At 34.4% G+C, this 119013-nt stretch overlaps 14 protein-coding genes and 1 pseudogene across 22 annotated transcripts in view; 9 read left to right on the top strand and 6 right to left on the bottom strand.

The window, feature by feature from the left end:
- The first annotated feature begins 1397 nt into the window (after positions 1 to 1397).
- Positions 1398 to 7491, top strand: LOC7486831 (protein phosphatase 2C 32). 2 transcript variants are annotated; one of them, XM_024584710.2, is made up of 4 exons: positions 1407 to 4500; positions 5010 to 5123; positions 6065 to 6329; positions 7045 to 7491. In XM_024584710.2, exons 1-4 carry the CDS (start codon positions 2272 to 2274, stop codon positions 7161 to 7163), a joined length of 2727 nt encoding a protein of 908 aa, XP_024440478.2. In that variant the 5' UTR covers positions 1407 to 2271; the 3' UTR covers positions 7164 to 7491. The 2 variants fall into 2 exon arrangements, 1 of the variants encoding a protein (XP_024440478.2); XR_002977664.2 differs by lacking the exon at positions 7045 to 7491 and having other exon boundaries at positions 1398 to 4535; positions 6065 to 6214.
- Positions 7492 to 8956: 1465 nt separating this feature from the next.
- LOC7486830 (germin-like protein subfamily 2 member 4) lies at positions 8957 to 10250 on the top strand. The gene is made up of 2 exons (XM_002320888.4): positions 8957 to 9504; positions 9623 to 10250. The coding sequence occupies exons 1-2, from the start codon at positions 9399 to 9401 to the stop codon at positions 10168 to 10170; spliced, it is 654 nt and encodes a 217-aa protein (XP_002320924.4). The 5' UTR covers positions 8957 to 9398; the 3' UTR covers positions 10171 to 10250.
- Positions 10251 to 14811: 4561 nt separating this feature from the next.
- LOC7455381 (uncharacterized) lies at positions 14812 to 17651 on the top strand (annotated as a pseudogene).
- A 2686-nt stretch (positions 17652 to 20337) lies between these two features.
- LOC7486829 (protein COP1 SUPPRESSOR 2) lies at positions 20338 to 22975 on the bottom strand. The gene is made up of 7 exons (XM_002320212.4): positions 22808 to 22975; positions 22509 to 22712; positions 22292 to 22415; positions 21935 to 22008; positions 21516 to 21673; positions 20874 to 21265; positions 20338 to 20738 (listed from the first exon to the last, which is right to left on the bottom strand). Exons 1-6 carry the CDS (start codon positions 22894 to 22896, stop codon positions 21099 to 21101), a joined length of 816 nt encoding a protein of 271 aa, XP_002320248.1. The 5' UTR covers positions 22897 to 22975; the 3' UTR covers positions 20338 to 20738; positions 20874 to 21098.
- A 1107-nt stretch (positions 22976 to 24082) lies between these two features.
- LOC7455379 (glucose-1-phosphate adenylyltransferase large subunit 1) lies at positions 24083 to 30098 on the bottom strand. Of its 4 annotated transcripts, none has more exons than XM_002320211.4 (16): positions 29949 to 30098; positions 28921 to 29214; positions 28673 to 28795; positions 28387 to 28560; positions 28107 to 28199; positions 27843 to 27926; positions 27700 to 27755; positions 27455 to 27548; positions 27230 to 27342; positions 26332 to 26404; positions 26012 to 26092; positions 25839 to 25925; positions 25641 to 25745; positions 25038 to 25144; positions 24652 to 24712; positions 24083 to 24470 (listed from the first exon to the last, which is right to left on the bottom strand). In XM_002320211.4, the coding sequence occupies exons 2-16, from the start codon at positions 29158 to 29160 to the stop codon at positions 24369 to 24371; spliced, it is 1593 nt and encodes a 530-aa protein (XP_002320247.2). In that variant the 5' UTR covers positions 29161 to 29214; positions 29949 to 30098; the 3' UTR covers positions 24083 to 24368. The 4 variants fall into 4 exon arrangements, with proteins under 4 accessions (XP_002320247.2, XP_024440682.1, XP_006375412.1 ...); XM_024584914.2 differs by having other exon boundaries at positions 29999 to 30095; XM_006375350.3 differs by having other exon boundaries at positions 29523 to 30094.
- Positions 30099 to 31902: 1804 nt separating this feature from the next.
- LOC18105262 (uncharacterized) lies at positions 31903 to 44997 on the bottom strand. 2 transcript variants are annotated; one of them, XM_024584786.2, is made up of 19 exons: positions 44239 to 44997; positions 43716 to 43847; positions 43281 to 43352; positions 42790 to 42860; positions 42575 to 42674; positions 42380 to 42478; positions 41310 to 41436; positions 39373 to 39506; positions 39194 to 39253; positions 38840 to 39075; positions 37637 to 38066; positions 36471 to 36794; positions 35732 to 36334; positions 35432 to 35608; positions 34929 to 35159; positions 34556 to 34839; positions 33304 to 33591; positions 32860 to 32982; positions 31903 to 32252 (listed from the first exon to the last, which is right to left on the bottom strand). In XM_024584786.2, the coding sequence occupies exons 1-19, from the start codon at positions 44395 to 44397 to the stop codon at positions 32120 to 32122; spliced, it is 3783 nt and encodes a 1260-aa protein (XP_024440554.1). In that variant the 5' UTR covers positions 44398 to 44997; the 3' UTR covers positions 31903 to 32119. The 2 variants fall into 2 exon arrangements, with proteins under 2 accessions (XP_024440554.1, XP_006375411.1); XM_006375349.3 differs by having other exon boundaries at positions 35432 to 35605.
- A 9102-nt stretch (positions 44998 to 54099) lies between these two features.
- LOC7455376 (cathepsin B-like protease 3) lies at positions 54100 to 58999 on the bottom strand. The gene is made up of 11 exons (XM_006375348.3): positions 58671 to 58999; positions 56805 to 56858; positions 56635 to 56715; positions 56325 to 56481; positions 56200 to 56204; positions 56037 to 56111; positions 55810 to 55935; positions 55441 to 55659; positions 54997 to 55110; positions 54504 to 54539; positions 54100 to 54410 (listed from the first exon to the last, which is right to left on the bottom strand). Exons 1-11 carry the CDS (start codon positions 58725 to 58727, stop codon positions 54276 to 54278), a joined length of 1059 nt encoding a protein of 352 aa, XP_006375410.2. The 5' UTR covers positions 58728 to 58999; the 3' UTR covers positions 54100 to 54275.
- A 1708-nt stretch (positions 59000 to 60707) lies between these two features.
- Positions 60708 to 64117, bottom strand: LOC7486828 (GEM-like protein 1). The gene is made up of 4 exons (XM_002320207.4): positions 63699 to 64117; positions 63498 to 63599; positions 61454 to 61728; positions 60708 to 61060 (listed from the first exon to the last, which is right to left on the bottom strand). The coding sequence occupies exons 1-4, from the start codon at positions 63781 to 63783 to the stop codon at positions 60851 to 60853; spliced, it is 672 nt and encodes a 223-aa protein (XP_002320243.1). The 5' UTR covers positions 63784 to 64117; the 3' UTR covers positions 60708 to 60850.
- A 1482-nt stretch (positions 64118 to 65599) lies between these two features.
- LOC7455375 (uncharacterized) lies at positions 65600 to 68706 on the top strand. 3 transcript variants are annotated; one of them, XM_002320885.4, is made up of 2 exons: positions 65600 to 65900; positions 66667 to 68706. In XM_002320885.4, the coding sequence occupies exon 2, from the start codon at positions 66727 to 66729 to the stop codon at positions 68584 to 68586; it is 1860 nt and encodes a 619-aa protein (XP_002320921.3). In that variant the 5' UTR covers positions 65600 to 65900; positions 66667 to 66726; the 3' UTR covers positions 68587 to 68706. The 3 variants fall into 3 exon arrangements, with proteins under 3 accessions (XP_002320921.3, XP_024441563.2, XP_052302894.1); XM_024585795.2 differs by having other exon boundaries at positions 66634 to 68706; XM_052446934.1 differs by having other exon boundaries at positions 66130 to 68706.
- Positions 68707 to 69184: 478 nt separating this feature from the next.
- Positions 69185 to 73650, bottom strand: LOC7486827 (uncharacterized). Of its 2 annotated transcripts, none has more exons than XM_024585794.2 (4): positions 73301 to 73650; positions 71753 to 72309; positions 70127 to 71038; positions 69185 to 69847 (listed from the first exon to the last, which is right to left on the bottom strand). In XM_024585794.2, exons 1-4 carry the CDS (start codon positions 73457 to 73459, stop codon positions 69577 to 69579), a joined length of 1899 nt encoding a protein of 632 aa, XP_024441562.1. In that variant the 5' UTR covers positions 73460 to 73650; the 3' UTR covers positions 69185 to 69576. The 2 variants fall into 2 exon arrangements, with proteins under 2 accessions (XP_024441562.1, XP_006375407.1); XM_006375345.3 differs by having other exon boundaries at positions 71753 to 72303.
- A 684-nt stretch (positions 73651 to 74334) lies between these two features.
- LOC7486826 (translocase of chloroplast 33, chloroplastic) lies at positions 74335 to 79355 on the top strand. The gene is made up of 8 exons (XM_024584342.2): positions 74335 to 74500; positions 74679 to 74780; positions 74887 to 74994; positions 75086 to 75210; positions 75361 to 75625; positions 78583 to 78651; positions 78738 to 78899; positions 78989 to 79355. The coding sequence occupies exons 2-8, from the start codon at positions 74685 to 74687 to the stop codon at positions 79055 to 79057; spliced, it is 894 nt and encodes a 297-aa protein (XP_024440110.1). The 5' UTR covers positions 74335 to 74500; positions 74679 to 74684; the 3' UTR covers positions 79058 to 79355.
- A 1993-nt stretch (positions 79356 to 81348) lies between these two features.
- LOC7486824 (uncharacterized protein C594.04c) lies at positions 81349 to 83001 on the top strand. The gene is made up of 3 exons (XM_002320882.4): positions 81349 to 81727; positions 81828 to 82091; positions 82365 to 83001. The coding sequence occupies exons 1-3, from the start codon at positions 81491 to 81493 to the stop codon at positions 82842 to 82844; spliced, it is 981 nt and encodes a 326-aa protein (XP_002320918.1). The 5' UTR covers positions 81349 to 81490; the 3' UTR covers positions 82845 to 83001.
- Positions 83002 to 87230: 4229 nt separating this feature from the next.
- LOC7486823 (probable inactive purple acid phosphatase 29) lies at positions 87231 to 90287 on the top strand. The gene is made up of 4 exons (XM_002320881.4): positions 87231 to 87748; positions 88001 to 88395; positions 88597 to 89047; positions 90016 to 90287. The coding sequence occupies exons 1-4, from the start codon at positions 87457 to 87459 to the stop codon at positions 90051 to 90053; spliced, it is 1176 nt and encodes a 391-aa protein (XP_002320917.3). The 5' UTR covers positions 87231 to 87456; the 3' UTR covers positions 90054 to 90287.
- Positions 90288 to 112340: 22053 nt separating this feature from the next.
- Positions 112341 to 114331, top strand: LOC7486818 (WAT1-related protein At3g30340). The gene is made up of 6 exons (XM_002320876.3): positions 112341 to 112605; positions 112836 to 112898; positions 113019 to 113135; positions 113222 to 113621; positions 113746 to 113897; positions 113997 to 114331. The coding sequence occupies exons 1-6, from the start codon at positions 112424 to 112426 to the stop codon at positions 114160 to 114162; spliced, it is 1080 nt and encodes a 359-aa protein (XP_002320912.1). The 5' UTR covers positions 112341 to 112423; the 3' UTR covers positions 114163 to 114331.
- A 1611-nt stretch (positions 114332 to 115942) lies between these two features.
- The window catches only part of LOC7455374 (uncharacterized), a 3154-nt gene continuing 83 nt past the window's right edge, over positions 115943 to 119013 (top strand). The window contains exons 1-11 of the mRNA XM_002320875.4: positions 115943 to 116329; positions 116419 to 116496; positions 116647 to 116742; positions 116895 to 116978; positions 117083 to 117152; positions 117338 to 117420; positions 117787 to 117866; positions 118130 to 118228; positions 118335 to 118443; positions 118697 to 118786; positions 118894 to 119013. The exon at positions 118894 to 119013 is cut by the window's right edge and continues 83 nt beyond it. Of these exons, the coding sequence (XP_002320911.1) occupies positions 116045 to 116329; positions 116419 to 116496; positions 116647 to 116742; positions 116895 to 116978; positions 117083 to 117152; positions 117338 to 117420; positions 117787 to 117866; positions 118130 to 118228; positions 118335 to 118443; positions 118697 to 118786; positions 118894 to 118932 (1113 nt within the window). The 5' untranslated portion in view covers positions 115943 to 116044 and the 3' untranslated portion in view covers positions 118933 to 119013. The remainder of the gene's footprint in view (positions 116330 to 116418; positions 116497 to 116646; positions 116743 to 116894; positions 116979 to 117082; positions 117153 to 117337; positions 117421 to 117786; positions 117867 to 118129; positions 118229 to 118334; positions 118444 to 118696; positions 118787 to 118893) is intronic.

Below are 119013 nucleotides of genomic sequence, written 5' to 3'. Positions count from 1 at the left end.
TCCAAACCAAAAGCAAATTGCTATAAATAATTGAACAAAATTAAACACTGAAAGAATATTTCAACGATGGAAATTCATCCGTCGAGTATAAGTGTAGCTTTCTATCGCTTGCAAGGACTTATCTCACAAATGACAAACTTGTTCAGTCAACACTTGGCAGTGAATTAATTGAACAAAACCGTATATTTATTGGAAGATCAATCAATCTCGCTGCGGTTCTTGTCTCTGTAACAAATCCCAATGAGAGCTGTTCACTTGGAAATTCTTTTGAAAGCTGTTTGTTTGTGCCTTTGTGGGGCAATAACTTTTATTTTCTTAAAAAAAATTGCAGAGACAAACTCTCATCTTGTTTTAAATGGATAAATTTGAGGACCAAGTTGACTTTTTCATTTTTTTTTAATTAAATCTGAAAGAATCAAATAAATGGTCTTAAAAAGGAGTGTGTGTTATCAATTATATTGATTAAAATCTTAACCAAGATCTGTGAAAATGATTAAAAACCCTACACATGCAATGCTGATTCAAAAAGAAAAAAGAAGGCATTTAAAATTAGATTGGCATCGTATCTAGTCCAAAAAAAGGGATTAAATAACACTAATATACATCAATACCATAATAGATTTGTTCTAAATTCTAATATCTTATGTAGTTTTGTGTTTGAAAGTGTGGTTGCGGTTGTTTTTCAAAGTATTCTTCACTCAGAAATATATCAAAATCATATTTTTTTTATTTTTTAAAAATAATTTTTGATATCAGTGCATCAAAATAATCTGAAAACACAAAAAAAATATTAATTTAAAATAAAAAAAATTTTAAATTTTAATTTTTTTTTCAAAAATATTTTTAAAACGCAAAAACAAATACAATTTCTATTCTTTAGTGCTTTCATTAAGGTATCTCCCACAAATATCTTATTATCCGACCTAAAAAAATCATCAGTTATAATTATAATATAAATTTAAGTTCAAAATTTAAAATGATGTCTCCACTTACTTATTCTTCGTCTATTTTATTTTTCAATGAGTACAATAATAATTGAGGAAATATTTGAGATTATAGTATGAATTGTTTTTAAAGTGTTTTCTAGTTAAAAATAAATTAAAATAATAATTTTTTATTTTTTTATAATTTATTCAAAACAATACAGAATTATAAAAAAATTAATCTAAAAAAATATATTAAAAAGCATTTTTTGAATGAAAAAACGAACTCTCTCGCATAGTGCCAATATATTGACTTTAACAGTCACAGTACACCACCGATCATTTGCCACGAAAACCTATTTAGAAAAAAAAAACATACTTACAATTTGCAAAAGAAAAACCAATCCAATGGTAGTACGACAACAATAACAGGCTCAAGTCTCGACTTTTCAACTCAGCTAAAGAATTTGTTTATTTATTTATTTATTTATTTATTAAACCCTCCCAAACCATTTGAAAACCCCAAGAAAGAGAGAGACCCCCTCCTTGATGAACTCAATGCTTTGATTCCTCATCATCACACCGAATCCCAAATTTTTTACTTTCATTTTTAATCAACACTCACTCACTAATAAAAAAACAAACAAATACCCTCATTTCCTCCCTAGCTGCTTCTCCACAATCTCCATCCTTGAACTCTAAAACTTCCCTCTTCTTTTCTTCTCTCCTTTTTGTCCCGGGTTACTTTTGAACAGTTGATTTTTTTATTTTTTTTGCTATTGTATATAAATAGTTTTCGTGATTGAATCATGAGGGATAAATTCAATCTGGGTTTTCGGTTTTTCATCTGGGGACTTTTTCAGATTCCATTTATTACAAGAAAAGAGGAGAATCTAGTCTAGTGTTTCATGGGTTTTGTATCTCATGTGTTCCATTTACTGTCTCTTTTAAGACATCTCTCTTAGATCTGTTTGCTGCCGTATTTAATCCCCTGCTTTACTCACGCTCTGCCTCTCCCTTCCAAGGTTAGATCATCACATTTCACGCTTCGTATCTATTAATTTATATAGTTTTCTTGATGTTGTAATCCAGTTCGCCGTTACACTAGCTATAGTTTAAATATTTATAGTTTTTCAGACACAAGGGTTTCGGGTTTTTATTGCTTTTGGAGTATGATAATTTGATGATGTGCAGATACTTGAAAAGTTATAAGGTGGTTGGGAGGTTTCATGGGTTTTTGGGATTTTGTTTGAGTTTCTTTATGTTGTATGTGCTTATGGTGCGAAGTGAGATAAGCCCTCCATGTAAGAGGTCTTGTAAGCCTTTTTTGTGAGGTCTGTATTGCAAAATGGGTAACGGCACTTCTCGTGTCGTGGGTTGTTTTGCTTTTAATGGCAAGAATGGTGTTGATTTAGAGTTTTTAGAGCCATTGGATGAAGGGTTAGGCCATTCATTTTGCTATGTTAGGCCACCTATTTTTGACTCCCCTGCCATTACCCCCTCAAACTCTGAGAGGTTTACAGTTGATTCCAGTACTCTAGATTCTGAAACATTAAGCGGTTCTTTTAGACATGATATCATAGATGATCCCTCGGGTTTGCATAGACAAAACAAGACTTTCCCTGAAACTACATTTAAAACAATATCCGGAGCATCAGTTAGTGCCAATGTTTCAACTGCTAGGAGTAACCAGAGTGCATTGTTTGCTGGTGAAATGCAAGAGCCAGCTGCTTCATTCGAGAGCACCTCATCTTTTTCTGCAATTCCTCTGCAGCCAGTGCCTCGTGGCTCTGGACCTTTGAATGGCTTTATGTCCGGTCCTCTTGAGAGAGGATTCGCTTCAGGTCCTTTAGATAAGGGTGGTGGTTTTATGTCTGGACCTATCGAGAAGGGGGTAATGTCAGGTCCTCTTGATGTCACTGACAAATCCAACTTCTCTGCTCCACTTGCACGTGGTCGTCGAAGACCCCGCTTTCAGCGTTTAGTGAGGAGTGTGAGTGGACCTATGAAAAACACTCTATCACGAACATTATCAAGACATTTGATGGGTTCAGGTTGGATGCAGAGGTTTGTTTTGCACCCGGTAACCCAATTGGCTTGGCAGGTTAGGGAGCCAAAGTTTCGGCCAGAAGCCTCAAGGAACTGTCTTGAAGGAGGGCCATCAGAGAGCGAGTACGTGGACATTTGCAACTTACAATGGGCTCATGGCAAGGCTGGGGAAGACAGGGTTCATGTCGTACTTTGTGATGAGCAGGGATGGCTGTTTATTGGGATATATGATGGCTTTAGTGGTCCAGATGCACCAGATTTTCTGATGAGCCATCTTCATAGAGCTATTGACAGGGAGTTAGAAGGACTGCTGTGGGATTATGAAGATAAATCTTCCAATGATCCAATAAAACCTAAACTGTCCAAGAGTGGACTTGCTGAGGCAGGTTCAGAGTGCAGCAAGCAAGAGCAGCCTAACTCGAGTCAAACAACCTCTTGCAGCTTAAACAACTTGTGTAGTCCTGGAGATGTTGGGGGCCAATCTTCTAATTGTGAGATTGTGGATGAAATTGATGTTAGGGGCTGTCAGCAGCAATCATCTAATTGTGAAAAGCCTAGCAGCTTGGGCCCTGCTTCTGCCTCTATTCCAACTGCCAACTTGACTGGCAAAGGAAGGAAAAGCGTTCGGCTTTACGAGCTGCTGCAGATGGAATCATGCGACGGTTCAGGTTCTGCATCATTCTCAGTGGTTAAAAGCCAAAGAAGCAGATCATGGAATTGTCAACCAAGCTCAGATGCTTTGGATTTTGATCAAACTTTGCGAAAAGAACCGTCGAGATCCTCCTCATTGGATAACTGCAAAGGAGAAGGTTTTAGTCATCGAGGTGAAGATCCCACGACATCTGGAGAAGATGGAGGGATTGGCCTTCAATCTGGTAATCAGGGAGGTGGAACTGATCTTTCTGTTTCTGTTCAAAGGCAGGGTACAAGAAAGTTTGTTATCAGCTCAAAGATCCGAAAAATGTATCGGAAGCAGAAGTCCTTGCGTAAGAAACTCTTTCCTTGGAGTTATGATTGGCATAGAGAGGAGACTTGTGCTGATGAGAGAGTGGTGGAACCCTCTGGACCTATTAGGAGATGGAAAACAGGAATTGTTGACCACGATGCAGTTTTGAGAGCAATGGCTCGGGGACTTCAACACACTGAAGAGCAATATATGGAAATGGTGGAAAAGGACCTTGATAGAAATGCAGAGCTTGCTTTGATGGGATCATGTGTTCTAGTGATGTTAATGAAGGATCAAGATGTGTATGTCATGAACCTTGGGGATAGCCGTGCAATATTAGCACAAGAACGACCCAATGATCGTCATCCTAATCCAACTTTGGCGAAGGATGACATGAGGTATAAGAATAGATCCCGAGAGTTTCTAGTACGTATGGAGCTGGACAGAATCTCAGAGGAGTCTCCAATGCATAATCATAACAGTCAGGTTAATATGATCAACAAGAACAGAGAGATCTCTATTTGCAGATTGAAGATGAGGGCAGTTCAGCTTTCAACTGATCACAGCACGAGTATTGAAGAGGTGTGCTTCTTGAAATTTTCAATATGGCTAATATTGTGAGTGTTCCACAAATGATTATCTATATGTTGGACCTTTGTATGTTCATTTACTGTACTATCCATCAATTGCATCATGAGTTAGAATAAACCTGAAAATCCGCAGCATGTATTTATTCATTTTGAGTATCAACAGGATAGAATACCCATGGCAACTCCAGTGATTCGCCATTTGCTTAAACATCGGGTCACTTTCTTTTACCGGTTTTGAAAGATGTGAAGCAAAGGTATCGTATTTCCAAGTCCATGCTAGGTGCAGCAATATCTGAATGATTTAAGCTAAAATGTCTACCAACCAGTTGCCTAACTGATTGTTGGTTAATATCATTTCAGGCATAAGCTTCTGGTTTAAGGATTTTCATAGAGCTATAAACATTAAAACATCCAATGGATCAGTGAAAAAGAGTTTATTGCAACACTTTGATTATGTTATGCTGTAATTGAAAATTGATCTTGAATTCTTGCGTGCTTCAGGAAGTGCTTAGAATAAAGGCAGAACATCCTGATGACAACCAAGCGATTTTAAACGATCGAGTGAAGGGACAATTGAAAGTAACCAGAGCTTTCGGTGCTGGATTTTTGAAGAAGGTCAGTCATTGTGCAGCCTTGACCACTTTTCTCTGTTTGTATCTCTAGGTACTTTGAGCTTTTCAAAAATTTGGAAACACAAATTGCTATTTGTTAACAATTCATCAATTTTGATAATTTATTAACTTGACATGTCTACAAATGTTCACATATACATTTCCATCTACGTGCTATAAGATAGGCATGCTGGTCTGGGTCAGAAGTGAGTTGAATCTTATAATTACAAGGAGTTAAAAAGTCAAATCAGGGTACCATAGTGATGCCATGATCAACTCAAGTTGCTGGATGATATCTGCGCTATGGAGGAAGGTTGAAATTAGTATTTGCCATCCCACAGCAATGACTTGATGAACTCATCTGTTAGGTTAAATTTGCGTGGCGAATTCATTTGTTGCAGGCATCATAGAGTTTGCAGGATTATGAAGGGTTGTGGGGAAGGGAGCTTCTTTAATGTTCTATCATGTTGACAATCAAGAAGCTGTGTACTGACATATTGATTGTTGAAAACAAGGGAGTACCGGATGGGTGTTGAGATTGGATTTGGAATACTCATGTTTACAAGTTATTTGTAGTTTAGTTTGAAATCTTATTCTTCCCCGTAGCATTTAAGTTGAGGGAATGCAAAATATGTTAAGTTTGAAAATTTTGTTGAACACTTAGTTGCATACTTCATTGTGAGTTCTGCTGTTTGCACATTGATAATTATTCTTCACACTATTAAGCTAAATTTGAAAATGAGCTTCATACTTTGCTTGTGCAAATATCTTTCTCATCAAATGAACGCTTTATGCGCAATAACTTACTTCTACTAACAGCTTCCCATGTTTACCAAATCATGAATTTTAGAATTTATGTAAACAGTCAGCATCATTTGCTAATTTTACGCCTTGTCTTATTTGTTTATTCTTTTGTTTATTAACCTTTTTGGATGCTGGTTGCAGCCATCTTGTAATGAAGCTCTGCTAGAGATTTTTCGGATCGCTTATGTGGGAACTAATCCCTATGTGAGCTGCATTCCTTCTGTAGTTCACCACCGACTCTCCTCAAGCGATCGATTCTTAGTTCTCTCCTCTGATGGGCTTTACCAGTACTTCAGCAATGAAGAGGTGGTTGCTCATGTCACATGGTTCATGGAAAATGTCCCTGAAGGTGATCCTGCACAGTATCTCATTGCAGAACTTCTCTTCCGTGCTGCCAAAAAGAATGGTTAGTTGAATAAACTTCCTACCTGTCTTATTAATTTCATACCGAGAGATGAAATCTCCTGATCTTCTGTTTTTTTTTAAAAATAAAGTTTTGATGGGATGGAAGTGATACCTTCTAGGAAACTTACGTTTGTAACGTCTCTATCTGATTTTCAAACTTGCTCATTTAATCTACCAAGCTGTGGCCCTGTAGTTTTTATTTGCGAAGTTCTGCAAAACAGTACTTGACAGGTTGGTGTAATTCAGTTTAAAAAGGAGAGGATGGAGTCATTGAATAAGGCATTCAGCTAAAAATAAAAACAAATGCATACTGCACCTTAAATTATTAAAGATCCAACCCACTTCGAAAATCTGGCATAAATTCATTGGCATGGTTACTAAATCAATTCTCAGGAGTCCGTTCAAATTTTTTATTCAACAACTAAACTGTCACCTAATGTGGTTAATCAAATCACCAGGGCGGTGTCTGGCTGCCATAATTTCAGTTGAAAAGGCAGAATGTCGAAGTTCTGTAGAGTGTTTGCTCAAATTTTCAATTACAACTGTCAAGGAAGAGCACACCCCATTAGATCTTTGCCCTTGACATGGGTATTCAAGTGAAATCAAAATCTTTCTTATACCTTTGCTATATACGAGTTTGAATCCATATCCATACTTCCTCTCCGCAAATTGAAGTCTTCAGCAGTTCTCTGATTGTCTTTTATTGGTGGTTACAGGAATGGATTTTCATGAATTGCTTGATATTCCTCATGGGGACAGACGTAAATATCATGATGATGTCTCTGTTATGGTGGTTTCTCTAGAGGGAGGAGAAATTTGGAGATCCTCTGGATAATTGTTTTCAGTTTACGCGTATTGCCTCAACAATGTAAACATTTTCAAGGGGGTGGTAACCGTCTCTGCAATTCAGAATTTAGAAATCAGTGATGACATTCTCAGGAATATAATTTTTTCCTCCTGTCATTTCCTTTCTTCATCCAGTGATAGTTCAAGGAGGGCAAAAAAATCACCAGCCCATGCTGCTAGAATGTTGCAATCAGATGCCCCTTGAAGTTCCCAGTATATCCATTTATTTTGTATGCCGCCTCCATCATTAAAGTCCTTCTTGTATTTCCTTTCTCCTTGGAATGGTATATAAGATGATTAAAGATTTATTTCCCGCACTCCTACTCCGACCTCACCTCTTTTCCGACCTCACCTCTTTTATCCTTTCCTGGCGGTTAATATTTTTCATTTCTCCATTCCCACGTTCACCAAATTCTCCCTGAAACGGCCCTTGTATTATCTGATGTATTGAAAGCTAGGCAGAGGAAGCCTGGTTTAAATGGATTACAATTGTTTTGGTCCTCTAGGTTTTCGTTGATAAAATGAGATTCGTTAATGTTAAAGGAAAGCCCTTTAAATTATACTTCCCACTGCATTCCGATGGATATTCTCCTACTCCTATCACCTTCACTTGCAGAAACTGGTCTTTAGTTTTTTTACTCTTAGATGCTCAGATGCTGGGGTTTCTCACCATGTCCTTAGCAAATAAGAACTCGCAATCCACGGATATGCAAGATAGCTTCACCTGCTTGATTGTTTCTAAATTCTAGTTCTTTCTTCTTTTTTTGCTTTGAAAAGCATTCATTCACTTTAAAAAACATCCATTATCACAGTAATATCACAATCTTAAACATTACTACAGGGGGAGGGTTCTTGCTTGCAGGGTGTCTATAGCGTGAGAGAATGTTTTCAACAGATCCTGGCTAGTTTACTCAAATGTGTTTTATATTTTGGTGGCCCATTTGCTATAGGTCCAATTCTGCACAGACAAATTGGGTAGAGGCCTAATGCCTATTCTTTGGGCACTCCGAACTCCTGAGTTGGACTCTCCCGCTCCCCGATACCCATGTTCTATAATGGTTTTTTCTTTTCTTTTCTCTTCTTTTGTCGGTGGAGTAGCTCGATGGCCCTCTCTCAATCCCTACGGCCTTCATACTTTATGTCGCTACATGGGAGCAAAAAGCATTGTGAGCTTACTTACCGTGAAGTGTTTCTTTCGTGGTGTATTAAGGAGAATTGAACTTTGACGATATAGACTGGAAATAAGGTAACCGGTGCCTTATTAGACACTAGATGTCTTTTGTCTGTGCACATTTAGTATTTTGCAAGGCTTGTGGCCACAGTAATTACTCGAAAGGCTTCTCCCACCTACACTTTTATCGCCAGAAGTTACGTGAGGCGAGATGCAATTTTTTTCTTTAATATTACCTTTAATTTTTTCATAAAGACGGGCATTATTGGGGTTACTTTATGGAAAGCAAGTGACAAGGGGACCTCATGAGCAGACACGACAGAAAAGAGAAAACCCGAGTTTAAAAGATAGTCCATGGCCATGCTTCATGGATTGAACCATCCAACCACTGAAACAGGGCTGGTTAACCAAACCCTTTTTAATTTTTTATTTATTTATCAAGCTACAGATGAATTTCCAAAAAGAAAAGACTAAAGTGCGGTGGTAGAGCTGTCCCATCTCAAGGGCCCAATTTCCTTGTTTCTTGTTTGGTGCTGGTAAGTGTTGTTTTTTTAAGGCCTTTTCGACTCTCCCAGTCCCAATTTCCCATGTATCATGTGGACCCAGAGGCCGAAGCACCCATCTGTCACCTAATCCTTGAAAGCTCTCTTTTTTCGCTTCACAATTAATAACCTGTTCGTTCAAGCTCTTAATTAGTTTAGAAGCTAATTGAGGTATGCATTTCTTTTATAGCTTCCCTTCTTAATAAATTTTTGACCCGCAAAAAACCCAGATACTGATTGTGGTCTAAATAGAATAGAAAAATCGTTTCCTGTATTTGAAATTGCTTTGCAGTTAAGTTGAAGGCCGTCTAGTTTCCATGCCTTTGTATCACCCCCGTCCTTTTCTCCAAACAACCATATCTAGGATCATTTTTTTATGCTCAAGACAGAGACTATAAAGTATAGCCAGTGCTTCCACATCGAGACCAGAGCTGTAACTGTTCTTCCTTTGCATCATAATAACTCAAGTCTCCTTGATAGATAGCTGCACCACCCTTCTCCAACGCAAGAAATGGCAGCTATTGTCACATATCTAGTCATCTTTACTGTCATCTCCAGCGCCCTTGCATATGATCCTGACATGCTTCAAGACCTCTGTGTGGCTAATACTCATGCAGGTATGTTTCATGTAGCCTTGTTTAGAATTGGTTCTCCCTGCTTTTAGAACACTGCCATGATCTTTGTACAAAGACTCGACTGGCATGATTAAATCTGATAAGATACTTAATTTTGCAGGAATTAAAGTGAACGGGTTTACATGCAAGGCTGAGGGAAATGTTACTGAAGCTGATTTTTTCTTTGACGGTCTGGCCAAACCAGGAAAAGTGAACAATTCAGTAGGATCACTTGTAACAGGAGCCAATGTTGAGAAAATCCCAGGCCTAAACACACTAGGCGTGTCACTGTCACGTATTGACTATGCACCTGATGGCCTTAACCCGCCTCACACTCACCCCCGAGCCACCGAAATGATCTTTGTTTTGGAAGGTGAATTGGATGTTGGATTCATCACCACTGCAAACAAGTTGATCTCAAAGACTGTCAAGAAAGGCGAGGTCTTTGTGTTCCCCAGAGGTCTAGTTCATTTCCAGAAGAACAATGGCGACAAAGAAGCCTCTGTGATTGCAGCATTCAATAGTCAGTTGCCTGGTACTCAGTCCATTGCCATGACATTGTTTGCTTCAACCCCAGCAGTTCCTGACAATGTCTTGACTAAAGCTTTCCAAGTTGGCACCAAGGAGATTGACAAGATCAAAACCAAGCTTGCCCCCAAGAAGTCCTAATTTTGTTTCTTTTTTTAAAAAAAATTATCTATTTCATATTGTGCAGTGTGCACGATGAAGTCTCTATGGTATTGATATAACTCTCTCTCTCTCTCTCTCTCTCTCTCTCTCTCTCTCTATATATATATATATATATATATATATATATATATATATATTCCTGAATGGAAGAATGCAATTGAATATCAATTGATTTTAGCATCACTTTAAAATAAGAGCAAGAGAAATAATGATACCATCACGGGATTATGAGCTAAGTTACAATAAACATTATTAGGAGTCCAATATGGTTTGACTTGGAAGTTACAATTCTCCTTTTATTTTGATTTGGGGCGTTAGGTGTGACATAAGACACCCTACCATAATTTCTTGTGCCTAGGTGTCACCTCTAATGCCAATCCTTTTTGGTAAATAAATATGCCTTTTAAGTTATTAATTTCAATGCATCAAAGTTGACTTTGGAATACCATATTCTTAAAATAATAATAAAATACTTATTGGTATTCGAAAACACTTGCATTTTATCTCTTTTATTCTTTAAAATAAAAAGATGATGTTTGTGTTTAATAAAATGAATTGAAAATATATAAACTGATATATCATTAAAAAAAAATATTAATACTAATAAAAAAAAAACTAAAGTGAAAGGCTTTAACATCTTCTTTGTAAGAAGTAAAAAATGAAAGGCTTTTTGAATTTTTTTATTTAATTACATCACAATTAAAATGGATTTTTATTAAAAATAAAGTGATTTAGATTTTGTAAATGCGTTTTAAAGAAATAAAAAAAATATATAACTCAAATTATAGTCTTGATTGTGTCTAATATGTTGGTTTTATTTGAATTAGATGATAAAAAATAGATAACGATAGTAAACGGATGAAAACAAAAGTGATCGCGATAACTTGAAAAAAAAACTTTAGGAATGATGAAATTGGATAAAATAAGGAGGAACTTGGCCAGAGTCAACCTAGGTTAGCATGATGCACATATAACCGAGTAATAAGAGGCAAGCCAAATTGAATTAACTGGTAAAATTCATGATCCAAGTCATGAAACTGAGATAATTCCATATAAAAAAAATCAAAGAAACCACAAAACCAATTATATATATATATATATATATAATGTTAGACAATAAAATAAAATAAAAATAAGTAAAAAAAATTGTCAATTCATGTTAACTTTTTTAACTCATAACTGTGAAAAACATCGAGTAATGAAATTGTAAAAAATAATTAATTATAAAAAAGAATTCAAAACAAAAATAGCAATTAAAGAATGAGGATAAAAATCAAAATGAAAAACAAGTTAGAGGGTAGATAAAATTTTTTATTAAAGAGTGAAATTGAAATGAAAAATAATTAAAAGAAAAATAATTTTAACAAAAGGACAAAAAAACCAAAACAATGAGAACTAAAGTGAAAAAACTAATATATCATAAATTTGAATCAAATGATGAAATTGAAAACCAATAATTTTTTTACAAAAAAATCAAGAAAAAAAAAGGACCAAAGTTAAAAAAACAACACATGACAAATTGGGATTAAAATAAAATTGAAAAAAAATCAAAACTTTACAAAAGGGCCAAGAACAAAAAAATTAGCAATCAATAGAGCACTGACAAAATCCAAAGAAAAAATAAATTGAGAGGCTGATTTGTAAATTTAGAGGGTTATGCACAAAAATCAAGGAGAAGAGATAAAAAGAAAAAATAATAAAAAAAGATCGTCAGGGCCAAACTGAATGTTTGTTCACAGCACATGTTAGCCCGTAATGGAGGGGTCGGGATACATTTTAGACATTGTCATAGGAGCTGGCATTTGGATTCCGAGAGATACCACATGCACTGCAAAAATATCATGGATATAACCCATGCGATGACACATGTGTAACCACTTATTTTTAAAATAATATTTATTACAAATTAAAGTATCAATATTCCCCTCAATCCACTTAATTATAGCAAAAAAAAAAAGGTAAAATGACAAAAGTAACCCTGGATGAAAGTTAAAGGTTTTTTGTTTGCAAGGGCATCCCTGTAATTTTATTGTGCATTTATAATTGAAAAATCCAAAAGAGCCCTCGTACAACAATTAATTATTTATTTATTTATTCTAAAAGCAATCAAGTACTTTTATTGCGCATAAAAAGGCATAAAGCCCGAACACCCCCAACATCCAGGACAACCTTTTGTATCGAAAGAGGCAAATTCATTTTTTTACTGCTCTAATTCATAGTGCCATTGAATATAGAACTACAGTGTTCCATTTTGATTTATTTGTTATATTAAAATAACGTTTTGTTTTAATAGTTCGTGTGGTAATCATAATATTATTGAGGTAACTTCCGCACATTTAAAGTCTCACAATTTGATGCTTGATGGTGGCCTGAGACTCAATGATTGGTCTTTGCATAAAGGTAAAAATCCTTAGTAAGTTATCTATATTCAAATTAATATATTTATGATAAATTTTTCTCGTGATTTTTCCTGAATTTTGAATCCTAAAATAATAAAAAAGAGAGCAAACATACTCACCAACGAAACGTCCTAAAAAATATCAAAATCCAATTCGAGGTCTCTTTAAACAAAAATTATTCATAAATCATCTAGTTATTCACTACTTAAAAACATAAAAATTCCCATGAAAAAAATGAAAAAAAAATTGAGTTTTAGTTTAGGATTTTACTGCCTTGGAAATTCAAGATTATTCTTAAAATTTCTACGTATGAAAGATGTGATCCAATTGATTTAGTGGGTTAAAAAACAACTTAAATGATTAGTAAAAAATGTAACTTGATTTAAAAAAAAATTAAAATGATATTTAAAAAACAATATTAAAACGACAACATATTCAATTTAAACACACAAAAATACAAGTTTTTAAACAGAAACGCACAACATGCATATACACACTCCTTACATTTATATTCTATTTTTTCTTACTGTATATTATTTTTTCCTCATATATTTACTAGTTTGAGCATCGAAATATTCCTTGTTTTCATAAAAAAATTGTTTTGCAAGAAAGTTTATGGACCGGTGGTCAAGTCTAGTCACTTCACCAGTTTAAAATTATTATTGTAGAAAACTCAATTTATTTTGAGATTTTTCACAACTTCATCATGTATAAATTAAATTATTAATCAAATTTATAATTAAAAAAATATATACTATTTTTCACTATCACCAATGGGTAGTAACTATAATTTATTTTTGGTATCACAATTGCTTAGTATCAAAGATAAAAGTGTCAATTTTATTACTTTCAATAATATATCATGTTTTTTTTTTAAATGACTATTAACAATCACTTTGTTGCCAGCAAGGTTGTTAAAATCGCGAGTTAACTCTTAAAATCTTACGATTTTACGAGTCAACATGTATATAACGTGTCAAATCGGAATAAAACTCAAAATTGGTCAAACTCAGTTAAAATCGAACCGATTTTACGAGCTGATTTCGAGTTTTAACCCGTAAAAGTTAAAAAATTTAATACCTCCCTGTTTGAGTCCTCTGACACTCCACTACATAGTCCCCACTCCCCAGTCTCCCCTTTCCCCATTGCCCAAATCTTAAATTTTCAATCTTAGCAAACTAACACCAGCATTAGAGGATCTTGGGTATGAGAAAACCTTATACTGTATTTTAGGCCGGGAAGGCATGATCGGAGGATCGAAATCATGGGAAGACAGAGGTAGATGGTGAGGAATCAAAAGAGTAAAATAAGATATAGGAATACTTATATACAGAGAAATATTGTGTTTTAGACCAACCATTTGTTAATTACAAGGAGAGACGACAAAAACTTAGAGAGAACTTGAAATACATGTCTTGCTTGGTGGGATATTTGGACATTATTTCTAGGACTTGTTACTAACATAAAAAAGGTGGAAGGTGAGGTGACATGAGATTAAATTGATGTCATTTTGTACGTTTTTGTTCTTGTTGTCACGGGTTCACTGTATTGGTCTCTGTTAATATTTTTTTGAAGTTGGTGATATACCTTAAAATGCTGTATCATCTTACTAATTGTCTGCAGTGTGTTTCAAGACCTGTCATCTAGAAAATGTTCTGAAACTCTATCAATAAAAAATAGTTGTTCAATCTTATTTTTTTTCTTTTTGTATTTTTAAGTTATTTAAACCATATATGAATTTTTATTTGAATTATGTATTTTAAAGTGTTTGGACATTTGTATTGTTTATTTTACTTTTATTTTAATTGTGTTATATTATTATTTACTACTTGACTGAAATTGTCAATATGTAATTAGTTAAAATATTTTTCTTGTGATTTTATGATTTTACGATTCGAGTTTGCAATCCGAGTTTATATTGTATATTTCATGTCGTGTTAAAAAAGTATTTTTGACAATTTTGATCACCGACGACAGGTTGACATCACCCATGTAAAATTGAAGAACATTACTTGAATACAAAATGCAAATACACCTTTCCAAAAATTATCCAATTGACTGAAGAAAAAAATTTATTAGCATTAATTAATGTACTACTATTCAAAGAAAAACAAAAGAAATTGGAAAGCTTTAAAACGGCATAGTTTTAACCCGAGGATAGTAGCGAATATAATTCCCGCGCATACCGAAACGTACCAAATTTTTTAAAAAGAATTGGAAAGCTGTTTCGAACCCTTCACTTCTCTAACCATAAAAACATCTCTCTCTTTCTCCGTGCCTCCCCTTCTCCGCCGGTGGCAAATTTCAGAGTTGGAGAACAATTTGCAGCCTTCAGTTTTTGTTTGAGCTGCGATTCTACTGAAGGTAAACCACGCTCTGTATATTAAATTTAAGAACAGCACTTCGTGTTTGGTTCGTAGATGATCCGGTCTTGTATTAGCGATTTTTATCGTACATCCATTTCTTTTTCCTCTCTCGAGTAGAAATATTATATATAAAAGAATTATTAGTTATCATCAAATGCTGATATTACTTCCAATTTCTGTATAATTTAGGGTTTTGTTTTCCTTTTTCTGCCACAAGGAATTGACTCGCATTTTAATCGTCTCATCTTTTAGTTATCTAGTGATCGGATTAATAGACAGAATCGTACTTTGTAGGATAATTATACTAATTATTGTGATTATAGCTGTGCTTAGCTTGGATTACAAAAAAGGTATTGTTTGGTGAATTAAGGACTTGTTGGATTTACATACAAGCAAGCAATCATTTCCATGGAAATTTTTATATCTCTTCTTTCGTTTACAATTTGATGTTTGTAATGCTCTTCTTTGCAATGATGGCTGTTATAAGTTCTGTTATAACGCGGTCGTGATTGTCTGTAATGAGTTTATAAGTGCAAGATTTTGTAAAACGCGTATGTTATCTTCTTTCTGCCTGGATTCGTGTTTGAATAGTGTTTAGTTGTTGATCTTATCAGCTCCATATGATTGATGCCGTGTGATTTCCACATTTATTTATACTTTCCAAACTGTTATTGAAACATGCCACTCCAGCAGTTGGCTATAGAGAAAATTACTTGAAGGTATTATTTTAAGTAACAAATATCTCATGCTACTGTGTATTTGTTGAACAGATACCTGTGGACATTTTCTTCGACATCCTTTCTGACCTATTTTTTCTTTTTAAATTTTTTGCATGCTTATGTGTTTCTTCCAATTTAACTATATATCTAGAACTGAGGGAACCTTATGATTTTTGACCAGCAACAACGGATATGGAAGGCGAATCAAGGAAGCGCATGAAGCATGGTGTATGACTGTTTGTCCTTCACTTTCCAAAGCCTTTACTTGTAATGCAAAGTTTGTATTTTTTTTTGTAGCAGCATGCATTTGATTGAAATATTTTTCAGATAGATGAGAATGGACAAGAGGTCATAGATGGAGCAGCTCTAGTGATTGTAGAGAAGGAAGAAACTGAGACAAACATTGTGGGATCTGAAGAGATGGAACTGAACATTGCTCACATTTTCGAAAAGATTGAACACTTCACCCAAATGGTAGTTAGCTTTCAATTCTGCTTTATTTTCGTCCCATTTCTTAGAATATTTTGTACGAAGAGCCATTGATGAATTCCTGCATGTAAAATACCTCCCTTTTTTGGTCGTCAGATGAAAAAAACCAAATGTACCAAAGGGGAGGAGATAATTTATATACACCAGCAATGTCCCTTTCGTTGATATTTATGTCTAGGCACTTTTGTTTCTTACTAACATTTTATACTTTTGTTATTAATTCATGTAGGTATCTGAGTTACTGGAATCAGGAAAGGCAATGTTTAAGGAGCTGAGTAATGAATTTGAAGAACGCTTGATTTCGTGAGTTCTAAATCTTATTCAATGCAATTTTTATCGTTGCAGCTGTGGTTATTCAATGTTTTCTATATTTTATTGGTGTGGCCACAGGATACACAAGGAGCAAATGGAGAAATGGCAGGAGGAGATCAAAGAATTGAGGTTGCTTGATGCCTCAAATGAGGAGGCAAGTGGTATTCTGCACAATGCTAGATACGTGCTCCAAAACCCTCACATTGACTCTTGAAGGTAATTCTAAAGAAGAGCCCTTGTAATTTTGTTCACCAGCTCAAGTGGATTTTTGGCAATGTTTTCATTATAAACACAAGTTCTTTTCCTAGAGGAAAAAAATAACTCAGAAGCTGCAATAGGGCTACACATCTGGCTGCTAGGCTCAGCTTGCATGGGCTTGCCTTGTGTTTGAGCCCAGTTCAGAACCTTGCCTTAAGCATTTGGTGGGCATTTGGGTGGGTGGGTGGGTGGGTGTGGGGATTTCTATTGCCTCGAAATGCCTTGAAATAGGAAGCATATTTGCAGCATATGACAAAAGTTTGTATGGTCACATTAGAGCGGAGCTAAAAGTCAGTGTGCTCATGAATTTTTTGAGGTGAAAAAAGTTAAAAGTTAGAGCAAGAGTAAAATTTATTTGTAGTCACAATGTTTTCTGGGCTGAGCTTAGAGTTAGAGTTTCATTGGTATTGTGGTGGACCTCTTACACCTGCATGTGGAATGGTTGCCTAGTTCATGAATAAGTTAATGAGCGTAAGTGCAGCTACTCTTTTTAGCTGGGTGGCTTTCTGTTGCCTTAAAATATTGAGTATTTGTTTTGTGGCTGACTGATCCGCGGCTGTTTATTTTGTTGCAAGTGCTTTGTGGAGGAGCTGATACCCAAGTTCAAATGTACAGGTTTGGCTAGATTGTGCAGCAAGAATAAATGAATGAATGTTCCTTTGGCGACAAAACAAGGTACCTTTCTTTTCAGTGCTGGATGTTATCAAACTAGAAGATACAGTATAGACTATCTTCTAGAATTTTTGCTGGTGCAGAAATTCTTAAGACTTTTCTCTTAGATCTATGTAAAAGGAGCTTAGGGGATACGAAGAGAGGTTCTTGTATGGTTCCTCATATAATGTAAATGGATTAACCAATGTACTGGCTTATTCAACATTGATCCAAGAAATTTACACGGCGAAGATGCTCTTAACTTTTCTCTATTTCACAGTACGTATATGCCTTCTGAATTGGAAGAATGTGTACCTCAGTCAGTCCACTGATATGAAATGACTGCTGCAGCACCGAGGATGTTCTCTCTACAGTATACCTTCTCTGTTTATTTGGTTTCTTGCAGCTACAAATCAGAAAACTCTAGTATACAAAAGTCTGCCTAACCAGGATAGCATATAGGAAAAGAATTAGATGTCTAGTGGATCAATAGACAATTCCCTGCCCTACCCGGCGGGATCAAAAATTTCTTGTACGTAAAAAAATAACGCCAATAATTCTTCGATGTGCCATTAAACCTAATTTAATGTGGTTGAATCCGAAATCTCCTTTATACTCTTGCTTAACTTAAATTTTAAATTAAATTGTATAAGTATTGGTCAGTTAATTTGACAGGATAAAAAGAACTCATATAATTAATAAAAATATGATGTGATTTTAAAAATATTTTTAAAATGATATTTTTTTTAAAAAATATTAAAATGATGACACATTAAATTAATCTGAGTTAACTTAGGTTAATTTGTTGAACTCGTAACTTGAATTATGAACTTATTGAGTTTAATAACTTTGTTTTTTTAATTTAATTAAATAATAAAAAAATAAACGTTTATAAAACCGAGCATTAACTCAATACTGTGATGTTTTTCTAAGACTATAATAACCTTATAAAGTAAATCGAAATAAATCATGAAATTTAATTTTTAATAATTATGTTTTTTTTTTAAATTAATTTTTATTTAATAATATGATAAAAAAATAAATGCTTAAAAAATTGAGCCAACTCAATGCCAGTATGTTTTTTTAATATTATGATAACAATATATAAAATAAATTAAAATTAATCTTGAAACTCAATTCATATTAATTATATTTTTTCAGATTTATTTTTTATTTAATAATATGATAAATAATTTATTTACTTAATAATATAATAAAAAATAAACAATTGTAAACTTAGCATTATCTTAATGCTAGAATGTTTTTTCAAGACCATAATAACATAATAACCTATATAAAAAAATCAAAATAAATAAAAAATTTAATTTTTAATAAACTTAATATTAAAAAATAAAAATAAAAAAAGAGTAAAAAACAGAAGCTTCCAGTTAGCAGAAACATGTGAGGAGAAGAATACCGGTTTTTCCTTGTCAATTACTTCTTGTCAATAGCTATTTCGAAAATGAGAATTGTGTTGAGAGGAATAGCGATTTTGACAACAATGCTTGCAATTATAATTTATTGTCTGATTGGAAGAAAATTAGTGGCATCTCAACTGTACGTACAACGGATAGTACAACGTAATAACTTCGGATCTCGTCCAAATTTCAGAAAACTTGAACCGACATACGCTTGAATTCTCTCGATCACCATCCCCCATTTATGACTGTTTTATAATCCTAAAATATATTCAACTGATTAGTATGTAACTGGATGTGTGCCCGTGATTCGTCACGAGCCGAGCAAAATTTATACCAACATATAATTTTTTTTATAAAAAAATTAGGGTAAAAAAATCCAAATTCCATAAATAAACTAAAAAATAAATTCATATTTAAACCTACCCATATTATCAAACAACCCAATACTAACTTAATATATATATAAAAAAAACTCCCTAAAATACTCAACTTAAAAAAAAAAAAAAGCAAACCTTCTAAACTATCTAATCTTTAATCTTTAAAACTCGTATCGATAAATCATGTACCTAATAAAAAAACTTAATTCTCATAATGAAATCATTAAAATAATTAAAAAAAACTTGCAAAAAAATAATAATAAAAGAGTGAAGAAAAAATTCCACGATAATGAAATTTGTAAAAAAAATAAACAATTTAAAAAATAAACCTAAATAAAATAAATAGCAATTAAAATAATAAAAACCAAACATGAAAAATAATAAAATAATAAAAGCGTAATTAAAAAACATTTGTAATTTCATAAATTATTCATAGATTAAAAAAATATTAGAAAGTGAAATTGAAAATAATGATAAGTAAATCACAAAAAATAAAAGAAAACAAAAAAAGAGTAAAAAAGACAACACCTTTGTTTTTAAAAAAACCAAGTAAACTCGGACAAATCTTCTAAACTTGGTCTAGCCTTTAGAATTGACCTATGAAATCTTGAACTTCAGTTAAATCAAGAAACTTAACTCTCAACCAATTTAATTTTAAAGAATAAAATCCGTGAAAAAATATCGGTAAGAAAAAGCATGCAAAATCCAAAAATAAAATAAAAACAAAAAAAATAAGAAAAAAATTTGCAAGAAAAATCCCCAAGGAGAAAGAAATTTGATTTTTAAAAAAAAAATCATGCCAAACAACATGAATTACAATTAAAAGAATAGAGACTGAATTTGAAAGATTAAAAAAATTATTAGGGTGAAATTTAAAAATAATTATAATTTGATAGATTATTTATATATTTAAAAATGGAGTGAAATAAAAAAAATTAAACAATTATTTATAGATTAAAAAATAGTAGGGGTGAAATTGAAAAAAGTTTTTTGAATTATTAGCATTATAGAAGGCTTTATTCATTCGAAGATAAATTCTAAGAAAATAAGTTCAAAATCATTTTGAAAATTTCGCGTACACTAAAAAGAGTCAATGACAAAATTTAACATGTTACATGCAAAATGATAACTTTAAATATAAATAAAGCCATAACTCAAATAAAATGTAAATTCATCATCATCATCAGGTCTTTTGCGAGAAGGTATAGTTTATGTGATCATTTAATCTGGACCCATAATAGCCATGGCAAATGGATCGAGCATGGCTTTATTTCACCAGAGCTAATCTACATTATCATACAATCTGCGCTGCAATGCAGATGTGAACAAACACGGTTCTACACTTTCTTATTTTTAAAACAGCTGAAATAGTTTCACAGATGAAAAGAAAAACCAAAGCCTTCATACGATATAGGTTGCTTAAACCAAACACGCTAGAACATTAAATTAAAACTACAGCAAAGCCCCATTCTGCCACAACCTTCTACCCATACCTTATAGATGTAAAGTACCGTCGACCTCAATTTGTCAATTGACAACCATGATTTTGAACGAGCTGGCAAAAGGATAAAAACAAAAAGGCCGTGAGAATCCTGATTTCTCAAACAGAAAGCAGTTCATAATAAACGGAAAGTAGTTGGTGGCTAAGGAAATGCACATTCACCATAAGTATAAGGTTCCAACCACTAACCTGCTAGTTATTTGCAAAACGAGGGATTGGTGACATTTCCAATCTAATTACCCAATCCCTGTCTTGCTGCATGACCATACAGGCAAGTTGAATCATGAGTGGTTGCAGTGACCATGCCATCTTATGTTGCTAAGAAAACATTTTGAAGCAGCAAAGGTTACAACAAAAAATGAGCCATCCTTGCCAAATTACTTTTCTCAGAATGTCGCATGTTTGAAGTGCATGCTATCTACGCATGACCCGATGACGTTCTCGTTTTCGGAAGCGCTCTAGCATGAACTCATCCGTTGCAGCTTGCCTCCGTCCAGCTGCATCAGTGCTGTTATCAGCTGGTTTGGATCCAGCAACAGCATCATCCTGCAAACTCCTGTCCTTGTACAGCTCAGGATGATCTGCAAGTTCATCTTCATGGTCAAAAAACAAAAGAAGAAGGGAAAAGAAAGGAAAATCACTCAAGAGCATTAAAAGATGGAGCAAGCATATTTTTAGAGAAGGTTGTAAGAAATATAGGGATATAAACAGCCCACACATTCAAGACTTGCAAGACCTGGATTTTGATTTTAGTAAAAAGATGGGGTGAAGTAAAGAACCAATCCACTCATATGATGAAAGGGTGCAATATTATAAGAAACAGCCAGCAACCTCGTCGAAGTTTCTCAGCATAATCCCTGCCGCGTTGGAAATAATCAGCACTGTAACTGGAAGGGATGCTAAATTCTGATTTTGGTCTACCCATCAGCCTTTTCTCCTGTAGAAGCTTTTTGGCTGCCTCTGTTTCCTCAATATTTCTCAGTTTGTATCTGCAACCAAGGAAACAGTTATTAAGTTTATTGAGAATAAACAGTCAAGCCATACCTCAGAAACTCTTTCTATAATGCCCATTACATCATGCAGTAACAGAATTGACGCAAAACAAATCAGATAAGGATTGCCCTTGAAGGCAAACACTCCACTTTCATGAAGCAAATTGAGCATGGTAGTGCTCCAAATATAATGATGCCAAAAGAGATACGCCAAAACACAGATCACAATTTATTAATAAATTAAAAAGGCAGGCATACTCAATGGGTAGCTGAACCTCCGCAATCCCAGTTGTCCACTGAGTAGAGCTTTCTTCTGAGTTTCGCTTTTTCACCTGACAGCATGCAGTGAGAAGTTCAGGAAACAGTTAGAAGAGTGAAAGTTATATCAGATTGTCCCTGGTAAAGATAACCAGCATCTCAGAACAGCATAAGAAACACACACACACACGCGCGCGCGCAAGTACATATACATATTTTCAAAAAAAGAAAGAAAAAAGATTAATACTCACAACAAGTTCCACGTTACAAGAACATTCTTGAAAATTGACATAAAAAAGCTTGATCAACATAAATAGTAAATGGAGAAATATTTAGTATTAAAACCAAGCCACCCACTTTAAGATGCTCCGGAATTTTGTATAATTCATCTTCAGCACGCTTCAACTCCGTCTCAACTTGATCAGTTGCATCAATATTCTTCCCTCTTTTCTTGGCCAATTCTTGCTCAACATACTGCAACCTGTGGGTTTTAATTAAGACAAACACAACCGCCCAGGATGAAGAAACCTCAAAAATAAAACTGTAAAGAAAAAGAAGATAGTAGGTAAGGTACATGTTGGGATCTTCGACCATGACAGCAGTTTCTTGAGCAAAAGTGTCTTGAAGAACAAGCTCTTCTTTTTCGCCATCTCCATCGGCCTTTTCGGTTAATTTGGCAGCTACTGTAGTTGCAGTTTGCGAAGTTGTTGCTAATGCAGGGATTCCTGACTTCCTCTCCCTCTGTTTCTGCAGGAACTTCACCTCTTCTAATGCCAATCTGACATCCATTAATTAATTAATTAAATCGATGTAACTGAAAACCCTAATTATTTCTCGAAACTGTATTTAATCTATTTTTATTTTATTTTTTACCTTCTTTCTTGTTCGTCGTCGTCTGATGCTTTGCTATGCTCATCTTCTTCGAAAGTCCTCTTCCTGAAATTTCTCTTCTTCTGCATCATCCGCGTCTCTATTTTCCTGCCCTTTATGCCGATTCTGGAATTTCAATGTCAATGTTAACGTTTTAGACTTTTAGTAACATTGATGTTCTGCGGAAACCCAATCTAAACGCAGCGTTTCGTTCTTTCTCACTCTCATTTTCAACGCCACCGTTTCAGTACGTCAAAGTCTTGCAATCAGCGGGGAATTTGTTTTTTTTTTTTTCATTTCAGAATAAAAGGTATTCAAATTCTAATTGAAATTGCAATTAGATTTAAGTTGAATTAGTACATGTATTTATTTTAATTCAGAGGTTTTATAAAAATTTATGCAGACATTTCATAAGAACTAAAGAAAAATTGAATGGTATATACAATATACTTGTCAATTACCTACATATTTAATATAAAATATAAATATGAATTGCTAAAATTTAGAGAAAAAAAAGAAAAGAAAAATCATGCTCCAAATCAAATCATTTATATAAAATCAAACAATATAAACTTACATTATTAAACAATTCAAGTCGATAAATTTTAAAATTCACCCAGGTAAGATTTAATATCAATATTAAGTGATATTAATTTTTTTTTCATGTTCAAATCTTATATAATTAAAATTTTTTAATTTTTTATCCTTTTGAAATGTATTAAAATAATTTATTTTATTATTTTTTAAAATTTATTTTTAATATTAGTATACCTAAAAATATTTAAAAAAATAATTTAAAGAAAAAAATTCAAAATTTAATGGGGGAATATTAACAAAGCAGACTCTTGTTGAAATTACTGCAGGACTGGGTCAGTGAAATGGCAGCACACATTAAATCCATTGATAATCACCATCTTCTAGAAATAGGGCTAGAAGGATATTATGGCGACTCAAAGAAGCAATCAAATCCTGGCAACCTCCTTTTTGGCACTGATTTGATCTCTAACAACGAAATCCCGCAAATAGATTTTGCCACCATTCATCTCTACCCAGATCAATGGTAATATATTTATTTTTTTATCATCCTTAACTCATTGTACCTTCGTTTAGATCATAACTTATCTGCAAGTCTTGCCAGATTAATGCAATGGCAGGTTGCCAAATTCAAGTGAAGAAGAGCAAGACTCACTTGTGGATAGATGGATCCAAGACTCCAGATCGGTGCTTAGAAAGCCACTCGTTATAGGAGAGTTTGGCAAGTCTTCAAAGCTCCTCAAATTTGTTAATAAATCTCGAATACCGAATAATTTATTCAATGACTAATTTTACTTTGATCAATGGTTCAATAAAGTTTGACACCTTATACCCAAATAACTTATATGAAAATCCTTGACATATCTATGGACCAGAAACCTTGTCTCTGTGCTGGATGAAAATGGGATTCAAAATTCTGATAATACAAAAGGAAGTAACGACAAGATCAACCTATTGCATGGAGTGCAGTCCTATTCTGCACACAACCATGATCAAGTCTTGTATATACATGTATGCACCTTCTCGCCTTCTATATGATCGTTCCATCCTTTATTACAGAGTTTTTTAACACCACAGTTATTCCTGATCTGATATAGAATCCCTCGGATGGTCTCTCTGCCTCTTGCACACCCTGCAACTCAAGCCAAAATCACAGAATTTGAGTATGTACAGCATGCTCTGTTCACAAGTGTATCTTGAAAATGTAATATACATCATTAACCTTCTTTACCCCCTTCCCTCCAGAGGAATTTCAGAAAATGGTGGTGCGGGTGAGGGAGGGAAGGAGCTGACAACTTTGCAGAAATACTTACTTCTTTGTTTGCTATGATCACATTCTTTCCAATTCTGGCGTTCTTGTCGATTATACAATTCCTGCAGGACGATAGAAATAACCATATGTGCCTCATAAATAATTATATTATTATCTCTAAAGGGTTAAATTGAAAACATTTATCACCACAAGAGAAATATAAAACGGCGCAGGACACATTTATACTGCATTCCAGTTAACTATCTTGTCCACAGTTCTCTAGTTGCATATGTCAACAAGAAAATAAAAGAGGCTGCTAAAAGTTGAAGAAAGGGATCCTCATATGTTCTTAAATATATTCTTTCTGCCAAAAAACTTGAGCAATTTGAAAACATCAGTTCAAATATCAAAATCTTTTGCTTCTGTTTACTTTTGTAGTGAACTTACATGATTTTGGTATCTTTCCCAACACCTACTGGAACTCTTCCTTCTGCTAAAGAGGCTGCTATTTCGGCCTCTGTTTGATAATAATCAGCACCAATCATCATGGTATCCTGTGGAATATACGATTCAGAACAATCATTCCAAATACGATTCAGAGCACTGATGTAATCCAAGTGCACTGATTACATGGCTTTGATTCTTAAACATGTCCTCCAATTGTTAAGCAAGATGAGAAAAAGATCTTTGTTCTGGATACGCGAATGTCAAGCTTATCGGAACAAGATTCATATGAAATCCACTAGATTTTCCACAGCATATTTATTCATACTATATCATTGTGATGTACACAAAATGATGTTCCATATTAGAGGTCCAAATAACTTATTTACCAAGCAACTGCTAACATATTGCTAGAAGAAATTACATGCATGATATAGTCTTCTTTATCTTAACATTAGGACAGACATTGAACTTCAAAGTCCAGTCCCAACTGACAATTATTTTCAGTTTATTATCCAGAAGGAACTTTCTGTCATGTCTCTTCCTCAGATGAACTTTTAGCTAGTTTGTCATTGCAAACAAAAGAATGAGAAGGGAATAGGTTACCTTCAGCTCAACCCCGTATTCCAGTCTAGAGCGAACGCCGACAATGGAACGTTCAACACTACACTCCCTTAAAAAGCAACCATGCGAAACTATGGAATCCTTGACCTATAATAGCTAAGAGTTAATGGACAAGCTCAGTTCACGGAAACATGACCGTGAGAATGTTACAGTATATAAGAAATGAGTTTAAAATCATACCCGGCACTTCTCGATTTTAGTTGGTGGCAGAAATCGGGGAGAAGTGAAGATTGGCTTCAGAGGATCAAAGAAGTGAAAATTGGGAGGCTTCAAAAGTATGGAAAAAGATGGCGGGTTATAAAAATTCATTTGGACCACCAAAAACTGCACTAGGAAAGTTTAAAGAAAACTACCTGATCCGTTAGGGCCAAGTTGGCATCAAAGAAAGATTTTATAGTTCCAATATCCTCCCAGTATCCATTGAATAGATATGCCTGGTATGGAATCAACAAAGTTCCATCAGTAATTTCTGGAGTAAAATTTAACATTTCCTTTTTATGATGCAGATTCACATAGAAACACTCTCACTTAAAACCAGTAAATGGAATATGGTTTTAAGATGCAATCCATAAAAGGCAAGCTTCACAAGGCCAGAAAGTATGAACTCTATTTATGCAGTATTGAGATCTAGTTACAAGTTAAACTATGATCGTTTTTTAATCGAGGAAATTACCTGAACATTATACTCCTTTGTAGACATTGGAATAATTTCTGATCCAAAATCATTGGCTGTTGGATAATTCCACCTAAAGAAGCAATTATCATAGCAGAAAAAAGTAAGATTATTCCAAGTTACTCTTTACTGTTCATGTTTTTGCTTGTGGGGAAATGTGTTGAATTCGTGAAGCCCTACTCATGAATTATAAAAGTTTAACAAATTAGTTTATTCAACCCTGCATGAAAATCAATTATATGGGATAAACCATTTATTCTTCATATCTATGGTGTAAGGATAATTCCTTCCATCAAATAGCAGATTAACAAAACACTGGTCTCTCCCCACTACCATGACAAAAAGAGATTGCAAACTCTGAAATGTTAGCACACTCACAAAGTAAAATACCGTTAGTTTTAAAATCATTAGCCTGATATGGCATTGAATTAGCACTGAAGTGTGGAATAATATGATTGATCAAGATAAAGGAAGCAGTGATTGGACTGGAGCTTAACAAAATCATTATTGTTTTGATCTGTCTGTGCTTTCAACAGTAATATGCTCACTTCACATGTTTCTTATAAATTAGTAATAGAAGATAGTGGCTATGGAACTCCCAAGAAAAGCACCATACATAGGCCCATAAACAAGAAGTTTTCTTTATAAGTGATTGTCTCACAAAATTGTTCAGCTAAAAGTCAAATTGATCCAACGGTAAGAATACTGGAATCAGAAGGTACGAACTAAAATGGATTCAAGCTCTGTCTCAGGTATAAAACTCAATTTTTGGTTTATAGTTAAGAGGTAAAACAGATGTTATCAATTGTTTCAAAATTTTATTCAAAGTAAGTTTGCCGATGTTTAGCTATGAAGAATATTGTACAGGGAAAGATGCATTCCTTGCATGCTACTTTACCTGAGAAGTTTTAGCAGTACATCTGTCTTGAACATATATATACCCATCGATGCAATGTATGGAAATTTATTTGCTTCTTGAGCTGATAATCCTAAAACAGTTGTATCCACTTTCTGAAACAACAGAAATTGTTAAGAAGACACTTGTTAGTTTCATACTACAGCAATTCTTATGATATAGTTCCATGCACTATCTCATGAGGCTAAAACAAATAAAGTAACACACCATAGATTTCAAATTTTCACCCTTAGGCTTCTCAAGAAATTGTCTTATCTGTCCTGTTTCATCAATCTTTACCAACCCAAAATCAGATGCACGACTGCAGTAAGAAGAAATAAAACCATGATGATCGAAGTAAAAGAACTCTAAACAAGTACTTTTAATTAAATTGTGTTTTCTTGGCGACATTACAATCTGGAAGAAGGAAAGGGTTGTGAGAATCAGGAAAATCTATGATTAAAATTAGTAACCTGTCATTCACGGGAAGACAAGAGACACAAATGTCAGCACCCGATTCAATATGCTTCTGCAGACAGAGAGTATTATTTAACAAAAATCACTTGAGTCTAGAAAATGAGTGAAGTGTTAACCAGGTTTGAAGTGATGCTTAAACCTGCAAAAAGTCCATGTAATCCATTCGATAAAGATGATCACCAGATAATACCAGAATGTTCTCAATGTTTCTAAGCTTCGCATCCTGCAGAGATTACCACAAAATCGGCCACTTAAGATTGAAACATCAAGACCATATATTCATTTGGATGAATGAGTTACCGATTATTTATCTATGATCTAATACCATTAGCTTTCTATTCTAAATCTGCTAGGAATGACAGTTCGCAGAATCAAGATGCAGACATGATAGAGAATTTCATACCTCAAACAACCAAATAAATTGTCTTACAGCATCTGCTGTACCCTGAAACCACTTCTTACCAGATTCACCAGGTGTCTGGGTAGCTGCCAATACCTATCGTGGAAAATGAATCATAATTAGAAGTGCAATTGCTCGGATGCTAAAAACTCATTCTAGTGAAGGTAAAAAGGGAAAAGACTATGCTGTTATCTGCACCAAGCACACAGTTGATCCTAGTATATAAAATAGCATCTTCAAAATAGAGTATAGCCTATCATATTAATTAAGAGATTCAACATACCTCAACAAATCCATCGCCAAAGTCTACACCATTTCCCTGATTATATGTTCGAGCAATGTGACGGTTAAGGGATTGAGAATTGAACTGGGTGAGGATGTAAATTTTGTTAATTCCACTGTTGATGCAATTACTCATTGGAACATCAATCAATCTGTAACATCCCCCAATTGGTACCTAAGTACCATACAAAGGAGACAAAATGTGATAAATTAGTAGGATTGAGAGTTGCAACATTATGAAAAAAAAATGGGATACTCCTATTTCAGGAGTATTTCGAGTTACTTACAGCTGGTTTAGCCCTTCTTCGAGTAAGAGGGAAGAGTCTTGTTCCAGCTCCACCACCTAATATGATAGCAGCAACAGTCTTAGGGTCTGCTGCTTGTTTCTCAAACATTGATGCCTGAAAAGTCTACGTAGCAAATTCAAGTTGATCCAAATAACAGTTAGTTAACAACGGCCAATAAGGAAACTTAGCATGCTCATATAGACACAGCAACTGGATATCAAATAAAGGTAAAAATATATGAAAGTTACCATAAAGTCTTTTGTAAAATCGGCTAGAACTGCAGTAGTAGTTGAGTGCCGTCTACTAGTGTTCCATGTTTTCCTAGGGAAGTTGAATTTTGATAGCTGAACACCCGAAATTGAGGTATATGCATGTCCTCCATTGCCCAGTTTACGCCCAACAAATGGTGATGACAGAAATATGTCACGTGTAGACGATTTCATCTTGGAGGATACTGGCATAAATCCATGCAGCTCTCCCACTACCATCTCTACACAAATTATATGTACTAAGACCTAACTGAGATCTTCTCTGTTCTTGGACTGCACAAGTGAAAAGGAAGTCAAAGAAAAAAAGTTACTTCAAATCAGATAATCAATACGAACAAATTCCACAACTACACTTATTCCTGTTGGGATTGGGAAATCACAGGTTCTATAAAGCAAAAAACAGGACAGACTAATAGGCACCCACCACAATCTATTAATAACTGGCTCTCAACCAATGTAATGCACCTCGTTGTAAAAAACAAAGCAAGGATTAAAAGGAAAGGATTGCCTAAAGTACTTGCAAACACATATTTAAATAGAAAAGGGGAATAATTATGATGAATCAAGAAATGGGATTATACCTTTATTATATTTTTGGAACTAAATGAGTAGCAGCAGTTTCTTGAGTTGCCTCAAAATGGAGCAAGGAATGGCGGTCCGATATCGTTAACAGTTGACAATCACTTTTTTGTCTACAGCTATTTATTATCTATTTTTTTAAGAAAAAGGGTTCTCTAGTCTAGATATCTTGAAACTAAGACCAAGTTTTCGAGATTCGCAGCCAGCTTAGAACTAAAGCCAGCCCCATGTGTTTCATACACGTTTTAAGGAAAGGAAGAACATAGCAGGGAGAGCCGACTCCCTCTTCTTGGGGTTTTTGTTTCAAGACTGCTAGCATCTACATGTGCTCATGCAAATAATCGTACACGTTTTTTTATATTATTATCAATACAAAATAAATTCCATCAATCTAGAAGAAGAAACAATAATAAAATTGGAATAATTACAGAGAGCAAATCACATGCAAATCCATCACCATTTCCCTTTTCTTTTCAACCTGCATATGGGTCACGTTGAGTGGTGAAGTGAAGGAAACCCCATGAATGTTTCTGTGTGAGAGTAAGTTCCACTTCCACTTGAGAGTCTAAGAGGTTTGTTAGGTTTGAATAGTTCTTCTTATCACGGTTTTCATAACGGCCCAGAATTCCCGCATTAAAATCTTGCGAACTTTTTCTTTGAATAAAAATATCTGGAGATTTTGGATAAATTGGGCAAATAGATTCAAAATTTTTAAAAAATTGATATATGAGCAAAAAATTTTGGTGAAATAATATATTTTGATTAAATTGCGTTTCAGAAACGCGACATGTTCAAACTGTATTATTTTGTACTCAACTGGTCGACTGATTCGTAATGGTCAGTGAAACTGATCGACTGGTTTCAAAAATAATAATAAAAATCTCAAAATTATCAAACTCGGGAGTCTTGATGAAATTTTTGATATCTAAAAATCCAACGGTCCGCGTAGCGATGCATTGGCTGCTAAGGAAAAAAAGCTTCTGAAAACTCCTGTAAATATTTGAGTGCGATTCAACGATTGAATAAAAAGTTATGATCCTTTTGAGTTGTTATTCTAGTCTAGCGCGATCAGACCTCCTCTTGGGTCTAAACTTGTTCCACTAGTTCATAAATGCATATGATATGTCATCCACGTGATCTATTTAAGATAGATTCTCATTTAGTTATGGTAAACTCATACTTATCTACTTAGAATCACCAACTACTATGTGAACAATAATTTTTTGAGATTTTAATTAGAGTCTATTTTTTAGTTTAGAAGTTAAAAAAATATGTATATTTTGACTTATAAAATATATTTGGAAGAAAAACTTTATAAAATTATAGTTTTTGTATGAAACGGTCGAATGATTAATACAACTATATCTATCCGGTCGACCAGTTGAAGTAGAATATGAGAGTCTTGACTATGTTGCGTTTCAAAAATATGACTTGATCAAACTATGCGTTTCAAAAATATGACTTGATCAAACTATGTTATTTTACCATATCTTTTTATAACGGTGTTATTATATCAAAATTTTATGTTTGTTGTGCTAATTTTACAAAAAAAAAAAAAAGAGTCCACAATCCACCCACTTAAAATCTTTTCTTCTTTCGCATAAAGGAAATTTCACGGTAGTAATAACACAAGAAAGGAATGCACAAGATAACGTTTTGAGATTTTAGAAAAAATATTACACAAACCGGAGCCATATTCACATGGATGGGTAAAGAGTGTCTGATCTAGTTGGTTGGTGCAAAAACCCTAAGCTATTGCTAATATATTAGTTCGACTCACATGTGGATGATCCATGTAATAATTTATATATATATATATATCTCTATAACAAGCAACTTCAAATTTTCTATGATATTTATGCTACCTGTGGATGACTCAACGGGGGATTGTCATTAACCGACACTTCAACATGTATTTATCTCTCAGGTATTCCATACTAAGGGCGTGCATTTTTAGCCAACGCCAACTGAAACGATGCTCTTAACGAGTACTTCTGTATCTGGTAAAAAAGTCATATTTCACTTGAAAATCTGGGCACCGTGGTGATAGTTGCAAGTCCGTGATATTAAGGGCATGGAAGGGCAATTCTAAAAATTGACGGACGCAGGCATGCTTCCTCGAGCAACCTTTTGCTTCAACTTTCATGTTCACGAGCATACCTGTGCTCTTTACTTCTCTGCTACATCCAAGGATAACCTTTAGAGTTCTTGTAGGATAAAATTACACGCATCTCCATCGGTTTGTCAAACTTACATGCAGTAATCAACTCCTGAAAACCTCCCACCCCCCTCTTAATCAAATTTCAACAAAAGAATTGACACCCAATCAAGGGTCAAACACGAAGAGTTTTGTCTTAGCATTTATATAGAAGGCAAAACAAATTTGAGTTTTGGCTCAAGACCCGCCCACTGATATGATCTTTATGTAATGTTGATTGATGTATCAGTTCTGAAACTCGTGTGTTCTTTTTTTACTGTTCTAACCAAACCTTGCAACAGCGTGGAGCAGCAAGTAGAAAGTGAAGTTATTGGCACCAAAACTACAAACATGGCTAGCTGTACAAAAATACATTTGAATTGAGTTTTTATGTGCCTGCAATTATTTATCCATCCTGAGATTATTACATAGATGTCTTAGTTCAGGCCTTGAATCCATCCATGATGTGAATTTCGTTTCACTCGCCTTCGTGGAGTAGAGGTATGATCTGAATGTGATTAGAAAAAAGTACCTCCTGAAAATGGGCAAAAGCAATTGGTTACATAATATGATATAGAGTTGCTAAGGAACCATGAACCCACTGCAATGGACATGCAAAAGCGTTGTTCTTTTCAGGAGTCCAGGAAAATTTTAGATGAGCACACAAGCTGAGACTAAGAAATTGCAGGAGCATTGAGCATTACTTAAAACATCCAATCTATTGTTCTAATTGACACCAATTTATTTAGAAAATTCATGCTATTCCCATTAAATTACCATCCATACACTAAATTATATGCATGTGAGGGTACAAACAAGTTTCCAGTGACATGAAAAACCAAAGGGGTGCAGACTTAAATAGCTGTCATATGAAGTATTAAGAGGTTGGATGCCGATAGGCAAGGCAAACCATGGTGATGCCCTTACCTTAAATATAGGACAGATTCAAATCCAACATAGTCCTAGGTTACCAGACTGAAATGGAATAAAATGCAAGTGCGAATCTTGTGGCTTTCTATGTTGATTAACGAAAGGCAACATGGACCAAGCAGATTGAGTATATCTTCCAAGAGAAAAGGAGGATTACAAAAAGCTACTTAGCAAAGGCTCCAAGATTAAATTGCCAAGATATATCAACCAACCTTAATGCCTTGATGCCCATATCCATGAGGTATGCACGTTGCTCATCATCATCACCAGGAGACTTCCGAAGTTCCTTGTTGTAATAAAGAATATCATCACGCAAATGCCCTGCACCTGCACACCTTTAAAAGAAAGGAAGGGTCTCAACACAACGATCAAATTATGGCAATGAAGACCAATTAATTAAAAAAACGGTAGAGCTTAACTAAAACAAAACATATCTTCACACAACAAAATAACTTGTAGTTGTAAACATTTTTCAATCCAAGTTGACAGAAAAACAGGCCAATCAGATAACACATTGTCACTTTCTGCTTTTCCCCAAGTTATGGAGAATTTATCTTCTTTTCCTATAATTATGCCTCAACAATCATCTTATAAACTTGCATTCAGTTATTGCCCCTTTTTTTTATGAAAAAAAGATTGAAAGGAAAATCGCATACTTTTCAATAACAATGTCTACATCTGCTTTGCTCTTTGGACCATGTGCGAGAACTCTTGTAAGACTAAGTATGTCACGGTAATCGCCCATCCTCAGTGCTTCTTCATCAGACAACTCAGAAGGTAAGTTAGCTTCAGACAAAATAGACAATGAACGTCTACCAACCACTGTTTGTGAAATCTTTGATGTGAACTTTGCTTCCGCGTCAAGTCTGATACAAATAATTGCCATTGCATAGCCAACACCTCCAAAGCCTGTGTGTGAAACAAAAAGGTAGCTCCCCTCACAGCTACAGACAAATTTTAGTTAGTTTGCAACACTATCTCTGCACCCAAGCATAATTTAAGAAAGGATTATTTAAAATAATACCAAAAGAATCTCCCAGAGCATAAATTGTGGAAAGGCCAAATGTCAAAATTCCAAATAAGAATCTAAAAATAATCATCTGCTTCCATAAACACCCAACTAAACTAAACCTCAAAACCATACTACTTGTCACGGGCTACATAAATCCAATTCTGTTATGAGCTAAAACATTTGCAAGTTGTCGGGAGTCCATTTCCAACCAAGCACTTGCAAATAGTTTTGGACAAGGAAAAGGAAATGGCTTATTATTGTTTACTCAAAAAGAAAGTTGTCAACAACTTAAGACTGCTTGAACTTTTGATTTATCTAAATTCTTTGTACTACTCAGAGTCAAAATCAACTGTTATTTAAATATGCTACTAATTGACAGATGATTGCTTTCTTTTAGTATGACTTTGCCATCATTTAGCATGAATCAGGTCAGTCACAATCGATATCATAATGTCCAGTAAAAAGAAACGGTCCATATTTGACAAATATTTGGGAGACAAGTTACATTATTGCCAAGGATTAATTAATCAGTTACTATTTTCAAAGTCTGCAACGTGATAGGGTTTTACTTTAGGCTTTGGGTAACTTTCGGACTAGCAATTACATGAACAATTGGAGAGACAAAAGGGCACAGTTATGAAATGATTTCCACCTTGTGGAAAAATCATAACTTGGCAGCATAACTCTTTTTTGTCCAGTTAAAATAGATGCTTGAGATAATAATGTGAAAATGACGTTGGTGCTGCCAGAGAGACTTAAACAGCAGTCTGAACCCCAGACAAATCTTCAAGTTCCACATACTATGGTTATCAAATACTAAATAGAAATATTGCTACCAGACTTATAATTAAAGAGACAAATTGTGTTAATATGGAGCAGAGGATTTTGGTACTTACTCTTCTTTACAATACTGTATTGCATCAACATCAGAAGTTAGAGCCTCCCTCTCTCTAGTTAATGGAATCCTCCTATATGTTATATCATAACCCTCATCCTTTAGAGCAGCGTACACTTCAGCTGGTGTCTTCACATCATCTACAGAGATGTTCTCCCAATATCCTATGACACAGGACTGATTTGTTGCTGGATTATATTCTTCACGATGTAAAAGTATTCGACCACCAGACTGTCTAATCTCGGATACTATATCTTCTTTTAGTCGGGCCTCCATGAGTTCTACCTGCATAACAGTTACAATACAGGAAGTTAGTAACATACTTCACTAATAGCTTGTTCTTTAAATAAAAAAATAATTCAACAATGACGGACCACTGGACCAGTAATTCCAACATGCTTGAGAACATCAACAGGTTTATTTAGCTCCCTGAGCACATATGGTGTGCCATTGATGTAAACAACTGCTTCTTCTCTGAGATCAGTCAATATCACTTTCCGTGTCAGAGATCCTTCTATCTTGGGCTTGGCACTCAAATACGCAAGCATCTCTTTGGCACCAGTAATCGTTGGTGTTGCCATGCTATACACAGGATATCCATCCACCTGAAGCATAAGAAATATTGAGCTTAAAAGGGGGAATTTCCATCAGGATGTAATGACTTCTCCCTTGTATTCACACGGTCAGCTTTTCCACAGAGCCTTGACTGTCTGTGTATGCGAGGGTGCGTGTTATTGTGTCTGTGATCTAAAATAGTGAAAGAAAACGGAAAATGCAGAAGAAAACAAACTGGAATACATTAAAAAATAAATTGGAGAGTCAAAAAGGATATTTTACCAGTGATCCATCATTGATATAATTTCAGATGTAGGCATACCTTGTAAACATGAGGTGCTCCTTGAATTTGTATGTGACTGGAAGTCCTCTGACCAGGAAAGAAATACATTTTGAGGATAGAACCTTTACCCAAAACCGAACCATTTCGGACCCTGACAGTGGCTTCCATTACTGCATCTCCATGCTGAGATTCCTGTGGTGTTCTCAACTCCTCCTGCTTAGAATAAAAAACAACCATACGCCCAAGTTATAATAATGATAAAAGGGGAAATCCACAACAGAGAAAAGAGTTGTCATTAAGCCCAAGAATTTCCAAGTCAAAAAAAGAAAGAAAATATACTGGGACAGTGAAAAAACGCCCTGGCTTTAATCGAATGCTCCATTTCATTGCTTGGACTTCAGATCTTTGATGCAACCAACTCTTAAATGCCATTCTTGATTCTCCTTGTCCACAAAATCCATCAAATGCTTCACTTCCTAGATATGCTGCAAAAGCAATTAAACGGAAGTAACGCTCCAAGTATTCAGCACCACGGCTCAATGCCACTCTCCTGACTCTTGGCTCAACATGTTGTTGATTGACCATCTTTCTGTATTGCAGAACAGCTTGGCGTATGTTCTGCAAAGCAGAACATCTATCAATAATAGCATCTAATGCTTCTCGGCATTCCATACCATTATCAAATAATCTTGTTATCTTCCACAGCAGCAGGATATCATCAATGCCAAAAGCACGACCTTGCTCCATATCAGTTTTTACACTGGCAATGTCAGAGGTGGATGCAGCAGGGTCACCTCCAGTTTCTTCACCACTTGAGCTTCCGCTTTCCATTTCTTCATGGGTCATATCATCAGCTAAGACTCTAATTGGTCTCCCATAATCTATTCTAAGTTTCAGAAGGCAAGCAATTACAGTGCCAGTCGTAGTCCTTCCCCTTCCCATCTGTGTTTATTATAAAGACATTGAGGTGAAGGACAAAAAAATAAAATAAAAAATAAACAGGACGCGGTTCCATAGAAATTAATGAATACATCCATGCACGTGTCCAATGACAGCAGTGTAAGAATAAAATTTTAACCTGGCAATTGAAAACGAAAGCAGTATCCTTGGAAGCAGAAGCAATATTTATTGCCAATGTGTCAAAATCAGAACTTTTAGGAGCTTTACCATCAGTGATTGGCACACGAGCATACTTAATGGGAAAACCATCAGTAACTAAGCCTTTGAACACCTCAAGTGGTGTCTTAATAGAATCAGAATTTACATGCTCCCAAGCATCAAAAATTTGGCCATCATTTGTTTCATGAATGACCATTATAGCACCTCCATAGCGTTCAGCTTCTCGCAAGATATCTTCTTTCAGTCGAGCTTCCATCCTCTCCACTCTCTCACGACCAATTCCCTGAATGCAGTCATTATAATCTCAACTTCAGCAACCATGGTGAAGAAAACTGGGAAAAGGAAATTGAGCAAAGGTAACACAAAAAATTGGTACACTTCAAAATGGAATATAGCCCATGTGAGGAGGCATCAGTGTTCTAGAAAAGCTCCCTATATATGTCAGGCACAATTCCTATGCACCCATAATATGAACACAATTTAGTAGATTTTGATATCTAAGCAGAAGTCATGAAATGTTAACAGTTTGTAAAAGCTTTTTCTCCATTCTAATAATTGTTTTTATAGCAATTGTTCAGGTCCCTGGACCAAAGCTCCACCTTGATAAATTCATGCGATTCCCATTAGGGAGCCTCACAGATGAGTGGGAGGCAAGATTATGTCTGCCAGGCTCAATGAAATTACTTATGACATGAGTGTGCTATCCATCCAGAAAATAGAGCTAAGTAACATGTACATCTTAAGGAAAGGAAAAACTTTTTTAACAAAAGATCTAATAATAAAGAATAAAAAAAATGACAAGGTTAAATACGATATTGGTTTCTATGAATTAGATATGCAAGGACATGCAACCAGGATAGGACAATATCAAGGTTGTCGTTAATTCATCATGAATCAAATTATCAACTTGCATCACAGCATGATAAACCCACTCCAGTTTTCAAACACGCTTGGATGGTTTTTCTATTCAGATAAATTCCATTTATGCACCATAATGCTAATGATCCAAATGACAGTTATTCTGCCAAATGGAAGAATTAGTAACCAAAGTAGTTGGGTCAACTTCTGCTGCGTGCACAATGAAGCTGACGAGTTGGTAGTTGTGGGGAGGTAAAAAATACTTACCGAGTATTCCAGCATGTTTTTATATGGTCTTTCAACCTCGCGGAGCACAAATGGCTTTCCATTTATGTAGATGACAGGTTCTTCTCTCATATTATGCCAAAAAACTGGGCGACCTCCTTTAGAGCTGCCAATCCTTCGAATGACAGAAAGAATACCATCAATGGTTGGATTTGCAACTCCATAAACTGGAAAGCCAGGAACTTCTCTGAAATTAGGTGCACCATCCACTCTCTCCGGTAAACCAGGGTTTTGACAGCCAGGACAGTGGTCACTTTTTAGAACAGTCTGACTTCCGAGCACCTCCCCGTTTCTCAAGGCTGCAACCACATCCATCTCATGAGGTCGGCCATCAGCAGATTCAGCAATCTTCATTAGAGATGGCTTCAGACTCGCATACCCAAGGGCACCCATTGGGTCTCTCCTGAGCAACCTGCAACAAGGATGGTTGAAGCAAAATAAGTTCCACGTGATCTGCAGTTGCTGACACATATTGATATATATGAGGTTGCATTCTAATTGGAGATAAGTGGTTGACATAAATATACAAAAATCTGGACTTGGAATGTAAGTGCGTGCCAAAGTTATGGTGTTTGACAAGATTGAATTTGCTTACTTCTTGATGATTCTATATACTGTAACAAATATAATAATAAACATGTTTCCAGAAATGGGCTAGGAACCAGATATCTTTCAATTAAGGATTCATTCAGTCTTTTAACTGTCCATACAAGTGCCAGATGACTTTGATGGTTATGCATTTAGTTTCCAAGTGTCCAACATAAGTTTCTTAATTTAAGGTTTTACAAAAATAATAGCCTAGTAATTGTGTGATTGGGATGAAATTTTTAACATCAAAACAAAATATCCATAGACAATGTGCCGAGGTGTGACAAATAAACAGTCCCAGAAATTAACCAAGGCACGATGATATCTCACAATTAGCTTTTGGGGGGGAATTCAATCACTAGAACACAACTACCAGGCACATTAAATTTCCTAAGTTTGTATCTGTAGAAAACACCTTATCACGGGAAAGAGATTGAAGCGTCCAACAGTTTAATGAAATGGAAAGCCAACAGAACTGCCAGTATTTGTACACACAAATCACAAACTTCACTCTTTCAGTTTGATATGTTAGTAAAAATAGGATACAAGTCTGGATATTTCCATAAACAAACCAGCACCATCACCACGTGTCTTTACCTACGAATAATGCTATAAAGTTCTGGTCGTGCTCGCATCCAGTCTGCAAAACTGCTATGAACAAAGGAACTAGATCGGAGGGCAACTCTCTCTGAGTGAATATACACAGCAAAACATATGAGGAAGTAATATCTTTCCAAGTATTCCACAAAAAATGAAAGTGATGCCTCTCGCTTCATCTCATCAGGTTGACGAAGAATACTATTGCGATAATTGGCAATTGCTTCCCGTAAGTTCTGTAGTCCAGACACTTCATTCATTTAGGTGAAATCTAAAATGAAACACAGAAGAAACAATTCCATTCTTCTTACATATCTATACCTTACTAGATTAAGATAAATTATAGACCCATACCTGCATGGAGGCACACTTGTCAATGACTTTATCCACTTGTTTTTTCCCTTCAACACCACCCTAAACGCATGTCACTGATTAATGAAATTTCCAAAATATGCCAAGTGCTTCTAAAATAAATAAATAAATAAATATCAAAAGCAAGGAAAAAAAAATCAATTAAAGTTAACATTAACTACCTCTAAAACCCGGATCAAACTTCTTACGACTGCATATTCTCCTCTGCGAAGCGCATCCTCTGAGTTTGGCAAATTTTCATTGACATTCAAACCAAAGTCAAAAATTCTCCCTACTGAATTGGTTCTCTGAATACCTATTTTCACGTAACATGATGACAAAGACATCAGCAACTATCATAATTAAAACATTCAACCTGCACTCCTCTCAACAAAATCAATTACAATAAAAATTATAATTCAAATTCATTTTAGAAAGCAAATAATATCAACAAGGTTTTTGAACCCATCTGTGTATCTGTTCAAGCAGGACTTCACATATTCGGTGGTTTCTCATCACATATGCATTATTCTCTCATTATTTACACCAAATCTGAAAATTCACAAGCTATTTTCCAGATTGCAACCTGATCTTGGACTGGGTAGTAATTTAAAATAGTAGATAATAGATAACTTTAAATCAAGGTCCTTTTGGGTGTATCATTTCAAGTTACAGTCCACCACCCTAGATTGTCAATCAATTTGTTATCTATGCTAGCACACTGCTCTTGGCAGTTTCTAAGCTAAATCCTAACATGGCCAGTAGAGCATAAATAATATTCTTTTAAGAGAAAAATTTAAAAAGTAGCCTCATCTTTGAATATATGCATTTGTGGGAAGTGGGGAGGTGGACATGAAACCTACACACTCATATTGTGGTAAAGACTTAGTTTGCGCAGTGATAAGCCAATTTGCTCCATATTTTAAGTAAAGAAGATCTCATAGAATATGGAGATAGAATCTCCAGGAGATGACATGTGAATGACAAAACAATATGCTCTTCTACATATACATGCACCAAGTCTCAATCCCAAACTAGTTGGGGTCAGCTATATGGATCCCTTTGCACCATTCCTTGTGATAATACACAAAATCTGCCCTAAATTTGCTCTTCTTTAAATGAGGGCTCAAATTTTTCATTGCTTCATAGTAGCACCTAGGAAGAGTATTCTAGATGTGCCATTAGAATAATTTTAACAGCATTGAAGCAAGTGCTCTGTTTTTCTTCAGGAACATTAGATATTTGTTCATAACCAATTAAACCCTTCATCCCACAATATATCTCTTATCATTTTATTGAAAAATGATAAAATTTTAATTTATTTTTTAAAACCAAAAAAATGAACTCGGCATGCAAGTAATAAAAGATTTTAAAAAAATAATAATAAGCTGAGGGAATTTTAATACTTAATATATAAAAATCAGCCACATTTTTATCCTTATTTGAATCATATGCTATGGAATGGAGGGAGTATATGCATTGTCCAAGTCTGTGGTTGGTTTGGAATTTGGAACTGTCGTAAAAAGCAACAGATCTGTGCTCCAACAGCTCCTGCAAATCAATCCTCCACATCAATGCAAGCAGAATTAACAAAAATAGGTCAGGTTTACAAGTTCTGTTGGAATAGATTATGAGGGGGAAGCTAAGGCTAATAGCTTTGAACAAGTTTCTCCATCTCCTTACACACTTACATCAGGTAAAAGAAGGATCTGGATTTTGCCGACTTTTTAGATTGATTTGATATGATACTAATGAACAGGAAAATTAAGGTTATGGAATCTCCAGCCTTTTCCCAAAACAAAAAAAAACAAAAACAAATATTACAATTGACTAATCCTCTCCACAATGACCACCCTAACATGGAAGTATATGGAATAAAAAGAAAATTAGAGAAACATTTTCAATAAAAAAGAGTGAAACGGTTGATAAAAAACTAGAAGATGGAGAATGAATAATATAAAACTCATCTTGAAAAACTGAAATTCAGCCAGACAACAAAGATCAAGAAACTGAGGTAACATGCAAGATTCAAAGTTGGCTTAAATTATGTTGACAAGAATGATGACTGCTGGCATATTCACTAGAGTACAAGAGTAGTTAGAGAAAGAGAGAATGTTACCAGAATCTCCAATCCGATTGAGGAATACCAAAGTTGCTATCACCATACCAGTTGTGGTCCTTCCACGCCCCATTTGACAGTTAAATATTATATCTGCATTCAAGTCTGTCTGATAAATTCTATCGACCTGAAATAAAGTAGGCAAGTGTCCTTTAGAAAAACTGAATACTGATCGTACTCAAACAAATATCTGAAACTGTGACTGGTCATGTTTGTCGCAGAGGTGTGCTTCCATGATTCATGGTTGGAACAAGAACATGCATCATTGCATCTAAAAAAAAACAGAATTTTGCAGCATATCATTTGCAAAAAATATTTTCTCATTTGTCTTCAAAAATTGGTATTGACACCAGGGATTCTAAATTCCACTGCTCTGACTATGATATCTTCTTCCATGTGCTCATTAAAGGTTGAGGGTACCGGATTAATTTGTCAGTAAGCATGGAGTTGTGGAAAAAGGCTTCATTTCCAAATTGGAATCCCGTTTCTGATAGATTCTGGTTTAGTTTACAGCCTCAGGATATGTAGAATTGTCATCAAGAGAAATTCTGGTGTTCAAGAAGACAACAAAGAAACTCTTGTGTGCTAGCACACGTGGTTAAGACTTGGACTAAGGTATGGAGAGGTCATGGATTCAAGTCTTCACTTGGATATCTAGTGAAATTTTCGGTATACCTAAAATGTTGGGCATCTGATATCTTTGCTCCTATGATGATTATAGTTAAGAAGAACTATCACATACTAGAAGGTAATGAAGTTTTTTATATATTAATGGATATAAAATACAACCTTGCACTTACAAATAACAAGCAGTCCTTGAACAGTCATTCTAGATTAGGCAAAGAAAGGTAGAGCTTGAAATTGCCATTTTCAAGTTATGCACTAGAATTCAACAAGGTTGTAGAAACGGTGCCTAAGTTACTGGTACTCTATAAGTGCATTAGATAAAATAAGATGTAAGCAAAATTCCTCTGCAAACAAATAATTAATTAGTCAAAGGGACAGCTAACGTAACTAAATAATTATTTGTTTAGTTGATTTATCACCAAAAAAAAAGGTGTGAAACTCACTAAAGTATCAAAATCCTGCTCCTCTGGTGACTTTTCATCTGTTACAGGAACACGTTCGTAATCATACAGATATCCTTCTTCTTGCAAATCTTCATACACCTTCACAATAGAATAAAGTTGCAACAAAAAGTTATAAAATCAGTAGATTAACTTTGTTTAGTTATTTCACAAGCAGAATGAGTTCCATGGTTATGCCTCAAGTGGTGTCTTCACAGAATCACATGACACTGGTTCCCATTGGTCCACCATCTGACCATCTGGCAGTTCATCTGTAACAAGTATCTTATTTCCATATCTGTAAATCAAATGTGCAAACATATTCAGAGGGAGAGTAACCAAAGGTAAACACAAAGTAACATAAAAATAAAAATAAAAACAACGATAACGCAGTATTGAACCATAGGAAACACCTTGCAGCTTCCATCAGAATATCCTCTTTCAACCGAGCCTCCATTTCTTCAACCCTAGACCTGTTTATTCCCTATTTGAACACAGAAGGTCAGTATCAAGTTGAAACCGCAAATACAATCCACTACTTGTTTGCATGACTGCTGTTGTCAACCATGTGCATGTACGCATACAGAAGTTAGTATGCATAGGCTATGATCTGTTTGAGCGAACATATAAACCAAAAATAAAAAATGAATGAGAGATTCCGTAAAAGACATTGAATTAAATCAACTCATCCTGGATGTTAGAGAGAATTTATTTTAAGCTGAGCAAATTCTTGCATTTATATCACCAAGGGAACCATTTTAGTGTTAAGACTATGAGTAAGCACATAAATTCTAGGCTAAAATGCGGAAATTTAGAAGGTAAACATGAGATACAAGTTTGTAAGAAAGATATAGCAGATTAAGGTAAAAGCATTAAGGAGAAAAATCATGTATATGTAGCATACCGTATATTCAAGGTTGGAGAAAGGCCTCTCCACATCGCGCAGGACAAAGGGACGCCCATTAATATACACCAACTGTTTCAATAAAAAAAGGGGGGGGAACGTAGAAACATCCAACAGTTATTGACAATATACTCTAGCCGATCAAAGGAAAAATTCTATGCTCCATGAAAAAACATAGGGGACGTCCCTGGAGTTAAGGAAGGCAAAACAGAAGGTGCACTGAAACACATTAACATTTATTGACATGAAGTTTGACATGATTTTAATAATTATGTTGCTTCCACTGGCATTTTGTTTAATTAAAAAGGGAAAAGAAAAGAATACATTATAGTCCATTGCACTAATTTATAAAGATTACCGAAAAGTCAATTAAGCACAGCACGAAGAATGGGGAGGAAAAAACAAGAAGAAGCTGCATTTTGGCGAAAGCTTTACCGGTTCTTCACGAAGGTTAAACCATAAAACTTGTGCTTGCTTCCCGTCTTTCCGACCTCTTATGTGCTTAATAACATTACGACATCCTTCGATTGTTGGAATCGCAACACCGTGAACAGGTAACGAATCCGCCTATCAAAGCCACCACAAATAAGTGAATAATAATAATAAGTAAATAAGATGCAATTAATGACAATTCATTAGTTTAATAATTATTAATTTACAGTGATCAATGCTTTTGGCCATTGACTTTTTTTTTTTTCGTTTACAAGATTAGAAGCAGAATAAGACAAATGAGGCTCTTAAAAATGGTCATGGTCAACTTCTAATTCTACAGGCAAAAAGATAAAGCGGGAACATGATTTCAGTTTCTTTGTTTCCGGCGAAGGGGAAAAAATCCCTAATCTGAAAAAAGAAAAGGCTGGTATGCATCTAAATCGGGGGATTTCAAATGCTTTAATCAAAAAAGAAAAGAAAGGGAAAAGGAAACTGCTGAGAAGAAAAATGGAAAGAGAGAGAGAACCTGACGGTAATTAGGAGCGCCGTCGATTTGAGGAGTTAAGCGCTTATTTTGACAGCCAGGGAAATGGTCGCTTTTAAGAATGGTCTTCTTTCCCAGTACTGATCCACCTCTCAGTTTCATCACCTGCTCTGGCTCTTTTTCTACCACCGCATTCGACATGCCTCCTTTTTCCTTTTTTTTCTTGATTTTAATTTTAATTCTGCGCTGCCTGTCACCCTTCTCCCAACTCTTTCTTGCTCACTATTTATTCTCTCAATCCACTCCAAGCTTTAAAATAATTTAAAATGCCAAAACCGGTCCAAAATGCCCTCGCCACGCTACAACAATATCACGCTAGTGCTCCCACCCGGCACCTGAATTTATAGAGCGGAAAGAACAGGAGAATTATACAGAAGAGAGGCTTGGAAGCAAGTTTGAAGGAGAAGAAAAGCAAGGGGAGGAGTTATAAAGAGATAGGGATGGGTAGATAAATAAAATATTTTATAGAGAAATTAAACACAAATTATTTATTGTATACAAGCAAACAAGCAAGACGACGACGACGACGACAACAGAAAATACTCAGGTGGAGCAGTTATGCCTCAGTGCCACAAATGAGGTGGACTATCTTTATCCCTTTCATTTTGCTTGCTTTCTTGTTGTGTGGTCTGGTGGGACAAGTGACTGACCGGTAAAAAGGTGGACTCCCTCGGGTCTAAATTTTCATCCTCCGCGGCAGCAGGCAACGTCAACGTGAAAGGCGTGTATTATTTTGATGCTTGGAAATCTTTTTTTTTATATATATATATATAATCTTTTTTGCGATTTGCTAGATAGAAAAGGTGTCTACACAGGATATTCTTTTCCATTGGTTAGCGGGATGCCAAACAGTTCATCACATGTCGCCACCCAACTCTCATTTGGATTTTCGGATCATCCTGTGCGTCCCCGCCCCTTGGAATTCTTCTTTATCTCTGTGTTTATTTTATGGATATATATATAAAAAAAAAAAGTCAAATAAATTGCTTTCTGAAAAAAATAATGTGGGAACTCAGACAGAAAGAAAGTGACAGCATATCCATCGTAATGCCATGGCCCAGCTCAGCACCAACGAGATAAAGGTGCCGTTTGAATTATTTTGATGTATTGTTGAAAATAATGTTTGAAAATAAAAAAATATTATTTTAATATATTTTTAAATAAAAAATTAATTTTTATTACGTTCTCAATCACCCAAAATAAATTAGATTTCCTGTACTCTAAATTCTAACTATTCATTTTCTATTTTCTTTTTTTTAATAGTAGGAGAGGATCTTAATTCTTAAACAACAAATTAAGAGATTCTTTTTTCCAATAATTAATGCAAATATACATTTTCCAGTCATTTATTTTATTTTGTTTTTCAAAATCGTGAAAATAGTATTTATTTTGCGTTTCAAAAATATTTTAAAAAAATTTAAAATTTTTTTATTTCTTTTCTTTAAATTAATATTTTTTTGTGTTTTTGTATCATTTTAATGTGCTGATGTTAAAAATAATTTTAAAATAATAAAAATAATATTATTTTAATATATTTTTAAATAACAAATATTTAAAAAAACAACATAAATTCAAAATTCAACTCTCAGGAAAATGAAATGAAAATTCTATTTTGAGAAAGAGGGAAGAATTAAACATCTTCCCGATAGAGCCTGACTGGCTCGTGTGACATGGCCAGGTAGCAACAATGATGACCTGGCGTCAATTTACCGAAAACATCATCAAGCATTTAACACGATGACGTGCACAAAAGTGTAAAAAGAAATGGAGTGTGAGTCACTGGATGAACAGGGGTTGAGTCATATCAAATTAATTAACCAAATATAACAGCGACGAAATTGTGCAGTGCAATGTCACACGTTGTTTATCGTTATCTTCTGAGATGGTATTTTTGCTCAATCTTTGACTCTTGTTTCTTTTGTTGATGGTTAGTACGGTGATGGGGTCCTCTAAACAGCGTTACCAGGTTCAAACAAAAGGTATTTACTAACCTCTGTAGCCTAGCTCTGCCGCGACCTAGACTATATTTTAAACCAAAATAAATAACGTTCAGTACTGAAAATAACAAGAAAAATAAGGATCATAGTGTATTTATGAGGGTAATAAAAAGAAATGAAGGAAGAAAAGGTTACATGCAATTCACCTGTCATATTTAGAATGCACACGTCATCTATGATATAAAAAATGAAAAAGTATAATTTGAGACGGCTAATGAACATTTTATTTTTAACAACAAGAAATAGTTGCACACATCACTCGAAACGTGTGATGATTTCAATGGGGTGGCGTGTGATCAACTTTTTAAATAAAAAATTATTATTTTAATAATAAATTATATAACTATCTTCTACCAAACTCGTAATTAACCAAAACAAAAAATCAAGATAAAAAAATCTAAATTTATGTGTAAAGAATAAAAAATATCTAAATACCCCTACCCCAGACACTACTTTTTTTTTCTTCTAGGAATATTTTGGTTACTTTACTATTTATAAAAACATTGAAATGATAAAAATACCCTAAAACAAATTAGTAATGACTTATAAACCCTGTGAAAAATATCAAAATACTCTCGATCCAAAGTCATTTATTTTTTATGGCAATGACAAAATGGTAACCACACTATAGTGGTTAATAAAAAAAAAATATAAGGTGAATCTCTCATGTTTTTCAGTATATTTGTTATATCAATTTGATGATATTATAAAATTCATAATGCTTGTGAGTAGGGTTTTTTTAATTATGGGTTAATAAAATATTTATTTAATTAAATTTACTCTCAATAATAAAGGAAAAATAATCTATTGATAAAAAAATACATTATTTCATAACCTTACAATAAAAGGTATACATGGTTCGGCCTGTTTTCAACATCCTCAATATCTCAATAATCTTTGCCTTCTCAAAAAATCTATTCACGGCTTACAGCAGGCACCTCATGCCTGGTTTTCTAGGCTTACATAAAAACTCAAGGCTCTTGGTTTTCATGATAGAAAACTTGATACATCTCTCTATATTATCACATTTCCTCTATCATTTTATATATTTTATCTATGTTAACGACGTCATTATTACAGGACCAAGCTCAGCCGTTATTAATCACTTAATACACAAGCTCAATTCAAGTTTTGCAGTGAAAGATCCTGGGCCTCTAAGTTTTTTTGGGGTGTTGAAGTCATTTTTTATGCTGATGGTTTATTGTTTTTTTTTTTTGTTTAACGGGGGTGTCTGGGTCAGCTTGCGCGCACCTCGACTAATTCCACGGGTCCTGAAGTTAACGACCATGTAAGTCTCCTGTGACCATCATATGAGCAACTACAGGGCTCGAACCTGAGACCACAGAGGAAGCAAACATTTTAGTCCCAAATTTTTACTACTAGACCACCACCTAGATGGTTAGATGGTTTATTGTTGATAGAGCGCGCATCTATGTATTGTTGATCTTCTTAAACGAAGTTCTATGGACAAAGCTAAGCCTGGCAAATATTATTGGAGGGTTACAATATCTCCCCTTCACTAGACTTGATCTCACATTTGTTGTAGACAAGGTGAGAGCATATTTATGCATAAGCCGTCTGTTTGCCATTGGAGGTCAGTTAAGCAAATTTCATGTTATCTTACATTTTTTGTTTCGAATGGATTATATATTAGCAAAAGAGCAATACTTTCGCTTCATGGTTTTATAGATGCGGATTGGAGGGATCATGATGACAAAGAATCTGTAAGCTTATTGTAATAACCCTAACTTTTAAAAATATATTTTTCTACAATATTGTTATTTATATAAAGAATATAAAGACAAAATGCAGGGGTAATTTTATTTTTTATTTTACTGGGATTTTAATAGAGTTTCTTCTATATTGAAAACGTACAAAGCTATCAACAACTTCTTTTATATATATCGCAATCTAATATTACAATTAAAGTCCAATCATCCCGGGTGTTTTTCTCATCAACACAACTAAAGGATAATCCACAACTAGTTTTTCATGAAATATAATAATAAAATTGACATATAATTAATCAAAGTTTTATTTAGCATATTTCATTAAATGAATAAAGAACATTGATATTTAAAACGCAGTCATCTTTAGAATTTTATCTCAATTAATATAAATTTTGATAATGATGCACAAAATTACAATGGATGACAAAATATTAACGTGCATAATTTTCAAAACATGATTACATAACCAAAATGAAATTCTCAAATTAAAATACATAACCGTTTAACATCTTTAAATTACGAAGCTTGTTTTTATAATAAAAAATAGCATTATAGAAATCTACTAGTTGGCTTAAGAATGTGAAAAACATGGCAATTACATCATTTCATAATATTAGATTATAATACAATAGCCATATGAACAAAACACATATATGCATATGACGTATATGGATATTACCATTTCATTCATTACATTAACATTAAGAAATGGTATTAACTTCATCATTTACAATAAATATATAAATCATTCGTACACTTTTACTCTAAACAAGTTTAATATCCCGTCAATCAAACGTACTGTTACCACAAACTCATTTAGGTCAATTAGTCTAATAAGATTATCTTGATCATCCGAACATAGATGTCATTAGCCCCTTTTTAGACAGTTAGTCTAATAAAATTATCTTAGTCATCCAAACACAGATGTCACTAACTTCTCTTCGGACAACTAGCCTAATAAAATTATCATGGTCATCTGAACACAGATGTTACTATTTTCTTTTTGAACAGCTAGTCTAATAAAATTATCAAAGTCATATGAACACGGATGCCACTAGCTTTTATTCGAACATTTAGTCTAATAAAATTATTACATGCATCTAAACACTAATGTCGCTAGCTCCTCTTTGGATAACAAATCTAATAAAATTATTCATTTTTATCTTTTATCCATCTCGCAATAAAATAATTGAACAACATGAATTTAAAGAAATTGCGACTTTTAGAATTTTAAAATTATCCTATGATTGGTGAAGGTGAAGAACATCTGCATGCCTCTCCCGCCAATCTAGCTTCTTATGTCGAAGATCCTGTTATTGGTGTCTCATCCATACTATTAGCCCTTCTCCCAAATAATCCAGCCTCACACACATATTATGTTAACTAACATTTTACAATTTAATTTTACTCTTCAATCATGGCCAACCCCAGGGTACTTCATTAATCTTGGTGAACCAATCTAACTTTATGCTTACTTTGTTTAAGTTTAATTTAGAAGATCAAAATCTTATTCGTAGTAATAGAGAGAGGGATTTCTTTCCCGCTTTTCCGATCACTCTGAATCCATCTCATCAAAATGAATTGCACATTGGATTCTCGATGAATTATTCGTCTCGGTCTAAGGAAAGGGGAAAAAAAAAGGGCTTCCACTTGATGGTTTATAGGGCACTCTCCAGAGCTATGGTGTGACACCTGTTTGTCTTCTAACCCAGTATTTCATGCATGCACAAAAAAAAAAAAATTGCTTTTCACATTGTCCGAGATCAGGTCAAGAATAACAAAAATATACAATTCATTGATTATGTAATTGTCTTAAAGTTAAATTTATTTTCAGTAAAGACCATCTTGTAGATCTGTTTAGCAAACCGTTGAGTGCAAGAAGGTTTAATCTTTTGAAAGACCAATCTTAAAAAATATGCCACCTTTGCTTAAGATTGCAGGGCGTGTTGAAGACTAGGTCCAAGACACAACTGTCAGATACCAATTAGTATACCATGGAAGAATAGCAAATTTGATTCTAGAGAGTTACAGATTGTATATTTCTCTTTACACTTATACTCTAATATATATATATATATATATATATATATATATATATATATATATATATATATCCTGTAACACTCGTGAAGAAAATGACAAGCTGGACTTCTTTAACATCTAAAATTCTGAAATCTTCTCGAGCATGCACAGGGCCGTCCTATCCTCTTCACTAGAGCACGAAACTCCTTGAGTTATTATTAATTATTAACATGCCGAAGCAGATTTACCCAATCAACCTGGAAACGCCAAACAGCTGACCAGGAAGCAGGTAAGAAGCTGCAGCGTGAAATGCACCAAGAAGGTGAATCTGTTATTATCAGTAAATATTAAGCACGACAATATCTACACCCTGTTTGCTTCTCACACAAACAGCAAATTTCAGCTGAGAAAGACAACTGTTTACGTACATGGATGCATATACCTGGTCTCGTCCCTTGTATACAGCACACAAGCCCTTTTTTTTTTTTTATCACAAGAACCAATGTGATTGATACATAAAATACAGCACTTTGAAATATAACAATTAAGACGAGGCATCCTCAAGAGCATCTGTGCTCGCAACCTCTCTAACAAGATTCCTGGTTGAGGGCAAACCAGCAACCACAGCCTCTTCTAATCTTCAAGAATCAACATCTGAGAAGAAACACTGTGTTTATTTGTCTAACATGGAGAGAATTTTGACAGGAACTTGCATCGCCCCAGCCTTTACTCCAGTACTGATTAGCAAGAAGCTGCACAAGGTTTCCAGGGGCATAGTGTGATGACAAAGAACTTAGATTTGTACAGTAGATCTCGAGTTTAAGTCATGACATGTATCTATTGTAAGAATCTAAAATAACCAGGGTTTTACTCGTTCATCTAGATCCATAAAATATGTTTTTCGGAGATGGAGTTTCCTCAAATTAAAAAAAAAAGCTGCACAAGGAGAGTAATTACGTTATCATGGAAAACTAGTGGCTATAAAATCTATTTCTACTTCAAAAAAAAAAAAAGAGTTAAAACATAAAGTACAAAGATAATGCTATTTCTACTTCATGGACTCCCCAAGAACATGCATGGAAAATAGCCAGTCAAGGCAACGTAATTAACACTTACTCTGAGTTAATTTACTTCTTTTTTTCCCTCGATAACTAGTGTCATGTTGTTTTTTTGGACTATCGAGCACGTGTGTTAATTTCCTGTGAACATTTCCATCAAGTCTTCTGATAAACAAGAAAAGGACAGTTGCATCGCCATTTTGGACGGCTAACTGTCTGATCTATGAGATTATACCTCCAGCAAGTTGACAAAAGTTTGTCTCCTTTAAGACTACCATATGTGCGAGGGTATTTTAACATCTTAACACATTCTGACAGGAGTGTTGAAGATAAAAAAAAATATTTGGAATTCACATGTGCAAAAGTGCACGTGTAAAAAGAACAAAACAAACAAAATTATAGATTAAGAAAGATTTTTTTTTTAATTTTATTATCAGACTTTTTATTTTATTCAAGTCTTTTTATTTTTTTTAAAAAAGACTTTTTAACTATATTTAATTGGCGCGAAAAACGGGTCAAGGATGAGCACGGTCATTAAAAGGGTCAAATGCACATAAGGAACCCCAACAACCACTAATTAATCACATGCCAGTCTAATCCAATTGTTTTGCGTGTAAACCCAGGGAAATTCCATTGTATAATTCAATATGAATTTGATTAGCCCCTCACCAACATTTAGAAAAAAAAAAAGAATTATAATCCAGTCTTGGAACAACAAAGCACTTCGCATCGTTTTCTTCTTTAAACAAGAAAAGAAGAACCCACCGATCTTGCAGCGAAGACACGGCTGGCGGCAATTCATGTTAAAAAATCAACATAAAATTCTATAAAGACTTTAATTGTTAAGATATAAAACTTGATAGTCGATAGTCAATGAATAAAAGGAAAATAAGCTGAGAGAGAAATCGAGAAAGAAAAAATAGGTGATCGAGGTACGCCGAGACTATATTTTTTACACACTTAATATCATTAAAAAAAATCTCCATGAGATGATTCTAACTGTAATATAAAAGACCACCAAATAAGATTGTAATTGATTAATAATTTTATTTTGGATTAAGGTAATTAACCCAAATTAAAACCACCAACCAATTACAATATTGTTTGATTGTTTTTCATAATACAATTAGAATTATCTCATCGAGATCTTTTTAACCCTCTCATTTCTCTCTTATACCACTTCAGATTTATCTCGCCCTTTTATTCAATGACCATTAAATCTTCTTGAATATCATATCTTAACAATTGGATTTTTATAAATTTTTATGTTGATTTTTTAACATGTTAATTAATTTATATAAGATATTCATATTTAATTTTTGAATAAACCACCTTTATTCCTGAAAGTGGTTGTTACAAAACCAATATTTTTAATAATAAATGTTACAAAATTAATATTTAGATTCGTAATTATGATAAAAATCATGTTATTTTTAAATATTTTTATAACATGTGTTATTTTAGCACAACGTTTTTCTTACTGAAATATGTTATTTTTCGATTTTCAAAAAGATCCTCTGTGTGTGGAGGTGTTGTTTCGAGGAGAAGGAACTGATGGGTCAGGTTTTTCCATATCCCCACATTGAAAACCACAAATTCAATCCGGTCTAATCCAACCCAGTCTGCCAGAAAGTAGATAAAGCGACAAACCACCGTGGTCCATGCTGGATAAATCACATCAATGGAGGACTATTAAAATATGCACATGGTTTTTGGTGTAGACACGGTGTGGCAAGAGAAATTAAAGTCGCCGACAATAACGCACTGACTAGAAAAGAAAAGCGGTTGAGGTCTTTGTTTATAATCGCCGGAGAAGATATGTTCAGGAGTGAGTATCCTGGTAGCTGATTTGTGCCCCTACGGCAAAATGATGGTAATAACTAGTTAGTTTAAAAATCAAGCTTCGACATGCTATTTGGGTACGTTGTTGGAAAAGGCTACTCTCCTGGTGTTTTGATCGGTGATGATCATTATTTTTTATTTAAAAATATATAAAATTATTTTATTAAAAAGTTATCTTAACCAAATAATTTAAACTATTATATAGGTTTCAAAATATAGTTTAATATATACTAAAACAATTGAAATGGTTAAAACTTTGTTTTTTATATATTTCTTATTTATTATTTGATTTTGAATAATTTAAAGTAATATTTCAATAAAATTTAGTCATGTCAAAATAAGATACTTAGTTATATTAAAGACGGGGTAATGTTATATGTTGATAAAAACTATAATAAACATGGAGTGGGATCAATAATTTATATAATGAGAATCACACCATCCATTTTTTTTTTATGTAATTGAAGAGTGTTTCTTCTAAATTATCGCGGCAAAGCAAAATAATTTTCCTTCAAAATTTATTATTTAAAAATCAATGATATATTATCTTCTTGAACACACGATAAATTAAAGGTTTATTTGATATTACTGGGATATTGCTATTGTGTTATGTTATGAAATAAAAACAACATTTGGTAATGGGTTATTGAATTATATTTATAAATATTTAAAACAACTATATAATATTTATTTAAATTCTATTATTATACTCTTAAGATATAAAATAATCAATAAAAACTATAATATACTAAAAATATTTCAACAAAGATATTTTATTTATAACTTTTTTTTATTAACGTGAGTGTTCGGGTTAGCTTTTGCGTACCTCGACTAATCTCACGAGCCTTAAAGTTAACGACCATGTAAATCTCCAATAGTTTTAAAGAAACTCAAACTTGTAATCAGGAGCAAATCCAATATCTTACCGGTTGAGTTACCCTTGAAGATTTTTTTATTTATAAATTTTTAATCTTACATGTTGCGTATGCAGGCGCATGTATATTTTTCATTAAGGAATTCTTAAGATCGAATAATTAATAATAATAATAAAAAGAATGATAAAGGCTGTGGGAATAGTGATTCCTTCTTCCTTTTCGTTTCCTGATGCCATTCTCCAATCCCCAATTCCACCAATCCTTCGATTCTCCACATTTGGAGGGTAACGAAGGGGATAGAGAATTAATGGTCTTATAATTTTTAAACATTAACTTAATATTAGAATTTGTTTTTTAAAATTCAATCTTATCCTTTTTAACAAAAGCATCCTAATGTAGCTGAGATCATATTCAATAACTCTCTTCATGCATAATTTATCGCTAAAACACGGTTTATACATAAATTACATCACATTTGAATACGATAATCCATCATCAAGCCGTAGCGTGCTCATGGCCATCGATGCTGGCAACTTCTCTAACGAGGTTCCTGGTGGAAGGCAAACCAGCAACAACAGCCCCTTCAATGCCGCACTCATTTGTTCCTCTTTTAATCTTAAAGTAACCATCCTGTCATTCAAAATGAAATTGCATGTCAGCAATTGAGAATACCTTTTACGACAGTAATTCAACACGGAGCAAATTCTGATCAAAAGAACCTACATCACCCCAGCCTCTATTCCACTGATTAGCAAGAAGCTGAAACAAAGAGTAATACTTGTGTTAATAACATGAAAAAACAATGGTCATGAATGTAAGAAAAATATCCATAAGGTGGCCGATATGTCATGTAGATTTTAAACTAGGTAATAATTAAGACTTAGAACCTATTGGACTATAGTAGTGGATCAATCACATCTATGACGGATGGAGGTGAAAAAATTAGATTATACATAAAGGATTCATAATCTAGCTAAAAGAGAAGTTAGTGAAAAGTCTTGTGTCTTCCATCCGCACAATAACCCTAAAGTTTGGCATAGATTAAAAGACTTTTTATTCTTGACGTCTTTAATTTTTCTGGACAATTGCTTTAACACTTAATCGATCATGGGCGGGTGGTAAATATCCTACTAATTTGCCGCTGCTTTTATATGCTAGGCATATTGAAGTTACTTACAATGAAATCTAAAAACAAATGACAAGTATTAACACATACCCAATAATCCTCCCCATCTTCAGAAGTCCCCCACCCAATAAGCTTAACAGCATGGCCTCCCATGGCATCACCTGTTATGTGCTTGTAAACTCCTGATTTATAATGAGCAAAATCCTGTAGAATCGTAAACAGACCATTTCAATTATTTTAAGTAACAAGTTATACTACACAGGCACATTTATCTTCATGCAATATCTATATTAATACTTTACAATAGATTAATAATGGGCAACTTTCGTCCCTTATGAATGAAAAGTGCAAGTACAACTAAGAAAGAGATTCATATTTTATAGATAAAATGCTTGCAAACTCCCACCAAAGTTATTCCTACTTGTAAAAGCAATGCTCAGAATTTCTTCAGCTTAATAAGCGAGCTGTAGTTACACACTGCAAGAGACCTCAGTGCATCAAGTGTGAGCAAATGAGAATGAACCAAGTTTTTACCTCATAAACAGTGAAGGCAACCTCTACTGGTCCGTTGCTAGAAACTTCTGCCATAATACTGTGGGGGTCAGAATCGATTCTATATGCATTAACACTGAAGTGCTTTGACTCCGCCCAGAGTTTGTTCTTATCAGCACACTTTCTCTCACACTTTGGAGTAGGAAATCCTGGTTCGCAACCAGGGTGAGAACAGCCAATATCATCAAAGTATGGATCACACTGCCACATGAAAATTTTGTTAAGGAACATCATGATCGTAGAACAGATTGGGCAAGATCAAAATGTAATGTCTCTCATTTTCTCAGTAACCAATCTAAACTAAGAGAGATCTCAAGGGTCAAAGTAATAGGAAAGGCCAGAAACTTGTACCTCCTCAGTGACAACACCAGATTGGACAAAGTATCTCCATGCATCAATTGGACTACCACCATCGCAACCAGCGCCGCACATCCAGCCACAGCAAGCTAAGAGATCATTGACAGATAGAGAGAGGTTCTGCAATAAAAGGACGTATATGATTATACTGGAACAACATAAATAGCCAACTTCTTTTGTTCAAATATAAACAATCAACTTGAATTACAAGATTCAGTTACCATGCCATAATGGATGCAAAAACGATCAGATAGTGATTCAACAGCACCAAATGCCCAACAGGATCCACAGTGACCCTGGATTATCAAAATTGAAATGTGTTGAGAACTGGCAAGGTTTATTTAGACAAATCCTTGAGAAAGAAATAAAAACAAATTTTTTTACCTGATCTATGATTTCAAATTCGACCCACGATTTGCCAAACAAAGCAGAAAAGCATCAGGACCTTGAAAATTAATTAAAAAAAAAAAAAACAGAGAACCATGCAATGCAAGCAGGTAGAAAGTGACCTAGAATTCTTCCGATGGTGCTACAATGTGGCCAAGCAGTTCTCGCATCAAATTCTATTGGCAATTTCATGGATTTTGGATGCCTTAAAAGAGGAACGCCTCTTAGTTCCTTTCTGGGTGTTTGTTTGACTCCAAGAAGGTACTTAAATTCTCCAACCTATGCAGCAAAGAAACTGGAAATGTTAGCTGTATGGAATAAAAGACTAGAGCCAGCCTCTACATGAGTTAATGAAACAACATAAAAAGGTACTTAAAACAATCCCAGTCTCTAAATCTCCAATGAACAAGGTCTGCCCAGTCGAGCACTCACAGAATAATTGGAAAATTGAGGGTTCATTGTAGCTTCCCATCCAGCTTTGGGATTTTCATTGACCTTTTGAACTATTGAATCCTGTACAATCATAGTGAAAGAAGAAAAATAAATAATTTGCAATGCAACAAATTCATACAAAAAAAGAGGGGATCTGCTAAATAAAATACCTGAAGGATCCTAGAGTTGAGTTTGAGCTTGGAGACTGGTTCCTCCGCAGTAGCCTGTTGACCACATAACATTCAATAACTTCAAATTTAGAATAGTAACCATTCAAGAATCAAAACAGATAGGAAAAAAAATCCAAGAACGGAAATTAATTAAAGATAAGACTGACCAGCAGACCGACATAACGACCTCCTACTGATTTGTATTCACAAGGTCATATTTATGAATTAATTCCTACTTTAAAGATGTTTTTGCATAAGTACTAATAAAGCTCCATAAAAAAATAAAAAAACTCAAAGTAGAAAACAATAACTTTGTTATTAACTTAAATGGCGGGTTGCAATAAAACACTTCCAGCAAAAACGACTGATTAAAACTGCCCAGTTAAAGATGACAGAGCTGAAACTAATCAATCCGAGGTTTGGCCGAGGAAAAGAGACCCCCGATTACTGTGCAATTAACTAAACATCAAAATTTCGTGTATTTTTTTTAATTGCCTAATCCTGGCTTCTTTAGCCATCTGTGCTATTAACAGATTTTCTTCACAGTTTCTCTATATTCCAAAAATATCACCTTTCCACCCACAGAATATATAGGAACTTGCATACAGAAACAAAGTCATTATCCATCTGATTTTAACGTGTTAAAAAGCAGTTAAATCTGTTATAAATTTATTTCAAAACATATTTAATAGCTATATTTGAGTCAAATTAAAAGTGGAATCAAACATCTACCATTTATTAAAACAAATTATGGGTGAATAAGAAATTGATATAAAAAAACTCTTATTAGCATGTTTTGCAAACCCAAGAACTATCAATCTAGCATTGAAATATTGCAAGATTTTCTTATATTTTATTAGCATGAAGTTGAAGAGTTTAAATTTAACCCGTAAAGCACTAGAGCTTTTAAGAGAAAAAAACCCTAGACCAAATGGATCTTGAGCTTAAAAGTTAAGTCACATGTGAGCATTTTAGACCCATAAAGAATTTTTTTTTTTGGCCAATCTAAAGAATAAACATCATCTACCTAAACAATTTTATTTTCAAAGTAAAAACATCTAATTTTAAGGCAAAACTATAGGTTTTTATTTTTTTATGACGGGTAATTAAGAGAATTAATTATGGTAATTAACAGAATTAATTCTCCATTAGTTTCAGTTCAAAAAAATCAATTTAAAAAAGAGCTGAGTGAAAGATGTTCTGCACACACAAAACAGTAGCTCTTCAGCCTTCTCTCCTCTGCTTTTCCCAACGTTTCTACTTTTTTTTCATCTAGTCATTCTAGAGCTAGGTTCAAGTTATTTGTAGAGAGATATTTTAGAATGTTTTCCTAGTTCATGGATTTTGTTTAGTAGTAGTGTTCTTGAAATTATAAGACACTGATTACAATCAATCCATTTGCGTACGAACAATAAAACTGCCAAAGTATGCAATTATAGCAACGTGATCTGCATCTAGATGTTTCAACAAATGGACTACATAATCTGACTAATATAATGCTTTCTTTACAGGCATGTTTAAGAAACAGGACTTGATTAGTTTAATTTTGCATGTGTTTATATGCTTGTTTATTATTATTATTTTTTACAAGCTTAAATTTTATTCTAGCTACATGCGATTTATTTAGTGATTATATTAAATTATTTATTACAACGAATTAGAGTACTCTCGTATTTTTAATTGAATAGAATTAAACCCGAACAAATGCAATTAAATTTTGATTACAAAATCAACCGCCAGATTTGGGGGGGGGGGGGAATTCGAACAGGCATTGATATCTCTCCACTAGAACACAAAAAACTGAGAGGTAACGATCGGATTTTTTTAGAATAAATAGATAGAGATTGCAACTGGAAAGCAATTTACCTGAGAGATAGCAGCAAGGAGTAAGAGAAGAGTGGGAAAATACAAAGGATTTGCCATTGCCTGCTTGCTGGAGAAGGGAAGAAAATCGAAATATCCAGGAAGTAGGTAACAAACGAGGAAAGGGGAGAGTTTACACTACAGAAGAAAGGAGGTGAGGGAAGTAAATCAAACTGGAGAAGGAAGGAAACTTTCTTGACTTTTTCTTTTTGTGCAGGCTTATGTCAACAGTGATGGCAGAGCCCATTGTCTTTTTTGGGTTTGCTCTCGCTTCCCACGTATCATAATGGAGACATCATCTGTTACTGTCAGTTATGACCCTCATGGCTCACTGCGGAGGACATCCCACCCTGATCCTATCTTTGATTTTATATATATATATATATATATAAACCAGCCTGGCGGGTTGATCCGGACCAGGTGCTTTAGGGATTTTAAACAAGTTTTAAATGGTTAAAACTCAGGTGACCCAGTATAACCAATTTAAAACTTGATTTTTATTTTTTATATATTTTTTTAATCAATCCCAAAACATATAAAATTAACTTGTGACCTCGTATTATTTTTATAACTTACATCCCTTTAAAATATTTTTTAATTTTTTCATGTGAATTAATTATGTTTATAGCCTATATGTGGAATATTTTTCAATTTTCCCATGTAGTATTGCTATATATATAGCCTTAATTTATATGAAATATTTCTTAATTTTTAGCTATGTACACAAACACATACTACATAAACATGAAATATTTTTTAATTTTTCAATGTGAAACAGCTATGTATAACCTACATTCACATGAAATGTTTTTTAACTTCTTTACGTGAAATATTAAAATCTCAAATATTTTTTTTTAATTTTTTCTAGGTTGATCCGAGACCTGACCCCATGACTAGGTCAACCCTCTCATGGCTGGATCAACCCTCAAACCGGATTTAATAACTATGATATATATACAACACAAAATGATTATTTGACTTTATTAAAAAAAAATATTTCATAACTTAATGAGATATTTAGGATAGCGATAAATATTTTTTTTAAGTGTTTTTTATTTTAAAAAACATTAAAATAATATTATTTTTTATTTTTTAAAAATTATTTTTGATATTAGTATATCAAAATGATAAAAAATATATATATAAAAAATTAATTTAAGAAAAAATTAAAATTTTTGAAAAACATAATTAGATATGCTTCCAAACAACCTCATAAAGTGGAACCACAAGGATGGAATAGGCTAGTTAATTTTTTTAAAAAAATAAAATTGAAAGTTTAGACTTGTTTTGCATTTATTGAATTGAGTATTTATGAACTGGGGAGCCATAAGATTAATCATGCTATTTAAATAATATTAAGAAGGTATGTTTTCAAAGGGATTTTTTTTTTTAGATTTGTAAATTCAATACCTCCCTTTACTATTTTTTTTCCTGGAAGTATATTAACTTGCAAGCATTTTCTCTTTAAAATCTGTTTAATATTGTAATATTAATTATTTTTAAAATACTTTTCATTTAAAAATACATTAAAATAATATTGTTTACTTCTAACTTATGAATTCTAACTCATAGCATATTTTTTCTTAAAAATAAAATTATTTAAGCCATTTTTACTAAATATATTTTTAATTTAAATTCATTTTTCTCATAAAGTACTTATAAAAACAACCTTCAAATTATGATTTAAAATAAAAGGTCATATCAAAAGGAATCTAAATCCACTTATCATCCATGCCAAGAATTGGCGGCCACATGAGAAAAAGAATTTTCTATCCTTGGGTGTAACAAATATATCCACACCCACACACGCCAATAGTTTGTGTTAATTCAATTGATTTCAGGCTGGCCTTGCAAGATAAAAGTATGTTTTCCATAAAGACCTAGGGAAACGGAAAGAAAGCGCTCAGTTCATGATAATTCTCCCTCTTCGTAGGCGCATTGCTGGGTGGATAAGCTTCTAGACAAAGAAAGTTAGAAACCATAAGAAACAATACATTCAGAGTCAGCATATATATATATATGTATCAGGTAACCAGTGGGTTTCTAAGCAAATTGTCAACACAAATATTCCTGTTTAACATTCATTGTCCATTGACGATCAACCTAAATTATTCTACTTATAAAACATTACCGTCACAATATTCTGTTCCATAAGTTAAGCATGCCGCCGGGAGGGAGCATGATCATGCACTGTGTGCCACAGGGACCCCAGAAGAGTCACGAGACTGCTGTAAAGTCTCACATAATTGCTTCAGTGCCTTGTCGTATGATATAAACCCCATGAACCAGAATTCATGACCATCTGTTGTCACAACTTGGATGTACTTATCAGAAGGGTTCATTCTGTTTGAAGAAGGATTTACTGCTCTCAACCGATCAGGCTGCACCACGACCTATATATCCATATATCGAGGGAGTTAAACAACAGAAAATGCTATCTGGAAAGTAAAAGGAAAACTTATCAGTTGCCTGCTAAAAGTTTTAAGCAAAATTATTAGAAATAGGTAACCAAATAAACGGGCCTGGTTCAAAGAACTAGGATAATAGATAAAGCCTTGTAAAGAAATAGTTATTGCACGAGTTCATATCAATCATTTCACGCTTTCAGGTCAATGAAACTTGTAATGATTTCTAATTGCAAAGTGCAAAATTTGTTTAAATACTGTTCAAAAACTTTCTATTCAAGAAATAGAACATTGAAAAGCATGTGTTATCCAGCTTAGATTAACAGAAATGAGATATTGATGGCGAGTGCATCGCCAAGAAATGTAGTAGAAGATTATAACCTTGTAATACATCCATTGCTGCTGTCCTGTGGGAGAATAATAGCAGAAGGGATGCTCACTGCAAAAGGCCACCTTTTTGGAGGATATATAAAGTGTCCCAATGACAGGTCCTGTGGAAGTTGATATATAGCAAGCATATGCATTCAAGAACTTCTCTCCAGGCAAGACCTCAAATGTCTGCTGGAATACCTTATCATGTCCTCCTTCAGTGAGTACCTTTGTCCCTTGAGAAATCCTTGCCATTGCCGCATCGGTGAGACTAGGACTAACCTTGACTGTTGTTCTCAAAACACAAAATCACACACGTGAAACTAAATGATCGCATCCATATTTGAGAATTAAAAATAAGTAATTTGCATTACATGAACAAAAGAACCAAAACAAAAAATTGGCTTCCTAATTTCCAAAAGTACAGGTTTAACTCGCAAAACAAAGTTGGTGGGGACACCAGACCCACACCACAAACTACACGAGTATATGGACGGAGGCGACGTGGGATGGCCCAGCCCATCACGCTTTGGTTGGAGGCCTAAGTCCATTTGGGCCTATTTCATTGTACTTTTATTTATTTAGCCCATTTGGGCCTGCTCATTGTCATTTTATTATTTATGTTAAACAGTTTAATTTGATGGGCCGAGCCCAATAGTGGGATGTCCTAAGGTTTACTATTTATATGTTCTATCATTTTGAGACATGACATTATTGATGATTAATGAAAATTGCAGATTTTGCATCTCCCTACTCTTCTCTCTTCTCTTCTTTGGCTTTCTTCTTCTTCTAGGCTTCTTTCTTTTCCCGGCTTTAATTCTTTTGTTTGTTGTCCCGCATCAAAAGTGGGTGCTTCGTGTCATTCCTAAAAATCATTAACTCAATGTTCTTGATGGGACAATAGGCCCGAGACACAATTCACACCCGTGTTTGGTCATTGATGATGGAGGGTAACCTAACCCGTCATTCTTTGATTAGGAGATTGGGTTTTAGCCTATGTTATTGGATTTAATTTATTTGGACTTTTATTTGGGTTTTGTTACTGGATTTGATGTTATTCTATATTAGACTTTAGTTTATTTTTCTTGGGGTTCTGACCTAGTTATTGATCAGGTAGGGTTTGCTATTCATAAGCAATCTTCTTACATTTTGAAGACAGTTTTTGATGAATTGATAAAATTTACGTAGTTGCAAACTTTCCCTCCTCCTATCTCTTTTCTTTTCTCTTCTCTTCTCTTATCATTTTCATCTCCTTTTCTTCTACTTCTCAGCTTGTTTCTTTCTCCCCTTTTAATTCTCTTAGATCTCTTTTGTACCGCATCAGTTCTACAAAGATCACTTCCCTTCTTGAAGTCCGGAAACAATGAACTCCTCAAGGTTGTAAAACATCCTTTAGAGGAGAATAATAATTATCTGGCTTTTGTATTCCTGAAATGGTTCTCAAAGCCAAGGCAATGAATCTATTCCGTCTGTTTATACCTTATTTGTTTTCCCCTATTAACCTGTGTCTTTCCTCGTATCCATTCTATGAAGACATGCCTCCACATCCATCCATTCTCATAGATCCCAAATTTACTTGAAAATAATTATAAAAAGGTCAAGAAGAGTGTTCCTTCCCTTGGTTTCTCAACAAAGGCCAGATAAGCATCTTCGACTTTGCAATAAAAAACAAGCCATTTTGTTGGTTCAGTTTGTATTTGATCATAACTAAAAAAGCTGGTGAATCAAGGTGATCCCCAATCAGTCACAGTGTTTAAATTTAAGCAGATAGGGGAGGGGGGACCAAAGGGACTTTCTCCTACTTTTACATGTTTATACTAGGCAAGTTCGTAGGCAATGCTGGATGGCACCTTTCTATGAGACTTCATTTTCTTAAAGATGAAAAGATAAACCCAATAAGCCAAGTAAAAAGAGGCGATGCAAGGTTTTTCCACTCGACATTGCAGTGGCATTAAGTTTAATGATTGTGCATATTAAGGGCAGGCAAGAAGAATTTACTTAGTCCTGACTCTTGATTGATGGTAACATGAAGAGGGAAGGGAAAAGAACAACTCACAGTGATGCCAGATGTTATCAGCATAGACTTCTGCTTTCCTAGTGGCCACTTCGACCCTTTTCCCGCATCGATTCAGAGCATCACATATCTTCCCCATCGATCCTGATAGAAGTAGAGCGATAATTAACAATTTGGATTCTAATTAAAAACAAACACCACGAAAGGCACTCATGAGCTCAAAAGTCAAAAGATCTGACTCACTGTTGCCATTCGTCCCATGTCCATTACTAGTAGCGGGAGGAACAGGCGCAAACTGTAGGTAAGGATTGTTGTTATTGTGGTCCATGTTGTGTTGAGGATGGAGATTGGGGTTCACTGTATTGCGTCGGGGTTGCAGAGTTGTGCAAGTTATAAGGCAGCAAGACAGGAGACTCACTTTTCCTCCACCGCCCAAACGTCACTTCGATTTTAGCTCCCCGCAATTATTCCCCGTGGTAACCGCCCAAACCGGCCGATTTATTTATTTATTTATTCGAAGGTGGTATTTTCGGAGCAGCCTGTTTATCTACAGAGATTAATATTCTTTTTATTAAAAGGATGCCTTCACATCGTTTGATGCATGCAAGACAATTTCAACAGATTTCAAAATAAAATGCCTTTTGCTTTGGTTGTGGAGTGGAATGGAATGGAATTTGAGTGATTCCATTGATTTTGTGGGGATATTGTATTTAAATTGAAAGTGTGAGAGAATTTATACACGGAATCATGTACGAAATTTATTTTAATTTTTTTTTATTCTTATATGGCACCCTTTTATCTTCTTAAAAAATAAGAGTAGTTTTATTTGAGGTTTGTAGCTGTCTCTTTTAATAAGTGTGTTTTTTGAAAATCAAATTTGTATTCTCATCCTTACATGAATATAATAATGTCTTAACCATTAAATTAATATTTTATTAATAAAATTTTAATTGAGTTCATATTTTATTTTAAATTTATTTTAATTGAGTTCATATTTTAAGTGATCAAGAAAAGCATTCAGTTTGGATAAGCTTTGTGGTGAGAAAGCATTCAAGTGCAATTAGGGAGCGTAGAAAAATGGAGGGAAAGAAAAGGAGAGAAAAAAATATCCCAAGATTATACGACTTGAGAGCATGATTCTAAGATTCGGATGTAGATTTAATGGGTAAATTTTAAAATATTATCATCTAAGTTTCTTTAGATGGAACAATATTGTTTTTTTTTTAATTTTCTTTTAAATTATCTAAGCTGAGTTTTGTTTAAGTTGATCATGTCAATATTTAAATTAATTCAAGATAAAACTTGATATGAGTAGACTCCATGCCAACATATTACTCAATTGACTAGCTAGGCTAAGCGTATAGTTAACAAAAATTAATTGACTAGGAAAAATCATTATTCCCCTCCTTGCATTGAATAATACTTTATATTTCTTTTAATTTATTTTTTTTAATTTTATTATTTAATATTAGATTTATTAGAGATCGAGCATCATAATTTATCTCGGTTTGTTTTGTATAAAATTATCTCATTCTCGTTACTTGAGTTACGAATTCAGCAAGTTAACTCAATTGACTTGATTTTTTTTTTGTAATTGATTTTTTTTTAACTTCATCGTTCACTATTTAGGTTGATTGTGAATTAAACTTTATAATTTAATTTAATTTATGAAGTTATTTTAGTTTCATAAAATACAAGAAATTAATATAATTATGAAAGTAACAAAGATAAAAAAAAAAATTTCATCACCTTCTTATATGAAGCGTAACATATCCAATTTCTTATGTTTGCTGATAATTGAATCGTGATTTTTTGGTTGGTATGTAGAGATCATTGCCAATAAGACCATTGATAAAAATTGTGATAAAATAGTTTGTTTTAGAAACACAATAAAATATATTTTTTTATTTTCTCACTTACACATTAAACACAATAAAAAATAAAAATAAAAATTAATTATTTTTTTAATAAATACGATGCATATTCGACATTTAACCATTTAATGTTTTTAATTACAAAGCACGCCCTTAAAATTGCCACTCATCAGGGTGGGCCTGGGCCTCTGACCATTATTACGAGCCACTCACAATTAGCAGTATTCGAAAGCAATTTAATTAATTAAAAATTTCAGAGTGACTTTACTGTTTCAGATAATTATAGTTATGGTATTCTGCAAGCTCACTGCGGTACAGTAGAAGGGCCAAGAAGCCGAAAAAGAAAAAGAAAAAATCCAAAGCCAAAAGAAGGAATAAGTTCGGCACAGACAGGTACGAGAGAAAGAGAAAGATGTAAAGCTACTATCCTAATTCCTATCCCCCCCCCCCCAAAAAAAATGGCACTCTTGCCCACTTCTGGTCTCTGTTTTCAACTACTGTAGAAGAGAAAAACCCCCATTTTCAGCTCCAATTCATATGCTTCGCCTCTTCTCTGTTTTTCCCTTCCAAGGTTTGATTCTCTACTCTCTCACTGTGATTTTTCTTTTTCCATTCATCTGGTCTCTGTTATGGTTTCGGAACCATGATCAGATGATGGTTTTGGGTAATTAGCTGGAAAGGTTGCTATTTGAATGTTGGGTTTGATCCATCCTTTTTTGCAAGTTTATATATATATAGCAGAGGCATTTTCTCTCTGGTTACTTGGTTTTAATCTTTTCTTTCTTTGCCGGTTTCTGAAGATTAGAGTCTTCCAAAATTTGTGTTGCAAATGATCAGGGTTGGACCCGAATTCATGCCAATGAAATTTGGTAACACGCTGGAGATGAACTGTACATTGAGATGTGAAGAAGTATCTACTTGTGTACATGTATTGTGAGTTTGTGGATATATAAGAATATATAGGAATGTGATTTTAGTACAGCAATCATGGACTGAAATATCAACTATAGCAGCAAGCAATGTAGAAGGTATCGCGAGATGGTTCATATTGCCATCGCTAATAGTAATTCTAGGCATTTCGTTTGGAGCTGGTTGATCAATTTTTGCATTTTTTTCAGCCACCTTTTTTTTTTCAATGGCTGAGAACACCAATTTACTTGCATTTTCAACTCCTAAATTTAGAATATTCATTCGCTTTTGTTTTGATGAATTGTTTCTTTGGTGTTGTCATAAGGGGTTTAAAATCTAAGGAATTCTCATTTAAATTGTGCTGATTTTGATGACTGTGGTCATCTTCTCTTCAGGCACCTTAATTAGTTCTGGTGATTAAGTTTCAGATCTGGGATTCGATATGTTCATGTAACTTAAGGATTGTCTTCACACTACTTTCTGTATCAATGGGCATACAGAAGATTTGCCATCGGAGTTCAAGTTCTGATAAAGTTTCTTGTGTCTTCAACGGTGAAGTCAAGCTGATGAGAGATAACCCAGTCCTGGGAGCAGACTCAGGGAATGATTCAGATGATTGTGAACTTGCTGAATTGAACTGTGAGCTTGGCATGGTGGAAGGCCAGTGGTGCTGCATACCATATGAGCTCTATGATCTTCCAGATTTGAGGGAAATATTATCTCTAGACACATGGAATTTGTGTTTAACAGAGGAAGAAAGGTTCCATCTGTCAGCTTACCTTCCAGACATGGACCAAGAGACGTTTTGCTTGACTATGAAGGAACTTTTTGATGGTAGTGAAATATATTTCGGGAATCCTTTGGATAAATTCTTCAAAAAATTGAAAGCTGGATTCTACCCTCCAAAGGTGGCTTGCTTCAGAGAAGGCTTGCAGTTTTTACAAAGGAAGCAATATTATCATTCGCTTAGAGCTTACCATGACAGGATGATACAAAAGTTTATAGACATGAGAAGGTTATGGGATCAGCGTGAAATGAGTCCTGGTATTGAGGAAAATATTTTCACTTGGAAAAACAGGAGAAAACAAAAGAGCATCAACATGCTTGATCTAAATGAATCTCCTGATGACAATCATCTGTTAAGTGAGAAGGTCAACTTGGAATTGAAGGCAACGAAGCTAGTGGAGAGTGAGAATTCAGCAAAGGACAGGCCACCCTTTCTGTCTGCCAACAGGCCAAAATTTGCAGCTCCATACTGCAGACCAAAGGGGGTTCTAAAGAGGAAGGCATCCGGCAATGATTCATTCCATAATTACAATTCAAAGGTGGTTGTGGCTGACTTCTCAGAACACTATCGATCATTGCCCAAAGGACTGTTGAAAATAGTACCTAAAGTTCCTTCAGTTCACCTGGAACAATCAGACATTGTGCCAACAGGAGTGCAATCAAACTTTCCTTCTGGGACTCATGGCATACGGGATTTTAAGTTTTCTCCTTTACCAGCTTCTCTATGCTTTCAGAATGCAGGTAGCCTGCATGAATATCCATTTCTAAGGCAAAAGGCTGATGGTAGCAGGGTTTATTCTCCTCTGGACCAACCTCAGTTTCTCATGGATCCACAGGAAAGTGTTAGAGTAACCAGTAATCACCCGGAAAGCTTTACAAGAAAAGTGAAACTGGAAACACCTTCATCTTTAGATGACAATTCTGTTTTAGGAAAACACAAATTGTTTGGAGTTGATATGGGAAGGTTTCTGAATAAGGAATGCCAGTCATCCTTGGATACAGTGGGTGCAATGCCGTATGCCTTTGGTAGTGAAAATCCGAGGGCAAATGTGGGCAGAGAATTTAATGGCTCTTCCCTGAGATCCTTGGAATCATTCCCATTTCGTATCCAATATCAGGGAGGGGAGCAGCACATGACACCCTTAAAAGAAGAGCATCTCACTATCCATCCAAGAATTCCAGAAGTGGTTCCCACAATTTCAGATGTTGGCAATGGTAAGCAAGAAACGTTAATGGGTTCTTCTTCACACCAAAAGAATGGTGAGAGTGATGTCAGCATCAGAAAATCGGAGAAGCTATCGAGTAAATCCAGTGTCTCGGAGGCATTTAAGGATAAAAAGTTACTGCCATTGACGTACAAGCGAAGGAAAGTTGTAACTAAGGCCAACTCATTAAACTTTGGCAAGTCACTAACAGCAGCTGCTGATTTGAAGTCTGCAATTCCAAAAGAATCAAATCAAGATTTTAGGGAAGGTGTGAAAACTGTGAAGATAAAATTAATGGGACTGAAAGATATGCCCTTGGACAAGGAACCTGAAACAACACTTCATGGACTAAAGTAGGTACTTCCTAGTAATATCAATTTTCTTTGCGGTTTCCACAAAATTACTCTGTAGTATATGCTTTCTAAGATGTGTAAATCGAAGTATACTGAAAAAAGAAAGTTCCCATCTTCGTGATAATCCCATTGCAAACTTATATTCTGCCACGGAGCTTACCATCAGCATGTGCATGCATATGTAGTTGTAAATATTTTCTTGTTGACTTGTCAAGTTACAGCACTGAAGTCAAGCATATCGTCATATCAAAATTAACATTATCTAAATGTGATAACTTTTGAGCTCTGCATTGAAAATTAATTATTCTTTTCAGCTGGCTCAGTGTTTAGCCCAGAATTAGAGAGGCATGCAGCTAGACTCTGCCTGAACCTCATTGTTTCGTGACCAGCTCTTGGCGGGAAGAAAAGACCACGAAGGTCATCTGACACTTAAAACCACAATTAACTCCTAAGTAATGAGTTAGTGATCACGCAGCTGCCCTGTCATGGATGGCCATCCTAATAATCAATCGGATTTGAAAAACAAAAGGAGCGATTCGTTCAAGAACTGATGCTATGGTCTGACATTAAAACGGCAGTCCAGCAAAATTAAAAAAGGAAAAGAAAGAGAAAACCCAGAGTTTATTGCCATTAAAACGACTTATATTTTAAACGTTATGAGCTACTGCTTTTCCAGTACTCCAAATGAATACCTCGCCTTCTACAAGATGACTAACTAAAAAGCAGGCTACAATTTCCCTCAACTTTTATTAGTGCAAACATGATATCTGTTCTCGGCGGAGGAAAATAATCTACTTCTGTTGTACAAAGGGAATTGGTATGCATCAATACTCGGTAATGTTTTAAGAATGGTTGGCTCTTCTATTCACATCAAACCGCAGCAATTCATTTGCTGACCCGAACCAAAAATATCTGCATTTCAGACCAATGATCTCAGTTATCTTCTCCGATTTCTACCTTTTAAAGTAAGCACATTGCTAATTCATTCGTCATCTCACTCATGTTCGTTAACTTGGTTCTCCTCATTGCCTCCATCCCCTCTACCCCCATAATTAACCCATGGCAACATGGATTCAAACAAGACAGCCAATGCATTGCGATTCGCAACATCACGTGGAGCAGGGCCACCATCAAGTGGGTTGGCAATTTGTCCCCCATTTCGCTCAGGCTCCCTCATCCTTGGATCAACCATGAAGTTTTGCAAGTTCTCAGGTGGAAGTGTTGGAACTGTATCAGAAAAGTCTGAAACCAGCAAATGGCCGTACCTATAAAGAGAAAGAAATGTCAACTCAAACATGCATGATAAACATGATACCAATAGTTGAATAAACCCGGATGCAATGGATCTATCACATTCTGCAGACCCCTAAATTGACACTCAACCATAAAATTGATTCCGTCATTCAAGGGACACGAGTTATAATAACAATAAATACCATCATTGCTTGTGACAAAACAACAATTAACAACAACAATAACTAACAGATACAAATAGGTGGTTGGAGCAGAATAGAGGAACTGAGTCCATAATTCAAAACACTTACTCATTGTTTTCAGATGAAAAGGCCTCTTTTCTCACACAAGCCCAATCCTTGGCATCACTGGTACTATGTTCTAGAATTTCGATCACTTGTAAAGCACTGACACGAAGCAATTTTTGCAAGTCTGGAAGCCTCCATATGATATAACTTTTCTCTACATATATGTTAATCAGATGATCCAAGGACGCAGACCCTGTTTTCTCTGATCGAAAAAACACATGCTTTATTATATTTGTCCATGCCTGATCTTTCAAAGGTACCTTGGCCACTAACTTTTTAAGGACTGACGGGTGAAGCATTAAAGCCTGCTTCATCAAATCAGCTGAGTTAGACTTTGTAGCACAAGTATCAGCATCTTTTGAGGGTTCCTCTCGCTCAAGATAAAACCGGCAAATGGCAAGAGAGTATGAGAAATTTGGAAACAGCCACAAGGAGTTATCACTTTTATAGTCTTCAGAAAACCATTCCAACCATGCATACTCCTCAGCCCTCAAAGCAAAGTAATCAACACAGAACATGGCCCCCATTGGATCATCTAAATCCAATGAAAGCAACAGTTTGCAAACCTCAAGAGCAGAACGATGACATCCACGTCTGTCCAAATTTTTCATGTGAGTGAAAAGTGTTGTAAACAGTGGCTTGTTCGTTTCATGGCAGATCTTCAACTGGCAATTTGCCTGCAAGGGGGAGAATGTGGGATGCCATGCACATTCCAAGGCATATAAACTCTTCGCAATAGAATCAGCTGACATTTGATTCTCACCCACAAATTTAAAATAGTCTGCCATTGTTACAAGTGAATCCAAGTGATAAGGGTGGTATAACAGAATGCTTGCTATGCCATTCAGATCATGAATAGCCTTGGCAGCTTCAAATGTCCTCTGCGCTTGATCAGAGGAAGATGAGTGAACATACCTGTGTCAATAAAACAATACAGAATCAGGACATGCATGAGCAATGCGTTTGAAAATAAATATATTAGAATTTTTTACATGTGAACTAAACCATAGATAACTTCAATGATAGGCAGAGATGCAATATTTCCTAAAAAAACATGAGAAAAATGGTTGCAATCCATGTAAATGACAAATATATAGAAAAAAACCATATTTAGTAGCCCATATAGAAAATGAACACAACTTATGCAGAAGTAAGATGCTTTACACAGATTTCAGAAATAAGTTCACAAACACAAATGATAATGCTCTGTCCGCAGCCAGATTGCAAAAGACAAAATGCTAGGGCTGCTTGCAACTAGACAGTTGGTTAAAGTGTCTTAGAGATCACTGTACCTTTTCAAAGTCTCATCAGGTGGGTTAAACTTTAAAGACATAATATCATCGCTTCATCCCCCCACTATGATCACTCCCCAGCCCAATAAAGAAAAAAATCCTAGCAATACACCAAAAGCATGTTTCTTGATAACCAAGATAAACCCATGACTAAAAATGAAAAATTCCCAAAGTGAATGCTACCATTCACAAGAAAGTGTCCCCTAAAGGCAAACAAGAATAAAGAATATACATTCAGTAAGAGAGAATGAAGAAACTATCAGTAATGATTGGACATCATAATATCGACAGATGCATAATCTGGGAAATATAGAAATAAAGCAAGGACATTCTTCACCTAAAATGGTGGTATCCATCCTTAGTTTCCAAAAACTCCATGGATAAAGATCCATCCCACCGAGGCCAATGTTCTGATGGAGAGACTAAAATAGTCCTTCTAGTATGATGGGCTCCACGTCTGCCTCCAATAACCTGTCTAGAACTGCTGGCTTGATTACTTTTCTCAAATGATTTCACCACCTTAGAACCAAAAATTCTCCTTAGCTCGTTCTCAGGATTCAAACATTTCGGATCCACTTGTAAGGCGGAAGGTGCACACTGTTTCACAAATTCTGCACAAAGTTTGGAAGTTTCTGGTTTGGTTTTGGTGGGGCAAGGTTGATGTCTTGAAGAATTAACATCCAAGGATAAAGTATCTAACATGTCATCAAAAGGTTCTTTGACTTTATTTGTAACTGAAGACAAACCAGTCTTGCTTTTCTTTTTCTTCTTTTTCTTTGATTTCTGATTGGATGTTGAAATGGCACCAGCCATGCTTTTCATCCCAGACAATTCTTGTTTGTGATTGTTTCCCACTACCATTTCATCATCAATTTCTGGCTCATTCTCCTGCAGCTGAAATCAAACATTAGCAACTGAAAGTAAATGGAAAGTAGATATTGCACTCTTTCCTTTCACAACCACCAGTAATCCTTGAGAACAATTGTAAAACGAGGAACAAAAATTTCACAAACAAATCTCCCAGATAAACTTGCAAATACACTGTTAGCATATCTTCTCAAAGTCAAATGTCCTTCAAAATTTCACATGAATGCATCAATATGCTTGATATTTAACCAAGTCTTCACACTCCAGAGCAATTTGGCCAGTGAACAAAAGCACAAGATGGGGAGTGTAACATATCAGATAAAAAGATCAGTCGAAAAATACTATAAATGATGCTATAAAAGCTGAACCAAGTGCTTAAGAAGACTGTAATAGTCCTTCATAAGCAGGCAAAAATACATAGCCACAGGAAACCGCATGAAAGCTGAACCGAATGTAAAGAATGCTACAAAACTGAACTGATTGTAGTGGATTCTATGAAAACTGGATTGGATGTAAAGGATACCATGCAAACTAAACATATTGCAAAAGAAATGGGTCAACTGCATTGGACGTCCTGTAATGAAAAGGCATGAGCATCTTTTTTCAGTCTCAGTTTTTCTGCTAGCTACAAGGCTCATGGTTTATCAAAACATAGTGCCTCTGGGTGTTGCCCTACTACAGTTTATGCTTTAAAATCTCAAAAGAGACTCTCAATTTCATAAGAGATTAATCACAATTTTACAAAGGGGCAGGTTTTACACAACAATACATCATAGGAAGGTATTGGATGCCCACGTTGAAACTTAAAAGGGAAAACTACATGCATAAACAATAGGTAACATACATACTGGGGTACCTTTCCAAACACTGAATACCCATTATTAAGACATCATAAACAACATAAAAACAAGGATATAAACAACAAAGCAATAAAGATAGTCATGAAGCAATAGGTAACTTTCTGGTTTTGATCAGTTAAAATTGTTGTACAATAGGCGCTAGGATTGGTGAATAAAACCTGATCAACGTCATCATCATTGAGAAGGTCAAATGGGTTTATTGCAGGGCGAGTTCCCGAATAAGGAGATTCACCTTCTTCCTCCTCAGACTCATCATGATGCTGTTGCTGTTGTAGTTCTTGTTCTTTCAGGACTCTCTTCAATAACCTAACTGACATTCTTTCTAACTTTTTTTGCTTCTGAAAAATATCAGAGAATCTGATTGGATTTCCTGTGTTTCGGACCTGAAAGAACAATCTCCTGGAAGACAATAGGGATTGGGATTGGTCTCTTCCTCCTAGAGGCGTAATAAGGGTGGTGGAGACGACGATCTTGCTCAATTAGGAGTCTCTGGATCCTTGCCTAAAATGGTCCGTTGGTTTTAGGCTTTAGCCCCAAGCACCTTCTCTTGTTCTATTTGGGCTCAGCGTGGACCTGGACTCTTCTTTTTCTTCACTAATTAGTATTTCGTAGACTCGTAGCATTAAGCCCAAAGTTGAGAAGCACCGAGAAAAAAATATAATTAGTGTGAAATTGAAATAATAAATAATAAATAATAATCATATCCATATAATTACCATAAACCCAGTGTTTGTTACTTAAAAAAAATAATATAATTCCTGGTATGTAAATCTTATTTTATGAGCATCAAGCCTCCCTGTAGCATTTTTTTTAATAATTAAAATTTATTGAACACGTATTTTTTAAACTATTAATATTTGTTTCTACAATGCAAGTTTTATAATGTTGCAAGATTACGAGAGTATATGTATCGCATATAAGATATTAATTATTTATGTATGATAAAAATAAAAACATCACACACAATTGATATATGTTATAATTTTTATTTTATGATTGTTTTTTAAAATATTTTTTATTTAAAAATATATTAAAATAATATTTTTTTAATTTTTAAAAAATTACTTTTAATATAAGCGTATCAATATAAAAATATTAATTTAAAATAAAAATAAAAATAATTTTTTTAAAATTTTTTTAAAAAGTATTTTAAAAACGTAAAAATAAAAAGTTACGGAGATACTCCCCAAACCCAAAAAAAAAAAAAAGAAAGAAAGAAAAAAGGCTTCGGCTTGATAAGGTAATCAATCCATTACACCGCACCAAATACAGAGCAAAGGCAAAACCCAATCCCCCTCAAGTCTTTCTGTCTTTCCTTTCTCTTCCGCCTCTGCGCAGTTTAGCGACGCTATCAAGAGGTCAGTAGCCATCATACTCTCTCACACTCTCTAATTCATTTGTTTTGACTTGCATTGCTTTCTTTTTACTATTAATCTCTAGGGTTTAGGGTTTATTCCACAAATTTGTTTCCTTTTTCTGTTCTTTAGCTGTTAGCGTTGACAATAATTTCATCTTTTAATTGTGTTTCGTTTGTAGGCATCAATGGGGTCTATACTTCGTGACTGGCAAGGGTTCCACCAATTCCCTGCTGCCACACAGTCCAAACTTGTTGAATTGTTTGCCAAATTAAAGGAAGAGGTTCCATTTTTCAGTCTTTTAATTCAAATTATTTGTTCAACTTCTTCATTAATTGTTTCAGTTTTCATAATTATTTATTGTCTTGGACTATTATATGTTTTTGCAGGGTGTTAATAAAATGACCATACTTGTTATGGGCAAAGGTGGAGTTGGGAAGTCGTCCACTGTCAATTCTCTTCTCGGAGAGCGAGTGGTCAATGTGAGCTCCTTCCAGGTAGCCAATTTCCTGTGATTTTGGCAGCTAGTGGTCTTTGCATGCTCTATATATTTGTATATCGTTGATAATAACAATGCTTGCGTTACAGTCAGAGGGATTCAGACCAGTCATGGTCTCACGTGACCGGGCTGGATTCACGTTGAACATCATTGACACCCCAGGCCTTGTGGAAGGTGGTTATGTCAACTACCAAGCTCTGGAGTTGATTAAACGGTTAGTATTACTAGAATCTTATGTTTTGAGCTCACTTGGATTCCTACCAAATTATTACTTCTGTTGTTCCTTTTTTTAACATTCCTGGATTAAAGATGTGGTGACCGTACATTGATTTTACTTTGGGTGTTGATGTGTCTGCTTATGTAGGTTCCTATTGAATAAGACTATAAATGTTTTGCTCTATGTTGACCGCTTGGATGCATATAGAGTGGATGACTTGGATAAGCAGATTATTAGTGCTATAACTGATAGTTTTGGAAAAGAAATATGGAACAAAAGTTTGCTTGTCCTCACTCATGCTCAGCTTTGCCCACCAGACGATCTCAGTTATGATGTCTTTTGTGGTCGAAGATCAGAGGCTGTTTTGAAGACTATTCGGATGGGAGCACAGATTAGGAAGCGAGATTTTGAGGTGCATGTTTTTCTTAATATGTCTATAAACCCACTTCTCTTGTTTTTGTTCTTTCTTTTCTTTTTCTTTTTTTAAATTCAGTGGGCAACAGCTTCTCATTGGCACTCCGGATATGCAACAATATGCTGACTTGTTTCCAAATGATAAGTGCATAATTTGCTGCATATGCATGTTGATAATCTGTTGCAAACTGCAACTAGCGGAGTGAGCTGGTTTTTTTTTTTTCCATACACTATTTCTCCTAAAATAAATACGCACCCTCTCCCAGAGACCCATATGCATGTATTCATGGGTGCGCATTAGACCATCTTACGCTAATGATCAATGCTATAGATGGAGCCACCATTTCATTTTCTTTCGCTGTCATTTTTTTTCAACATGGAAAAAAAGGACATGCAATGTGATTAATTACTTAGCTGCTGAGTAAGTGGGAGATCTTATAACCTTCTAAGAAACTTGAGGTTCGTGATGCCATGGTTCAAGAGATTTCTACTTGCATTTGTTAGAAAATTAATGGAGAATCATACTTCATTTTTCAATCCACTAAGATACTAAAAACTTATACCATGGTCTTTGCAACTTTCTCCGGTTCAAATGTACATGTTTGGTTGTTGACAAATGCAAAGGAATGCTAAAGTTGGAGATTTGTTGTTTTGCTTCAGCCAATTCATTCTTTTTCCTGCATTGCCAATTATTTACTGCTTCTAGCAACATGCACACCCACAAATGTGGTTTAGATACTTTAAATGAACATTTATTATCAGAGGAATAAACAAAATGGTAAAATAATCTTTAGGTTATTGAGTATGTTTTCAAAGTATCTTCCATTTTCAATTCTCATTAATATCGAACACATGAATTGTTTAGAAAATAATTTCAAGTTCTTTTTCTTCAACCATGACATCCATGTTCATTCTGGATGATGAGGATTACCATGGTAGGTGAAGTTGGTACATATTACAGAGGACTGGATGGGGCATTAGAGAAAGGAGGCTGTTAAATGTTGATGCTAGTGCTCTTGATTGTGATGTTAAAGGAAAGGAGATGATATCTTTATTTTAAGCAGTAATCAACCTTAGTTCCTGTTGACAAAAGTCACAAGTGACTTCATCTAAGTGGTCTCTTGATATGATTTAGCAAGAACACTTCTACTTCCTCTGGGGGAAGATAGAATCCAGGAAGCTAGAGCATTGGGGATATAGGCTTCCTAAGTAAGGATGATTACTAATAATTTCTCATATATGATTACTTGGATGTTGTAGAATGTCTTATGCTGGTATACAAGGCAATTTAATTCGGTAGCTTGAGGAAATCATGGAGAGTTCAAAATAAATTTTATCTGGTGCTTTAAAAGCAAAGGAAGAGGTGAGGTTCCTAGGGAAATTGAGAATCTCAGATGAATATCAAGTTCACGACTAGTGGGAAGGAGAGTGGCATGATGGTGGCTTATGTAATGCAGTTAATTTAGCCCTTTCCCCCTTTATTTCTGTATTGTCACTGTGGAAGTCGGTTGGAGCTCTTTGCCTTGACCACTAGAAAAAGGTAAAGCACGATAGTGCAGTCTGGGAGCACTTGCCAATCATCCCAATTTCTTGTATCCCTTTGAGCCAGATATGCCATGACTACTTGTTCCCTTTTATTCACAAAGCGATTCTCGACTTTCTTTCTTTCTTTTTTACTCTGTCCAGATTTGTCTTCTTTAATTTCATCCCAATTGTCTATGGAGTTCCACTGCATCCTTCAAAAGCAATGCTTTAAAAATATTATCATGAGATATCCTGAGGGTGAAAAGTTTTTCCTTTTATTGCTTTGCATAGCTTTATCTGTTGAATTGTCAAAATATTTTCAAGTTTGAAACTTGGCATTTCACAAGTTACAGTGGAGTTTGGGCAAATATTAAAGATTTGTGTTGGAAAGGAAATTTTTTTCTGTATGATACTACTTCAAAAAAAATACTTTTCTGTTTAGAAAATTAGATGCGCTGTTATTATCAGTGGGAAGGGAAGACTTTGCCTTTTCAAATAATTTCCTCGTCCTGGATCTGAAGTTTGTAAATGAAGATAATTTATGATGTCTGTAAGGAAAGGTCATGCTACTCAAGCTATAAAGTGTGCTTGAAATATTGTGATGTTTTATAATCTCTATTTCAGAGTTCTGTGAATTGATTGGAAATTTCTTACTTCAAAAAATGTATTTTCCAGTGTTGGATGCATGAGATTGAGATATGCATATTTGGTGTCTAAGCAGCTAATTAACCTAGAAGTTGGAGAGGGTCTCACAGAAACTAAACTAATTTTGTGGTTCATGAGTGAACGGGATTCTTCATGGGATGAGAATAATGCCCTGGATTCATATTTGGAAATCTACTATAGTGATGAAAATGCAGAACCATCTTCAACCTTTTTCTTTCTTTTTAGAATTATCTTTGCTATAGTTTTGAGGAGGCGTTAGTAGAAACTAAATTAGCTCTTCAGTTCTTCATGGGATAATCAAAATATGTATTTTCCAGTGTTGGATGCATGAGATTGAGATATGCTCATTTGGTGTCTAAGCAGCTAATTAACTTGGAAGTTGGAGAGGGTGTTACAGAAACCATACTAATTTTGTGGTTCATTAGTGAATGGGATTCTTCATGGGATGTGAATGATGCCCTGGATTCATATTTGGAAATCGACTATAGTGATGAAAATGCCGAACCACCATCTTCAACTTTTTTCTTTCTTTTTGAGAATTATCTTTGCTATAGTTTTGAGGAGGCGTTAATAGAAACTAAATTAGCTTTCCAGTTCTTCATGGGATATTGGTGTCCTGTAATTGTATTTGAAGATTATCTACAATGATGTAAAATGCACATCCATCTCTATGGTATCTGTAAACAGGGAAGATAAATAATTTTTTTTTTGTTCTTAGTGTTCTGTTTATGTAATCAATCATTTGCTTGCTTTTGATGTCTCTAGGATTCTGCTGTTCCAGTTGGTTTGGTTGAAAACAGTGGGAGATGCAACAAAAATGAGAATGATGAAAAGGTTTACTCTTTATGCTCTGAATTTTTGATAATTTATTCATTCATGTAAAAGGTATGTTGCAAATTCCTTATAATTTTGAGTTGCAGATTCTCCCAAATGGGGATGCTTGGATTCCGAGCTTGGTAAAAGAGATTGTTGGGGTTGCAACAAATGGGAAGAAATCTCTTTTAGTTGACGAGAAGTTGGTTAATGGATCCGAGTCAAATGACAGGGGAAAGATATTTATTCCTCTTATCTTGGGGGTCCAGGTAAAAATTTACCTAAATCAAGTATTCTATTTGTGGTAGAACTGGTGCATATGATCAATGTTATTCATTGCTGTTTTCTCATCTTGCAGTGGCTTCTTGTGAAATGGATTCAACGAGAAATAAAAAAAGATATTGTGAAAGGGGGCAAGTATATTTGAGTACTGTTAGGTTGCCCTCAAGTCAGGTGCAAGATCTTATGTGGCTCTTTAATGGCCTCTTCTTCCTTCTTTCTCCACCTTTTTCTATTCATTTCCTTTTATGTCCTTGCATCTTCACTATTTCTGAATATCTAGTCAATCTGTACCTGTGTGTTTGTGTTGTGAGTTCATTTTTTAGGAACAGAATATGAGTGAAAGGAGGCTCTTGCTCTTTAATTAAGTGTCTTCTTTTCCAGTTTTATGTATTTTTTTTCCCGCATTTTTTATTTGAATTTCATTCATGAATTTTTCCATTTAATTTGGTTCTTTTTAGTACTTAAAAATTTCCCTCTATCCTTTACACGTTTAGATGATAGAGCTTACCTGTGAAGAGAGGTGTTCGGGTGCCCTTTCTTTGCAAGTGGAGGTGCCGAAGTTATTGCGCATCGGTTATATATCTTTCTTTATCTTTTGCTCATTTTGATTCCTTGCGGCGATAGTGCGGTGAGCACAAATGAGTTAGCATGGTCTCGGATGCTACTCTCTACCAACCTCTACATGCTAGGAGAATCCGATTTCGCCGACCTATGCAGGGCTAAGACTAAAACTACCTCTTTAAAATGTGGTCCCTGTAGTTTGCTTTAAGTTCTATTAAAATGTTTTGAGCTATTTCTACTGGGCGTGACCTTGTCATTATGTTTATTTCACTCCCGGTGTGTCAGCCAACAGTTAAAGCTGTTTGCCATCTTTCTGCGGAGATTGCGGGTATTTGCAAGAACTCATGGATGGAGGCGGAACCAAAGGATCGGAAGTGGGGGACCAGAGCAGGGAAGGTTTTTAAACAATGGATGCCATCATTAAAGCATACCACCATAGCCTGTAAACATCATTAAAGACACCACAATCATAGTAAAAATCTCATAATTATATATATTATGTGTCCCATGAATTTGCATTGCACGCCTCACAATCATTGCTGGGTTCTTAATCGGCCAAAAACTAGTCAAAATATATACTCCCGGTCACCTTTTTGGATTCTCACCATTGCTGGAGGTCTGATTATGTTGCAGTTTTTCGGTGTGCCTGATGCCCCTTGGCAATCGGTGATTTGGTGTCAAGCGTGCTGGAAGGGCGACAGGCGCAGTTGTCCTGTGGTTGGATTAGCTGGGACTTTTATCATGTTACGGTTCATGGGTAATGCCAGGCATGCAATCGACAGTCTGCACCATTACATGATCCATACAATCAGATCTTCTCCTAAAAAGATGAGCAACACTTGCCCTGTGTTTGACATGGGGACAAGTCCAAAATGTCTACTGTCCTAACCTCATACTGAAGTGGTTAGTTCAAAGGATAAACGGGCAATTTTAATAGTAAACAACAAGTGGCAATCTTTTTTTTTTTTTTTTTCTCCTTCTCTTTTTATCCAAAATGGCTGTGGAATTACACAATCTTTTCCATGAGGTCCATTCCAACCTCCAAGGCTCCCAATTCGCGGATAAAATATTGAAAGGCGCTCCCATTAGGTCCTTCATCGGAGATGGCCAGCCAATTTTATAACGTGGAACTACCTTTTCTTACCCCTCATGACAAATTAGTGGTTTAAGTTTATCATTAAAAACTTGCATCACTTTTATGCTGAAAAATTAGGCCATCCCAAATAGGAATGGTACTGAGTTTCTATTATATCCTTACATATCTCATTAGGTTATCGGGTTTTGGATATGCATGTGTATTTCTCATCTAGATATTACTTGTTACTTATTTTAAAATAAAATAATAATTTATATACTTGAAGTGTGTGTGTGTGTATCAGATTAATTTTGAATCGGATTTAATATTTATACTATATTCATAAATTATCAAATAAGATAATTATATATATATATATATAAACATCCACTCCAATGAATTTGAATTAAATTATGATGAAAATGTCATTAGTACTGACAAAAATTTTAACTAATGACTAAAATATTATTTGGGAGTGTGGATTGTATTTTTTAAAATTTTTAATTTTTTTAAAAGACTTCAAATTAATGTTTTATTATTATTATTATTATTATTATTTTGATGTGCTAATAACAAATACATAAAAAATTATTTAAAAATAAAAATATTTAAAAAAGCATTTATATAACTATCTTAAACACGATATAAATTCTTATCGTAATATGCATCCAATTGGCAACAGGCATTTAACAGAAGGTAGGGCATAATCATGATTAACAGCCACCAGTGCTTGATTGAGTGTGGGAAACCACAGCCACCACCATGCATAAAAGAGAATCAAATCTGGTATCTTAAATAGAAATAGTAATCTAAAAAACACCATGCCATGCTAGCTAGCTAGCTAGCACTTTTCCTCTTGGAACCTTTCGAAACAAATAGCTATAAATTTAGGCCTCTTGTGTTAACATAGGTAGGTATCCAAAGCAGAGCATAAAACACATCATGGGCACTGCTAGTAATTTGAAGCACGCAGCTGTTTCTTTCTTGGTTCCACTTCCTTCAATTCTCTTCTATCTCTACTTCATTAACCATTACAAAACAAGCACCGTAGATGGCACTGCACTCTCTCCTTTCTGGTCATGGTGCGTCGACCACCCTCTTCTTTTGGTCAACGCCCTCTTCTTCTTCAATGTCAATGTTCTCTTCTGGATCATCAGTCAAATCCAAAAGAGCCACTGGGTATGTTACCACGTTATTAGTATTACATTTTCCAATCAAGTTTTGTTTCTTTTTGTTTTCTTGGATTCGTTTATTGAATTTTGTTTTGTGGGTGCTGCAGATGATAGATTTGTATTGGACTGTGATACCAATGTTGCTCGTTTATTACTATGCAACATACCCTTTGGCCCAATATAACTTGTGGAGGTCGAGAATTGTGATAGCATTGACATGGATTTGGAGTTTGAGACTTACCCACAACTACTTTAGGCGGGAAAAGTGGCAATGGGGTGTCAGAGAGGATTGGAGGTTCACTGATATGCGTGGCCAGTATGGCAAGCATTGGTGGTGGATTTCCTTCTTTTCTGTCTATGCTTCTCAGCAGGTAATGTATGATTGTATCTTTGCTTATTTGTATTGATAATTTGGTTCTTAATTGAGGATAATTGACTGATCTGAATTTGGTTAAAACTGCTTGACGAATTGCCACAATGAGATTTCACTAGCTGGAAGCTTTTCAAAGTATTTTGGCTTTACTTGTTATGTTGATGTCTTGTGTGTTTAGTCTGCCATGAATTGTTGCAGAAAGTTGAAATTTCTCAGCCACAAGCTCTTTAATGGCGATTCTTTTCTTATTTGGTGATCTCTAATATTGCAGATGTTTCTGGTTGGTATATGTCTCCCATTCTATATTGTTCACTCAGTTGATAAGCCATTGGATGTCTGGGATTTTGTTGCTGTCGCTGTATGCTTGTGTGGAATTGTGATTGCATACTTTGCTGATACGCAACTTCATGAATTTGTGACAAGAAACGACAAATTAAAAGAGCTTGGAAAACCAACGGTGCCAAATCTTGATAGGGGCTTGTGGGGTTACTCACGGCATCCAAATTATTTTGGGGAGCAGCTGTGGTGGTGGGGACTGGTGATATTTGCATGGATCCTGGGACATGGATGGGCTTTCGTTGGGGCCTTTGTTAATAGTATGTGCTTGGCATATGTTACCGTGCTTGTAGAACAGCGGATGCTGAAACAGGAGTACAGAGCTGAAGCATACAGGCTTTATCAGAAGACAACTTCAGTGTGGATCCCTTGGTTCAGGTCACCTGCTTTTGCTAGAAAAGATAAGGACACTTGAACTGATACAGGTCCCAGTGTCCAGCTTCTGTAGTTCTTTATAATCTGTTGTTCTTCAGCAATTGTTCATGTTCTCTGTTGTTGATTTCAAATTGTCTGTGTGTAGCTAATAGATCACTGTATGGAAATGTATAAATTATCGTTGCATTTTCTTTGAAGTTCGCCATGTCATCTGAAATTTTGAGCATATGCTGAATGTTGAGTTCTGGATTTCCCATGCTACCCGTTTTGTCATCAGGTTCCTTCTCGCAAAAAATTGAACACAGTAGTTTGTTGTATGACGTGAATGGTGAAGCAAAATTTGGCTGCAATGCCATTGTAGCTCTTAAATGTATTGGGCAGAAATCTAGCTTTATTATAGTGGTGTCTCAACTGAAAATGAATACTGGCCTGCTCAGAATTTTTTTCCTCCCGAGGGCTGTGCTGGTGCAGATCACCTATGTCACTGTCACATCTGAGCTGTTGAAGTTTGTTAACAATGTCTCAAGTGTCTACTGTCTTAACTTATGTTGGATGTTCTTCTAGCGTAATTGTGAACCTTGGCCATTAGGTGTTTTGGGTTCTTCCGTAAAGTCATGAAACACGTTGTATCAAAATAATAAGAGTAAGCAGATACTCTCTATAGAGCCGTTAAGGGGAATGCCATTGCTTGCCAGTATGCACAAGCATTCCTCATGAGAGGGAAGAAGAAGAAACTAGAGCTAACATGAATGTCATATTGTTAGCTCCCTGTGCAAATAAGTTTACTGGTCTTTAGCCCGGTCAGAAGAGCTGCTTGCTCCTCAACATACCCCAATGAAGCCACTAGCTCTATTCCTGCAACCAGAAATACCAAGCAGCTCTTTCATTAGCATTCCATAAAAATCTTTCTGCTTCTAGCTTGGGGGGTTATCCTTAAAGATCATATGTTAGGAACCAGCAAAGTTTCTGGATGATTTCTGTGGATGTGGTTTTGCAGGTCATGTATTAAACATTAGAAGAGATCCTGATTTTACAGCATGAGATGGTTTAACCTTTGAATCCTGGGACGTAGGGATGCTGCTACAATGAACTTCGTATAGGATTAACAGAAACGTGATTATTGGATACCATTTTAGTTTGATAGGATAAAAAGCTTTATTCCATGAACCTGTCAAAAAGAGGAGTGGATGTCTCACTCAGCAGACATTAAATTAAGGGTTTCCAAAGAAATTATGATATAGAATTGAAGGCCAGATAAATTTTGAAAATTTGACAATGAACAGATCACATCGTATGTAAAAGGGAATGTTTTATAGATCAACTCATGAATTTGTTTCAATGGACTAGAATTGTGTTATATTGGAACCCTTGGGGGTTAGATGATTCAGAAAGCTTGCTGGTGCTTAACCTTATCAATTGTGAGCTCATCACTGTCGGTTCCGACAATTTGATGGAAGAATGGCTGAACAGAAGTAGATGGCTTCAAGTTGAGATATAACGAGTTTTGGATCCATTAGAATGAAGGTATGGATCAGGTATTGTTATTTATGAAGAGGTTAATGCTCTTGGCCTATATATTCTGTTTTTTTAAGGATTACATGTTGAAATATTGTCATTTACTTCTAGAGCTTTCATGATTTCTTTTGCTGTTTTATTCTAACATGCCATTACTCGTGGAGAGTAGCTTTCCGACTTCTTAAACAAGGTGCTGTTGCTCTAAGTGTAGTCTGTTCTGTACCGTGTGAGACTCGCATTATTATGGCAACATATCCTGGTACTTGGTGTGGCCTGAGTTTGAATGCTTTGTGAGAAGATGATGAAGCGCTTGAGCCGTGTCAAACCTGCAAAAATTGTGGTCCACTCAATTAAAACCCGTGAACCTACCATGTACATTTTGAGCCAGTGAACCTATCATGTACCTCATTAATGAAACTAATATGCAGCATCGGAACACAACAGGACAGAGGTTTGGATGGCGATGGTCCTGGTGGATGAATCTCTATAATGCTGTAACGCGAGGATGGGTGATGGACAACTAGCACAATTTTGAACCTGGGTATTGCTTCACGGTATGCCGAGTCCCTTTAAAGATTAGATTTCTATATCGAAACTGACAGGATTGTGTTTCTTCAATAGAAATGGCGGTCATCCTTCCAATGAGATATCGTATCCTTCTACATTTTATGGCATAACAAAGTATTGCTGCAGGAGCAAAGGAATGCTATACGATGTCTTGGGGTAGAAATCCTCATGCTATTATCCGCCCATGAAACTTCGGGGCTAAATCATACCAAACCATAAGACATTCGACCTCCAGCCTCCAGCCCAAGCCAACCAGCTATCTCCTTCCTTTTAAATGTTCTTGAGCACGACATTCAATTGTGCATTGCAGACACTTGATTTTATCAAGGAAGATATCAAACATTACTTTGCTGTCTTTCCTCTTTTCTGGTTAGTTCTGTCTGTCAATTGCCATCTCTGTGAAGCATTCTAGTTCCAAAACTATTTTGGATAGGTCTGGTCGTGCTACTCGAAGGCTCACCAATGCTATGAGTCCTATAGTGTTGTTGTTGGTATAACGTTAAAGACCCTTGGAGGCTTATCCTGCCGGTAAACGGTCTCCACCCTCGTATCATCATCCAGTTTTTGAATTCTAAAGGATATCAGGCGGTTTCCTGTGGGTATACTAGTTCAGGGATAAATGGTCTGTTTTAAATCTGATTCGAAAAGTAAATATTTCCAGCACGAAAATCAAGAGTGAAGAGATAGAGCCTTCAAGTTCATGTGATATTGTCAGTGCAACGGATTTTGCCCATCAGAGCTGAACCACCAACTTCATGTTTGTCTTCTCTTTCCTGTGTTTTGTACTTGGAAATTGAAGTGGATCCGTAATTGAGCACCAAAAGCATTGAAAGGACTTAAATAAAAAAGTTTGAGTAACAAATAAAAGAGACTAAACATCTGTTTTATCTTCAATTTCGGTTCCTTAATCTCTAAATCTTTAAAATCAATAAGATTGAATTTGATTTGCTCAAACCAAATAATAAAACATTCCCCGACGAGGTTCTTAAACACAATTATAAAAATAAATCACAAAAATCAATTTCAGATCAAAGCAACATTAAAGAAGCAAAATTATGGGGCCAAAAAAAAACTCAAGTACATGAAAAAAAGCTTTGATTGTGTGAATTCATAGTGAAAGCTCTCATGCCATAGTAAATGACTAATGCCTTTTAATTTTTTTTTAATGTATTTGGCCTTTGTCCCCTAAATGCAACTAAAATCACATTGTATGTCACTAGTTTACGAGATGATGTTATTTTGCGACTTGAATAAAAATAAATGAATGTAAAATAAAAATATTTACATTATAAGAAATTATTTGACATTATTATTAAACTTGATCAAATAAATCAATATTAAAACCTTATGATCCAACTCATTACTTAATTCAGGTTTAAAATTAAATTATAAGGAAGTTTTCATAACATGACTCATTCGACTTGATAAGTTTAGAGACAATCTGGACGACCAGTAAAAATCATGGTATGGATTTAAAAAAATAACTCAAGATAATTTTTTTTAATATTAAGACATTGCATATTGGATGGATCTTTGCTTAATGACTTAACTATCAAATTCATAATCTGCGTAATGAACTCCACAATAATAAAATAGACGCTTATAAAATTGAGTATAAACCAAATGTTAGGGTGTTTGTTTAAGACTGTAATAATAAAAAAAATTTAAAAAAATGATAGAGATAAAAGAAAAAAAAAGAAGTGAAAATGACAACAAAAAAAAAGATGTAAAAAAAAAAAAAAACTAGCTGACATCCTTCACTGTTAATAATAATAATAATAATAATAAAAGAGATGAGTTGACTCCAAACCTTTTTTTAGATGTATTAGGTGATTACTAAAAATCCATTTAGGAAATGTCAATTAAGAAATGAATTTATATTTGAAATCGTAATTAATGTTTAAAAAATCATTAGATGTTGAAGCAATCTGTTGTTTTGAGAGAGGGCTTATAGTTATAATAAAAAAAAAAAAAAAAGGGCATCACGTTGATTGTTGAAGGATGATGAATGATGATGATGCTGTTAAAATCGGGACAAAGGAAGCGAAAATGAAACCTTATGTTATAGAGATAGGGCGCAGAGGGCATATATATGTAGTAAATAATGTATTCCAACTTCCAAGATTGTTTGTCACACTGCTTTCAGCAATCAATGAGAAACCGTGACAAAAAGTGCCAAGAGGAGATACATAGCGAATAGATTATTTTATTTTTATATTCGTTTTCAAATTATAGTTATTTTAAGAAATATTAAATTAATATTTTCTTAATGATTTTAATAATATTTTTAAGAAAATCTTAATATGTTAACATTATAAATAAAAAGAATTAAAAAAAGAAAAATTATCTTTAATGATCAAATAAATTTCCACCTTTTCTGTATCTCTGTTTATTCATCCTGCGACATGTGATGAGTATCCGAATTCAGCTTTGTTTGTCTTGATTGCGATTCTGACTTGCGCACATCAGCTCTAGGCTATAAGCCAAACTAGGCTCACGCTCTGTATTTAGCAGCAAGCAACTGCAAAAGGGCATCGGGGTTTGCAAACCAGATTGAGTAGAGAACAACAATGGCGAAGAAGAACAAACCAAGTCTTTCGCTTTCTCACTTTGTTGGGGTAGTGGTTTTTTCTCTCTTCTTCGTTCCAAAATCCGTTTTGGGTGTGAAACAAGAGCTACGTTTTGGAAAAAATGGTGAGTTCAAAATACTGCAAGTGGCAGATATGCACTTTGCAGATGGCAAGACCACGCCTTGCCTTGACGTGTTCCCAAATCAAATGCGTTCTTGCTCTGACCTCAACACTACTGCCTTCGTTGAGCGCATGATTCAAGCTGAGAAACCCGATTTTATTGTTTTCACTGGTACACTTCCATCTGCACTCAGTTACTTTTTTTTTTTATTTCTGATTCCAAATTTATGTTATTGGTTCTGATTCTTTTTGTCTATGTATGATTTTATTTTGAAATTTGGAGAAAACCCGGTTGTTAATTTGTTTACCTTAGCAAGTTTCCTAATGTGCTAACAGTATATGGCATTTAGTGGCTAAGCTTTAACAAGTATGTTCCTTTCACAATCTAAGCTAATGGAAGTATTATTTGCACTGTGGCCAATAGGGGATAACATCTTTGGCTTTGATGCCACCGATGCTGCAAAATCACTGAATGCTGCCTTTTGGCCAGCAATTGAATCGAACATCCCATGGGCTGCTGTTTTGGGGAACCATGATCAAGATTCTACTTTGTCAAGGGAAGGAGTCATGAAACATGTTGTTGGCCTTAAGAATACTCTCTCTCAAGTCAACCCTGCTGAGTCTCACATCATTGATGGTTTTGGGAACTATAACCTGGAGATTGGCGGGGTTAAAGATTCATGTTTTGAAAACAAATCAGCTCTTAATCTTTATTTCCTTGATAGCGGAGACTATTCCACCGTTCCGGCAATCCCTGGCTATGGTTGGATCAAGCCCTCTCAGCAGCTTTGGTTCCAACGCACTTCTGCAAAGCTTCGGGTAATAATTACCACTATTTTTTACAATCGAAGTAATCAGTAGGTCATTCTATGAGCTACTTTTATCATTTATTAGTAAAAAGAACCACTACTTTGTCTACACACAAATAGAATAGACATTACGCAGATAGTTTCAACTTGAAATGAGTGCAATAGCTTAATTGTGATCTGTTGAATAGCCATTTTTCCCTTTTCTCTTCAGAGAGCCTACATGAGACAGCCAGAGGCTCAAAAAGGACCTGCACCTGGGCTGGTGTACTTTCACATCCCATTGCCTGAATTTGCAAGTTTTGATTCATCAAACGTCACAGGGGTGAGACAAGAAGGCATTAGCTCTGCTTCTGTGAACTCGGGTTTCTTCACAACCATGGTAGAAGCTGGGGACGTGAAAGCTGTTTTCACAGGACATGATCATCTCAATGACTTCTGTGGTGAGCTTACTGGTATACAACTTTGTTATGCTGGGGGTTTTGGATACCATGCCTACGGGAAGGCGGGGTGGTCAAGGAGGGCAAGGGTGGTGGTAGCATCCTTGGAAAAGACAGAGAAAGGAGGTTGGGGAGCTGTCAAGTCTATCAAAACATGGAAGCGCCTTGATGATGAACACCTTACTGCTATAGATGGTCAGGTCCTTTGGAGCAAGAGTCGTGCAGGTAAGTTCTTACTTAACAACCCTTAATTAATCATTTGCACATGTTGAAACTGTACAAGACAGACAAACGGATAGTGTCTCTCAAGGACATCGTTGTGGAGCATGTCACCAATAACTATTAGGAAATGCAATATACTGGAAACAGAAATCGCAGGTTTTGTCTTTGTATGTTGGCGTATTGGTGCCTTGTGCTTTCTTGCTTGTGTTCTGGCAAATAATATTAACCAGTTTATTTACTTAAAGATCAATGACTTGTACTGCTGGCCGATACTAATTTGTGTTCATCTTTTTATTGAAAAGCTCTTCATTCACTTGCCCGTTTTCAATTGATATTAATTAGTTTCATCTTCTTATCCTTGAATTGTCATATTGCACTGTGCAGTTAATCGTCACTACCATGATCTACATGCTCATCAATATAGAAAATTTAGCATAGTTAGCTATGACCATGATCTACATTCTCATCAATATAAAAACTTTAGCATAAGAAAAGATATAATGACGCCCATTGAAAGTTCAGGCTGCAATTACCTGTCTACATTACCTAATCCATTTTCTGCAATGAATCGTACAATTGTTTCTTTTGTTTCAGATGTTTCGTAGTTTAGCAACAAAGTAGACAAGACATTGGCAATGCCTGTGGTGCTAGGTTGTTCACTTTTGCTTTATGTTGCAAAAAAAAAAACAAAAAAAAACAAAAAAAACCATGCTTCATTTTCTTTTTGGCCTTTCACTTGATTATGAAAAGGTATATCCTTGTAACAAGGTTTCCCCCTGTCTATCTCCTTCATTACCAAAGTGAGGCACCTTTTCACCAGTTATGGAACTTCCTTCTACATCAGTTGCTTTGTGTTTCTCAGGTGTCAGTAACTGTTGCATATGTTCTTATTGGGTAGGAGCTGGTGCATTCCTGTTTTCTGTTTCATGTCTTCCCTTCTTTGTTTACTATTTTTTCATTTGCTTGAACAGGAGTACGTAGAAAGAAACAGGTTGGTGATGCTGAGTGATGAGCACATGAGATGGCTTACCAAGGGGAAGTAAGTTTTGAATCAATTTAAGTGGGAATGTTTCACATATTTTGTAACGTTATTCATAGATTTTGATATACATGTCCTTGAAGTAAATGAAAAAAGTAAAGGTAATTACAAAAGGCAATAAATGGATAATCATGCTTGAGGAAGGTTCAAGAATTTGATCATAAAATGTAATATTTAATGGTCTATGGAAATATGATTACTAGATACGATAGCCTGTATCTTGCACACTGAGATGTTGAGTGCAATTGCATCTGGCATGTTGTGATCCAACAGGCTGTATCTTGAGTCAATATGGTTGATTACACCAAACAACATATTGAGTCCTGCCGTCCTGGAGTCAACTTATTAATCGAAATGCAATGAGCATCTTGTATTTGGTTCTTAACAAACAAAATAACGTATGCTGCTGGACACACATAAGAATCTGGGAATCAAAGGATCATGGAGCTTTTGGATTGTTTCTTCATTACTGATGTGGGAATTTTTCAATGCCTATGACTGAAAACGAAATTGAAGGTATCACGACAGGGATGGCTGGAATTCTGTCATCCTGCTCAAACAGGCAGTCATGCAGATGTGCAATATTCAGTCCTTTTTTCGCGATATCCAATCATAAATCATGAGGAATATGTCAAGGTTTTTCTAGAATGTATTAAAAATGCTATAGAAAATGTTATGAATCGTGTGGAAATTGTCAAGGAAAAGGTATCAAAAGACTAAATGTCTTCGGTGAAGAGGCCACCTTAGCCGATACATGCAACTCTGTCATATAAAGATGAAGGTAAAAAATGTTTCGATATTACAAAGCCGATATTACAAATATTTGTCAAAATAGCATATTTGTAAAATTAACACGGTTTGACTGGACACACCATTTAACTTGCGCCACTTAAAAACACAGTTCACAATCCTGTAACTTGCAATTCAAATAAAATATTTATTAAATATTATAAAAACTAATGCATATAAATTTATTATATCTAAGTGTACAAGACTTGTAACACATCGTATTACACGTCGGATTTTGAAACAGATAAACTTGTCTGCCAAGGAATGATATAATGTCAACTGTTTCGAAGATGAAATCATGAACAAACTTTCTGGGTTTGAATTCAGACGCAATTCCCACTGTGAATCCGGTTTGAATTATTGATGAGTGGGACGACTAGGTTTCGGGCATGGAATTCTAAAGTTAAGTATTACCTGAGAAATTAAATGGAAGAAATATCCATGGTCCTTGCTTCTATTACTGACCAAAAACAAAAGGATAAGTTCACACTCTCTTTTGCGAGGCTTATCAGCCTCAGCAGAATCAAGCCAGCAATTGCTGACTGGCTGTGGTTTATGCTTTTAAATAACATAACGCTTTTAAGATATTATTTATATAATTTTGTTAATAAATTTTTTAAAATGAAAATTTTTTGAGTTTGAAATTTACATAGATAGATATTGCTTTACTTCTAATTTTTATCAAATAAAATAAGGATGGTAAGATTCGAATTCATGACTGTTTGGTTAACAAAGCTCTAATATTATGTTAATATAACCATCTCATCCAATAATTTAAGTTTTTTTGATGAGATTTTAAAATATAATTTCTATAATTCTTTTTAACAAATGATGTTTTTTAGCTAAGTCATCACTACTGATGAAAATTAGCTAAATAATGTTTTATTTTCTAAGAGAGGGATTTTTTTTTTATAAAAAAATTTAAAATTTAAGTTGACTCGAGTTATTTTTTTGTATTTTATTTTAATTGATTTTTTTTAATTTTATCCTTTAGCATTCGGTTGATTGAGAATTGAACTTTATAATTTATTTTAATTTGATTTCTACGAAGTTATCTCAGTTACACATGACTTGGGTTGTGAGTTTGACAGATTATCCCAAGTTGACTCGAATTATTTATTTTTTTATCGTATTTTTTTAATATTTTTTTTAATTTCATCATTCAACATTAAGTTAATTGAGAATTATGTTTTATTTTTTTATTTGTTTTCTATGAGTTATCTTAATCCTATAATCCGGGTTGTTGATTTGATAAGTTAACCCGAATTGATCTAAGTCGATACAATATATATATTTGTCTCAATATTTACAAAAAAAAAATTATTTTAAATTCTTTTAATCAAACTATATTTTTAAAAGTTATCTTATCCAATTAAACCCTAATTTAGAAGAAAATAAAAATGAGAGAAATGTATATTTCTCAATCATATTATTTTATAGTAGTCGTATTCATGATCAAAATTATGAATTTTTTTTAAAAAATATTTTTATTATTCTATAATTTAGTTAAAATTACACTTACTTTTCGACTGAGTCTTGAAAATTAAAGTTTGCATTCCAAATCAAATGAAAATTTCAAATATGATAAAAAAACCAAAATATCTTTATATATATATATATATATATATCTAACCCCTCCATCTCTTCTACCGACAGCTTCTCTCTTATCCCGATATTTCTCTCTTTCAAAACCCAAAAACAATCCAAAAAAAATTATTGTTTTTAATTTTTCTCTCATTCAAATAGTTTTTATGTGAATTTATCTCTTCCCGCAAAGCTCTGGTGACAAAATTTCAAATTAAAACTCATGAAGAACCCTAATTTTTTAATCTTTGCCAATTTAATGGAGAAAAAAATTGATTCCAAGATTTCAATATTCTGGTTCTCCCAACAATGGAAGCTTTCACTTTCAGATTGCTCAAGTACTGGAGAGGTGGAGGTGGTGGTGGTGGTGGTGGTGGTGGTGTCTCCAAACAGAGCTGGTGAGAATGATGACGATGATGGGCCGTTTTTTGACTTGGAGTTTGCGTTCTTGATGGATAAGAGGAAGGAGGAGACGACGAAGAATAGAAAAAAGCTTGGTCTTTGTTGGGAGGTGGAACTTGTTCTGTCATCAAAGATAAAGACGAATCCACTTTTTTTTGGATTAATTATTAACGAATGCTTCTTTGTCTGTAACAAATGAATCCCTAGCTCAGAAAGTCAAATAATGGGTGTTCGGGAGTAATTGTAGTTTTTTAAATTATTTTTTTATTTTTTAAAAATTATTTTTAATATTAAAGAAACACTAAAAAAAATATTAATTTAAAATAATTTTTTTAAAATATTTTTAAAATACAAACTTGCAATTTGAAGGGGGATTTTCAAGACCATAAATTTAATAATAATTGGTTTTTGACTTAGGTTTTTTTTTGGAAAAAATAAAAATAAGTACTATTTTTGTTATTTTTTGATTCAGGATTAGTTTATTATTTAAATAAAAAATAATAGTAAATTTATAAATAATTAAATAATTTTTATTGAATTTATTTGGGTGTGCAAGTACAGAAAGTAAAGTAAGTATTACGTAGGAACGAAAGTTTACTATATTTTTTTAATTATAAAACTTGATTGATATGTGCAATTTTAATTAAATTATAGGATGTTAGAGGTCAAAATAATTTTTCATGTTTTAAATTTCATGTTTAATCTTTTTATAACTCTCTTTATATTTTATCCAATTCGGGCTGACTAAGGCCAGCCAAAAAAAAAATAACAATACCAATATATTTCTATGCACAACAATTGATTTTTAATTTAATTTAGAGCAGTGCAGAATGAAATGGAACTATTCCATCATCTATAATTTATTAAAACTTGTTTATGAGTGTAGTTGTGCTTGCTTTTGAAAGTGTTTTTTACTTAGAAATGTATCAAAATGATATTTTTTTTTATTTTTTAAAAAATATTTTTAATATCAATGTATTAAAATGATTTAAAAATACAAAAACGAATATAACATATATAGTTTGACATGATTCGACTAAGACTTATGATAGTTTTAAGCATTCAACTTCGGTTGCAATAAATATACTGAAAAAGGGGTATGCTAGAACCTTGTGCAGCCAGAGTGGGAACGCTGTTAGGATCGCTCTTGGCATCACCTTAATCTCCTTTCCAACCCCAGCCAAGATTTGATCTTCATCAGGATGATTAAAAAGAGGGCCGCATGCTAGCTAGCTGCCTCGTTGAACACGACTCGGTCAAGAAAACCACATTATATAACCTGCTCCTTGTTGACTCTGCGTTCCAATTCCGTACGTGTTGCTTTGTGCTTAATCTCTTCCTGACTTCCTCTATTTAAATTCGGCCGTCTTCCTATCATCGATCCAACACATCGCATCCAATTCTCTCTTAATTAGGCTAAACTTGGCCAAACACTCCGCTTCATCATCTTCTCCTACATATCAGCCCAATGGCCACCTCCAAGATAGTTGCACCCTTATGCTTGATGGTTCTCGTCTTCGGCCTTTGCTTGCCAAAGGCTCAATCTCAAGATGTGTGTGCAGGAGTCGAACGCCCCGATCCAGAGACAATTCCATGCACAATTAACTGTTTTGTTCCTGACCCTGTTTGTGGAACTGACGGTGTCACATATAGTTGTGGTTGCCTTGACGCTTTCTGCCATGGCGTTGATGTCGTCAAGGAAGGGGAGTGCTAGGCCAAGACATGCGCACTTGTGTCCATCAAATGTTAATGTCCGCCCCGTGTCCTTCCCGGTTGTCTTCTAAAATTCTGTAATAATGTGTATTCCTTGAAATCATTTCAAGCTGTTTGGAATATCAGTTGTATATGTTGTTATTAGTTTTGGCAATAATGTTTTTGCCATGCTAAATTTATGTAACGGAATAAGGACGCAGCAGTATTATTAATTATTAGTACAATATTGATGAATTAAAGGTTGGATGAGTATGATTCATTAAAGCTTTTAATATTGTAGAGTTTTTTTTTTTTGGTAATAATCGGGGCTGAGGCACAAAAATTATATTAAGATCTAATATAAGATCGTATACAAATGTACTGGATAGTCTATAAAAGTCATATCATTTTTATGAAAAGGATTTTTTTTTTTTAGTTTAACGTGGGTGTCCGGGCCAGCTTGCGCGCATCTCGACTAATCCCACGGGCCCTGAAGTTAACGACTATGTAAGCCTCCAGTGGCCATCATATGAGCAACCACAGGGCTCGAACCTGAGACCACAGAGGGAGCAAACCTCTTGGTCCCAAGCTTTTACCACTGGGCTACCACCTAGATGGTTTATGAAAATGATTTTTGATTAAGGTAAAATTGGCTACCCAATCAACAGATGAATTGGACCGGTTATGTATGTTGCACCTTGATATTTAATGATACTAAGTAATTTAGGAGTAAGATTTATGTGTTGAATAATTATTTAATTTTTTATTTTCAATTTATTTTTCTTAGCCAAGATGACTAGTAACTGATAGCTTGATGTGAAAAGTCAAGATAGCTTGTAGTTGGTAGCTTGATATGAGAAGTCGAGTACTTATAAAAGATCTTCTTTGATGAACGTGAGAACTATCAGATGCTTAAGTCAATAACTTTGTAAAGAGAGAAAGTAAAAATACATTTTATAGAGATAGACCCTAAAAATATATATACTAAAAATATTGAGAATAAACAGATTGTGAACCTTGAATTTGGTAGATTCATGAAGTATTTATAGCTCATGAATCTTATCCTTTTATGGAGAGGAGAGGTTGAAGAATCATTGCACCCCTATAAATTAATGTGGTATTTTAAATTGTATTTCATTCAAAATAATATGCATTAGATCGGTATAAAATATTAAGAGACATGCATGGAGTCCCAAAAAATTATTAAGAGACTTGTAAAATTGCTTGGTACAGTAAATTTGTTCAATTTTTTTATTTGAGAAAAGGGGTAAAAACTTTTGGGTAACTTATAAAAGAGTATGTGTGTAGTTATATGAATTATATTTGAAAAAATTTCTAAGTATATATAAAAAAAAAACATAGAGTAATCTATATTTAAAAAAATATCTAAAAAAAGAAGGTAAGATATAAAAGATTCCATGCTGAGAAAATGTTTTTTAATAGTTAGAGAAACGTATGAGTATGTTATTTGTTTAGGATGTTGATAGTATTTATAACTTTATGCATTTAAAACAAAAGGGCTTAATAATGAATAAATGACATAGCCTAAGGTCAATATGACATTATGTACGAAAAGTTAAGGATTAAGATCATGTATGTTTATTTAATCATACTTATTAAATCCGTCTAAATAAATTCAAAGTACATGAATATTTTATTGTTGCACTTAATTTAACATTAACTTTAAAGTGAAATGGAGTACTCAATTTACCCAAAATAAAATCGAAAGAGTGCTCAATTTTTTCTTTTATTTATAATAGTTGGTGTTGAAACAAAAAAAAAACAATTAGTTAATATTTTCCTTCTCATATAATATAAACAATTAAATAATTAAATTTGATATAAATAGTGAGATTTATGATTTCCGAACATGAGATGTTCATTTTCTTAAAAATAATAATAATAATTGGGTGAATATATAACAATTTTAAGACCAATTAACAAGAAAGGTTCAGGTAACATGGGCTAGACCAAATTTATTCAGACGCATTTATCATTGTGAATTCGATTTGGCCCCCAAGAATTCATGATGAGAATTTGGAAATAGTCTAAGATTAGATTTTAATTAAGAAAACAAATTGAGAATTTTCCCGGGTCCTTGCTTCTATATTTGACCAATAACAAGGCTTACGAGGATATTTGAATACTCATCAGTTGCTTGCGCTTGTTAGTATGTGAGACTTCGTAACCACGGGAGCACCAAAATCAACAAGCAATGCTGACGGGCTGCGGCCTGTAAGAATTCAAAACTGATTAACAGAGAAGATGATACCATATTGATCATAATATAGAAAACATATGATCAAATATTTAATTTGATTTGCCTATTAATATGGCAGCAGTATGCATGCCTATGGAAATGATAGTAATATAGATTATCTTTGTTTAGTTGAATGATGGTACTTAAGAGCCAGGTACCTTCCTTTTGAGATGGACTCAATAACCATGTACTTGTAAATAGAGCAGCCACAGTGGGAACGCTGTTCGTTAGGCTTTTGTCATCGTCTTCTTCTTTCCAACCTCAATCGAATTTTGATCTTGATCAGGATTCAGGATCATTACAATTGACTGTAGCTTCCTTGTTGATCAAGATGAATTCGTCAAGAAAACCACATTATATAAATATTGGCCTTTCTTTGACTGTTCGTTCCACTACTTGCGTGTAGCTATGTGCTTCATCTCGATCTTTCCTAACGCAGCTTCCCTTATATATATATATTCGTCCATCTTCCTCTCATCCAACACCCCACATCCAATTCTCTCTTTAGCCTGCAGAGTTTAACAAAGTTAACCATCTGCTTAGTATATATATCTTTCTCCGACATACCAGCCCCAATGGCCACCTCCAAAATCGTAGCACCCTTATGCTTGATGGTCCTCGTTTTCTGTCTTTCCTTGTCAATGGTTAAATCTCAAAGTTACGGTGTGTGTGCAGGAGCCGCACGCCCCGATCCAGAAACAATTCCATGCACAATTAACTGTTTGGTTGCTGACCCTGTTTGTGGGACTGACGGTGTCACCTACACTTGTGGTTGCTATGACGCTTTCTGCCATGGTGTTGAAGTTGTCAAGAAAGGGGAGTGCTAGGCCTGTACATTTGTGTCCATGAAGTGTTAATGTCCGCTCCATCGTCCGTCTCAGTTGTCTTCTACAGTTCAGTAATAACGTGTTTTAGCACTACTTGAAATCATTTCAAGCAGTTTGGATCAGTTGTCTGGTGTTGTTGGTTTGGCATTAGTCGTGCCATGCCATGCTTTAATTTATGCAAGTACCGAATAAGATTCAGTAGTGTTAATTAGTACAATTAAAATTGATGAATAAAGATGGGATATATGTTGTTCATGAAAGCTCTTAACATCTTGAAGGTGGTGATTGATTATACATGCAGGTCATCGATCTTTTGTGATCAGTTCATGGGGACAAGCCCCAACTGCAAGAATGTGGGAAAGAAAACTCAATCATGTCCGAAAATAGGAATTATAATTATTTGTGCACCCGATTTGTCAAATTAATTGATGGAAATCATTGAAAAAGAAAAAAAAAAATACTTCTGGTCCAGTCTTTTATGAATTAAACTATCAAAAATCAAGCTCTATCTTGAGCAAATCAAATCCTGTGCACACTCGCACTTTGTTCTCGTCTATATTGGGATGCATGTTATTTTTTAATTTGTTTTTTAAAAATATTTTTTATTTAAAAAAATATATTAATGTAAATCTAAAAAAAAATGCAATCCAACTATACTTTCAAAACGGCACATTAATATATAATTAAAATACATGTGCAAGGTGATCAAATCCTCGACAGGATGCTGCAACAAAAATGGGAACAAATGGATCCTTTCAAAATTCCAAACTCAATCGTTATGTGCATACAAATCAACATATATCACCACTAAAAACTAAAATAATTAGCGCCTATTTAATTCGTTGGAAATAAAAATAAAATTTAAAAATATCATTTATAGATTTATGACTATTGATTTATCAATAATGCAAAATCCGTTGATGGAATATTATTTTTTTATTAATTCATATAAGTATCGTTATCGTTATGATGATTTATTATTAGTCTCCTGGTTATCTGCATTTCGTTCATCTTTATCATTATTCATCCTTTTCTTGCTCATTCCCAACACTCGACTCTTCATCTTCTTCCCTTGCATGTTCACCTGACTAATTAATGGGTCTTCTATGAAACCGTTTTCGCTGGCTGTTACCAACAACACACAACCATCAGAACCCACCCCCACCTCCTGATTTCAACAAAACCCATTTTTCATGGCAATCAAACCAGCCAAAATAACAAGCCGAAATAATTAATTTTTCATCAGCCCAAAAATGAATAAAATACAAAAACTAAGTAAAGAATTCCCAATTTATTAACAGGAAAACCAAACCCATTGGTATTGCTTTCATCAAAATCCTTAGTCGTTTAGACTCAGGCGAACCACCGTCCTCCACATCATCAGTTTTATCATTCTTTTAGAGTTCCCGGCTCTAAATCTTACAGCTTTAATTTATCTTGTTACCCTACGCCACTGGTAGCACGAAGATTTCAAAACTACCGTTGGTAAGTATTCAGATTAGAAATATTTTATAGATCAGAGAAGTTAGAGTGATTGGAAGATCGGGGGTTGTAGTTTACGGTTACGGGATGTGGAGAGAGTGTGTGCAGAGGATATTTATCATCAAGAGATTGCAGATAGGGTTTATTTTCCTAAAACCAGCAATGGGATTTTTACTGTATGCTTTTCACTTGAAAGCGAAATAAAATATACTTAATTTACTGAAAACATAAAACAGAGTAATTGTTTTTTCTTTCGTTTCATGCATGTTGATTTTAGAACATCATAGCAATGGAAATTTAAACCTAGTTACATTTTTTTCCCTCGCATATTTAAGTCATTGAATTTAAAATGAATGGCGAGATTTCAAATATAATTATTATGTTGTCTTCCGAACCTGAAAATGAGAAACTTGAACTTCAATTCTTTTTGTTGAGGAAAGAGACAGGGAGAAAAGGTAAAAAAAAAAAAAATACTTTCATGCCTATATGCTGAAATATTCCAATTCAATTCTCTCTTTGTAGAGTAATTAGTGTCATAATTGCTTTTGAAATATTTTAAAATTTCCCCATCAAAATTTATTTGATTGGCTGTTTTTAAATAACAAAACAATTAATAAAAGCTGAATGAAAAATACTTGATTGGCTGTTGTTAAAAGTTGTCACGCTTAGAAAAAAAAAATCATATACTCAATTAGAAAAATATTAAAAGTTGATAAACTTATAATAAAATTATCCCGTCATGTTGGAATGCTACGTACGGGCTATATCTTCAGCCAAGAAGACATCTTTGAATTCCAGGGAGGCTATATTTGTTTTTTGAAATTTATTTCTTGAGAAATTATTTTTAAAATTTTTTTGTGTTTATTTATTTTTAAAAATTTTTTGTGTTTATTTATTTCTTGAGAAAAATTTAGCTTGGTTTCTAGGAAAGTGTTTTCCTGAAACATTTGGGCGGAAAATACTTTCCGGAAGTTATGAAAAATTTAGAAATGTCATATTATTTGCTGATTATATCAAATTTGGTCCTCAAACTTGTGATTGCTATATATATTTTGTTTTAAATATTTATTTTTCAATTTCATCTCTTAAAATTTAATTTTTATATTAACTTTGGTCCTCATTTTTATAATTGTTATTTGCTTTTTCCTTATCATTTTTTTATTGAAATTTTTTATGTATCAAATTTGATCATCATTCTTTTGATTGTTACTTATTTTATTTGAAATAATTTATGAAATGTTAATTATTATTTTTTTAATTTCTTCATCTTTTATTTTTTTTATTTTTTAGATTTGATCTCTATTATTTTGATTATTATTTATTTTATTTGAGATAATTTATGAAATTATATATTTTTTTCAATTTCATTCTCATTCAAATTTTTAATTTGTAAGATTTATGCCTCATTATTTTAATAAACTTGAGAAAAATAAAATATTAATAAGTTATTTTCCAGCTTATTTTCCATGACATAACCAAATACTGAAAAGTGTTTTCCAACTTATTTTTCATTACACTGTCAAACATCAGAAAATAATTCACTTTTCCGGAATTCACTTTAAAAAAAAAAACTACTTTCCAGCAAACAAACGGAGCCCTAAAATGAACTCTATCGAAATGTAACGAGCATACATCGATAAAGAATTTTGAAATTCATTTCTGATAAATTTTGAAATTATTCTTTTCAAATGCATTTTAAATTTAATTTATGATAAAAACTGGTTAGAAATGAAGAGTATTTTAAGAAAAAATAATTAAATTGTCATGGAAAAAGGAATAAATTATAAGCAATGATGAAAATATAGAGATTCATTTTTTATTTTTTTTTAATCAAAGGCGTTGACTAATTATTTATCTAGAAACACATAGATTAAATAATTATCTACTCATCTTGGGAATGCGCAGTAGCATTCATAGGAAACGTTTCCAATTTGCAGGATTTCCAAGGTCAAATTAACAGGCCCAAAGACTATAACCTGAAAAAATTGAATACAGCATTAGCATTTCTAGCTAAAGATTAAATAACGCCATCTGTTTAGAGAATGAACTGAGATTATTTAACTTTCTGGGTTAGACCAAATATATTCAGCCGCAATTACCCCTGTGAATCCGATTTGAGCCCCAGGAATTTATGAGTAGATGACTGGACTTTTGAAAAAGCTCAAGGTTAAATTTTACTTGACAAAATAAATGGAAAAATTACCCTGGTCCATGCTTCCATTATTGACCAATAACAAGTCTTACGAGGATATTTGAATAGTTCTCATCAGTTGCTTGCGGTTGTTAGTACGTGAGACTTCTGCACCACAGAAGCACCAGAATCAACAAGCAATGCCGAATGGCTGCGGCATATTGTAGGAATTCAAGACTGATTAACCGAGAAGAGATACCATATTGTTGTAGTGTATGGTTAATAGAGAGATGCGGGAGTTGAGCGGAGTGGAGCGAGTGAGGCGAGCAAAATTACTAATAACTCTTGTATGACGATGGTTTACTATAAATACACATTATATAACTCTAATTTAATATATAATGAAATATAACTCCTTGTTTATGTGGACGGAGATACACTGTCAAACTACGTTAAACATGTGTTTTCTTTTTTAATTTATTGTTTTTGCAATATTCATCATTATTGTTGCAGGTATCTAAATCTAGCTACAATGTCAGAGATTTCTTCTACAAAATTTAACATGGTCAAGCTTGATGGATTTGGTAATTTTGGATTATGATAGAGTAAAGTGAATGATATGTTAGTGTAGTAGGGCATGGTGAAGGCGTTATACAAAAAGCATTGTGAAGAAATGAACGACGTATATTGACAGGAGCTGAAAGCGAGGGTTGTGGCAATTATCAAACTTTGTTTAGATGATGACGTGATGTATCATGTCATAGACAAGGAATCATCGGCGATAGTTTTGAATAAAAACTAGAATGTTAGTATATGTCTAAGTTATTAACGAACAAATTTTATCTTAAACTAAAATTGTTTGGTCTTAAGATGTCTAAGGAACATATCTGAATTAGCATATGAAAGTGTTTGGTACATTCATTAGTAATTTGAAGCGAATTGATGTGAAATTTGATGATGAAAACTAGATATTAATGTTATTAAATTCCCTACCTGCTTCTTCTATGTACCAAAATTTGGTTACAAGTTACAACTTTGATACGAAGGACTGAAACACATTGTCAATTAAATATTTTGATTAGTTAATTAATATGGCAGCAGCTAGCCTGTGGAAATGATAGTAATGTAGATTAACTTTGTTTAGTTGAATGATGGCTAACAGCTAGGTAGTAGGTACTTCCTTTGGAGATGGGCTCAATAACCATGTCCTGGTAGATAGAGCAGCCACAGTGAGAATGCTGTTAGGCTTTTGTTATCATCTTCTTCTTTTCAACCTCAATTGTTGAAGATGACTTTTCGTCAAGAAAACCACATTAAATATTTGGCTTCTTTGACTTTGCGATCCACGAGTTAGTTGCTTGTAGCTATGTGCTTCATCTCTATCCTAACGTAGCTTCCCTTATATATATATATATCCCACTTCCTATCATCCAACACCCACATCCAATTCTTCTCTTTACCTTGCAGAGTTTAACAAAACCAGCAGCTTAGTATATATATCTTTCTCCTGCATATCAGCCCAATGGCCACCTCCAAGATCTTAGCACCCTTATGTTTGATGGTCCTCGTTTTCGGTCTTTGCTTGTCAATGGTTGAATCTCAAAGTTATGGTGTGTGTGAAGGATTCGATCCTGAAGCACCTCGATGCGCAGTTAGATGCAGCGTTCCTGACTATGTTTGTGGGACTGACGGTGTCACCTACACTTGTGGTTGCAAAGACGCTTTCTGCAATGGTGTTGATGTTGTCAAGAAAGGGAAATGCTAGGCCTGTACATTTGTGTCCATGAAGTGTTAATGCCCGCCCCATCGTCCGCCTCCGTTAATGTCTTCTAGAGTTCAGTAATAACGTGTTTTAGTACCACTTGAAATCATTTCAAGCAGTTTGGATCAGCTGTCTGTTGTTGTTGGTTTGGCATTAGTCGTGCCATGCCATGCTTTAATTTATGCAAGTACCGAATAAGATTCAGTAGTGTTAATTAGAACAATTAAAATTGATGAATAAAGATGGGATCTGTTGTTCATGAAAGCTCTTAACATCTTGAAGGTGGTGATTGATTGCTAGGTAGTGCAATGGATCCGTGTGATTGATTATACATGCAGGTCATCGATCTTTTGTGATCAGTTGATCATGGGGACAACCCCCAACTGCAAGAACGTGGGATGAAATCTCAATCATGTCTGAAAATAGGAACTACTGCGGGGCCAGATCAAAAATTAATTTTAACGTCAAAGAAAGGAATACGTACGCATTGCTAAGGTTTTCTTTTTTTAATCTTATAAAAATTTCAAGCCGCCTTGTTTTAACATCATTTTTTATTGATCCGGGTTAAGCACGATTTAAATATTGGAATTAATAATTTTTTTTTAATTTAAATTTTTTTATTTAATTATATAATAATTTGTATTAACTTTTTGAATTAGTCACATGGATCATGGACCCGGTTGAATCTAATAATTTTATTTTTTAAAATTAAATTTATGTTTAATTATATGATAGATAAAAAAAATAGATACATAAATAAATATGATTGAATAAAATTTTAATTTAGAAGCTTTTAAACATGTTTTAAAAAAGAAAAATATATCACATGAAGATTGTACAAGAAATGCTTGTTAATATTACAAAAATATGTTATAATATCACTTAGAAAAAGTAAAAATTGATTTATTTTTTATTAAATTATATCCCAAATATAATTTTCATTAATTTCTTAAAATGAATTTCAATTAAATAATTTCAAGGCTTGCCTTAACTTAAACAAAATATTGCAAGACAATGTCATTCCACCTTATTTTTTAAAACTATCAAGAATAGCATTTTCTGGATTGAAAGGAGTAGCCTAGTTAATCCATAAAATCTATAACTTGAATTACATGACTTGCTTGGATTTAATATTTTTTTAAAGAATTTATCGTTCATTCAATTATACAATACTAAAAATAAAAATTCACAAGAAAATGAACAATTAAAATTAAAGATAAAAAATAATCTTATTAAAAATAAAGTCTAAATTAAATTTTATTGAATTTAAATTTAAACTTACAAGGAAAAACTTAACAAACAAAAAGAGTTCAGTGTGGGCATTGACAAATTTGCATGTCCTTTGCTCTTTTTTTTCTAATTTCTTTTTTAAATTAATGATTCTTTTTATGATTTTTCTCTAAATGTTTTAATTTATATTTAAATTAGTATTCATTTTCTCTTCCATTTTGTTTGGTAAGTCTCTTTTAATTGATGATTATTTTTTTAGTTATGCATTTAAATTTTAAGAGTTTTTCTTATTAATCTATATTTTTTTAATCTTTTGTATGGATAAATTTTATTTTTGAAAATTAAAAAATCTTATTTTCAGATAATATTTCTAATATGTGCTTTCAATATAAATATAATAAAAATAATTCTAATATATATACTAAGCATATAATTAAATTTGTAATAATATTAATTTAAAGTTCTAGCATGTATGCTATTAATAAAAAAAATGTATGTATGTTTAAATAAAAAAAAATACTTATTTGTTGAAGCAATTTAAAGTGATGCATTTTTTGTTATTGTCAATGATAAATTATTTATTTTCAAGGCTTCATTGTTCCTTATTTGTACAACTACAATGTTTGCAATATATTTCTTAATATTCCAACAATATCATCTTAGTTTAGAAGTATTTTTCAATCTCAAATATCTCTTAACAATATTAACGGATACTCTAGCTAAGAGAGGGAATTAAATTTTAAAATAGAAAAAAACACTAAATTATAAGGCTGAGTTGTGCTTATCAGTAAATGAAACCATGCGTGGTGACTCTCCAATTCTAATAATACCTATTTATTTTTGTATTTTAAAAATGTTTTTGAAAAATTTAAAATTTTTTATTTTATTTTTTACTTCAAATTAATAAATATTTTTTTAGTATTTTCATATTATTTTGAGGTGCTAATGTTAAAAATAATTTTTAAAAAATAAAAAATATATTTTAAATATATTTTTAAATAAAAAATACTTTAAAATACAATACTATTATACTTTCAAAACGAATTTGGCCTCATAATTATAATAAGGGGAGTCCATGCCTACAACTCATAACCCCGTTGACTATTGGAGAGTTGTGCCGTTCAATGAATGCGACTCTCTTTTTTCATCATTTGACTTTTTGTTTTCAACGACAATTAATTAGACCTTCGCTCAGATCCACAGGCATGTGGAGGCAGTCAAATGTAATTAAACTAACGATTGGTTACTTTTTCTAAATAAAGGAAATGGAAATAATAGAAACACATGGGTGAATTTTGAAAATATAAAAAGTAATTGGAAAATTTATAAGATGTTTATATCTCTTTAATTAAATAAATTTTTATTTTTTTATATTTTTCAATTCTATTCCAGAATACTAAATAAATACAATCTAAAAATTAAAACTCAATAAAGAAGAATTTGTTAAAAACATTACGAAAAAAATTTATTTATATTTATCTCTTCAATCAAATAAATTTTTATTTTTTTATATCTATTGATTCTATCTCAAAACACTAAATAAATACAATATAAATATTAAAACCCAACCTTACTCGATTTGATTGACGGTCCACGAACTTTGAATCCAGGTCTAATAGATTTTTAACTCTGCTGCTTCCACCGCTACACCCACTACTCTGTGGGTTCCTTCCTTATCCTTTGACTATCCATAATATGTAAAAATATTGCTATCGGATTTGGAGGACTCTCTCTCTCTCTCTCTCTCCCCCTCTCCCTCTCTTATTTAAACATCCTCCTCTCCAAGTCACCACGGACGTCCTCCTCCGCCAGAACTTCAGCAAGAAACCAAGCTACTAACATGGCCACATCCATAAGAGTAGCCCAGTTATGTATCGTTATGGTCCTGGTTCTAGGCCTTTGCTTAACTATGGTGCAAGCGCAGCGTGGTAGTGTTAATCTGTGTCCAGGATCCACCTCTCGAGGGACATGCACCGGCCCAATCAACTGCTTCCGTGCGGACCCTGTCTGTGGCGCTAATGGGGTCACTTACGGGTGTGGTTGTCCAGAGGCTGCTTGTGCCCGTGTTCGTGTTGTTAAGTTAGGGGCTTGTTAAGTGCCCACATATCGGTGGTCGATATTTCCCTTCTCTCGGTCCATGTGCCTCTGCCTGCTCCATGGCTCCTTCCATTTCATTTCTTCCAGTTCACTGGTGTTGTGTTTTCTTTCATTTTCTATTGTAAGGTTCTCCCCTGACTTTTGTAAGGGATTCAGGGGGAAGCTGGGGTGTTGCCATCGTTAACAGTGTTTGTAATCGTGTAATAATCGAAGGCCGAATGGACGAATAAATAAAGATGTTATTTTTACGTAATTTTAGAAAATCTATCGAGAGTTTTCATAATGAAATGAGTTTGAAACAATATAAATCTATGAAAATTTTTATTTTTAGTAAGATATTTCTAAAATTCAAGTTTTTCATGTTAAATTTATTAATTAATATTTTTTATGTAGATTTAATAATATGATAATCACTATTATTAATGTTTTAAAATCTAACTCGATTTGACAAGTTAACCTCAAACTCGGTCTATCATGGATCTTGGTTGAGTTTTATATGGCAAAAAGTATAATTTTAATTGGCCGTTCAAACTCGGATAATTTGTAGAGTCAACCCGAAACCCAGATGCCCCCATGCAACCTAAGTGAGACCCAATATATTTTTTTTAAAAAAAAAAATTACTTCTTCTGTATCTTTTCTCAATAAGTTCCATGACACCTTGCATCTTTTTCATAGGCAACGAAGATCTGACCGAAGAATCCTATGTATTTAGGTTAAGTGCAAGTCGTGAAAACAAGGCAATTTGAGTGCAAGCCATTGAAGGGTGCAAAAAATGAGTAATAGGAGACTTGAATACTTTCTAATCTATTTACTATTTATTATTTACTTTTTTGTTATTTTAATTAGTTTGTTTTAGGACGTGTCTTTCATTTCAATACTGAATTCGTGAGTTGTTAAATTTTATGTTTATTTATAATCTATAGTTATGATAGATAGGATACAAAACATTTTATCAAATTACATTGATCGTAGAATTCTCAACGGGAGAGAGTACAAACTTTTTGTATTGCTAACGTGCTTTGACAACGAACTCATCACTTTTCCTATGCATTTGTAGGTTATGGTGTCTTTGAAACCTGGGTGATGATTTTGTTTGAGATTTGGTGTATGCATGCGGTGATGCAGGTGAAATGAAATAATTTAATTTTTTTAATTTTTTTTAACGTGAATTTTTTTTAACGTGAATGTCTGGATTAATTTATATATATCTTGATTAATTTTATAAATTTTAAAATTAACGAACATGTAATTTTTTTTTTATAGTATTGAGATTTATATAACTTTGAAATAATTATCTTGATCTAGGAGTTTTTTTTTTTTTTTTTTTGGTATAATGAGTTTTCAACTTTTGACGATGATAAGAAAAAGAAAACAGGTATACTGTTGATAGAAAGAAAAAAAAAAAAGAAAGTAAAGAGAGAGAGAAAGAGAATACAATAAAGTATGGTTTTAATCAATTTCTGTTTGGTTTCAACTTGCTTTTTTTTTTTTTTTTTTTTTTTTCACCTAATAGCTTTAATTAGTTATTAATCCGGGTAATTCAATATAACCCAGATAAAACCTGGGATCCGGACACTATCCGGGTCGGGTTTAAAAATATGAATAGAGATATAATTGGAGCCGGTCACATTTATTAATTGACACCCGTTAACAGTTCCTCACAAATTGAAGCCGGTCACCTACCCTACCCTACCCGAACCCCCAGCTGGCCATGGGCAGGATGGCGTCAAGACTCTCAAGACCGTTGTCGTTGTTTTGTTCCTTTTCCATTCCTCTAGGCATACCTTTTCTTGGTGTTCGCCATACCAATCGCATCGCCCAATTCCCTCTCTTCCACGAATTCCTCTGCTTTCAAAATTCAATAGTCTGTAACAAGAACCCATTACCCCTTGCCTCCGTATCCATATTTTCCTATATTTTAGGGTTAGGGTTAGGGTTAGGGTTAGACCCACAGATCCCTAAATCCTAAACAAATTAATCCATGTCGAAACTTTCATTAATTTCCACCTTATGCATCGCCATTTTCTTATCCAGCCTCTGCTTCCAGATCGCGCGATCGGAGCCTGACGCTGCAATATTAATTCAAGAAGTCACGAACAAGGATGGAAAGGGTGAAGCATGCGCAGGGTTAAAAGCACCCGCTTCATGCCCAATCAATTGTTTCCGTGCGGATCCTGTGTGTGGTTTTGATGGTGTTACTTATTGGTGTGGGTGCGCTGACGCTATGTGCAGTGGCACTCGTGTTGCTAAATTAGGGGCTTGCGAGGTTGGAAGTGGTGGCAGCGCTTCTCTACCCGGTCAAGCACTTCTTTTGATTCATATTGTCTGGCTTATCTTGATTGGGTTTTCTCTCTTGTTTGGGTTTTTTTAATTTGACAATTTTGCAATTTGGCTTTGATTCTGTCATTTATTATTTATTTTGTGCCGAGGTTGAGATGGTTGGGGCTTGTCGAGATTTCCCATGCTTGTAAAAATATTCATTGAGTTAATACCGTAATTTTTTCGTTCTTTCTTACTGATATTCTTATGGTTCTAAGTAACTCGATCATCTCGATGCATATGGGCATTGCATTCGAGGGCGTAATTTTTTCATTCTTTCTTACTGATATTCTTATGGTTCCAAGTTACTCGATCATATTTTAATGGTTCTAAGTTACTCGATCATATTTTAATGGTTCTAAGTAACTCGATCATCTCGATGCATATGGGCATTGCATTCGAGGGCGTAATTTTTTCTTTCTTTCTTACTGATATTCTTATGGTTCTAAGTTACTCGATCATATTTTAATGGTTCTAAGTAACTCGATCATCTCGATGCATATGGGCATTGCATTCGAGGGCGTAATTTTTTCTTTCTTTCTTACTGATATTCTTATGGTTCTAAGTTACTCGATCATATTTTAATGGTTCTAAGTAACTCGATCATCTCGATGCATATGGGCATTGCATTCGAGGGATAGAAACCTGTGTTTTCACATTGAATGTTCTTCAACCTGTATTTTTATGGTTCTAATACTGACTTGACAATTCAAATTGCGAGCTACTCCCATTCCAAGTGCCATTGCAAATTTACTAATGCAAGTTGATGGTTTTTTTATTATTATTATTTTATTTTTTATCTTGGAGCATTTTCAGAGAATTAACAGGTGCTACATCCTGATAATCACTGTGTTGTACAATCTCATGCATAGAAAAGGGCCATAAAATTTGTTGAGCAAACTTTCAATATGAAATATTAGGGTTCCAGGAAATGCTTCAGAATAAAATGACAATAGAACCACACCAAGCATATATGGTCAGTTGCACAAAATATTGCTAGTCTTAGATGTAAGAAGATATTACATAAGACGCAGAGATCAGATACAGAAGCAAGCACAATTGATAATTGCTTCTCCAAACACATATAAGCATTTAGGTTTTCTCCTTTCTTTTTGCTTCCATTTCTTTTTTTTTTTGGTTGAACAGAGCTTGGTAACTAGACTTTGATACTACTTATAAGCAGATATGAATTTCATTTCTTTGTTGAAGTACCGAGTCTTGTCAGTACGAATGCTAGTTCAATGCATCTCAATATGATGAAAAACTGTTGTTTATCAGGATGATCACCATCCCCAGTTTGTCAGTGGATTGTCGATTGAACTCACCTGGTTTTGCTTTATTTATTTTTGTTGAATATGCACGTCATTCTTTAACTTCGCAAGGAAACTCGAGTTGCACAAGTGACTGGAGGCCGTCTCGTGCCACAGATTGTCTTGTTTCCCAATAGCCACTTAATATCCCAAAGGTTTATTTTTACGAACTAACAGAGGTTGCCTGGAAGTTTTTCAAGAAACGCTGACCGAAATTCGATATTCCTACAATGCCAATGTTTTCATGGTGCGAAGAGTCTTAGCATCCACTTCTGAAAGGATGCTGCTGTAAGCAAGCATATTTCATGGACACCTGTAATAAATCATAATCAATAAACTTCCAATTCATTCTTTCTCCAGAATAAACAAATGTAAAACTCTTATCAACCAAAATGAAGATCGTAAAAATGTCAATCCTGTCATTTTGATCCCCTGATTAAATGACCACAAGGATCAGTGGCAGTTAGCTACAAAGGGAAGTCATGCCTCATACTGGCCTCCTTTCACCAATCAGAATCAGAGATTTCGAATGTATTTTGCCATTTAGCTAGCTTGATCTCAAAACTGGTATATATTATTATATTTTGAACCATTTTAAGAATTATTGCTGATACTTTTCTGAATTTGGTGAAAATCTGAAAGAATATATCAATAAATCTTAGTATCCTGGTGTAGAAAAAAGCTTTTTATCAAGGACAAGAATACTTTCGAAAGTTTCAACTTATCATACGCTATGTAAATGGATAAACATTTAACCATGAAGGTTATAGACAGAATAAAATTTAAGAGCTGTTTTGTTCTGGTGGAAGAGACTGGCCTTTCTTTCTTTGAGGCCTTATCCATTTACCCTTATTCGAGGTTCGTTTTCGTTCAAGATACTCAGTAAAAATATAAAAAATAAAAAAGCAAAGGAGAGGCAATAGAATCAAGTTCAAAGAAAACTGTCTGCTATCAGAAATCTTTTTCATGCACCTCCAATTGTATAACCTGTATACTTCTGGCCTTAGGGCATGTGTAATATCATTTACAGTATAGCGCTACCGAGAGTATTCCCAGAATTAATGTGCTGCCATAGAAAGATAATAGAAATAATTATCCTAACGTGTTAACTGTGACGTCTTCAAACACTTATCAGTATAGTTTTCAGATCTAAGCCTGTAAATGCGTGACAGAAGGGAAAAAACATAACTTGCACTAGTTACAATTACAAAGCATTGATGTAATCATGCTTCTTTCAACAAGTGATTCTAAACAGTTAGTTATGAATTTACTATAACTAAATAAAGATTTATTCCAAACAGATTACATGAATAGTCTAACAGAGACATTTATGAACCAGTGGGACAGGTCTAGGCTCAAGAGAAGATTTGGTCGCGCTAGATCAGAATAACAACTCAAAAGGGCCATAACTTTTAATCCGACCGTTGGATCGTGCTCAAATTTTTACAGAAGTTTCCGAAGACTGTTTTTTCTCAAAATAGCCTTGGAATCGTTACTCCGACCATCAGATCTTTAGATTTTAAAAATCTCATACCAGAGCCCTGATTTTATCAGTTTTTGTGATTTTCTTTGTTATTTTTAGATTTTATGCTTTCTTCTTTTGTAATCTCATATTCTTATTTTTGTTTCCTAGTAGAAAGGGTTTATAACCTATTTAAAGCTTTGTAAATCTCCTAAAAAGGCATACTTTATTGTTGTTTTTGGAGAGAAAATAAAACCTGCAAACTTGGGGTTCACATGAACAACTCTTTTCGTTGATTAAAATTCCCGTGATCTTTCTTCATTTTTACTGTATTCATCTTCCGCCTGCATCAAGCATCCCATTGTTTTGGCAACTAATTTGCTTTTAAGATTTGACATGTTGTTCTTACCTTCACTGGAATCTGAAAGAGCTAGTTGGTCAATCTGTTTTTGAAAGTATTAGATACTTCGCAGAAAGGGATGCTTGTGTCATATCTGCCTCCCAGCTTTCAAAAGATGCTGATTGCTTCCTGCATATTTAATTACTATATGTCCAATAGCATAAAGGCTTCAGTGACATAGAGCCTTCCTTCCTTTTGTTAAATATGGTCATTAGCCAAATTAATTACCGAAACGCGTGACAAATTAATCTACGAGGTCATGTTTTTATGATGCTTAAATATTAGCTTTGCTTTGGGATTTGATTCTGTGTTCTCCAACTACAAAGAGAAAAAGGTCTAGCAAAAGACTGCACGGAGAATATTGATTAAAAAATGGAAAGTCGGTTGCGCAATTATGTGTCGATCATTTTGATTATGTAGTCATGTTTATTCCCCTTTTGGAAGTGCCGAGCCTATATATAGATGAAGTTTATCAGTCCAGTTGCACTGCGATTGCATACAGTGGGTATCTGTTAGGGAGAGGAAATATTCTGTGACTAGTTCAGCTTCTCCTAAATTTCTATCTATATACTGCACTGCACTCAGAGAAAATATGAGTGACGTAGGACAATGGAAGCCTGTTGTCGGAATGTTGGTTATTAGTTTTGCCTTCGCAATAGTGAACTTACTTCTTAAAAAGATGATTGATCAAGGAACAAACAATATGGTTATTGCCACTTACAGACTGTCAAGTTCTGCAATTTTCTTGGCGCCCATTGCGTACTTTTGGGAAAGGTAGTAGCTACTTCGTCTCTCCCTTCTAGCAATATTCTTTTAGCGTCTGCACACTTATTTTTTAATGCTTGTTTAGCTTCTCTGCGTTCAATTGTGACGTTTATCAACTAGTTATTGTCAATGCGGCTCCTTTCATTGGAAATAGCTCTGAGTTTGTCTTGGAGGATGGACTTAACTTCTTATACGGACAGGTTCTTACAGGGACTGTAATATAGTTAGTTTTCTTGCAGGAAAGGCAGACCTAAGCTAACAGCTTCCATCTTTTGCCACCTCTTCCTCGGTGCCTTTGTTGGGTTCGTTAAAATACACATTTAATATTCTAGATGGTTTTGTGCTATGCTAATTGTTCATTTTAAAATTACAATTACCCTGACAATTACAGAGAAACGCTGAGAATTATTGATGTCTATCAGGTTAACCCTCACACAGTACTTGTTCCTTCTGGGACTCGAGTATATATCTGTCACCTTCTCATGTGCCTTCCTCAACACGGTCCCTGTAAACACGTTCATACTAGCCCTGCTTTTTAGGTAAGCACAACAAGCAAGGAGTAATTTACTGCATTTTCTGACCAAAAATAATGTTTATTGGTAATTGGTGTTCAAACTCTTTCCAGACTAGAAAAACTGAACATGTCAAGTAAGGCAGGAAGAGCAAAGGTTTTAGGGACATTTATTTGCATGGGAGGAGCTGTCCTGTTAATCCTTTATAAAGGAATCCCATTAACCAATCCACGTTCAGAAGCCACCACAACTCATGACATCCTGATCTCAGGAAAGAAGAAACGGAGTTGGGTAGCTGGTTCGATACTTTCTCTTGCAGGCTGCTTCATGTGGTCTGCATGGTTCCTCATGCAAGCTAAGATAAGCAAAATTTATCCATGTCAATACTCCAGCACTGCCATTATGTCCTTCTTTGGTGCAATCCAGTCAGCTGCATTAAGTTCAATCTTGAAAAGGAAGTTTTCCATGTGGATTCTTAAATCAAAACTGGAGATTATAAGCGTCCTTAATGCTGTAAGTATCAGGACAACTTAAATGAATATTTCTTGCTTCGTACAAATAAAGAGAAGAAGTTTCATTATTAATTTCAATTTCAAACAGGAGGCTTGAAATATTACCGTTTCACTTCTTGCCACAGGGGATCATAGGATCAGGCTTGTGCTATGTTGGGATGTCATGGTGTATCAAACAAAGGGGACCTGTGTTCACATCTGCGTTCACCCCTTTCATACAGATATTCGCTGCTATGTTTGATTTCTCTATCCTGCATGAACAAATTTATCTTGGAAGGTTGATTCCTTTCATTACACACACACACACACACACACTATGCTTTCACTTTGCTACAGATTATTTATTGTTCTAACATTCTGCAGTTGTAATCAACAGTGTCCTGGGATCTATCGTGGTTATTCTAGGTCTGTACATTCTCCTGTGGGGTAAAAGGACTGAAGCAGTGGATTGTGGTGAGAAGCAAGCCCAACTAACCGACGAAGAGGAAAACCATGACACAGAAGCACAAATATCAGCAACAAATTCAAAGAGTAATCCATAGAACCCGTTCAGGATGATCAATAAATGCTCTTTCAGAGTTAATTATATATATGGTGGGAGGAGGCTGGTTATTCAAGGCTGTAGTGAAAATGCAAGCAAAAAAAATTCAAGTGTAACATGTGCAAGTCCAATTTGAATTGATAGAACAGTCATTGTCTACTACTCATTTAGCTTAACTTAACTTGCTTTCCACTTGCAATTGAAAGAATTGAAAGAGATGGACACTCCTCCCTTGATCATGGAGTCGTAGATAGCCTACTTTATACCAAATTGAAAATAATAATAGAAATATCCTGGTATATAAAAATTGATCTGAAAAAAATAGTAAAAGAGATGGACTAAAAATATTGTATAGAAGAAGTAATGTTGTAAAAATAATTTCTAAAAATATGATATACAAATAAATTTTTTGCATAAATAATTTTAATACACGTATAATTATTGTTATGAGAGACCTTGATGGGAAAAAAAATGTTTGTAAATTATTTTCCTTCATAGCATAGAAGAGCGAACAACCTTGGACGCTCAAACAGGCAAGTGCTTTATAAACAAAAATCTGAAAGGGTTAATTTAGTGTTTCACAGTAGCTGATGCGGAGAAAGTTCATTCAAACACTGTTTTTTTTTTTTTTTTTTCAGTTCCTAAGATTTTTTTATGTTTTGGTCCCTCAATTTTGTTTCTTCTTATTTGATTCTTTAATATTTTTCTTTGATTTCCAATTGGTCTTGGTGATTTGTTTTTCATGCATGCGCGTAAGAGGATCTCAGGGTGTTGAGGAAATATTATGTCGCTAGGTTAATGTTCGGCAACATGTAATTTAATTTTATTGATTTAAAATAATTCAAACTTTAAGAATTAAATTTGAAGCTTAAAGAAATATCCAACCCCTTTTTTATTACCAAAATCAAGGAATGATTTGTACGATCAGTGAGAGTTCATGCCCTTTTTTTTTTCACGGTCACTTAACTTTTTTTTTTTTTAATATGATTATTTCACATTGATTTTATTTGGAATTTAAAAATCTCGCAATATTAAGAAAAAATTTTAGAGCTCAGTTGATGCTCGTTTAACCTGGTTGATTCGAGTTTTTTTTCATTATTTTTTTAATTGATTTTTTCCAGTCTCGCCCTTCAATTATGAGTTGGTTTTTGAGATTTGAGCTTTGTGGTTTTATTTAATTATCTTTTTACAGGTTTGTCATGGTCTCTAGGTCACGAAATTAGCATGTTGAATTGAGTGTACTCGAGTTGGTTTTTTTATTTTTTTTTAATTTCATCATTTAACATTTAATTTTTTAGAAATTGATCTTTAATTTTTTTTTTCGTTTTACTTTTTATAAGGTTATCTTATTTTTATTTAATTTTTATTTATTTATCAAATAAATTCATTGAAATATTTTAAAAATATTGGGAGAATATTATGGAATAGTGTGTTCATTTTTCACAATTAATCATTTTTAATTTTGTTTTGTTTTGTTTGGTTTATGTAATTTTGTTTTTTAATTTTTTTATTATATTATTAAATTAATTAAATCTAATCGAATTAGATTGTCATATTTTTCTTGCATTGCGTGTGCATAATTGTTTACATTAAAAACAATTTAACCTGATCAGAATATAACGCGAGATGTTCATCTACTTGTATTTTGAAGTTCAAAGCTAAATGACGAATAGTTATTTGTTCACTCGTTGACCCAGCGAAATTACCTGTCGTTCCCTCACATAAAACAGGCCCAAACTCCGAGTGTAACGGCCTCGCCCCTTTCTCTCTCGGGCCCAAAAATAAATCCTCAAAAACCCTAATTTCACTGCTGTGCATTTTTTCCCGGGGCATACTGCAATCGGAGACTGTTGCATCTGTAAAGCGAAAAGAAATCAGAAAAGATGGGAATAAAGAGAAAGAAGAGCGAAAGCGAAGCAATGGAAGATTACGACGACGATGTAGTGGTAGACAGAAAGGAGAAGAAGAAGATGAAGAAAATGGAGAAGGAGAAGGAGAAGGAGAAGGAGAAGGAGAAAAAGAAAGAAATACTCCCATCAATGATAAAGAACAAGGAGAAGAGGTCTGCCGTACACGCTAAACTCAAGCAGCAAAAGAAAGTCGAGAAGCGGAAGAAGCTTAAAGCCCGAGACGCCGAAGAGAAGCGCGCTCTCGAGCTCGGCGAGGAGGTCAGGTCCCCTTTTGTAATATGGCATTAGGGTTGTTTTTTTTTTTTGCGGAATAAGAATTGATTTGGTGTGATGTAATTTTTGTGCAGCCTCCTCCCAGGAAGATTCCACGCACCATTGAGAATACTAGAGAGTTTGACGAGACTGTATGCAAGCCCGACGACGAGGTACTACCTCATAGCTATTGCTCTGCTAATTTTCAATTTATAGTGATCTGTTCTGGTGAATATTTGGGAAGATTCGTTCTACTCTTTTTACTTATGGCCAAAATAGCAAATGCTTGTCGTAGCTTATGTGCTAATTCTGTTGGTTTATAGCTATTCGCTGGTAATGATGCTGATGAATTTAGCTCCGTTTTAAAACGCGATCGGATTCCGAAGATATTGATCACCACTTCCCGTTTCAATTCTACTGTAAGTTTTCCATCTCCTTTTAATTTGTTTTTGTTACAGAGTCATCAAGTAACCATGAAAGGAAGATCAAATAATATTTGGGTGCCAATTTAAATCTCGTGTTGCGCCTCTGATATGGTTGATTGTCTTTACATGTCATTTGTCCTCGACAGAGGGGACCAGCTTTTATATCAGAACTACTTGAGGTGATCCCAAATGCACATTATTACAAGAGAGGAACTTATGACTTGAAAAAGGTGTTCTTTTATTGGTTCTCGTTCCCTCTCTCTTTTCCTAATAGAAGAAGCTGAGCTATTCCAGTGTTAAATCTCTTACGAAGATATGCATAACATTTTTGTAGATTGTAGAATATGCAAAGAAGCAGGATTTTACTTCTCTTATAGTTGTTCACACCAACCGCAGGGAGCCAGGTGAGTGGTACTTGTTAGTTTTCAATAAAGAACATGTGCCTAATTGCATAGGATACATGTGCTCTTGACATGTTTTCCTATTGTAATAACTATTAGATTGGAATTGAATTGAATTTTCAACGGATAAACTTTGGGAGACGGTGATTGTCTACAAGAAACTTAACAAGTTTGTAACTTTCTTGTAGATGGTCTCTTGATCATTGGCTTGCCTGACGGACCTACTGCCCATTTCAAGCTCTCACGGCTTGTTCTACGCAAGGATATCAAGGTTTGTATATTGATATGGAACTTTTTTTAAAATGCAATGTTAGGTACTGTCTATTCTAAAGATAATTGATTTAAAGAAACTAAAGAAAGTCTTTAATAATTATGCATCCCCAAATATCAATTAAATCTAATTTGTCAGGCCTTTAAATGGACGAGGCCTGTTTGATTGGAGCAAGATTATCTAATCAAAGATAAATTGATTGATGAAGAGAGAAATGTGATTTTAGAAGTATTATCTAATTAAGTTTCAATATATTAGAATAACCTGATTCGTTTTTTTACGTGGTCATGCATGTGATTTCAGTTTCTTCAGATGTAGTTTCTGTGAGGCTAACGTCTTATCTTTACTGCATTGTATTGCCTGTAGAGTCACGGAAATCCCACCAGTCATGAGCCCGAGCTGGTCTTGACTAACTTCACAACTTGTCTGGGTCATCGTATTGGGAGGTATGAAATTTTCTTCATGTTGCATATTAGAAAAGTTGTAAATTCTCCTCACAGTTGACATGAAGAATGAATTGAAATACACTGTAGTCATATGTGTTCTCATCCCTCTAAAAATGCTCTTGTTTTCTATCATTTATAAATGTTTTTTCAGTGTGGTTTGTGTGTCCTCACAGTTCTTCTGCATGTCATTGTCTTTTGTTGACTTTTTACTTACTGGTTTTCTTCTTTAACACCACTTTCTTTTGTTCATATGTATCCTCCAGACTAATACAGTCACTTTTCCCACAAGAACCAAATTTCCGCGGTCGGAGAGTTGTTACCTTTCATAATCAACGCGATTATATATTCTTCCGGCATCACCGGTAGGCATTGATTTCTGTCATTTTCTGCCGAGGCTAAGCCTTTAGGTAATCTTTTTCTTTTTCACAAATGCCTTTCTGATGAATTTTCCTACTGTTTTGTGGACAGGTACATCTTTGAAACCAAAGAGAGTAAACAGAGTGATTCAAAAGGTAAAAACAGAAAAGATGGCAAGGGCGAGAAGAACACTCAACAGAAAGTGATTGCACGCCTTCAGGTTACGGTTCCCTATTGGATTTTTTTGTTAGCATTCGTTGTTATGTAGTCAATATCCTTTCTACCAGGATCTTAAAATTTTGGCGCGAGCCTTCAAACACATCTGGAATTGTAGGACCTTGTTAATTTCAACTACTTCATTTGTATACCCTTAAGTTATTGGTCCCAATTTTACCAAAACATCACTTGGTCTGAAATCCCAATGGTCTCATTAGTCAGTGCCAATAATCAATAATTTTCCTCTAAACATGCAGGAGTGTGGTCCTCGATTCACACTGAAGTTGAGAAGTCTCCAGCATGAAACCTTTGATACCAAGGGTGGTGAATATGAATGGGTTCACAAGGTAACTTATGAATGGTTTCTGTTTTGTATATCGATTTGTTGAGGCCTTGTATTTTCCAATTTTGTTGGATTTGAAACTGTTAATATTTCTTCCCGTTTGAATTGCAGCCGGAAATGGACACCAGCCGAAGAAGGTTTTTCTTGTGAGTTGCATCAGATTGTTTATTTGTCTTGGGGTAGAAGCAAATTTTGGTGCCTTTCGGGTTGGTACATGAACAACTGATGGAG

Source organism: Populus trichocarpa, chromosome 14 (genome assembly GCF_000002775.5).
Source record: "Populus trichocarpa isolate Nisqually-1 chromosome 14, P.trichocarpa_v4.1, whole genome shotgun sequence".
NCBI classification, from domain to species: Eukaryota; Viridiplantae; Streptophyta; class Magnoliopsida; order Malpighiales; family Salicaceae; genus Populus; species Populus trichocarpa.
Note: the sequence above shows the minus strand (reverse complement) of the source record. Positions and strands in the feature narration are given on the sequence as shown.

Excerpts from the sequence above, each read along its gene's own strand:
- LOC7455379 (XM_002320211.4), bottom strand. The coding sequence starts at position 29,160 with ATGGTAGTGGGAGAGCTGCATGGATTTATGCCAGTATCCTCCAAGATG. Across the intron at positions 27,927-28,106 it reads AATTTATTTGGTTGTTTGAG|GATGCGAAGCTTAGAAACAT; the intron begins GTATGAAATTCT and ends TAATCTCTGCAG. Across the intron at positions 26,405-27,229 it reads GTACTGCTAAAACTTCTCAG|GTGGAATTATCCAACAGCCA; the intron begins GTAAAGTAGCAT and ends TTGCTTCTTTAG.
- LOC7486829 (XM_002320212.4), bottom strand. The coding sequence starts at position 22,896 with ATGATGCAGAAGAAGAGAAATTTCAGGAAGAGGACTTTCGAAGAAGAT. Across the intron at positions 22,713-22,807 it reads GACGACGAACAAGAAAGAAG|ATTGGCATTAGAAGAGGTGA; the intron begins GTAAAAAATAAA and ends AATGGATGTCAG. Across the intron at positions 21,266-21,515 it reads TGCTGAGAAACTTCGACGAG|ATCATCCTGAGCTGTACAAG; the intron begins GTTGCTGGCTGT and ends ATGAACTTGCAG.
- LOC7486828 (XM_002320207.4), bottom strand. The coding sequence starts at position 63,783 with ATGGACCACAATAACAACAATCCTTACCTACAGTTTGCGCCTGTTCCT. Across the intron at positions 63,600-63,698 it reads ACATGGGACGAATGGCAACA|GATCGATGGGGAAGATATGT; the intron begins GTGAGTCAGATC and ends TACTTCTATCAG. Across the intron at positions 61,061-61,453 it reads AGCAATGGATGTATTACAAG|GTCGTGGTGCAGCCTGATCG; the intron begins GTTATAATCTTC and ends ATGGATATATAG.
- LOC7455375 (XM_002320885.4), top strand. The coding sequence starts at position 66,727 with ATGGGCATACAGAAGATTTGCCATCGGAGTTCAAGTTCTGATAAAGTT.
- LOC7486826 (XM_024584342.2), top strand. The coding sequence starts at position 74,685 with ATGGGGTCTATACTTCGTGACTGGCAAGGGTTCCACCAATTCCCTGCT. Across the intron at positions 78,652-78,737 it reads AAAATGAGAATGATGAAAAG|ATTCTCCCAAATGGGGATGC; the intron begins GTTTACTCTTTA and ends TTTGAGTTGCAG. Across the intron at positions 78,900-78,988 it reads CTCTTATCTTGGGGGTCCAG|TGGCTTCTTGTGAAATGGAT; the intron begins GTAAAAATTTAC and ends CTCATCTTGCAG.
- LOC7455376 (XM_006375348.3), bottom strand. The coding sequence starts at position 58,727 with ATGGCAAATCCTTTGTATTTTCCCACTCTTCTCTTACTCCTTGCTGCT. Across the intron at positions 56,859-58,670 it reads TCCTTGCTGCTATCTCTCAG|GCTACTGCGGAGGAACCAGT; the intron begins GTAAATTGCTTT and ends TGTGGTCAACAG. Across the intron at positions 55,660-55,809 it reads CTGGTGTTGTCACTGAGGAG|TGTGATCCATACTTTGATGA; the intron begins GTACAAGTTTCT and ends TTCATGTGGCAG.
- LOC7486824 (XM_002320882.4), top strand. The coding sequence starts at position 81,491 with ATGGGCACTGCTAGTAATTTGAAGCACGCAGCTGTTTCTTTCTTGGTT. Across the intron at positions 81,728-81,827 it reads AAATCCAAAAGAGCCACTGG|ATGATAGATTTGTATTGGAC; the intron begins GTATGTTACCAC and ends TGGGTGCTGCAG. Across the intron at positions 82,092-82,364 it reads CTGTCTATGCTTCTCAGCAG|ATGTTTCTGGTTGGTATATG; the intron begins GTAATGTATGAT and ends CTAATATTGCAG.
- LOC7486830 (XM_002320888.4), top strand. The coding sequence starts at position 9,399 with ATGGCAGCTATTGTCACATATCTAGTCATCTTTACTGTCATCTCCAGC. Across the intron at positions 9,505-9,622 it reads TGTGGCTAATACTCATGCAG|GAATTAAAGTGAACGGGTTT; the intron begins GTATGTTTCATG and ends TTAATTTTGCAG.
- LOC7486827 (XM_024585794.2), bottom strand. The coding sequence starts at position 73,459 with ATGTCAGTTAGGTTATTGAAGAGAGTCCTGAAAGAACAAGAACTACAA. Across the intron at positions 72,310-73,300 it reads ATGATGATGACGTTGATCAG|CTGCAGGAGAATGAGCCAGA; the intron begins GTTTTATTCACC and ends GTTTGATTTCAG. Across the intron at positions 69,848-70,126 it reads TTTTCATCTGAAAACAATGA|GTACGGCCATTTGCTGGTTT; the intron begins GTAAGTGTTTTG and ends TTCTCTTTATAG.
- LOC7486823 (XM_002320881.4), top strand. The coding sequence starts at position 87,457 with ATGGCGAAGAAGAACAAACCAAGTCTTTCGCTTTCTCACTTTGTTGGG. Across the intron at positions 87,749-88,000 it reads CGATTTTATTGTTTTCACTG|GGGATAACATCTTTGGCTTT; the intron begins GTACACTTCCAT and ends TGTGGCCAATAG. Across the intron at positions 89,048-90,015 it reads TTGGAGCAAGAGTCGTGCAG|GAGTACGTAGAAAGAAACAG; the intron begins GTAAGTTCTTAC and ends TTGCTTGAACAG.
- LOC18105262 (XM_024584786.2), bottom strand. The coding sequence starts at position 44,397 with ATGTCGAATGCGGTGGTAGAAAAAGAGCCAGAGCAGGTGATGAAACTG. Across the intron at positions 42,675-42,789 it reads ATTCTGATGGAAGCTGCAAG|ATATGGAAATAAGATACTTG; the intron begins GTGTTTCCTATG and ends TTTGATTTACAG. Across the intron at positions 34,840-34,928 it reads TTGGAATTACTGGTCCAGTG|GTAGAACTCATGGAGGCCCG; the intron begins GTCCGTCATTGT and ends ACTGTTATGCAG.
- LOC7486831 (XM_024584710.2), top strand. The coding sequence starts at position 2,272 with ATGGGTAACGGCACTTCTCGTGTCGTGGGTTGTTTTGCTTTTAATGGC. Across the intron at positions 4,501-5,009 it reads ACAGCACGAGTATTGAAGAG|GAAGTGCTTAGAATAAAGGC; the intron begins GTGTGCTTCTTG and ends TGCGTGCTTCAG. Across the intron at positions 5,124-6,064 it reads GTGCTGGATTTTTGAAGAAG|CCATCTTGTAATGAAGCTCT; the intron begins GTCAGTCATTGT and ends TGCTGGTTGCAG.
- LOC7486818 (XM_002320876.3), top strand. The coding sequence starts at position 112,424 with ATGAGTGACGTAGGACAATGGAAGCCTGTTGTCGGAATGTTGGTTATT. Across the intron at positions 112,899-113,018 it reads TTCCTCGGTGCCTTTGTTGG|GTTAACCCTCACACAGTACT; the intron begins GTTCGTTAAAAT and ends GATGTCTATCAG. Across the intron at positions 113,136-113,221 it reads ATACTAGCCCTGCTTTTTAG|ACTAGAAAAACTGAACATGT; the intron begins GTAAGCACAACA and ends AACTCTTTCCAG.